General features: G+C 43.5%; 1 long non-coding RNA gene across 1 annotated transcript; it reads left to right on the forward strand.

The window, feature by feature from the left end:
• The first annotated feature begins 9534 nt into the window (after nucleotides 1–9534).
• On the forward strand, nucleotides 9535–71430 carry LOC141102512 (uncharacterized). The gene is made up of 3 exons (XR_012235128.1): nucleotides 9535–9671; nucleotides 21503–21587; nucleotides 70844–71430. It is a non-coding gene; the product is annotated as an uncharacterized lncRNA (long non-coding RNA).
• Nucleotides 71431–144179: the final 72749 nt, after the last annotated feature.

The raw sequence follows: 144179 nt of genomic DNA on the forward strand, positions 1-144179 counted from the left end.
AATCCATACCAGACCTGAAGGGTCTGGTATGGAATTTAGGGGGAACCCCACGTCATTTTTTTTTTAAATTTTGGCCGGGGTTCCCCTTAATATCCATATCAGACCTGAAGGGCCTGGTATAGAATTTAGGGGGACTCCCACGTCATTTTTTTTTTTTAATTTTGGTTCGGGGTTCCCCTTTGGGGAATTCCCATGCCGTTTTTATCAATGAACTTCTAAGTGTATTGTCGGCAATGCAATAGCCGCGGGTAGTTTTAAATGAGTATTTTCCTTCAAAATGTCATTTTGCTGTCAGACTGTTCTAAACACAGGAAATATGCGCCCCTTTACAGGCATACTATAGACACCCCCCAGGTACGAAATTTAAAGGGATATTACACTTTTATTGATTGACTTTAAGCATTATTAAAATCACTGCTCCTGAAAAAACGGCCGTTTTTAAAACTTTTTTTTGCATTGATCCATGTCCCCTGGGGCAGGACCCAGGTCCCCAAACACTTTTTATGACAATAACCTGCATATTAGCCTTTAAAATTAGCACTTTTGATTTCTCCCATAGACTTTTAAAGGGTGTTCCGCGGCATTCGAATTTGCCGCGAACACCCCAAATTGTTCGCTGTTCAGCGAACTTGCGAACAGCCAATGTTCGAGTCGAACATGAGTTCGACTCGAACTCGAAGCTCATCCCTAGTGGCAAGGACTCCAGATGAAAGGACTAGTTCAATAAATAATTATGTTGAGCCGCTCTTTTACGCGCCCCATATATATATGAGCGTCCCCGAATCCATACAGTGCAATGCCAGTCTGAAAAATTAAACAAAAAGATTAGGTTTCACATACAATTTAAAACATTTTGACTTCCACCTCCTCCTGTTGCCTCTGAAGCTGCACCTATTCTAAAGGAATGGGAGGAGAACTTAAAATTGCTTAGACCCATGTGTCTGAGGCAATTACGAAAAATAAATTCAAACTGGTACTTCTTCAGAGGTGCTACATGTAAAAATAAATGCCATACCACCGTAGGCCTGACTCACAGAAACTGTCGAACCACCATTACCAGGCACACTGATTTATTTTCGTGAGCCCGCAAAGTAACCCATGAACCTTTACCACAGGGATCCGTTTTAGAATGCTATAACAGAATGTGAACAACTGATTTCTCCACAGCCACATGATCATATAGGATACCTGAGCAGCCATTTTTCGATCCCGGCACAAGCTCTGAGATAAGAAACGCCCCAAAAAATGCCAGGATAAACGCGGACCTAAAAAGAAAAGATTCATATGCAGAGGAACAAACTGCAAAAATAGCTGCACTAAGACCACAAAGAATTTCCAGAAAAAAAGGTCTCCTGCTGTCTGACACAAAAGTCACCCTTTTGTATCCTTTAATGGCCTGCTTAACTGAAAAAGGAGACATGTAATTAGGGAGCCCCTTTAAACAAAAGAAAAAAGCAGATACACGTCAGTGTCTTCACTACATGACTGCTTGAAAGCTTTGCTGCATGAGGGATGTCACAAAAGCCAAAATACCCCCTTCTGACGGCCTGTAAATACTAAAATAACCCTCATTGCTCGCAAATGCCATCCTGCTTCTCCAAGCGGCCGAATAACTCACTCAAGTCTTAGGAGCAACCAAGCCCTTAATAGCTTCCAACGCCAACTTCATATTATATGCCATAGGTGCTCCAGGCAAAGGGATACCCTCGTCGCCTGCATCTGGAAGCAACCGGCGAAAACGGTTCAAATGGTCAGCTATATTATTCAATATTCCCAGAGTGCATTTCACTTTCTGCCAAATATTGTTTTTTTTTTCTCTTTTTTTCATTTTTTTTCAAAAACATAGAAAACAATCTGTCTAACCACCTTAATTTCAAACAAAGAACTGGATGAAAGGCAATTCACCGTGAAAAGGACTCCTTTATTGTCCATCTGCACCAAAATACATCTATTTGCAAAGTAAACTCCACAGTTACCAAAATTGGAAACAAATCCCACAGGACTATATTCTTTGTGGCTTTTTTGCTTACCCAAGCATCTGGTCGTGTTGCACAACACCAATGCATCTCTCAAATTGCAGCATTGGTAAATAGGCGAAAATCCGCAGTGAAAACAAAATCTGTCTGAAAAAAGGACTGCCCAATATAAGTATCCAGAAACTTCACCCAGACCAACAAATTTTCTTTGAGGGAATTAGTCAGCCTAATACGTGAAAACCGCGACTTAAGGCCAGATATATAAAAGATACAGAGGCTGGGAAAAATTGCGACCCCACTGACATGATCCTGCATGCGAAAGCTAATACTCTTAGAACAATTGCATCTCCTGTAAAAAAACTTTCTTCCTCTGTAAGAAACTGGACAACCAAAATTTTAATTTTGCAAGCTTTTGCTCAAGCAACTCCATTTGACATGTGTAATGACGAGGTAGACAGACATGTCTTTTCCTCCGCCAATGAAACCCCAAAATTCTGGGAAATTCCACAAAATATCTGCAACAATTCCGTATAAAGAGTAGAGCCAGGTGATCCCACAAATAAAAATTCATACCAATAATGTAACACACTGTCCACCCCAAACTGAAAGCAAATCCCCCAATGAAGGAACGTGGAGAAGGCTTTGATGTATGAACATGACAAGGAACATCCCATTGGGAGACACTTGTCAAAGAAATAGCAGCCCTAAACTGAAAACCCAGGGAGTTGAAGGATGATGGGGAGAGTGGCAAGAGGCAAAAAGCTGATTTTATATAAGCCTTAGCCATTAGAGCGCCCTTTCCAAATGACTTAATTTTGACAATTGCATCCTCAGGCGACACGTAAGATACTGGGCAAGGAACCACAGCAATGTCATCATTTAACATACTCCCTTTGCGAAAAAACAGGTAATGAATAAGACGGAAGGCCTGGGGTTCCCACTTCGTCACCTCCCCCCATGGGGAAACATGAAAGTTCATAAAAGGCGGGTACCTAAAAGAACCCTCAATGCCCCCTTCAGCTATCTCTTATCACACCTTGTCCCCAACCACCTGGAGAAAAGACTCAATCGACTTCAAATTACTCACTAACGTACCTCCTTCTTCCAAAAGGGGGTGGGGGTCAATAGGAAAACCTGTGGAAAAAAAACCTTCAATGAGAAAACATGCTTTCTCCCTGTTTGGGTACTTGTCCAAACATGGGCACAGTTTTTCCTAGAGTGCAGGCTTTTAGAAAAAATAAATAAATATCCCTCTGCACTTGATTGGACCCTGCATTTGCATGCTTCTTAAAACACTTGACCACTGGGTGCTCTCCTGCACAAAAGGCACCTTACTGCCTATATTTACAGGATGCATTCCAACGGCATTGACTTTCATAGAAAGAAAAAACAATAGTCTCTTCTATAGGCTGTATTCACAGGGTTAACTGTACTCTGATTCAGTGTAACTTGTTTCAAGGACAAAATCAAATTAAGCCACAAGCCCACATTTTTCATGCCCCACCTGAGCGAGGGGTGAATGGACAATTTATTTCTAAACAACTCGTCATAAAAATGCCACCCGCCTGGAACCCATAGAATAAATTTTTCACTGCATCATCTATGGATGAAAAAGTCCTGTTGCCATGGTAGTGGTTAAAATTGACTGGTCTTATGCCGCGTACACACGAGCGGACTTTCCGGCAGACCAGAGTCCGCCGGACAATCCGACCGTGTGTAGGCTCCGGCGGACTTTTCCGACAGACTTTTTCCCAAAAGTCCGCCGGACCTAGATTTGAAACATGTTTTAAATCTTTCCGTCGGACTCAGTTTCTGATGGAAAGTCCGCTCGTCTGTGTGCTGGTCCGACGGAAAGCCGGCTCGTCTGTATGCTGGTCTAATGGACCAGATACGACGCAAGGGCAGGGTATTGCATTTCGCGCTCGCTGCAATAGGAAAAACAAATTTTCCTATTGTGGCGAGCGTGGGGCATACCAGGCCCTTAGGTCTGGTATGGATTTTAAAGGGAACCCCCTATGCCAAAAAAAAAAGCGTGGGGTCCCCCCTAAAATCCATACCAGACCCCGATCCAAGCACGCAGCCCGGTCAGTCAGTTAAGGGGTGGGGACGAGCGAGTGCCCCCCCTCCTGAGCCGTACCAGGCCGCATGCCCTCAACATGGGGGGTGAGTGCTTTGGGGGAGGGGGGCCCTGTGTTAATGAGGACAAGGGCCTCTTCCCGACAACCCTGGCCCTTGGTTGTTGGGGTCTGCGGGTGGGGGGCTTATTGGAATCTGGGAGCCCTCTAGAAGAGGGCCCCCAGGTCCCGGCCCCCCACCCTATGTGAATGAGTATGGGGTACATGGTACCCCTACCCATTCACCTAAGGAAAAAGTGTCAATAATAAAACACACTACATAGGTTTTTAAATTAATTTATGAAACAGCTCCGGGGGGTCTTTATCCGGCTTCGAGGGTCTTCCTCCGGCTTCGGGGGTCTTCTTCTGGCTTCGGGGGTCCCTCCGGTTCCTCTTCTCCCGGCGTCCGGTTGGTTCTTCTCCACTCCCTCTGGCCTCTTCTCCCGGTGTTCCAGTTCTTCTGCCGGCTCCTCCGCTGTCTTCATGCCGCTCTTTTGCCAGCGCTCTTTTGTCCAGTGCACCTGGCGGACAAAGTCCGTCGGAAGGTGTGCCGGACTAACTATGCCAGAAAGTCCGATTGTGTTTACGCGGCATTAGTCTTTACTCATTTCCATATGGCTCTCGGACCAATCTGGTGAACTCCTTCTCCCCCTCTCCTCTCTCTTCCTCTATATTCCTGTTTATTCCTACTCTCTTCTTTTCTGTCCCCTACTTTTTTTTTTTTCTCTATTGCCTGTGAACATAGTACTATTTAAGTTCATTGTTCTTTTTATAATCTCATTGTATATCTTAAATCTTTAGCTTTAGATTGGCTGATTCATTCAGCAATAACATACAGTCTTTAGACTCTCCACACTAATTCCTTTATATGTACAATGTAATCTTTGCATATGATTTGTTTTTTCTTGTTTATTTATTTATTTATTTTTCTACTTATCTTCAATTTTCCTATGTAATAGCAAAATTAGACTCAGTTTATATGTGATTATTCAACATATACGTTTTGCTGATTGTTGTATATTCAATAAAATCTTTTGACAAGGAAAAATTCCACCCACCAGAATAGATGAAAAAGGCCTGAAGCCAATTATAAAAGGACTTCGGTATTTATCTACTCCTGTCCATATCTTTCTTTCACTGACAAGCTTAAATGATAACCTAAGGGGTACAATTCACAGGACATAACATCTTTCATGCACACTTCAGGAACCCTAGTCCTAGCAAGCACACAGCACTTGCAGGTTCAAGGACTGATAAATTGCTCTGCATCCCGCTATTACCAATGGGTTTAATTTGTGCTGCGAGCATGAGTTAAAAGAGGTAAGCCCTGAGAAATAGCAGGGACTGAAGAAAATGCATGAGCTGAAGGAACAGAGTGGACAGTTTAAACAGAGGAGATACATTTATATACTGAAGAGCCACTCAATTAGACAAGGCAATAAAATGTGCAAACTCACCAGCTGCTGGAAGCTGCCCCGCCTTCTGCTGAGCCATCCCTTCCAGCAGCAGACTTGGTTCAGGGACCTATGGGGTATGCACAGCCAAGGACATGACATGATGGGCATCTCCATACCCTACTTCTTGCTGAAATGCCTCCTGTATTCTGGGGGCCTGTGGAGAGGATGGCTGCTCCCTTTCTTTCCACTCTGCGGGCTGTCCGGCTTTGCCCTGCCTTCCTCCTCTGTTTGCCAATGACGGGGAAAAGGACCGCCTCTTCTTGCTGGCGCGGCGGCCCTGACCTGCCTTGCCACCAACATCTTCTGCCGCTCTGCTGCTCGCATTCCTCTTCTGCTTTCCCTTTGGCTGGGCTGTAATTCTCTGGTGGAATGCAGCGAAGCGACCTCTCATGCAGGGCTGTCTCTGCCTCACGCTGGCTTGAACTCCTCCGCTGCGCCCACTGGCAACCCACGCTTCCTCCATTATTCTGCTCCTGCTGCTTTCCTCCATTCTCCTCAGCTAGCGCTAAACAGCGCCAAAGTCATACTTCTCCCATGTCACTGCTGGCCTTTTCCAACAACTGCCTTACCATGGACTCCATGTGAACGCTGAAGGTGTGCTCTTCTGCTGCTGCTCAGGTCCCAGGGGAAAAGGAATAAGCCCTCCACACACAGCTCTTATATAGACAATCCAAAATTCCAGAAAGTTCCTCACATTTCCATTGGATCTTCCTGGAAATGCCATTAACATATTTAAAGGGACAGTAACCTTTACCTGCTAAACCATGGTAAACAACAATTAAATGTTATTTTAAAGATATGAGATGATGAAGCCACAATCTCAAAATCAAAATTGTGCCCCCCCTTTTCATTCCTTGCATACCTATCAAACTCTTCTGTGCGGGTGAGTCCATACATCCAATGCGCTCCAATTAACTTTCTATGGGCAAATAGCTCTGGCCACTGCATGGGGCTGACCACCCAGATGAATAAGCTCATAAAAAAAAGATTTATGGGATTGTATTTTTTTTTTTGGTTGAACTAGATGAGCTTGTGTCTTTTTCGACCTGACTAACTATGTAACTATGTAACTATGTAATTCCTCTTGTTGGGAAGTAGAGATTTTAACCACTTGCCACCCAGCTGTTATAGAGAAACAGCCAGAGAGCTGCTTCCTGTAGGCGGGAGGCTTTTTTAAAACTGTTTCCCCTTTTGTCTATTGGACATGGCAGGGTACAGAGGCAATGACAACATGATCACTATAACTATTCACAGTAGTCACAAATATAAACAAAAGCCACATTTTTCAGCCACAGCTCCTTTTCCCTCTCACCCACAGATTGACTATGAGAGGACACAGACTGTTTCCTGATTGTATTGGCAGCAGCACATATTAAAGTGTACCAGCGCCACCCATTGTCCCTGATCACTAGCCACACCAATACAGTGTTACCAAACCAATGTAGCCAGCCACACTGTCCCTGATCACTAGCTACACCAGTAGAGTATCACTAGACTAGTGCAGCCAACTACACCAGACTAGTAAATGCTACAGTAGCTACACCAGTCCCAGTGTTGCCGGACCAGTGCAGCCAGCAGCAGTGTTCCTGATCACAGCCGCACCAGTCCCAGTGTCGCCGTACCAGTATAGTCACCGACAGCATTCCTGTTCGCTGCCACACCTGTTGTCAGAGAATACCAACCGGCCATTTGGCTAATAGAAATGTACATGTCAAAAGACATTTGGCTAATAGAGATGCGCATGCGCGCATGAATGTTCACAGAACGGCTAACAGAAATGTGCATGCGCACACGAATGTGCCAGATGGGCTATTTAAGGATGCTTCTGCCTGTGCTCTATGCTGATTGGTCTTCAGCTTTCCCTGTATCCTGTGTACCTCCAGTGTGTTTCCTTGGTTGCTGACCCAGCTTACTCCTGACCTGTCTTGGCTTTAGTTATTGACCCAGCTTGTTCCTGACTTTGGCTCTGCTCCTGATTTGGTACTTCGTTGCCCGCTTGTTGATGACCCTGGCTATCTGATGACCACGTTCCTGTCTCTGATAATGACTTACTGCTGTGTTTCGATTGTCTGCCCGGCTGTCTGCTGCTGCAGTTCTGCACCACGCTGAACATTCGTGCTGCAAGTCTGCTCTGACCAGCCACACACCCTGGTCCCGCAGCACAAGTGGAGTGCTTCCTTAACCTCAGCTAATCTGCTGTACACGGCTACAGTTCCAGATCTGATGATTCTCCTGCTGCCTTGGTTTTATAGACGACTGTATCCTGATATGGAAGGGTGATGAAGTGAGTCTAATAAGTTTTTTTGAAAAACTAAATAACAATCAAAAGAATATCAATTTGACCTACGAGATCAGCAATCGCCGGTGAATTTTCTGGATCTAACAATACAATTGGATAAAGGTACTATAAGCACTCAAACTTTCTTCAAACCGGTGGAGCGAAATAGCTATATCCCAGTAGATAGCTGCCACCATGACCCATGGTTAATAAATATTCCAAAGGGTCAAATGGTACGCCTTACAAGAAATTGCTCTGATGATAGCATTTTTCTGGAACAGGCCAAGGCACTTGGAACAAAATTTATAGTGAAAGGCTACAATGAAGACTTCATCGAGGAGAAGATACAAGAAGTCTATCGAATCCCAAGAGACACTCTAATCCAGGATAAAGAAAAACCAAAAACCAAGCTTCCTGATATCCCACTCATAATGAATTATAATACTCAACATAAGGAGATTGAAAAGATTATTATTAGACATTGGTCACTCCTTAAGGCAGACAAACAATTAAAATCGGTCTTACCTGATAGACCACGCTTTATCTATAGGAGGGCTCCCACACTTGGAGACTTGGTAGCAAAAAAACATTAAGGATCCCCCTAATAAATCAAATAAATTGTGGTTCTTTCAGGGAAAGGGATTCTTTCCATGCAAAAAGTGTTAAGCTTGTAAAAACATGAATTTTAGTGGGCAAAAACGTACCAGTTTTGTGTCCACCAGCACTAATAAGGAACACCCCATTAGAGATTTTATTTCTTGTAGAATCGAAGGGGTGGTATACATCTTAGAGTGCTCATGCTCACTACAATATATAGGGAGAACAAAACGTCCCCTATGGAAGCGTTTAAGAGAACACATACAGAACATAAAGAATGGGTTCCCCAAACACAATGTGTCACGTCACTTTGCCTCTCATCACAATAGGGATCCAACATCACTCAAATTTTGGGCGATAGACAAATATAAGCCTCATTGGAGAGGGAGTAATAAAATAAGAGAACTCAGCAAAAGTGAATCCAGATGGATATTTGAAATTGACACTTTAGCGCCTAGAGGCTTAAATATTGAATTTGATCTAAATTGTTTTATCTCTGACTTTTGAGTTTTTGCAGTCCATAACAGTTTTTTAAGAAAATTTTTAAGAATGTTTTTTAGCCAGTTTCTGAGAACAATTTTAATAATTTTATGATTCTATACAAATTTTTTTTAAAATTAGGTGTTGCTGATAATGTATATGTACAGGTAGATAGAGGCGAATACCGAGTAAGAAGTAATATTGCTGTAAGTGTCAGTATGACTTATGTACTCACTGTTAAGAGAGGAAACCCACATACAGCTAAACTGAATGACCTACATGTGTCTGACCATTAGAGGGAGTAGAAAATCAACATCATGTATTCACTGCCATAAGGATAAACTCACATGCTGCCGGCGTGAAAGGCTGACATATGTATGACCACTAGAGGGAGTAAACAAGTAATAATAAAATAACCTGCCCGTATGTATATATATATTTTTTAATGTATATGAAGATGTTGTCTTGGAGTAATAATTTGCGTTTTTTAAATCAGTAGTTTTAATTGTGTATGATGTATTTATATAATAAAGTTTATTAGCGCTGAATCAAGATGATGTCTCGATGTTCACTGGAGTCACTATGACAACCGGTCACATGGCTACCCTTGATAAAGTCACGTGACATGTGACGCAATGTGTCGGGAGGAGCCAGTGACGTCATCTGTCATCCGATCTGCCTGTGTGCTAGACACACTGATCGGTGGGAGGAAGGAGAACGCGAACAGGTCTGATTGATTAAAAAAAAGCGCTGTTACTTGCCAAACCATGTGAGTCAATACACATATGCTTTTAAGTCTATTATGTGGAGGTGGTTCATTGCGCAATGATATTCCCCCTTTCTTTCCTACGGTTGCATGAATGTAAATGGGAGGAAACTAAAACTATCAGTGGAGGATGTCAGAAGTGCAGGAGGTAAGACTTACATCTCTAAGGAACTATTGACTAAAGCTACCAGCAATAGCATCTGCGGTCTGTTCTCCTGCTGAGCGCATATAGAACATTCATCCACGGCCTCTGAAGGATCCAGTTTACCATCTAATCTTTGTCTTTGTTCTTTTGGTTTATTTTAACGAAGGCATTATGAAAATTTATTTTATTATATCTGCGGCATCTGTTTAATAGGCATGTGCTTCACTTTATTTTGCATTCACGGCATTATATACAATATTTATTTATATGTTTTAGGAAGTTAATTGTAGCGCACCTTTTTCTCATTAGAATACTTATTTTTGTAGTGGTATCAGATCACTTTTATATTGGTGCAGCTTTTATTATTTAGCTATTTCCTAGTTTTTGGTCTGTTTTATATCCCCATTGGGATTTTGCACTATTTTTTCACTCTTATCCCAATTTTTTGGGACTATTTTTTGGAATTGTTTTGGAATTGTTTTGGAATTGGGTAATTTCTGCCTATATCGCATACTTACAATTATCTGCACAGTATTCACTTCATTTACACTTTACATATCAGTGCTTTAGTATTTTACCGAGTGTATATTTCTGATGCTTTTCATCGGCAATATTTTTTACTCAATACAATTCACATTCAACCTTTTGGCAGCCTGTACTTCTTAATATATACCAAAACTCCTGAAAAAGCTCCCAATGAGCGAAACATGTAGAGTGGTATTCCGTTGAGTGGTATCTCTTTGACTGCTTGCCCTTTTTTTGAGATGTGGATATTGATACATTTTTAATTATGTTGTGTAATTTATATCAATTGTAATAAAATCTTTTTTATGGATAAATCATACTTGTCTATTTACCTTGTCTATTACCAATATATCAGCACCTTAAAAGTCCCGGGGGTCTCTTAAACCCCCTTTTTCCCCTGTTTCCCTTTTGTTTATAATTTTTATGGGATGCGGTGCTTTTTTGACCGCTTCTGCCCTCATTTCTGTTTTTTGATTCTGTTAGGTTCTGTAAGGATCTGTAAGGCTCTATCGACTTTTTGATCATGGGTCTTGTGTATCTTCGTTAATTGTTGTAAAATTTGGCCTTTCAGTGGCTTTTCGTATCAATTCTTTGTGTTTGTCCTTCCATGTGTTTCCGCCTGTTATCAACAGTGCATCATCTCATTGCTGTTTGAGTGTATTTGAGGACACCTTCTAGCATTAGACATTCCTGGCTCATTTTTGGAAATGTCTGCATTCCTAGCCTTTGATCCTTCTATCTGTCTCTTTCTTGGGATTTTTAGATAAGCCATCCAAATTGTGTGTTTCATCCAAACTATGAATATCCTATTTTAGGCTTTGACTTCCTATTCTTAATCTCTCTCTTTACCTTCCAATCTCTTCCCCTGCTCCAAGCATTCTATTTTGGGCATTTGACTAATTGTATTGTTGCCTGTGCCACCACTGAGTTTAGACAGGAAATTGTGGTAAATCTGTACATATTTTCTGTTTTCAGTGTTTTTTGTCCCAAAAAAATCCCCATCCGTTTTTTTCTTTTGTCCTACATTTACCGGAGCCTTTTACAGGCACACTGAGCATTTGGAAACAAGCAGCTTCTGGTCTGGGAAAGATTAAATAAATGAACTGGAGATTCTGTATGTGAAGGGGCTTACAAAACAGGGCCACGAGGTAAAGACAAGATGCCAGAAGTACTTAATGTCCAGAGAAGAACAAACCTAGAATGTTGGAAACCGGAGTTTAAAGTTTATGGATTTACAGTATATAGTCCAGAAATAAAGTATACTGAGTTGGGCAAAATGGAAAGTGGTTGATACAGGATCTTAAAGCGGAGTTCCACACAAAAATGGAACTTCCGCTTTTTGGAACCCTCCCCCCCCCTCCGGTGTCACATTTGGCACCTTTCAGGGGGGAGGGGGGTGCAGATACCTGTCTAAGACAGGTATTTGCACCCACTTCCGGCATAGACTCCCATGGGAGTCTACGCCTCTTCCCGTCCCCACCGCGCTGTCTCCTGGGAAACACACAGCTCCCAGGAGAGAGCGGGGACCACTTGAGACGCGCAGCGCGACTCGCGCATGCGCAGCAGGGAACCGGGTAGTGAAGCCGCCACGCTTCACTTCCTGATTCCCTCACCCAGGATGGCGGCGGCAGCTGCCGAGAACCGAGCGGGTTCTCGGCGTCGCCTGTCGACATCGCTGGACCCTGGGACAGGTAAGTGGCCATGTATTAAAAGTCAGCAGCTGCAGTATTTGTAGCTGCTGGCTTTTAATATTTTTTTTTTTTGGCGGTGTGGGTGGACCCCCGCTTTAAGAGAAATGATCACGTTTAAGCAATCCATTAAAAGCATCAGTTTTGCTACATCAATAAAAGGTTATTGTAGGACTCACCAGACATGAAAATCCTTGGTGTTGACAGCGAGCTTATGTGTTGAGTACAATATACAAATGCTGCATGGGTTATATGTGTTTTACTGTTTTAGCCCAGGTTCACACTGACTGCGGGTTAGAAATCGTGTGAGTTCAGCTGAATTCGCATGATTTCAAACCAGCAATGCAGTCCGACTTCAAGGGCGATTTTACAGACATCTGAGCGGGTTCCTGCACAGATGTCTATACAAATTGCCCCCAAAGTCACCAAAAGTAGTACAGGGACAATTTTTAGGAATCAGTGCGGCGCTGCAAAGTCAGTGCCGCATCGAGTCGGATGATGCCATTGCCGACAACAGCTGCTGATTTGGCATGCGATCTGACATGTCAAATCGCATGCCAAATCACCCCAATGTGAACCTGGGCTTAGAGCCAATTTAAAGAATGCATTTAGGTTGCCTACCAGCCCAGCTGAAACCACTTGCTGACCAGGCCTTTTCTGGAACTTTTTGTTTAAGAGTTTAAATCAGTATTTTTTCAGCGCTGTCGCACTTTGAATGACAATTGCGCGGTCATGCTACACTGTATGGAAACAAATTTTTTATCATTTTCTTCACACAAATAGAGCTTACTTTTGGTGGTATTTTTCTGTCAGTAAATCTTGTAACTAAGTACTTTTTCTCCTTCACTGATGTGCGCTGATGAGGCGGCACTGATGGGCACTGATAGGCTGAACTGGTGGGCATTGATGAGGTGGCACTTATGGGCACTGATGAGGAGGCACTAATATGCCGCACTTATGGGCACTGATAGGTGGTGCTGATATGTGGCACTGATGAGCACTGATAAGCACTGATGAGCACTGATAGGCAGCACTGATGGGCACTAATAGGCGGCACTAGTGGGCACTGATAGAATGCACTGGTGGGCACTGATAGGTGGCACTGATGGGCATTGATCAACAGCAGTGAAGGGCATTAATGGGCAGCACTGATAGGCGGCACTGATAGCCAGCACTGACTGGCATTGCTAATGGGCACAGATTGGTGGCACTTGTGGGCAGTGGTGGGCACTAATTTCTGGCACTGATGGGCAGTGGTGGGCACTGATTGGTGACACTATTGGATCTATATTGTAATCAGGGCACTGATGATCAGTACCCTGATTACATGCCTAGTTGTCCCCCTGAGTTGAGATGCCGCTGATTGGCTCTCCTCACCACACACTCTGTCAGTGTGAGACGAGGAGCGCCGATTACCAGCATCTCTGTGTTTACATGTGACCGGCTGTGATTGGACACAGCCGATCACATGGTTAAAGAGCCGCGTACGGAGTAGCAACACTGAGCGGCTGCAATCGCTGCGTGCCCCTGCTCCATGGAAAAATCTCCATCGGTGCAAATTTAAACATTTTCTTGCACTCAAGTAGAGTTCCACCCAAAAATGGTACTTCCGCTTTAAGCACACCTCGCCCCCTGACATGCCACAATTGGCATGTCATTTTTTTTTTGGGGGGGTGTGAACTTTCTTTTTAGTGGGACTTCCTGTCCCACTTTCTCCTTCCTCTTCTTGGCTGCCTAGGCGACTCCTCCTTTCGTCCTAGGCAGCCCCTCCCTGCCAGCGATCTTCTGAGACACGTCACAGGTCCCAGAAGATTGCCTGGCCAATAGGAGAGCGCAGCATGATTCGCGCAGTTGCTATGAGAGAGAGGAGGGGGAGAGGAGCGAGGCTCTGGGCGCCCACATTGCTGGACCGTGGGACAGGTAAGTGTCTGTTTATTAAAAGTTAGCATCTAAGGCGCATGTGCGGCAGCTCCATGGACGGTCGCAAGATCTGAGAGCTCCGCACTGCTCCAGCCTGCACTCTCCGCCACAGCTAACAGCCGAGGAGGATTCCCTTGTCCGGGCCCTTCACCACCCTCCGAGGACCCCCCCCGCATGATCGGGAGTACAGCTAGATGGAATTTATCCCGGCAACTTAATCCCGGTACTCCGGCCGTGGCCTCCGCCAAAATGGCGGCCACTACAACTTCACGAAGCCTGGTCCAGGATCCAGAGGAATCCATCGCCAATCCAACAGACCTGGACACATACACAGAGGGTCCACATCCTCCAACAGTGAGTAACCAGCAGCCCCCATTATTATCCCCCACATCCACTAAATCGCTGCTTGGCAGGACCCTGGATGGCCTCACCCTTACACCAATGGAAGATCTCACTAATACCTCAGACCATCCAAGGGCATCCAATCCCCTCTACCCCACAGATTTTTCATCTTTAATGGAGACTTTTTCAAAAATGCTCTCCAGAGGACTTGCCCAAACTGCCTCACAAATTACATCAACAATACAGGCTGATCTGCATCACCTGGGAGCCAGAATAGAGGCGATTGAAGCTAAAACTGACCAAACTGTTGCCATAGCCAACCAGAATACTGACAGGATCCAAGAATTACATGAACAGTTAGATATTGCATTCTCAAAACTGGATGATCTCAAAAATAGATCTCACAGGTACATTTTCAGACTCAGAGGCCTTCCTGAATCGTTTAAGGAAACCGATAAAATCGTTCACACATTTATCAAAAATCTGATCCCTGACATACCAGAACACTGCCTGGAAATGGACCGTACACACAGAGCCCTCCAACCACCACACCAAGATGGCCTAGCCAGGGAGTACCCAGGGAGTTTGCAGAGTAAAAGAGGAGGTCATGCGTAGAGCCCGGGAAACGGAAAATCTCACTATACAGGGACACCCCATCCAAATATTTGCTGACCTCTCTCCTTATACGATACAAAAAAGAAGATCCTTAAAACCTCTTCTGCAAATCCTGTCACAAAAATTGATCACTTATAGATGGTCTTTTCCTTTTCGCTTAAACTTTGCTTACCTAAACAAATCATACTGTACAGCTTTGCAAACTACGTAGACGGAGAACTCCTGCTACTTCAACTAGGCCTCATCTCCCATTTTCCTGCCCCCTCATTGGACCGCAAGACTCCAATCTCCACGAAAAGGCCTCCCCCCTCAAGCCCCATCAAACCCCCGTGGCACAAACAACAAGCAAACAGATCTAAAGTCGGAAGTCCACCTTAATGAGAATCCTGAAATTAACCTTTTATTTTCCTTCCAGGACTTCACTGACTAAACTCTGGTAAAATGACTCCCCAAGTCATCCCTGCCCATCTTACACGGACTGGATCTGTTCCACATCCTATAGTGCATGAATGGCAATCACCCCAAATCTCTACTACATTGATCTGGAAACCCTGCCATTCTCTTCCTACCTGTGTTCTCAGACCCCTGAGTGACATTACCCACTCCTACTATATTTTGTTGTGAACTAGTTATTTTCTCGTTTACATGGGGAAAATAAACTTCCTAAAGACAGCTTCCTGACAATTTAATCACCCTCTTGGATACTCTAAAGCTGATTTCCTTTCCCTCCCCTCACATATTGACCGGGAGACGGAGACAGAAATCTCAGACCACAGATGTGTGGACACTCCACTCTCACAGGATTATCTTGGTCTTTTTTTTTCTTTATATACACGCATTATATATAATATCTGGGTTGCCACCTATAATCCTTGCTTCCAGAGTTCTTGTTTTTTGTTTGTTTTTTTTTTCCCTTTTTCTCTTTCTGTATTTTTCCTGGCAGAATGGCTGGAGCGACCGCACTTTGCTTCCATCTGTCTCAAAGTGGCGTTTTCCCTCCACTCAGAGACAGTGTGACCCGGAGGAAAAATTAGACGGAGGGTCGGCATAACTATGGGAGGAACAGGTCTGGAAGGGTTAAAGTGTTACTGAGGTAGTTTTAGATGAAGGGGTAGCTTACCTTATTGGAGCAACAGGTCAGGTGGTCTGGGTGGAGCCGGAAAAGGGGCTTGGGTAGTTGCATAGGCTTATGGGTAACCATTCCAGAAGATTTCTTGTTGGAAGAAGTTCTGTCGGTCCCCTGCGGAGAGAAGTACAGACAGGATGAGTGATTTGGAGGCCTTGTGGGACCAGGTCAGGGCTGCAGCCTCTACACGGGGTCCACAGTGGCTCCAACAGCAGTTGCTAGGCATGTTAGAGGGGTCGGGGGTTGATCCATCTCCTCCTGGGTCCCCCCTTCCTCTAAACGTGCTAGGAGGGTTCGCCCTCCTGAGCGCTTGAGCCCTTCACACACCCCCCGGGTCCGGCGGCCGCATGGGAGCTCCATTCAGAACCCTTCAGTGTCCCCTGCTGTGCCATCAACTTCTGGCTCCAGCGGAGGGCCTGGGAGGAATCCCCAGCATCGGTGGGACCTGCGGGAGGCGGGGACGCTGCGCTCTCCTTCCCCCTCCTCCCCCTCTACTTTGGCTCAGGACATGGCGGCCGGCGCTCCTGCTGATGTGCCTAGCAGGAGGCCGGCTCGGCGCGGGACACGGTCGGATGCAGGGAGAGGCGGGAGCCCTGTCCCTTCTGGAGCGGTGGTGAGGGCAGATCGTGCCTGCCTGGAGGGCCGGTACCTGCAATCATCGGCGGCATCGTCTGAAGGATCAGCTCCCTCTCCTGTGGCTGGCAGGATGGCTCGGCGTGGGAAGTCTATTGAAACAGGCAGCAGACGGCAGTTAGCGCCCTCTGCTGCTTCTCCAAGGAAAGTGCAGTCTGCTTCACATAGAGAAAGTGTGACAGCTATACGGGGGAGTGGCCAGGCCCAATTAAAGGGTAGGCGACCCCCTTCCACAGTTGGGGGTGCACGGGAACCCCGCAGCTTTCCGATGGAGGTGGATGAAGATGATGGTACGCCGGGGTGTGCGGAGCCGGAAGAATCGAGGGGGCGGATGCCTGCGGCACAGTCCGTGCATGAGTGGTCAGCAGAATCCGACGAGATATCCAGTGATGACGGCAATGGGCAATCACCGGCCGTGCGCCCTACTGTGCAGAGCCAGCTGGGATTCCGGAAGTGCGGCTGCTCGGGATTCAGCAAGTAGGCAGCCTGGTGAGTCCAATTTTATTTCTGCTTCCTCTGTAGGTCAAGGTGTCGGGTTTGTGGCGGGTGAGCAGGGGGGGGTCACAGGGCAGGGTGCACTTGGGTCAGATAGGAAGGGAACCTGGTGTGTTGGGTTTGGCGGAATTTTTCGCGGGTTTTCGTGAATTGTTGGACCGTTGTGCTCCGCCTGGGCCTTCTGGACCCGTAGCGGGGCCAACGGGGGCGTGGGTCCCTGCCGTGACCACGTCGGATGGTTTGGGCCGAGATGCCTCCATCATGCATAGTTCTATGCTGCCGCCGGCGGTAGGCACGGTGTCACAGCGGGAAGGTCAAACGGATGCGGAGGTCTCATTATCCTCGGAGGTAGTTGAGTCTGCTTCTCAGACGGTGAGGGTCAGTGGCTCGAAGTCGCGTAAGGCCAAGGAGTCTGGGGATGATGGGGTTCGTTTGGGAGATAAAGCACATGGTGAGGTTTATGTATGCTTCGAGGGTCCATTGGGCGTGCATCTCAAGCCTGAAGTTAGGGAGAAGATTTGGTGTGGGGAATATGTGGAGATATTCTCCCTTTTGCCATTAGAAAAGTTTAACATAGATAAAGGCAAACCGGACGAGAGTAAGAAGGAGGAGGAGGAGAGGCGACGTTGGCGGCTTATCCCTAGGACTTTTTCTAACTGGCTGCAAGTCTTTGTGATACTGGTCAGCGTCATCAGTGAAAAAGAACCGGAGAACTGTTCTCCGCTTTTTTGCTATTTAGACGCTATCGGGGAGGCTGATAGAGTATATGGGGGATTGGCGTGGCTTCGCTATGACGAACAGTTTCATCAGCGAAAAGCCGTTAGGCCTCAGCTAAGATGGGACCATAAGGATATTGGGCTTTGGATGAAGCTCATGGTGCAGGCTCGGGCTTCGGGTCAGCCCTTTCCAGGGGGGGGGCGGCGGTTCAGGTGTTGGACAGTCGGCCTCACAACGAAAAAACTATTGTTGGCAATTCAACGAAGGAGCGTGCCGTTTTGGCGCGGCCTGTCGATTCCGTCATGAGTGCTCCGGATGCGGAGGCTCGCACGGCTATGCCAAATGTTTCAAGAAAGGTAAGCTACACTCTGGTGAGTCCGCTTCAAAAAGGGAGGACACCGGTAAACCTGTCCGCGATGCTGCCGTACCTAAATAGGTATCCCAGAAGGGAGGCGGCGGTTTTCCTTGCCGAGGGCTTTGCCACTGGTTTTCGCATTCCTTGTTCGTTACCCTTGTCTGGGGCTTCTGTGCTCAAGAATCTAAAATCTACTTATCAGTTTCCTCAGGTGGTGACGGAAAAATTGGCTAAGGAGGTGGAGCTGGGCAGAATGGCTGGCCCCTTCGATCACCCACCCATACCTACGTTGCATGTGTCCCCTTTAGGGGTGGTTCCTAAGAAGGAACCACATAAATTTCGGCTGATACATCATTTGTCTTATCCAAAAGGATCTTCGGTGAATGATGCAATTGAGCCTGATTTGACTTCGGTGTCCTATACCTCGTTTGATGCGGCCGTTAGTTGGGTTCAGCGATATGGGCAGGGGGCATTGTTGGCAAAGACGGACATTGAGTCCGCTTTTCTTTATTGCCGGTTCACCCGGACAGCCAGCCGTTGCTGGGTTGTTTCTGGGGTGGGCAGTTTTTTGTTGACTGTTGTCTTCCCATGGGTTCTATTTCTTGTTCTTATTTTGAGACGTTTAGTACCTTTGTTGAATGGGTGGTCCGGGAAGAGTCACAAGTGCGCTCAGTTTTGCACTACCTTGATGATTTTCCTTGTATTGGCCCCCCGAAGTCCACGGTTTGTTCGGTCTTGTTACGGACATTGGAAGGCGTGGCGCGGCGTTTCGGGATTCCTATTGCGCCGGAAAAGACAGAGGGGCCTTCGACTGAGATGTAATTCTTGGGTATCATCATTGATACGCAGGGAATGGAGTGTCGCTTGCCGCCTGCTAAATTGGAGGACTTGCGATCGTTGTGAGGGCGGCCTTACAGGCAAGAAAAATTAGGCTGAAGCAATTGCAGTCTTTGCTGGGGAAGCTTAATTTCGCCTGCCACATCATGCCGATGGGGCGCATTTTTTGTCGTCGCCTGAGTGCCGCTACTTCTGGGGTGTGATTGCCGCATCATTTTATTCGGCTTTCGGCCGAACACAAGGCTGATTTGTGGGTGTGGGAGGAGTTTCTGGCCTCTTATAACGGGAGGTCCTTATGGATGGCCCCGGTGGTGTTGACCTGTGATTTTGATTTGTATACGAATGCGGCTGGCAGTTTGGGTTTTGGGGCATACTGTCAAGGGGCATGGTGCGCGGAGGCGTGGCTGGAGGAATGGCGTGTCACGGGCTTCTTGAGTAACCTGGTGTTATTGGAGCTTTTCCCGATTGTGGTGGCAGTGGACATTTGGGGGTCTCGATTTCAAAATCGGCGAGTTTGCTTTCACTGCGATAACATGGGGGTGGTGGCAGTTGTGTCTAGTCTGTCTGCTTCGTCTCCGCCCGTGGTGCGTTTATTACGTTTTTTGGTTCTTCGTTGTTTAAGCTTGAATTGTTTTGTAAAAGCTGTACATGTACCGGGTGTAGAGAATTCCGTTGCTGATGCCTTGTCTTGTTTTCAGTGGGACAGGTTCCGGAAGCTGGCGCCGGCGGCGGAGCAGAGGTCGGTTCCTTGTCCTGCGCATCTGTGGAGACTGGCATTGGAATAGCTGGTGTTTTGGTACAGCGTTCGGTGAGTGAGGGAACATGGGCGGCTTACTCTTCAGTTTGGCGTGAATGGGACAGCCTGGTAAGTTCCATGGGGGGTTGTGTTTCGGATCAGGACAGGCTTTCCCTGTTGTTGTATGTGATTGGGACGCAGTTTTCCAGGGGAGAGTCGGTATCTAAAATGAATCGGAGATTGGCTGCGTTGGCTTTTCTTTATAAGCTACAAGGCCTGCAGGATATTACGAAGGATTTTATGGTGTGTCAGGCCATGAAAGGTTTCGGCGCGGACGCGTGGTAAGAGATACCAGGCGACCGGTGTCTTTTGGGCTGCTACCGGATATGGTAGGAATCTTGCACAGGGTTTGTACCTCGCCTTATGAAGTTCACCTGCAGCTTTTTCTTTGGCTTTTTTTGGAGCCTTGAGGATTGGGGAGTTGGTGAGTAAAAATAAACGCAGTGAAGGGGGTTTGATGTTTTCGGGGGTGCAGATCGCTGCGGATAGCATTCAGCTCCGGATCAGCAGATCAAAAACTGATCAGCTGGGCAATGGGGTTTATGTGACATTATTTAAGGTGCTTCCGGAGGCGGTGTGTCCGGTACTTTCTGTTATTATAGGTTTAAGATAAGTGTAAGACCGCAGTTGACGAATCCTACAGTCAAGTGTGACCCGGAGGAAAAATTAGACAGAGGGTCGGCATGACTATGGGAGGAACAGGTCTGGAAGGGTTAAAGTGTTACTGAGGTAGTTTTAGATGAAGGGGTAGCTTACCTTATTGGAGCAACAGGTCAGGTGGTCTGGGTGGAGCCGGAAAAGGGGCTTGGGTAGTTGCATAGGCTTATGGGTAACCATTCCAGAAGATTTCTTGTTGGAAGAAGTTCCCTCCCGCCCTACATTTGGTTAAGGGGTGGTATAATAAAAAAAATAAAAAATAAAAAAATAAAGAGGGTAAATCAGATAAGGGGTGGGGGAATATCATTGTTTTTTTTAAAAAAAAAGAGTGAAAATGTAAGAATGGTAAAAAAAAAAAAAAATATTTTCTTTTCGAATTTGTCACAACAGCTGGCGGGTCAGGGGGTCTTTGGGGGGTCAAGAATTAAAACAGATTATTAAATTTTGGGGGAAAATTATGGGATCCCACCTTGGTTGGTTGTTGGTGGTTCTCCCAGGACTTAGGTCCCATAGGAAAGAAAAATTGGAAAGTCGCAATGTCCTCAAGCCGGCTGGGGCACAGCTGAGGACACAGTTGTTATTGACAAAAATGAGACCCCAAAGACCCCCTCCTAGTGTTAAAATTGTTCTCTTTATTGTTATATAATTTGTTAATAAAAGGGCTGTTGTGGCCATTTAAACCCATGTCATGCAGCGTTGTGTGGTTATTATAGGTTTAAGATAAGTGTAAGACCGCAGTTGACGAATCCTATAGTCATGCAAAACAACCCCCCTGTTTGGGGTTACTTTTTTGGGGAAAACTTGCAGAGAGAGGGTGGCAGCCCCCTCTCCCTGTAAGGGGACTTTGGTTCTACTTAAGCTGCATTTTTATTGCCTGTTATATTGTTCTGTACAATGTTTTTGACATGCCTTGTCTATCTTCTTCAGGATCAGCCTTCTCTACCCCCTTCTAACCCTTCTCTCTCTTCTCTTGGGTCACCCAGAGGCTCACCACAATGCCTGCAGATGTTTCATCAAAGTCCTCGGACATCAGTAGCTGTGGACTATAACCCACTTCAGGAGGTCAGGGTAAGAACCCAAAGATTGATGTGCACATCCCCCCCTTTGATCCATGTATTCTGACACCAACACATCTTCCCCCTTATGTATTGCCACCCACAACGTTCAAGGGATAAAATCTCCAGTTAAAAGACGAAAACTTTTTAAACACTACCAATCTCAAAAGATTGAAGTCCTCTTATTACAGGAAACTCATTTCCCATCATCGTACAACCCCTCCTTCCTACATGGTAACTACCCCCAGTTTTACCTCTCCAATGCAGGTAACAAAACCAAGAGAGTGGCCATATGAGTTTCTAAAAAACCTGAAATTCTCCCCAACTGACATTTTAAGAGACCAAGCAGGCAGATACATATTAGTAAAAGGCTCTATTGAAGGCACACAGTATTCATTTGTCTCTTATTACGCCCCAAATAAAGGCCAGGCGACTTTCTTTTCCTCCATGATGTCCACACTTGGTCCACAGCTGGAAGGGAAAATAATCATGGGAGGTGACACAAATCTTCCTTTCGATCAATCCCTTGACAAATGGGGGTTAGGCCCCCCTCAAGGAAACCCATGAAACAGAGCACTATGATAGCCTCCACACTGTGCTCCTTGGGCCTTGTGGACATCTGGAGGGAACTAAACCCTAGATCCAAAGATTACACTCACTACTCTGCACCACATCAAATTTACACCAGAATTGATAACATCTTTATTCAGTCCCACAACATTCCATCTGCTACTAAAGCGATCATCAGAGATACCACCATTTCGGTCCACTCTATGGTTCTTTTATACATACAAGGTACCCACAACCCTTGCATTAAATTCATATGGTGCCTCAATGAAGGGCTCTTAAGCGACCCAGTTCAATGTACGATCCTCACACGAGAACAATAGTGACTCCATCTCCCCAGAAACCCTATGGGCTGCCCACAAGGCAGTGATTAGGGGGAAGATTATCCAAACTACCTCACGCCTTAAAAAGGAACGCAAGGCAGACATCAACAATCTCATCAGGGAATTCCAATCCTTAAGTAAAGCCCATAAACATAACCCCACTAGAGAGTCTCTGGAATCCCTTGAATCAACCCGAACGTCCTTAAATCTTGCCCTGACCACCAAAGCTGAGAAACATCTAAGATGGTCAGTAACACGATTCTACTCCAAGAAAGACAAAATAGGAGCCAAATTAGCAGTAAAACTATCCCCCAAGCCCCAATCTCATACCTTTCCCAAGATATGAGCTCAGACTGGGGGAGCTGACTCAAAACCCACGCCGCATCATGGAAACGTTCCATGAATTTTACACAACTTTATATAAAAACGAGCATTTAAGTACTCAACCTCCCCTAGACGAATTCCTGAATAACGTCCCTCTCCTAAAACTTTCTACGGAACACTCTGAACTCCTGGACGAGCCGATATCTGAAGTGGAAGTCCTCGAGATAATAAAACAGCTTAAACAGAACTCAGCCCCGGGTCCGGGCTTTTCCGTTGGCTATTACAAAAAAATTTGCCACCACCCTTGCCCCATATATGGTCAGATTCTTTAATTCTGGTGTTTAATTATTGTCCTATCTCCTTAATTAAATATGATCTCAAAATCTTAACAAAAGTACCGTCCAATAGACTCTCATCCTGTATCGCTCTTTATGTCCATAAGGACCAGGCAGGCTTTTTTCTGGGGAGACAAGGACCTGACCAGATAAGGAGAGCAGTTGACATCATATCCCTCCTCAACTCCTGTTGGGACGGAGGCCCCCACCAGGAAGGATTCTTACTGTCGATCGACCTACAAAAGGCTTTCGACACATTCACCTGGCCTTACCTATTTAATGTCCTAGAGAGATGGGGTTTCGGCCCACACTTTCTGGGGACACTTCGAGGCGAGCCCTGTACTCTAGCCCTAGTGCACAGGTTAGACTCCAGGGCTGCTATTCTGACCCCCTCACCATAGAAAAAGGTACCAGACAAGGCTGCCCACTCTCCCCCCTCCTTTTTGCCATAGCTATCGAGACCCTGGCCATAGCAATCAGGTCTTACCCTGACATTAAGGGAGTCTTCTGTGGAAAACAAGAACATAGGTGCGCATTGTTTGCCGATGATCTGCTATTATTTGTCACCTCCCCACTGATATCAATGCCCAACATTTTCTCCCTGCTTGATAAATTTGGCGAAATCTCCGGCCTCCACGTAAATGTCTCAAAATCTTTAGCACTAAATATCACGGTCCCCCCAATTTACTCTTTAATTTACAGAGCCATTTTCCATTCTCCTGGTGCTCGACTTACATCCCGTACCTAGGGGTCAATCTCCCCCCTAGAATAGACTCCTTATACTCTTCTAATTACCCGGCCGCTTTCCATAAACTGACCTCACCAATTGGGCTAAGCATAACATATCTTGGCTAGGCAGCATAAACGCAATCAAAATGACCCTCCTCCCTCGCCTCCTTTACTTATTCAGATCTCTACCTATCCCAATCCGGAAATCACAACTGCATTCGCTTCAATCTAAAATTCTACAATTTATATGGGGACCAAAAGGCAGAAGATGCTCTAAAAATATTCTATTTAGACTCAAATCTCAAGGTGGGTTCGCCCTACCCAACATCTGGTGGTACTACCAAGCTGCACAGCTGGCCCAGATCACTATTGTCTATTCACGGGCCCAAAACCTGATTGGGTCTCCATGGAGAGACAAGCAGCCCCCCTCCACACTATTGACTTCTTAATATGGTCACCTGCTAAACTCAAACCCACTATTTTAGCACCCACTCTCTCCCACTCATTAGCTCTGTGCGATCAAATACACAAAAACCCATCGCTGATCTCAGCCCTTCGCCCCCTAACACACATGTTCCATAATACTGACTTTCCTCCGGGAATGAACATATTAGCATTTAGTTGGTGGCTCAATAAAGGACTACTTAGAATAGGGAACTTTTTCTCTCTCTCTCTCTGTCTGTGTCTCTCTTTCCCTCTGTCTATGTGTGTGTCTCCTTCTCTATCTGCCTGTCTCTCTGTCTGTCTGTCTGTCTGTCTGCCTCTCTCTGTCTGTCTGCCTCTCTCGCTCTGTTTGTCTCTCTGTCTATCTCTGTGTCTGTCTGCTTCTCTATCTGTCTTTCTCTCTGTCTGTCTGTCTCTCTCTCTGTCTGTTTCTATCTCAGTCTGTCTGCCTGTCTCTCTCTCTCTCTGTCTAGCTCTGTCTGTCTCTCTGTCTCCCCCCCCCCCCTCCCCTTGCAGGCAACAGCAGGTGGTAAAAAAAAAAAATGTTTCCCCATATCTTACGTTCCTCATTTGGGCTACTTTCACACTGTGGCGGTAATTTTAGTGCCACTTTACCACTGGTATGGTGGCGCTTTTCGGCCGCTAGCAAGGCACTTTTAACTCATGCTAGCGGCCAAATAAAGGGTTAAAAGTGTCCACAAAATGCCCATTGATTTCAATGGCAGGGGGCGGTGGAGGAGCATGTGTGTACACCGTTCCTTATACACCGCTCCCGCACTGCCGAAGGATGCTGCTTGCAGGACTTTTTCTAACATCCTGCAAGCGCACCGCTCCAATGTGAAAGCACTCAGGCTTTCATACTGGGGCTGCAGGGGAGGCGTTTTTCAGGCGCTTAACAGGGGCTATTTTTAGCCCTTTGGCGCCTGAAAAACGCCTCAGTGTGAAAGTAGCCTAAGAACACTTATAAATGAAAACGTGCCTAAACTCGGGTTACAGCTTTTACACAAGTTTACAAGCAGTTACAAGCATTTGGCATTTAAAATGCCAGTAAACTTCCATCCTGAAAGCAATTTTTTGCTTTCAAAAAAATTTCACTAAACTCTACTGCCTCTAAACAACTACAAACTACTCAGTGTACATGGACAGATAAGATAACATATAGGAGAGTTTAGGGGCTGCTGAAAAAAATGCCCAACTTCTCCTAAACGTCTGTTTATCAACAGCAGTGTAGATTGCCGACACCCGGCTAGTGAAAGATTTTTTCTAAAAAAACGGCGTGGGCCCCCCAAAATCTATAAAAGACACTTATCCGGGCATGCATCCTGGCAGGTCAGGAAAGGGGGAAGCAAGCAAGCGCCCCCCTCCTGAACCATATCAGGCCACATGCCCTCAAAATGGGGGGTGGGTGTTTTGCCCCCCCACCTCAAAGCACCTTGTTCACGTATTGATGGAGACAAGGGCCTCATCGCCACAACTGTGGCCAGTGGTTGTGGGGGTCTGTGGGCAGTGGGCTTATTGGAATCTGGAAACTCCCTTCAACAAGGGGGCCCCTATATCCCGCCCCCCCACGTGAATGAGTATCGGGTACATAGTACCCCTACCCATTCAGCAAAAAAATGTCAAAAAGTAATAAAAACACAGAGATTGTTTTTGACAATTCCTTTATTAACCAGTTGCCGACCGCCGCACGACGATGTACGTCGGCAGAATGGCACGGGCAGGCAAAAGGACTTACACGTACGTCCTTGCCTGCCCGCGGGTGGGGGGTCCGATTGGACCCCCCCCGGTGCCTGCGGCAGTTGGTAAATCTACCCCGGCGATCGTTGGTGAGGGGGAGGCCATCCATTCGTGGCCCCCCCTTCGCGATTGCTCCTGGCCAATCAAATCATTTCCCTGCCTCTGTATTGTACACAGAGGCAGAGGAAATGATGTCATCTCTCCTCGGCTCGGCATTTTCCATTCCGGCACAGAGGAGAGAGGACTGGAATGTGAGTACACAACACACACACATACAGTAGAACATGCCAGGCATACATTACACCCCTGATCCCCCCCGATTACCCCCCCCCCCCCGTTACACTGACACCAAGCAGTTTTTTCTTTCTGATTACTGCATGGTGTCAGTTTGTGACAGTTACTGTGTTAGGGCAGTTAGGGTTAGCCCCCTTTAGGTCTAGGATACCCCCCTAACCCCCCCTAATAAAGTTTTAACCCCTTGATCACCCCCCGTCACCAGTGTCGCTAAGCGATCATTTTTCTGATCGCTGTATTAGTGTCGCTGGTGACGCTAGTTAGGGAGGTAAATATTTAGGTTCGCTGTCAGCGTTTTATAGCGTCAGGTACCCCCATATACTACCTAATAAATGTTTTAACCCCTTGATTGCCCCCTAGTTAACCCTTTCACCACTGATCACCGTATAACTGTTACGGGTGACGCTGGTTAGTTCGTTTATTTTTTATAGTGTCAGGGCACCCGCCGTTTATTACCGAATAAAGGTTTAGCCCCCTGATCGCCCGGCGGTGATATGTGTCGCCCCAGGCAGCGTCAGATTAGCGCCAGTACCGCTAACACCCACACACGCAGCATGCGCCTCCCTTAGTGGTATAGTATCTGAACAGATCAATATCTGATCCGATCAGATCTGTACTAGCGTCCCCAGCAGTTTAGGATTCCCAAAAACGCAGTGTTAGCGGGATCAGCCCAGATACCTGCTAGCACCTGCGTTTTGCCCCTCCGCCTGGCCCAGCCCACCCAAGTGCAGTATCGATTGATCACTGTCACTTACAAAAACACTAAACGCATAACTGCAGCATTCGCAGAGTCAGGCCTGATCCCTGCGATCGCTAACAGTTTTTTTGGTAGCATTTTGGTGAACTGGCAAGCACCAGCGGCCTAGTACACCCCGGTCGTAGTCAAACCAGCACTGCAGTAACACTTGGTGATGTGGCGAGTCCCATAAGTGCAGTTCAAGCTGGTGAGGTGGCAAGCACAAGTAGTGTCCCGCTGCCACCAAGAAGAAGACAAAAACAGGCCCGTCGTGCCCATAGTGCTCTTCCTGCAGCATTCGCCAATCCTAATTGGGAACCCACCACTTCTGCAGCGCCCGTACTTCCCCCATTCACATCCCCAACCAAATGCAGTCGGCTGCATGAGAGGCATTTTCTTTATGTCCTCCCGAGTACCCCTACCCAACTAACCCCCCCAAAAAAGATGTTGTGTCTGCAGCAAGCGCGGATATAGGCGTGACACCTGCTATTATTGTCCCTCCTGTCCTGACAATCCTGGTCTTTGCATTGGTGAATGTTTTGAATGCTACCATACACTAGTTGAGTATTAGCGTAGGCTACAGCATTGCACAGACTAGGCACACTTCCACAGGGTCTCCCAAGATGCCATCGCATTTTGAGAGACCCCAACCTGGAACCGGTTACAGTTAAAAAAAAAGTGTAAAAAAAAATATATATATATATAAAATTTTTAAAAAATAGTTGTCGTTTTATTGTTCTCTCTCTCTCTATTCTCTTTCTATTGTTCTTTTTTACTGTATTCTATTCTGCAATGTTTTATTGTTATTATGTTTTATCATGTTTGCTTTTCAGGTATGCAATTTTTTATACTTTACCATTTACTGTGTTTTATTGTTAACCATTTTTATGTCTTCAGGTACGCCATTTACGACTTTGAGTGGTTATACCAGAATGATGCCTGCAGGTTTAGGTATCATCTTGGTATCATTCTTTTCAGCCAGCGGTCGGCTTTCATGTAAAAGCAATCCTAGCAGCTAATTAGCCTCTAGACTGCTTTTACAAGCAGTGGGAGGGAATGCCCCCCCCACCGTCTTCCGTGTTTTTCTCTGGCTCTCCTGTCTCAACAGGGAACCTGAGAATGCAGCCGGTGATTCAGCCAGCTGACCATAGAGCTGATCAGAGATCAGAGTGGCTCCAAACATCTCTATGGCCTAAGAAACCGGAAGCTACGAGCATTTCATGACTTAGAATTCGCCGGATGTAAACAGCGCCATTGGGAAATTGGGAAAGCATTTTATCACACCGATCTTGGTGTGGTCAGATGCTTTGAGGGCAGAGGAGAGATCTAAGGTCTAATAGACCCCAATTTTTTCAACAAGCATTGGTTTGGCGTCAAATGTAAACAGCAATTGCACCATGCATGTGAGGTATCACCACGAAGGTCAGATTGAGGGCAGTAATTTTAGCAGTAGACCTCCTCTGTAAATCTAAAGTGGTAACCTGTAAAGGCTTTTAAAGGCTTTTAATAATGTATTTATTTTGTTGCCACTGCATGTTTGTGCGCAATTTTAAAGCATGTCATGTTTGGTATCCATGTACTCGGCCTAAGATCATCTTTTTTATTTCATCAAACATTTGGGCAATATAGTGTTTTTTAGTGCATTAAAATTTAAAAAAGTGTGTTTTTTCCCCAAAAAATGCGTTTGAAAAATCGCTGCGCAAATACTGTGTGAAAAAAAAAATGAAACACCCACCATTTTAATCTGTAGGGCATTTGCTTTAAAAAAATATATAATGTTTGGGAGTTCAAAGTAATTTTCTTGCAAAAAAAATAATTTTTTCATGTAAACAAAAAGTGTCAGAAAGGGCTTTGTCTTCAAGTGGTTAGAAGAGTGGGTGATGTGTGACATAAGCTTCTAAATGTTGTGCATAAAATGCCAGGACAGTTCAAATCCCCCCCAAATGACCCCATTTTGGAAAGTAGACACCCCAAGCTATTTGCTGAGAGGCATGTCGAGTCCATGGAATATTTTATATTGTGACACAAGTTGCGGGAAAGAGACAAATTTTTTTTTTTTTTTTTGCACAAAGTTGTCACTAAATGATATATTGCTCAAACATGCCATGGGAATATGTGAAATTACACCCCAAAATACATTCTGTTGCTTCTCCTGAGTACGGGGATACCACATGTGTGAGACTTTTTGTGAGCCTAGCCGTGTACGGGACCCGAAAAACCAAGCACCACCTTCAGGCTTTCTAAGGGCGTAAATTTTTGATTTCACTCTTCATTGCCTATCACAGTTTCGGAGGCAATGGAATGCCCAGGTGGCACAACCCCCCCCCCCCAAATGACCCTATTTTGGAAAGTAGACACCCCAAGTTATTTGCTGAGAGGTATAGTGAGTATTTTTGCAAACCTCACTTTTTGTCACAAAGTTTTGAAAATTGAAAAAAGAAAAAAAAATGTTTTTTCTTGTCTTTCTTCATTTTCAAAAACAAATGAGAGCTGCAAAATACTCACCATGCCTCTCAGCAAATAGCTTGGGGTGTCTACTTTCCAAAATGGGGTCATGGGGGGGGGGGGTTGTGCCACCTGGGCATTCCATGGCCTCTGAAACTGTGATAGGTAGTGAAGAGTGAAATCAAAAATTTACACCCTTAGAAATCCTGAAGGCAGAGATTGGTTTTCGGGGCCCCGTACACGGCTAGGCTCCCAAAAAGTCCCACACATGTGGTATCCCCATACTCAGGAGAAGCAGCTAAATGTATTTTGGGGTGCAATTCCACATATGCCCATGGCCTGTGTGAGCAATATATCATTTAGTGACAACTTTGTGCAAAAAAAAAAAAATTGTCACTTTCCCGCAACTTGTGTCAAAATAAAAAATATTCCATGGACTCAACATGCCTCTCAGCAAATAGCTTGGGGTAAATAAAATAAATGTGAAAGCTGCGCTTAGAACAGTCGTTTAGGTATGCTGCCCCCCTAAAGAAGCTTCCCTAAGGATTCTCCGCTGATTATTTGAATTAAATTGAAAAGGGGTATGGCGCTCCCTATGGGGTTGAATGGGTTAGTGTGTGGGGGGGATTTAGGTTATGTTATATCCCCAGGTGATTTCCCCCCTATGATCCTAGTAGGGGTACCTAATACCAGCAGGAAAAATTTGTTACCACAATTATAGGTCTATAATTATATATATATAACAGCAAAAGTAAATAAATGATTAGACAAGGAGCTGTCTTCAATGGTAGTTCGAACAAACCCTATAAGTAAGGGATGTGTACTGAGGCCCCTACAGCTGTGATAGGTCTGCACCATATACCACCACAAAGTAAAGTGGCTATAACATATAAATGTAAAACATATATGTGCTCTACTAGTGCAGATAGTATCCAAAGCATATAATAAACTCTGCCTAAACAGTGCAAATAAATGTATAAATATAAATGTATTGCAAAGAAATACACATCATAATCAAAGTCCAGTGATCAAATAATTGCATCTCGAACTAGTTAGTGCAGAAAAGAATCAATTAAAAAATTTTTTTGTGATTATAGTCCTTAGAGTGAAAAAACTGTTCAAACCCAGTGTTCCAAGCAATTTTCTTAGCAAAAGAAAACCGTGACTTGAGTGCTCTCAGATAGTTCCTGTGACTTTTGTGCTCCCCCTTATGGGTCCCCACTCACCGAATCCAACAGCCCCAGAAGGGGCAACCAGCGTAGGGTATCTCAATCACGATCTCCTCTCCACACCAATCGTGTAGGGCATTCGGGATGATTTCCGTGCTGTTGGTTTTCCCAATGGCTTCCCGGATCAACCAGCCCCAGACGGGGCAGACTGCATGGGGTATTACGATCCCAATCTCCTCTCCACCACAGTCCTACTGAGCGTCCGGGTAATTTCCTTACTATTGAGTTAAGGTGTTCACATTGGCTCCCTCATAGAAAGAAAAATTAGGAGGCTCCCATGGTGTAGTAAGTATAAGAACTTTTTATTCAAAAAAACTCCATCAGCATTCAAAGGAGTTAACATTAAAAACAAAAGATAAACTAAATAGATTAAAAAATGCAGCAGTTTGCTACCACAGGGTACAGATATGTGCCTGAGAACAGGCCCATAATGGAATAGATGCGTACCGCTCGTTGGAGCTGTTTGCGCTCCACCTGCGTTCCAAACAGGGTCTGTACCCGGAAGTGACGTAGCGTGCGTGGCGCCATCGTACGCGTTTCGTCATTGACGTCTTCAGCGACGGTGCCAGCACGCCACGCGCTACGTCCATTAGTAGGGAGCCGCCGATCTAGTCACACCCCCTTTACCTAAGGTGTCCAATCATCTCGTGATGAGGCGGAGTGGCACTCCCACCTTATCTGAAGTGTCAGCAGAGGTGATTCCATCAACATTTCTTACAGACACCGTATGGCTTGTATTGTGAGCCCAGCTTATGGTTAAAAGGCTATATTGCCACCACAATAATAAATCCATTATTCTTAAATCAATTAAAAAAAAAATAAAAAAAAAATATATATATGAAAAATATAGAAAAAATAGAAAAAATAGAAAAATATATAAAAAATATATATAAAAATATATAAAAAATAAAAAAATTACATAGACATAAATAGGACCGCATTAAACCTTCCTCTCAAGCCCCTTCTGTACTCCCCCTCTGGCCCCATTTGCTATAAGTTTCTGTACTTTATGATTATCTACAGACGGTTAGGACTCTAGGTCTTAAAACAGTAGTGCAGCATTGGGAGTTATCCTGTTATAAATCCTACTGGGGGGGGATTTTTTCCCCTGATGGGTCCCCAACTATGGTTCATCAGAGAGCTTGGGCGGTTTCTCAATTGGTACCCTTATAGGGGATTGCCATATATAGGTCATAAGCAGTTTATGTACACATGGGCTAATATGGAATCCCAGTTTCTATATCCTAAAAAAGCCCCTATATAGGGTCTGTTTCAGATCTCTAATGGAGGGATGGTGTCACCCATATTGTTACGGGTCACTGCCAGCAACAATAATTCTAGGGTGAATTTATAAAATTAGTAGAGATATACAAAGGTTATGTGTAATGCAAATATTAGGAGGTACAAAGCAACTTAGGGTGTGGGCATTATGTCCGAAAAACTCTGGTAAAAGGGTTGGGGTTACCCCTATAATCTGGATGGAGGTAGGTAAGAGGCTGTGTGTGCATTACCTTGCACCTTATATCCATGGGAGAAGGGAAATAGATGGGGGTGTTGCCATGCTAACACACCCCCGCTTATAAGTATATATACCCATGCACCTCAAGGGTTAGCCAGAAAGCAGTTTAAGTCGATATCCAGGTTGAGGCCCCTTGGAGCAAGGGACCCCAGCCTGTATATCCATGCGGTTTCATTCTGTGATATAAGTGTGGTTTTGTTACCCCCTCGCCAGTGGTCCCTCACGCAGTCAATCCCATAAAAGATCAGTCCCGTGGGGTCCCGGTTGTGTACTGCATCGAAATGGCGAGAAAGATGGTGTTTTGGGAACCCTTTTCTAATGTTTTTAATATGTTCACGTATTCTCACATATAGGGGTCAGGTGGTTCTGCCCACATATTGCATTTGGCACGGGCACTCAATGACATAAGTCACGTGCGTGCTTTGACAGGTGATACTGTAAGTTCCCTGATCTGATATTGTTTGTGGTCTGTTCTTGATTTAAAAGTTTCCCTTTTCCGGGGCTGCCTTTTACTGACCCTACATGGTAGGCATTTTTGGCACTTATAGAACCCTTTCATGTCTGGAAAAATCCGAGTCGTCTTGGGGGGGTTAATAACATTGTGCACTAAGAGGTGTCGCAGAGTGGGCGCTTTTCGATATACTATCCTAGGCTTCTTGGGTAATATACCTGCTAGTGTTCTGTCCTCTTTTAGGATAGGCCAATACTTCTTCAGGATATTCTCGAGCTCTTTATATTGGGAGTTGAACCCTGTGATGAACATCAGTTCTGCATTCTTTTTCTTCTTTTTGGGTTTTGTTAGTAAATTCTTCCGATCTACGTTTGCTATATCCCTCTTCAACTTATTCAGCAAATCTAGATTATATCCTTTTTCATGGAACCGCTCTACTAAGATGTCAGCTTGTTCTAGATAATCTTCCGTGGTTACGCAGTTCCTCCATAGTCTCGTTAACTGGCCTTTGGGGATATTACCCTTCCACTGGGGGTGATGACAACTAGTGATAGGGATATACCCATTTCTATCTGTTGCCTTGAAGAAGGTTTTTGTATACAGGCCATCATTCTTCTTGAATATTTCAAGGTCAAGATATTCAATCCTTTGGGAATCCCATTTTCCTGTAAAGGTTAATCCATATCTGTTGTTATTCAGCTCTTGCAGAAAGCTTTCGAAGGTCTCAGGTGTTCCTTCCCAGAATATAATTAAGTCGTCTATGTACCTACGGTACAGTTTCACTTGTGGTATATCCCTAGCGTAGATGTATTCCTCTTCCCACATGTTCATAAGTAAGTTGGCCACGCTTGGTGCATACCTTGCGCCCATAGTGACTCCCTTAGTTTGAACGTAGTAATTTTGGTCGTACCAAAAATAGTTGCAGGACATCGCTAACTCAAGGCCTTCAAGTATGAATTCGATCTGTTCTTGTCTCATGCTGGTGAGCTCATGAAGGGCTTTTTCCACACCCACCAGACCATCCTGTTGCACAATGCTAGTGTATAGCGAGTTTACGTCAATGGTGGCTAGCAGATAGTTTTGTGCTCCATCTATTTGCTGTAGTTCTTCCAAGAGTTGGGCACTATCACGTAAATAGGATTTACCCATCTTAACTAGTGGTTTGAGGAATATATCGAGATATTCTCCCAACCTAGAGAACACTGAATTAATGCCACTAATTATAGGTCTCCCGGGTGGCTTGTGTAATCTTTTGTGAATTTTAGGTGTATAATAAATCACCGGAGTTTTCGTGGAGCTTGAAACCAGGTATTCTGCTTCTTTGGTGTTTAGAATCCCAATCTGTTTTCCTTTATTCACGTAGGTTCTAAGTTTCTTTTCATATGCACGTTTAGGGTTCTTCCTAAGTTTGTTATAGGTGTTCTCTACCTGAAGCAGGTTCCCCATCTCCTCCTCATAATCTTTCTTATTTAATATTACTAGCCCTCCCCCTTTATCTGCAGGTCTTATAACCACCTCCTTTCTTTTACTCAAAGACTTTATTGTTTTCCAGACATTTCTTGTTTTGTGGTTGCTCCGTTTTTCTAGCTTCCTCAAGTCATCTTCCACCATTTTTTGGAATGCTTCCATACATTGATTCCCAGATGTTTTAGGGTTAAAGGTGGAGTTGTTTTTCAACCTTGTTTGCTCATATATTACTTCTCTCCTCGTTCTTGTGTCTATTTTTGTGAGGAAATGTTTTTTGAGGTTGAGTTTCCTCATAAACTTTTTCAAATCAATATATGTTTCGAATTTATCCAAATGTTTTTCAGGGGCGAATTTGAGTCCTAAGTCAAGAATTTTCATCTCATCTTCAAAGAATTGGACATCACTAAGGTTAAAAATACCCTTCCCTAATATTCTCGTCTTCGCTTTCTTCTTCCCTCCTCTGTTTCCTCTGGTCGTCTTCTTCTTTCTTTGAGTCCCGTCCCGTGTCTTATGTCTCCTCCGTACCTCCTGGGGTGTTCCTGTTCCCTGTATGTTTGGTTCTCTTCCCTCATTCTGTCTTGATCTTCTCGGGGGTCTCCTCGCCCCATATGTGGTCCTCTCCACTCGGAATTCCTGTAGGGAGGCCTTGCCCTCCATCTCCCTGGTGGTTTGTCTCTCCCCCAGCGCCTGGGAAAATCCCTATGCGGTCCTCGGTCCCTTCTATATTGCGGTCCTGGGGTGTCTTCATAGTTGTTTCTATATTGGGCCCTCACATTTTCCCTTAATGGGGAGTATCTGTTTCTCGTGGGTATGCTATATCCAGGTGTTTGAGGGGCTCTGTGTTCATGTCTTTCTTGATAGTTGCCACTGTGAGTTCTGGGTCTTACCGTATGTCCATATGGTGTGGTTTGTTGTGACCTATATGGGAACTTTACATTAGTTCTTACTATCTGTTGTGGTGTGTTGTTGATCGGTCCCTCCATCTCCATCGATGTGTCGGGGCTATCATCCACCTCCAATTCCTCCTCTAATAGACCTGGGTGACCACTCATGGTTTGCCATTTGTAAACATTCATACCCTGATAGTCAATCAGGTCCCTTTTATATTTTTTCTGTTTTTTTACTTGTATTTGGGTGTCGTATTTTTTTATTATTTCCTGGAGCTCCTTCTCTTTGTTTTTATATTCAGTCTGGTTGGTAAAGGGTAATAGTTGTTTTTTGATATCAGTAATGTTAGCTTCAACCCCTTTAAGTTTAAACTGTCTTCTCTTTAGGATTTTATGTAAAAGCTCATTTTCACACCCATTGAGGAAGGTGTACCATTCATCCATCAACGCTGGATCATTGATACCATCATTGGGGTCCAGGTCCCACCTTAGTCTCCTTGGTGTCATTTTTGCTGTAATATAGGTTTCCAGGGTGGCTATGTCCCACCAAACTCTGAGCTGCTTCTCCATGGTATGTCTTAATTTCTTCATCAAACTATTCATATCTTGTGTATTAGTCACTGTCTCCTGACTAAAAATGCCACCCAGATCGATATTCCTATTTCCCATATACCCCAAAATGTCCATAGCTGCAAGCTAAAAGATCCCACCTAAGGTGAGAGCTAAAGTAAATAAAATAAATGTGAAAGCTGCGCTTAGAACAATCGTTTAGGTTTGCTGCCCCCCTAAAGGAGCTTCCCTAAGGATTCTCCGCTGATTATTTGAATTAAATTGAAAAGGGGTATGGCACTCCCTATGGGGTCGAATGGGTTAGTGTGTGGGGGGGGTTTAGGTTATGTTATATCCCCAGGTGATTTCCCCCACTATGATCCTAGTAGAGGTACCTAATACCAGCAGGAAAAATTAGTTACCAAAATTATAGGTTTATAATTATATATATATATATATATATATAACAGCAAAAGTAAATAAATGATTAGACAAGGAGCTGTCTTCAATGGTAGTTCGAACAAACCCTATAAGTAAGGGATGTGTGCTGAGGCCCCTACAGCTGTGATAGGTCTGCACCATATACCAACGCAAAGTAAAGTGGCTATAACATATAAATGTAAAACATATATGTGCTCTATTAGTGCAAATAGTATCCAAAGCATATAATAAACTCTGCCTAAACAGTGCAAATAAATGTATAAATATAAATGTATTGCAAAGAAATACACATCATAATCAAGTCCAGTGATCAAATAATTGCATCTCGAACTAGTTAGTGCAGAAAAGAATCAATTAAAAAAATTTTTTGTGATTATAGTCCTTAGAGTAAAAAAACTGTTCAAACCCAGTGTTCCAAGCAATTTTCTTAGCAAAAGAAAACCGTGACTTGAGTGCTCTCAGATAGTTCCTGTGACTTTTGTGCTCCCCCTTATGGGTCCCCACTCACCAAATCCAACAGCCCCAGAAGGGGCAACCAGCGTAGGGTATCTCAATCATGATCTCCTCTCCACACCAATCGTGTAGGGCATTCGGGATGATTTCCGTGCTGTTGGTTTTCCCAATGGCTTCCCGGATCCACCAGCCCCAGACGGGGCAGACTGCATGGGGTATTACGATCCCAATCTCCTCTCCACCACAGTCCTACTGAGCGTCCGGGTAATTTCCTTACTATTGAGTTATTGACGAGAATATTAGGGAAGGGTATTTTTAACCTTAGTGATGTCCAATTCTCTGAAAATGAGATGAAAATTCTTGACTTAGGACTCAAATTCGCCCCTGAAAAACATTTGGATAAATTCGAAACATATATTGATTTGAAAAAGTTTATGAGGAAACTCAACCTCAAAAAACATTTCCTCACAAAAATAGACACAAGAACGAGGAGAGAAGTAATATATGAGCAAACAAGGTTAAAAAACAACTCCACCTTTAACCCTAAAACATCTGGGAATCAATGTATGGAAGCATTCCAAAAAATGGTGGAAGATGACTTGAGGAAGCTAGAAAAACGGAGCAACCACAAAACAAGAAATGTCTGGAAAACATTAGTCTTTGAGTAAAAGAAAGGAGGTGGTTATAAGACCTGCAGATAAAGGGGGAGGGCTAGTAATATTAAATAAGAAAGATTATGAGGAGGAGATGGGGAACCTGCTTCAGGTAGAGAACACCTATAACAAACTTAGGAAGAACCCTAAACGTGCATATGAAAAGAAACTTAGAACTTACGTGAATAAAGGAAAACAGATTGGGATTCTAAACACCAAAGAAGCAGAATACCTGGTTTCAAGCTCCACGAAAACTCCGGTGATTTATTATACACCTAAAATTCACAAAAGATTACACAAGCCACCCGGGAGACCTATAATTAGTGGCATTAATTCAGTGTTCTCTAGGTTGGGAGAATATCTCGATATATTCCTCAAACCACTAGTTAAGATGGGTAAATCTTATTTACGTGATAGTGCCCAACTCTTGGAAGAACTACAGCAAATAGATGGAGCACAAAACTATCTGCTAGCCACCATTGACGTAAACTCGCTATACACTAGCATTGTGCAACAGGATGGTCTGGTGGGTGTGGAAAAAGCCCTTCATGAGCTCACCAGCATGAGACAAGAACAGATCGAATTCATACTTGAAGGCCTTGAGTTAGCGATGTCCTGCAACTAATTTTGGTACGACCAAAATTACTACGTTCAAACTAAGGGAGTCGCTATGGGCGCAAGGTATGCACCAAGCGTGGCCAACTTACTTATGAACATGTGGGAAGAGGAATACATCTACGCTAGGGATATACCACAAGTGAAACTGTACCGTAGGTACATAGACGACTTAATTATATTCTGGGAAGGAACACCTGAGACCTTCAAAAGCTTTCTGCAAGAGCTGAATAACAATAGATATGGATTAACCTTTACAGGAAAATGGGATTCCCAAAGGATTGAATATCTTGACCTTGAAATATTCAAGAAGAATGATGGCCTGTATACAAAAACCTTCTTCAAGGCAACAGATAGAAATGGGTATATCCCTATCACTAGTTGTCATCACCCCCAGTGGAAGGGTAATATCCCCAAAGGTCAGTTAACGAGACTACGGAGGAACTGCGTAACCACGGAAGATTATCTAGAACAAGCTGACATCTTAGTAGAGCGGTTCCATGAAAAAGGATATAATCTAGATTTGCTGAATAAGTTGAAGAGGGATATAACAAGCGTAGATCGGAAGAATTTACTAACAAAACCCAAAAAGAAGAAAAGAATGCAGAACTGATGTTCATCACAGGGTTCAACTCCCAATATAAAGAGCTCGAGAATATCCTGAAGAAGTATTGGCCTATCCTAAAAGAGGACAGAACACTAGCAGGTATATTACCCAAGAAGCCTAGGATAGTATATCGAAAAGCGCCCACTCTGCGACACCTCTTAGTGTACAATGTTATTAACCCCCCCAAGACGACTCGGATTTTTCCAGACATGAAAGGGTTCTATAAGTGCCAAAAATGCCTACCATGTAGGGTCAGTAAAAGGCAGCCCCGATAAAGGGAAACTTTTAAATCAAGAACAGACCACAAACAATATCAGATCAGGGAACTTACAGTATCACCTGTCCAAGCACGCACGTGACTTATGTCATCGAGTGCCCGTGCCAAATGCAATACGTGGGCAGAACCACCCGACCCCTATATGTGAGAATACGTGAACATATTAAAAACATTAGAAAAGGGTTCCCAAAACACCATCTTTCTCGCCATTTCGATGCAGTACACAACCGGGACCCCACGGGACTGATCTTTTATGGGATTGACTGCGTGAGGGACCATTGGCGAGGGGGTAACAAAACCATACTTATATCACAGAATGAAACCGCATGGATATACAGGCTGGGGTCCCTTGCTCCAAGGGGCCTCAACCTGGATAACGACTTAAACTGCTTTCTGGCTAACCCTTGAGGTGCATGGGTATATATACTTATAAGCGGGGGTGTGTTAGCATGGCAACACCCCCATCTATTTCCCTTCTCCCATGGATATAAGGTGCAAGGTAATGCACACACAGCCTCTTACCTACCTCCATCCAGATTATAGGGGTAACCCCAACCCTTTTACCAGAGTTTTTCGGACATAATGCCCACACCCTAAGTTGCATTGTACCTCCTAATATTTGCATTACACATAACCTTTGTATATCTCTACTAATTTTATAAATTCACCCTAGAATTATTGTTGCTGGCAGTGACCCGTAACAATATGGGTGACACCATCCCTCCATTAGAGATCTGAAACAGACCCTATATAGGGGCTTTTTTAAGATATAGAAACTGGGATTCCATATTAGCCCATGTGTACATAAACTGCTTATGACCTATATATGGCAATCCCCTATAAGGGTACCAATTGAGAAACCGCCCAAGCTCTCTGATGAACCATAGTTGGGGACCCATCAGGGGAAAAAATCCCCCCCCCAGTAGGATTTATAACAGGATAACTCCCAATGCTGCACTACTGTTTTAAGACCTAGAGTCCTAACAGTCTGTAGATTATCATAAAGTACAGAAACTTATAGCAAATGGGGCCAGAGGGGGAGTACAGAAGGGGCTTGAGAGGAAGGTTTAATGCGGTCCTATTTATGTCTATGTAATTTTATTATTTTTATATATATTTTTTATATATTTTTCTATTTTTTCTATTTTTTCTATATTTTTCATATATATATATTTTTTTTTATTATTTTATTTTTAATTGATTTAAGAATAACGGATTTATTATTGTGGTGGCAATATAGCCTTTTAACCATAAGCTGGGCTCACAATACAAGCCATACGGTGTCTGTAAGAAATGTTGATGGAATCACCTCTGCTGACACTTCAGATAAGGTGGGAGTGCCACTCCGCCTCGTCACGAGATGATTGGACACCTTAGGTAAAGGGGGTGTGACTAGATCGGCGGCTCCCTACTAATGGACGTAGCGCGTGGCATGCTGGCACCGTCGCTGAAGACGTCAATGAAGAAACGCGTACGACGGCGCCACGCACGCTACGTCACTTCCGGGTACGGACCCTGTTTGGAACGCAGGTGGAGCGCAAACAGCTCCAACCAGCGGTACACATCTATTCCATTACGGGCCTGTTCTCAGGCACATATCTGTACCCTGTGGTAGCAAACTGCTGCATTTTTTAATCTATTTAGTTTATCTTTTGTTTTTAATGTTAACTCCTTTGAATGCTGATGGAGTTTTTTTGAATAAAAAGTTCTTATACTTACTACACCATGGGAGCCTCCTAATTTTTCTTTCTATGAGGGAGCCATTGTGAACACCTTAACTCAATAGTAAGGAAATTACCCGGACGCTCAGTAGGACTGTGGTGGAGAGGAGATTGGGATCGTAATACCCCATGCAGTCTGCCCCGTCTGGGGCTGGTGGATCCGGGAAGCCATTGGGAAAACCAACAGCACGGAAATCATCCCGAATGCCCTACACAATTGGTGTGGAGAGGAGATCATGATTGAGATACCCTACGCTGGTTGCCCCTTCTGGGGCTGTTGGATTCGGTGAGTGGGGACCCATAAGGGGGAGCACAAAAGTCACAGGAACTATCTGAGAGCACTCAAGTCACGGTTTTCTTTTGCTAAGAAAATTGCTTGGAACACTGGATTTGAACAGTTTTTTCACTCTAAGGACTATAATCACAAAAAAATTTTTTAATTGATTCTTTTCTGCGCTAACTAGTTCGAGATGCAATTATTTGATCACTGGACTTTGATTATGATGTGTATTTCTTTGCAATACATTTATATTTATACATCTATTTGCACTGTTTAGGCAGAGTTTATTATATGCTTTGGATACTATTTGCGCTAGTAGAGCACATATATGTTTTACATTTATATGTTATAGCCACTTTACTTTGTGGTGGTATATGGTGCAGACCTATCACAGCTGTAGGGGCCTCAGCACACATCCCTTACTTATAGGGTTTGTTCGAACTACCATTGAAGACAGCTCCTTGTCTAATCATTTATTTACTTTTGCTGTTATATATATATAATTATAGACCTATAATTTTGGTAACTAATTTTTCCTGCTGGTATTAGGTACCTCTACTAGGATTATAGTGGGGGAAATCACCTGGGGATATAACATAACCTAAACCCCCCCCACACACTAACCCATTCAACCCCATAGGGAGCGCCATGCCCCTTTTCAATTTAATTCAAATAGCTTGGGGTGTCTACTTTCCAAAATGGGGTCATTGGGGGGGTTGTGCCACCTGGGCATTCCATGGCCTCTGAAACTGTGATAGGCAGTGAAGAGTGAAATCAAAAATTTACACCCTTAGAAATCCTGAAGGCGGTGATTGGTTTTCGGGGCCCCGTACGTGGCTAGGCTCCCAAAAAGTCCCACACATGTGGTATCCCCGTACTCAGGAGAAGCAGCTGAATGTATTTTGGGGTGCAATTCCACATATGTCCATGGCCTGTGTGAGCAATATATCATTTAGTGACAACTTTTTTTTTTTTTTTTGTCATTATTTAATCACTTGGGACAAAAAAAATTAATATTCAATGAGCTCAACATGCCTCTCAGCAATTTCCTTGGGGTGTCTACTTTCCAAAATGGGGTCATTTGGGGGGATTTTTGTACTGTCCTGCCATTTTAGCACCTCAAGAAATGACATAGGCAGTCATAAACTAAAAGCTGTGTAAATTCCAGAAAATGTACCCTAGCTTGTAGACGCTATAACTTTTGCGCAAACCAATAAATATACACTTATTGACATTTTTTTTACCAAGACATGTGGCTGAATACATTTTGGCCTAAATGTATGACTAAAATTGAGTTTATTGGATTTTTTTTATAACAAAAATGTCATTTTTTTTTCCAAATTTTCGGTCTTTTTCCGTTTATAGCGCAAAAAATAAAAACGGCAGAGGTGATCAAATACAATCAAAAGAAAGCTCTATTTGTGGGAAGAAAAGGACGCAAATTTCGTTTGGGTACAGCATTGCATGACCGCGCAATTAGCAGTTAAAGCGACGCAGAGCCAAATTGTAAAAAGTGTTCTGGTCAGGAAGGGGGTAAATCCTTCCGGAGCTGAAGTGGTTAAAAAATAAAAAAACAGTGTCCCCCTATGTACACCCATCATCAATCATGCCGCCCGCTACAGTCGAAAAAACAAACAAAAAAAAGAAGGCTCTCACCGTCGATGATGGCAAACTAAGCCATTTGATATTTCTTATAAAGGTAAGGGGCGGGGCCATCTGGCTAGGTCACCTGATGGCACTGCCCCCTTCTGACATCATGGATCAGTACATGCTGGGTCAGTTACGTCAGAATTTTTTGTTCAATTTTGGTGTTTTTTTGTTTTTTTCTTTACCTGCATTTTTTATTTTTTTTTTACTCAGCAGTCAAAGGGGAAGCCCATTGACAGTTGATGACTTATCTGTTGTTAAGGATGCTGTGGCCAGCTTCCCGGCTCCGCTTCTTAACAACCAGCTTTCACTGCACCCTGATTGGGTAAAGCTATGCCCAACGGGCAGCATAGTGGTGTAGTGGATAGCACTTTCACCTAGCAGTAAGAAGAGTTGCTGGTTCAAATCCCAATCATGACATTACCTGCCTGGAGTTTCCATGTTCTCCCTGTGCCTGCATGGGTTTCCTCCGGGTACTCCGGTTTCCTCCCACACTCCAAAGACATGCTGGTAGGTTAATTGGATCCTGTCTAAATTGTCCCTAGTATGTATGAATGTGAGTTAGGGACCTTAGATTGTAAGCTCCTTGAGGGTAGGACTGATGTGAATGTACAATGTATATGTAAAGCACTGCATAAATTGACAGCACTATATAAGCACTATATAAGTACCTGAAATAAACAAAAATAAACCAAGTTTCAAAATGTACTGTGCAGCATGCAGTGCATTGCAGGGCATTCGGCAGGGCAAACACCCACCGAACACCCTGCAAATTTGGGTGCTTTCCAAGCAGGGCAAACAGCCAATGTTTAGCCCAAATTCCCGGCTCCGCTTCTTAACAACCAGCTTTCACTGCAGTCATCAACCGAACCATTTGCCCAATTCTACCCAGGAACCAGAAGTGATGTCAGACGTCACTCCAGTCTACCAAGAGACCATCTTGGGCTCACTCTTCTCCATACCCAGCTAATGGCAGCTTTGGATTACTCCCGGGCTTTAGCGATGGTTCAGATAAGCCTGGGAATGACCGGAAAGCAGCAGGAGGGGACCACTTTATCCGGAAGAGAATCGGCCATAGTAAAAAAAAAATACTGGGCTTGTGGCAGCTAGCTGATGTCATAACATGGGTATTTAACATCAAAATAATGACGTATATCTTACTATAGGCAGGTCGGCAAGTTGTTAATAAACATACAGACATCATTAAGAGACAGTGCTTGAACCTTGTGTAACCATGAATGATTTTTTTAGATTTTGCATTTGCATTACTTTGCTGTTAGTATAAAGGGTTACAAACATGTTGTCTGAGATGTATACCAAATTTATCCCAAAATTATACACTTCTTCCTGTCCCCAAAAGTTAAATCAAAACTATGAGAATAATATTAACAATCATTTACAAAATGAGTCTGCATGATGAAAATCCTATATAACGTGTATAACTCCATATACAGTATAGCACTACCTTGTACATATTAATGATAAATATGAGAACAACCAAATAAAAGTCCCACTTTAATCAAAATCGTCTTGTGCTAGTCCATAGTTCCCAACTGTCCCTGATTTCAAGGGACTGTCCCTCATTCAGAACAAAGTCCCTCTGTCCCTCTTTCCTCCTCATTTGTCCCTCATTTTGGTCTGATCTATATAGTTGTATATAAAATGCACTACTTATCTATCAAAAAGTGTTTTTTTTTTTTTTTTTTTAAATTGCTGCATTTGTAAATTCCAAAAAAAAGCACTCATGGGTTTAACCAATCATTTCTCTTTTAATGAGGCATGGAAGGAGGATGTGTGCTATACCTACATACTTTTGCTAACAATTAGCCGTCATTCCCATCTCAAATGTGATTTCCCATGTGATCCACCACCAGCCACACTAAACTCTCACCTTATTTATTAGGTCAAAATGCACCTTCCCCTTTAACGGGCAGATGAATTCCCGGTTATTCTCTACAATATGCTACTGGAATCATGCACCATAATTTTTTTTCTTGGCCTTTAATATTTTTCCTGAGTTAAAAGACTTTTACTGTATACTGCTTCTTATGTTGTCCACAAGAGGTGCTCAGGAAAAAAATAATAAAATCATAGTGTCTTCCACTAAATATTTAATGAATTTGGTTAAAAGCAGTAAAAATATACACTCACAATGTGCTGTGCGAAGCTCTGGTGCGCTACAGATAAAAGCACGTACACTTTCCTCTTAACAATATGGCTCAGTGGATGTGCTCTGGGCAAAACTCTCTTACTTCTGGGTTTGAATGTAATGACGTCACTAGCTCTGATGCGATGCATCACACCCATGTGTAACTTAAATATAGATGGTGTGTAACTTAAATATAGATGGTGTTGAGCAGTCTATATATGAATGTGAATGAATGTGAAAAGTACACTTCCAAAATCAATAAACTAAAATATACAAATCAAACATACAACTAATACATGTACCATCAATCTCAAGTGCATCAATATATGAAAATAGCTGATTAAATAGCTAAGAAATAGTGTCCTATTGCAGTTGAATATATTATCCACTTCTGTAATCTGTTCTCCTTTAAATGTGAGGGGAAAAAACTGTGTGCCTACGTGCTCACAGAACTTTCACCTCACTCCAATATAACAAGAGCCTTATGGTGGGGTTCCAGTTATATGGTCTGGTTATTCTCTAGTGGGATATCCTCTTCCTTTGTCTCCCTGATGAGTGCTTGGCTAGAGGGTCTTGTTTTCTTTTGAGATGCCGCTGGCCTAATTGCATCCATATGTTGGGGTAGAATAAACATAGTGCCTCCCATAGTGTCAAATTTTTAAAAAGCCTCCATTTATTATAGCAAAAAAATGTGCTTACATGAATAAGGTATTAAAACTGCATTTGAATAATAAGAACATCGCCAATGCTGCCTCTCACGTCACTTCCGGTCTGCCATCCACTCCAGCCACGCCCTACACTACGTCACACCACATGACTTCCTTAGGGGAATTGGATTGGTTATATGGTGACTATATATATTTAGTGGGGACAGGAAGTATAATAAATGCCATTTTGTTGAAGCCACGATGTTGTTTATATCACGGCCATTTTCTATGTGATCAGTTTACCAAGCAGATATACTAGAGAACCAGGATGTTTATTGCGTGGCCATATTATTGTGGATTGAGTATTTATCTCATCAGCCATTTTCTATAGGACCAATGAAGTAAATGTTTAGCTTATAAGGATTGAATATCCAGTTGTATAGCCAAAAATACTTGCTATTGTGATGCACCAAAATTTAATATATCTATGTAAGGCACTTACTCAATGTTGTTAATTTATTAAAAAGTAATCAAATAAAACTTAAAATATCATAAAAATTAAAATAAAATAGGATCATATGGCTGATCAGGGGTACCCTCTGAGGAAGTCATGTTGGCGTGATGTGAGGCAGCAGGGTGATATCATCACGTTCAAACCAGAAAGTAAGGAATTTTTGCTCAGGGCACAGGCACTTCATCAATGATCATACATGCACCCTTCATAGATGCTCCGACATAAAATGTATTCATATTTCTCTTAACTTACAAGGTTTGGTTGGCTGTGACAAACTTCTTTTACCTAATACCCTACGTCTTTCCCAATTTGTACCTTAGAGTTTCACACTTGTGGATTGCTGTTGTGCTGTGCAGCTTGCAGTTCTCTACTACTTCTTCAGATCATTTTATTGTATATGCACTGTATTTCCAATTTCCTTGATTAATTGTCACTCAGGTATTAACGTGTACATTCATTTCCTGTATAGTTTTTCTGTGAAACTTAAAGTGGTTCTAAAACCTAAACAATTTTTACCTTAATGCATTCTTTGCATTAAGGGGAAAAATGTTTAGGCATCAATATCCCTTCTCACCCCCGCCCGCCTTTTACTTACCTGAGCCCTCATTCGATCCAGCACTGTGAACGTCTGCAGCTCTTCTCTCCCCTCACTTCTGGGTCTTGTTGGGGCACTGGAAGTTATTGGCTCCCAGTGCTGTCAATCAAAGCCATGGACGATGGACTGGGGGCAGGGCCAAGTCCCACTGTCTGTGTCGATGGACATAGCAGCAGGGCTCGGGAGCGAGCATGCATGAATTCCCCCATGGGAAGCGGCTTCCCGTGGGGGTACTGGACAGAGAGGAAGGGGCCAGGAGTGCCCATGGGGGACCCAAAATGAGGAGGTTTGTGGACACTCTGTGATATCCCACTGCACAGAGCAGTTAAAGCGGAGCTCCACCCAAAAATGGAACTTTCGCTTTAAGTGTTGATGACCCCCTGATAAGTCACATTTGGCATGTCATTTTTTTTGGGGGTGGGCAGGTACCCTGTTTTTACAGGCTCCCATCTCCCACTTCCTCCCCTGGTGCCGCGGCACCGGAAGAAAGATCACCTCTCTCCCCTTCCTCCCTGCAATCTACTGGGGCATGTCACAGGTCTCAGAAGATTGCCCGGCCATTCACAGCACGCATGCGCAGTGCGCACCTGGCTGTAAAGCCAAAGCCGGGTGCCCACAGTTAGAATGCTGGCGCCGTGGAGAGGAGGAGGAGAGGAGTGAGGCTTCGTGCACCCGCGTCGCTGGACCATGGGACAGGTGAGTGTCTGATTATTAAAAGTCAGCAGCTACACTTTTTTAAACCCATCAATTTAATGATTTCAAAAAACAGTTACATTCCCGGAATGCCAGGAAGACCAACTGTCACATATGCTTGTGCTCTCAACCAAACTGTCAAACCATGGCTGGTGTCACAACTGATCACATGTGCAGCACCATGGCATTTGCATATCAAACAGAAGCTGAGATGTCGGCTTCCTTGGCTGAAAAGGATAGGAGGGTTTAGTTCCGCTTTAACTGGAATACCTGTATAACAAGTATAACAGGATAAGAATGTTGTTTTATCATCTTAGCTCATTGTGATGACTTCAATGGAAAAAATGTATTACATTTTGACTGCCATTCATGTTGTAATTCTGGTAATTCCTAAAGGTTATCGCAACTCTTTGGAAGTTGAGCAGAGCAAGTGATTTGGCTGCAAAGCGTTATGCAGAAATATGCCTGTCACAAGCTTAACAGGTGTAGAATAAGATCTCTTTGATTTAGCAGATCCATAAGGTTCAAAGTGTTTCCTTCCTAAAGTACTAAGGATGCCAGTTTTTTTCTTTAATTAATAATTTAATTCTCTAATACTGACACATATAAATTACACAGGTTCAGGGGCTGATTGACATAGGAACTGACTAAAATCAAATTAACCATGGAACCTGATTAACTTAGATATGTCAATCATATAATAATATATATTAAAATCTCTCTGATTAAAGTAACCTGACATATAGACTTCGGAAGTTTTGTTTAAACTTGTATGTGAATAATTTCCAGAAAATCTGAACAAGTTGTATTCTCTAACTCCAAAAAGCTACATGAGATTTTCAAAAAACAATTACAAACCTATGTATTTGGTAATGCTTCTCCAAAATATATGTTTCTGAAAACATTTTATTCTTCATAGTAATATCTGAACTAGAGTGTCCTTCCTCTGATTTGCTAAATTGTGGGGCAGGAGTACTGCTCCGTTTCAATCCATTAACACAGGGGTCGGCAACCTACCCGGCCGCCACCTCTAAATGTCCGGTCCATCAGTGCCTGTAATGAATTCACGTGCACCCGGCCCGCGGACATCTCCTCTTCATTGGACAGCGACCGGTATCACAGGGCTGGATGGGGGCGGGAACTGCTGGAGTTAACTTTTCACATTAAACAGCAGGTGATTGGTTTCTGGGCGATCCTAGCAACCAATCACCAGCCTATTAATGTGAAAAGTTCCTGCAGTCTCCCCATCCAGCCCTGTAAAACTGATTGATCTCTGCTCTGCTGGACATCTGTGTAAGGTAGAAGAGTTCTACCTACACAGTGTGTGTTTGTGTGTATGTGTGTGTGGTGGGGTGCAGGGGGGCAGAGGACACTATGGGAGTACAGAGGATACTACAGTGGGGGAGGTGCAGGTGACAGAGGACACTGCTTTGGGGGGCCCAGGTAACTGCTGAGGGGGCAGAGGACACTATGGGAGTGATGTGAAGGGGGACAGAGGACACTGCAATAGGGGGGCCCTATTAGGAACCCCATCACCCCTGGGGACAGGGATCCACTCTCCCCTGGTAACAGGGGCCCCTTCTCTCCTGGGGACAGAGACCCTATCACCCCTGGGGACAGGGACCCCTTCTCACTTGTGGACTGGGACCCCATTACCCCTGGGGATAGGGACCCCATCTCACCTGGGGACAGGGACCCCTTCTCACCTGGGGACACGAACCACACCTCCCCTTGGGACGGGGACCCCATCTCCCCTAAGGGCAGAAACCCCATTTTCCCTAGGGACAGGAACCACATCTCCAGACCATGCTGGCTGGCAGGGCTGGCATCAGCCACCCTTGGGTGCCAGGATGGGTGAAGGGGCAGTTAAATCCGAATCCTCAGCCACATGCTCCCTCATGGTGAACTGGCTTTGTATTAGTAAAGCACTTTAAAGTGAGGTAAACCTGTACTGTTATTATTACTATGTTAGGATTATTATTATTATCTTCATTTATTAGCAGGTGAATGCACCCCTCCATGCATTCACATACATTGAATCCAGCCCCCAAAAGGTTGCTGACCCCTGCATTAACATTTTTATACAATTTCTGGCCTTGGAAAGATGCCTTGAAAATGTGAAGAAAAATAATGGTGAAATAATAGTGAAAACATTGGGTGGAAAAAAGTGTAATTTTCTTTTACATTTTCTATTATTAAAGCGGTATTTAAATTTGTAGGTTTGAAGAGTGGACATCAGTTGTGGTTAGCTTATATTTTAGATAATTGGTGTAAGGTGGTGGATGTTAGACAACAAGCTCGAGGAAGGGTCCCAAAACTGTTGCCATTTTGCTGTCTATTTTGGAACGTTGTAACATTGTTACTTTTTATGGATCAATAAACAAAAAGAGTGCTGCAGCTACTTTGTTTAATTTTTTATCTTTATTTTAGCCTAGGTCAGTGATGGTGAACCTTGGCACCCCAGATGTTTTGGAACTACATTTCCCACGATGCTCAACTACATTGCACTGAGTGCATGAGCTTCATGGGAAATGTAGTTCCAAAACATCTGGGGTGCCATGGTTCGCCATCACTGGCCTAGGTTGACATGGCAACTTTTGTCTCTGAAGGTGCAATTGGCCGATGCTTCTTTAAATTTTCCTTGTGTGTACACCAGTACAGGGAATCCACGTGTGTGCCACTGGGCCCTTTGGACCACTGGGAAAGTTGATGTTAAAGAGCCTAAGAGGTTCAGGCATGTTCTGGCTAGTAAATAAATATTGTATGAAGATTCTTTTCTTGTCCACCGAGGAAGGCAGCCCATTGAAAAGAAATGATTGTTCAGCCACTGTCTCTTACATTTCAGTCGGTGGCCTACTAAAATTCTAGACACTGTCCGGGTGTTTGTAATATTTTACGCCCAGGTCTGTGTGAAGAGTCTGAGTCTGGCTCCTACAGGCACCTCCTGGACGAGCCTCCCGTCGAAAAGACTTCTGCTAGTTGCCCTACTGTGTAGGTCTTTGACTTTTGCAACTTGAAGAGAGTCGACTGAGTCCCTTTCCATTACCTATGACATTTAATGAATGATAAAATCCATAAGAAGTTGCAACTCTTAATGAGCCATAAAAATCGCACAGTGTAGAGACATGTGCTGAATCATATCATGGGGTAAAGCTGACACATTTTGAGGGCGTACCCCCTTCCTCAGAGCTAGGCTACTCAAGACCACCATATATAATAATTTTATATAACTCTCTTCATTCCATATAAATCTATTGGAAAAATCACATCTAATCAAAGATTGCTTGTCAGTAATAAAAATGCTGGTATTGATATTAAAAATTAATTATCAATATTAATATTAAAAAACGTACTGGGAAAAACATTAGAAAGTAATTTTGTCATAAGTGCAACTGGCAACAGTGAAGATGGCCCCTAAAGGCATCCCTGTGTCAAGCAGGGGGATGAGACAGAAAGACAATACATCCAACCCGGAAGTGCTAGAAATGAATGATCCTTGCACCAGATGCCAGCAGAGACCCTCCCACTGCGGCGTGCTAGTCACAAGCACCATGACAACGCACGGCAGCAGGCCAAACATCAGCCTGGTACATGGCGTGCAGTACAATGCCAGGGAGGTTCCATCTTCCTGAGCAGCGCCAGAAATGGCAAATTACGTCACACCCACAGCGGAAACAGCACAGCAGTGTCCCCATAGTAATGAAATCAAGAATATGACTAAATCTGAGCACATGTTAAGAAAATGAAAAAGAAGATAAAAAAAAAATCAAAAATAGGTGTATATGGAGGGAAATATATATAAACAAAGAAAAATTACTGAAAAAAAATTGAAACATGAAATAGAAAAATGAAACATTTATATAAAATCATTATATTAAAAAAAAAAGAAAAAAAAGGAATTTTTATTTTAATAACACCGTAAACACGGTCGGATTTTCAGACGGAAAATGTGTGATAGGACCTTGTTGTCGGAAATTCCGACCGTGTGTGGGCTCCATCACACATTTTCCATCGGATTTTCCGACACACAAAGTTTGAGAGCAGGATATAAAATTTTCCGACAACAAAATCCGTTGTCGGAAATTCCAATCGTGTGTACACAAATCCGACGGACAAAGTGCCACGCATGCTCAGAATAAATAAAGAGATGAAAGCTATTGGCCACTGCCCCGTTTATAGTCCCGACGTACGTGTTTTACGTCACCACGTTTAGAACGATCGGATTTTCCGACAACTTTGTGTGACCGTGTGTATGCAAGACAAGTTTGAGCCAACATCCGTCAGAAAAAATCCTAGGATTTTGTTGTCGGAATGTCCGAACAAAGTCCGACCGTGTGTACAGGGCATTAGACTAAAGGTATACTGGATACCTAATGATACAAAAGACAATGATGATATTAATGATAAAAATAATAATGATAAAAATAATAGTTAATGATAATAAAAAGCAACATACTTGGATTGAAAAGGAAAAATGAAAAATATATATTAATAATGCATGTAAGTAAAAATATACAAAGCAAATGAATAATAACAAACCAAAACCCAACTTGTATAAATATAAATGATTAATTAATTCATTAATTAATACAATGAAAAAAGGGGGGAACAGGGGGTAGGCTCCAGGTCTGAGGCCCCCCACACATGGGAAAGGACTTATTAAAGAAAATTTTGTCACATTAGCGTCTGAACATCAAGCCCTACATTTAAACCCCTTGGTAATGAAGGTTTCTCTCCTGCAGAGTCTCCGAAACCGCCGCCCAGTATCCGAATCTTCACCCATAACTTCCAAACCAAGAAACCTCAAACCAGGGGGATTTGGGTGTGCAAACTCTACTTGGGGCATTATAGCCCCTCAAGTTCCTAGGTTTATGAAAGATGACATTAGGGCATTCTGGGATGACATTGATCAACAAGGATCCCGATAGAGAATACACCAGTATTCCTCTATAATGCCTTATTGGTATACCGAGTATTGAAAGTCATATCTGAGTGGTTAAAAGAACTACTTTTCCTGGCCAAGACATCCCCACAGTTTTTGGTGCACATCACTTTGTGTTGTTAACTTTCCTTACCGACAACCTCAGGGTACTTAGGCCTGTATTTTATATAAGCATCATCAATAGCAGCATGGTCATAGCTCTTCTCCAGAATTGTCTAATGCACCGTACACACGACCGGTTTTGCTGTCAGAATAAACTCTGAAGGTTTTTCAAGGGGGAATTCCGATGGAATTCCGCTCAAGCTGTCTTGCATATACACGGTCACACCAAATTCCGACCGTTAAGAACGCGGTGACATACAACACGTACAACGGCACTAGAAAAAGGAAGTTCAATAGCCAGTGCGCCACCCTTTGGGCTCCTTCTGTTAACCTCGTCGGAACAGCATACAGACGAGCGGTTTTTCTGATAGTAATTTGTTCCATCGGAAAAATATAGAACATGTTCTCTAAGTTCATCTGAATTTTCGACGGAAAAAGTCCGATGGGGTATACACACAGTCGGAATATACAATAAAGAGCTCCCATCGGACTTTTTCTGATGGAAATTCCGACCGTGTGTACGTGGCATTACTCGGTACACTGTTCTGTTTGTCATAATCTATTAGATGGGAGCAGGTCTTTTGGAGCTGACAGAACTGACCAAGAGGTACATTCTTGATCCATTTGGGATAGTGATGGCTTTGAGCATGGAGATAAGAATTTCCTGCTGATGGCTTGAAATGGGTTTGAGAAAAGATACGATATTCATCATCCACCATCAGTTCAAGGTCTAGGAATATCAGCTTCTGACTGTCCAACACATGTGGGAACTCGATTCCAAAGGGATTGTGCTGGCAATAGGCCAGAAAGGCTTCCAATTGGCTGTCATCACTATCCCAGATGATAAAAATATCATCGATGTAGCAGTCATAGAAAACCAGGTTTGCCCTAAAGGGATTGTTGGACGAGATGTGGAACTGCTCCCAATATCCCATAAATAAGTTGGCATAACTCGGGGCGAACATGGCACTCATGGCTGTGTCCTTGGTTTGTCTGTAGTATACATCCTGGAACACAAAGTAATTGTGTGTAAGGGTATACTCAATAGAGTGCACAATAAATGAGGCTTGCCTGGGATGCAGATGGTTTTCACGTGCCAGAAAATATTGGACAGCTTGTAGTCCAAACTGGTCACGAATGGACGTGTACAAAGAAGCTACATCCAGTGACAGCCAACGATATCTTGTCTGCTATGGATATTGGGCCAGAATCTCTAGCATGTACCCAGAGTCATGAACATATCAAGGGAGCTGGACCACAAATTCCTTGAGGGAAGTGTTCAATATAGCTTCCCACTGGAATGGCGAGGCTGTCTATTCCAGATATAATTGGCCGACCTGGAGGGTTAGTATCATCCTTGTGCATTTTAGGGATATGTGAATGGTGTAAGTGAGTATGGGTGGAACAGAAATTGCCATTCGGACTTCAAAATAACCCCATCCCTGAAAGCTTTGTCTAATAATGATTTGAGGGCTTCGTTGTATAGGCCAACCAGATCACCTTCCAACTTCTCGTAGGTAATGGTATCCCCAAGAAGTCTGAATGCTTCAGCTAGATAAGCAAGTCTGTTCTGAATGATGAGACTCCCCCCCCCTTGTCTGCTTGTCTAATGATCACTGTGTCATTATTTTTTAGAGTCCAAAATTATTTTCTCTCCCAGGAACATGGAAGATGAATGGTCCTTTTTACCCCCACTGCAAAGTTGTGTAATTTCCAAATAAATTACATCAAAAAAGGAAGGGATGAACTTGCCTTTGGCCCAATGGGGATGAAATACTGACTTGGCCTAAAGTGGGTGTGGACCATGGGAGCCAAACTGGCAAAGCTGGAAGGAAATTCAATCGCAGGCATGTCAGTGCACTGGGCGCCCTCAGACCATAACTCTTTGAGTATTTGTAATGTCTCATAGTCCTGATCTATATTGGAAGGCTCTGGGAGAGCTGAAGAGTTAGTAGTATTTTCAGAGTCCCTTTTAATAGAAAAATAACGTTTAAGGGTAAGGTTACATGTAAATCTATTGAGATCAATAAAAAGTTAAAATAAATCCCGGGAATTGGGTGGGGAAAAGTTGAGACCTATACGTAATAGCGCAAGTTCCACTTCGCTAAACGTTACTGAGGATAAGTTATCAATTTTAATAGTATCAAAATCAGACCTAATTTCTTCCCTTTTTTTGGTTTTCTTTCCTCCACGTTTGCCTCATCTGGTTTTTCTACTGATCTTTTTCTCCTTTTGACCCCGCCTGTAGGTGTGCCCTTCAATAAAAAAGAGGGGGAATGGGTGGTGGTAGGGAGGAGCCGCTAAAGTGTGTAGGGGCAGGGTGATGACTGGACATGGCCACCTCCGAAAGGCCCCCTGGGTCACTAGGGGCCTCGGAAGTGCGATTCCCTTTAGCCTCGACAAAATTAACACAATCAGGGGACTGATAGACTGAAAAATAATAAGGCATGTGTCACGGAACGTCCCACACTCCGCTTGAGTGCTTCCGTCATATACCGCTTCCTAAGTTCTGGAACACAAGTCCAATGGATCTGGCTATAGGAACCCCAAGAACTAGACAAAACCAGTTTTGGAGTACATCAGAACTACTCTTTATTTGAGATCTCCCACACATTTATACACCAGGATGACTCAAAGCTAACCTAATTAACATGAGCTCCAATAGGAGTCGTCCCGTCTCCTACATTGTATAGAGGACAATGTGATCAGCTCATTCAGTTTACACACATTACCATAAACATCAACACAGGGTTAATTAGAACGAACAACAATGAGTTGAATACCCTTAGAACCTAGACTGAACTTATTTACATTAAACACATTATAGCAGAATTGATGACATTAGCATTTAACAGTACGAGTCCCAACGGTATAAATCAGTCACCATTCTAATATGGCATATAAAGGGTTCCCAGAGTCTGTGTGTTTTTTGGGGGACATGGAGCTGAATCCAAAGTAACACCAACCCCAGGGTCCCCAGGCATACAGCTCACAGAGAGCACCATTCCCCTAAATGCTAGCCCATAATCAAAAGGCAACAGGCTTGCATACAGTCCTCTCCAACAGCCTCTGTCCCAGCTAGGTCTGTGACATTTCTCCCCTTTCGGCAGGAGACTAACACAGGAGGAGACCACAGACGGGTTGACTCCGAAGTTAGTCCATAGTTCCAGTCCTCTACTGCCTGTACCCACACAGTACCCCAAACAAATTGTTCCAAACAGAGTATTACTCACCCAGCCAACCTCTGCCTCTCTCAGAGAACATATCTGCCGCTGGGGAGAGGCCTGGACTGGCTCTTCTCCCTGGAATCCTTTCTGCCGCTGGAGAGAAGACAGGGTGTCTGGGCTCACTCTGTCATGCTGTTGGGGATCGGGGCCCATTGCCCAGCATCCCTGGGGTATACAGGTCGAGACTGAAGTCCCATCCACCGTCACAGGAAATCCATCCTCTGTTAGTTGAGGGCAGAGTCCAGCAGTCCTCGGCCCTGTTGCCAGCCCTTCTGCTGGAAACCCCACACCATCTGCTCTGGCTACCTGTTGGGGAGGGAGGCCGACTGCCCCGCCTCCCTGGAACTCTGTAGTTGTTGCAGGTGATGGCCAGAGGTTGGTAGCACTCTGCCTGGTTGCCGGTGCTTCAACTGGGGAAGTTCCCTGTAACTCCACAGATACTGCTGTTGGTGCGGGGCAGAGCACAGTGAAGTTTGGCCCCAATAGCAGCTCTTCTGCTGTAGGCTCATCAGGTTGTTCTTCCTCAGCAGAAAAGTCTATTAAATCCCCTACCTCTATAACTGGTGTCTGTGGATAGAGGTTCACCATCTCCTGTTCGTGGAACTCAGAAGATGCCATCAGTGCTGAGCAGAGCGCAATGAAGTTTGGCCCTAATCCCAACTCTTCTGCTGGGGGCTCACCCGATGGTTCTTCCTCAGCAGAAAAGTCTATCAAATCCCCTGTCTCTGCAACTGGTGTCTGGGGATGGAGGTTCACCATCTCCTGTCCATGGAACCCAGAAGATGTTATCAGTGCTGGGCAGAGATTAGCAGAGCTCTGCCCTGTTGTCAGCACTTCAGCTTTGGGGATGGCAATCTCCAGATTTTCCACTGCAGATTCTCTGGCATGCTGCTGGACAGGCACATTCCTCCATCCAAGATCATCCCATGCAGAAACAGGATCATCAAGGTCAGTCAGCACTTGCTGCATCCGCCATAAGACCTCCGCCTCCATAGCTGTGGGGGCAGGTTGGCAAAGCACACTATTGCTCTGCCACATTGCTGACTCTTCAGCCAGGATTTCAGGGTTGTCAGCTGGTATTTCCTGATAGTCCCAGGCAAAGGGAGCCCAGCCCTGGCACTGAGCAATGTCTAGCAGCCGTCTGTAGGCAATCTCTAGCTCCCATTCCTGAACGGCCAGAAACTCCAAATCTTCCTGTGCCCAGTGCACTTCCGAAATGTTCAGTAGCCCTTCTCTGAAATCCATGATTTCATCCACCCGCCGCTCCAAATCACTCCCAAAGTTAGGGTCCCTTGTCAGCTTCACAAACAACAGTCCCAAGCCGCCGTAGCTTAAGCCTTCCGTTGGGCTGTCATCCGCTATCCAGGGACATGCTTGGGATACATGCCACCGGAGGGCTCTGTAGCTCTCATCCAGCTTTATCTCTGCCCAGACCAGCCTGCTTAATTCAGCTGTCTGCTTCTTGTGTGTTTTTTCTCCCAAAAACCGCACCCGCAGTCCGTACTGCGACCAGTACCTTTCCTCGATGGAGGGGAGAACTTTTCCCTGGTGTCGCTGCTCACGGGCTAGCGCTTCCTTCCAGAGTTTGCAGCGAATAGAATCACACCATCCCAGCAGGACCTGCTCCGATACTGGTCCTCTGTACTGTATCTGCATCTCTCGCAACCTCCTTCTGAATTCCTCATCCATGGCGGCTGGTATCTGTACCTCTCCTCTCCTGCTATCTGGACCTTGGATCCAGATGGAAGTTTGGATGTCCCAGACTGCAGGAAGCTTTCCCGCTGCTTGCCACCAATGTCACGGAACGTCCCACACTCCGCTTGAGTGCTTCCGTCATATACCGCTTCCTAAGTTCTGGAACACGAGTCCAATGGATCTGGCTATAGGAACCCCAAGAACTAGACAACACCAGTTTTGGAGTACATCAGAACTACTCTTTATTTGAGATCTCCCACACATTTATACACCAGGATGACTCAAAGCTAACCTAATTAACATGAGCTCCAATAGGAGTCGTCCCGTCTCCTACATTGTATAGAGGACAATGTGATCAGCTCATTCAATTTACACACATTACCATAAACATCAACACAGGGTTAATTAGAACAAACAACAATGAGTTGAATACCCTTAGAACCTAGACTGAACTTATTTACATTAAACACATTATAGCAGAATTGATGACATTAGCATTTAACAGTACGAGTCCCAACGGTATAAATCAGTCACCATTCTAATATGGCATATAAAGGGTTCCCAGAGTCTGTGTGTTTTTGGGGGGACATGGAGCTGTCCTCTCCAACAGCCTCTGTCCCGGCTAGGTCTGTGACAGCATGGTTGCTGACTCTATAGATGAAGGACCTGGCTCACTATCTTTCCTATTGTGTAGACAAGGATTCTTCTGGGTCACTCTTGTTGCCTGAGGGCCACTAGGTGCATCACTAACATCAAAGGCTGAAGGTTTGGGCTTTCTGTTGTACTTATTGTTCTTAAATTGTTTACTTCTGGACCAATTGGACCCATTAGGTCCCCTGAAGGGAGCTGGGCCCGGACTATAGGTGGAATGATGAATAGGGGGGTGATGGGAAATGCCTAGTGCGGGCTATTCTTGGGGTGTGACCAGTCAACACCCCTAGGATGTTGCAGGGGCGGTCCCTGGTGGTGGCAGGACCCAGGGCACTAGCAGGATGTGGTGCTCTGACCTGAGATGGTCACCCATCAGGGGCCCCTAGACGTCTCATTCTTTTCCACCAGTGTTCCCGCCCCTGCAAATAGTCTTCCCTATCTCTTTCAAATTTCCCTGATTTTCTACTGATGAGATCAGCCTCAAATTCAATGATTTGATCATAATATTATCCTCCCAATGGGAAAAAGCAGCTAAGTGGTGTAGGAATTGAGCTCATCCATAACAGCCTCAATCTCAGAGCGAATGTGGGATACATTCCTCTCACGTCGGGAAATGATGAGGCCCATCCACTTTGTATTACATTCTCTGGAGTGGTCATACCACTGATCCCTAAGATCATTATCCAGAAAACTGCACCTTTTGGTCAATCTGAGACCTCTGGGTGCTCTTTACCCCGTGATATAATTCAGCACGTCTCTACACTGTGTGATTTTTATGGCTCATTAAGAGTTGTTTTTTGTGAGTACCCACTTTTTATGGATTTTATAATCCATTAAATGTCATTGGTAATGCACTAGGTGTGTGCGCCTTCCATTTTGTCTTTTTTGTTGTTTCCATCAGATCACCCCATCTGAGGAAGGCAGCATCCACCCAGTCTTGGGATACTGATGTCCCTGTTGCCCTTCACTTTAGAAGACCCCTGGGAGTGACTGTGTTTTTTCGTGAGTCCCTTTCCAATTACGTCTCAAATCTTTTCCAGGCTTATAGGATCTTGCTTCCCTATATCGCTCTGGCAGAATACGCCATGACAGAGCACCTATCCTGTGACATTTGCTTCCTGTACATAGGAATTAGACCTGACTTGCTGCCTATAACTTTTAAAATGAGCACGTCCAGCTTGCTGCAGAGGAGGTTTACCTCATCATGGGTAATTCCACACCAATTGAACTTTGATGCCGAATCGGCCATCCACAGCTTTAGCCATAAGGCCTGACGCACCATCATAGATGACAACATAGTTCTTGTAGAGCATCTTATCAAATAAACTCATGCTTCTGCCACAAAGTTGCCTGTAAGTTTTAACTCTTGCAAGGCAGCCACTATCTTCTCTCGGTCACTGTCTCCCAAGAGTGTCTGCTCAAAGCTGGTTGTCCAGCCTGATATTGCTTTTCCTACTGTAGCTAAAGTGACTGCAGGTCTACATGCTCCTCCTGTGGTCATGTACACCTTCTTCAGGTCGAAGTCCATGCTGCGGTCCAGGGCCTCTTTAAAGGTGACCACTTCCTCCATGGATATTGTCAGATGCCATGCAAGACGCATCAAAGATGTGTCTACCATGGGAACAGAAAGCAAAGGATTAATCTTTGGTTCTTTTAGAGGATAAAGCTTTGAGAGCCTACTGGTAAGGCATGACTTTTTCTCAGGCTTTTGTCATTCATCTTGGATGAGTCCCTCAAGCTCCTCAGTATACAGAAAGGATTCAGGTTCTTTTCCTCGGGTTTAGTAAATACTTTTTGGCCCCCCCATTCAATCGCCTTCTTTAGCAAACAGTTGCAAAATCAAAGCCAATACCTCTTTGGGGTCCCTCATTGTCTGATGAGGTGTCAGACTCCACTTGGGGTGGCTGACTCCCACTGGGAGTACTAGGCACTAATTTGTCCAAATTAGGAGCTGACTCTAAAATAGACCCTCTGAAGTACTCCTTAATGAACGCTGTGACTTCTTGAAAGTTTGCCTCTTTCTCCCTTCTTTTCTCCTCCATACAGGACTGGCAGGATAGCTTGCCTGGCCAGGCTGCACCGCCACACGGGATGAGGCACAGTGCTGGGATGAAGGAGACCTTTGCTGGCAGGAATGGCGGTGGTATGAAGAGAACCTAGAGCGGCATTGTCTCTGCTCCTGGAAGGTGACCCATGACTGGAACTATCTCTCCTTGACACCGAGGATCTTGCGGTCCTGTGTGAGTTGACAGTTTATGCATTAGGACCCAAGCTCTCTTTTGTCAAATCTTCATTACTTACCAAGAATTCCTTACCTTATGGGCAAAGGCTGGTCTACTGGGGCAGTGCTCTCTATGGAAAATTGGATAGAAAGAGAACCTGCAATCAGAATATGAATATTGAAGAGAAAGCAAGAGTGCATAAGTAAAAAGAGACAAGCCATGCAACAGCAGACAGTTTATACAGTAGGTAGTTCCAGCAACACACAGCCCTCAAGCCCACCTAGTGCATAAAGCAGGGGATCTTATGAACACAGTGTGTAGCAGCAGGAATCAAATTTAGGTAAAAAGCCATTGACCAGAACCAAACAGTGGCTTTAAATAGCTTTAAATCCAGTGCCTTCACCACCAGAAATTATGTCACCCGCTCACACATGTGCAGAATATGATTGTGGTGGCCCACACCACCCTAGAAACTGGAAAGCTTTCCAATCCTGACATCACTTCCTGCCACACATGCGCAGAAGGGAGTTTGACATCCAGGAACCATCTTGAGCAAGGGAAAAGATAGTCTGTGCCCTGCAAACAGCAGAAACAAGCCAAAAGATAACAAGGTGAAACACTGAGCTGGGAACGCTGCACGAAACAAAGATTATTTAAAGCTTGCACTCCACAAAATGCCTCTGAGATCAGTAGAGCAGAGCTCCCACCAGAAGAGCTCATTCAGAGGCTATATAAGTGGAACTTTCACCCAGGGGAGGCTGAACTTGGCTGGGGAGACAAGCGGTAAGAGATACTACAGTCTTTATCAGATGAGGACAAAAAGGAGAATGCCAGTGGCCTGGATCCTGTAAAGCTTTAACAGTCCTATCAGGTTGTTGGGCGGAGCCACAACCCAATGTATGCTGCCATGATGAGCCAGGAAACAACAGATTATGGCTTTACGTCTGAGAAAAAACTGTGTTTCTCTGTTCTTATCGTTTTCATCACCTAGTTGTGAAATTGTGTGACAACTGCACTAAGATACCCAGGCTTGTCTAACAATCTCCCTTTACTTGTTAAAATGAAAATGATGCCGTTTATTCAACCACAGATTCAATTGGGTTATGAACACCTATCAAGCCTAGATATTGAGTTGGATTACTCATCTTTTTTCCTCAAACACAACTAGCATTCATTTCTGCATCTGTAATCTAACATTATCACACATATGAATAACATGTCATCTGATTGGTTTTGTATTTTCAATAATACATGAAGCTCTTTTATAAAATGTAATAACACTATGCTGTACAGTCTGGTGAACTTAAAAAAGAACAACTGATATTAGGGGTATCTGTGTTCATTAATGGGATATGCATTTTTCCTTCTTTTGCTGTTCTGTTTTTGACTTCACAGAATCCTGATGAGTGGGGAGGGAGCTGTATAAATACTGTATAAATAACCCACAGACATTGCATCTGTAGGCTGTTGGAATGAGCTCGTTAGCAGACAATGCTAATCAGAGTGACTTGTTCCTGGGAATAGAGAGTTGGCTTTTCATGATCCAGGGTAATAGATACAGCACAACTTAACCCTTCCACTTCTGTAGGAGTAAAATGTGCTTAAAGCACAAAGTGGAACACATGAATATGTATTAATCAGGATGTACATGTATTACAGTTCTATTTTTCTTTTGTATAACAAAGTACTGTGCAACATATTTACTACATGAATCTTATAAGAGTAGTGAGTATCCTATGAGTAAAGGATTATTGTTGCAGTGGTTTCCTGTTCTTTCTTCCCCTATTCTGACTCATTATTAATCACTGAGAAACATTAAATTCAAAAGTAAACCTTTTTTACTTCATTTCACAGTTTTTGAGTAGAATGTCTGTTCCAGAGGAAATGAGAAGTTACATATAGTTACATAGTAGGTGAGGTTGAAAAAAGACACAAGTCCATCAAGTCCAACCTATCTTCTCATTTTAATGGGTGGCCTCTTGTTAAACTCCCTTCCACAAAAAAGTTTTATCCCTATTGTGGGGTCACCAGTATGGTATTTGTATACTGAAATCATATCTCCTCTCAAGTGTCTCTTCTGTAGAGAGAATAAGTTCAGTGCTCACAACCTTTCTTCATAACTAATGTCCTCCAGACCCTTTATTAGCTTTGTTGCCCTTCTTTGTACTCGCTCCATTTTCAGCACATCCTTTCTAAGGACTGGTGCCCAGAACTGGACAGCATACTCCAGGTGCTGCCGGACCAGAGTCTTGTAGAGTGGGAGAATTATCATTTTATCTCTGAAATGCATCCCCTTTTTAATGCATGCCAAGCTTCTGTTTGCTTTGTTAGCAGCAGCTTGGCATTGCATGCCATTGCTGAGCCTATCATCTACTAGGACCTCCAGGTCCTTTTCCATACTAGATTCCCTCAGAGGTTCCCCCCCAGTGTATAGATTGCATTCATATTTTTGTCACCCAAATGAATTCAAATCTTTTTGCAAGGTTTCTACGTCCTGCAGAAAAGTTATTGCCCTGCTTAGCTTAGTATCGTCCACAAATACAGAGATTGAACTGTTTACCCCATCCTCCAGGTCGTTTATGAACAAATTAAACAGGATTGGTCCCAGCACAGAACCCTGTGGGACCCCAGTACCCACCCCTGATTATTCCCCATTTATCTCCACCCTCTGAACTCGCCCTTGTAGCCAGTTTTCAATCCATGTATTCACCCTATGGTCCATGCCAACGGACCTTATTTTGTACAGTAAACGTTTATGGGGAACTGTGTCAAGTGCTTTTGCAAACTCTAGATACACCACATCTATGGGCCTTCCTTTATCTAGATGGCAACTCACCTCCTCATAGAAGGTTAATAGATTGGTTTGGTAAGAATGATTCTTCATGAATCCATGCTGATTACTGCTAATGATACAATTCCCATTACTAAAATCTTGTATACAGTCCCTTATCATCCCCTCCAAGAGCTTGCATACTATTGATGTTAGGCTAACTGGTCTGTAATTTCCAGGGATGTATTTTGGGCCCTTTTTAAATATTGGTGCTGCATTGGCTTTTCTCCAATCCGCTGGTACCATTCCAGTCAGTAGACTGTCAGTAAAAATTAGGAACAATGGTCTGGCAATTACTTGACTGAGTTTCCCAAGCACCCTCGGGTGAAAGCCATCTGGTCCTGGGGATTTATTAATGTTAATGTTAAGTTTCCCAAGTCTAATTCTAATTCTGTCCTCTGTTAGACATGAGGGTGCTTCCTGTGATGTGTCACGAGGATAAACACTGCAGTTTTGGTTACTGAAGCCCCCCGATTCCCTCGTGAAGACTGAGGAAAACAATAAATTCAATACCTTTGCCATCTCCTCATCCTTTGTAACCAGATGTCCTTCCTCATTCTTTATGGGGCCAATATGGTCTGTCCTCCCACTTTTACTGTTTACGAGGATAATATGTGACCGATCTAAACTACATGGTATGTTAACAAATGCCAGGAGCCTGGCGGACAAGATGGGTGAACTAGAGATACTGTTGTATGGGGAGGATTTGGATTTTGTGGGAATTTCAGAGACCTGGTTCAACAGCTCTCATGATTGGCTGGAAACCATTCAAGGGTATATCCTTTATCACAAGGATAGAGAGGGTAAAAAAGGGGGATGGGTATGCCTATATATCAAGAATAATGTACAAGTGAATGTGAGAGATGACATCACTAAGGGAGCTAGGGAGGAGGTGGAATCCTTATGGGTAGAGCTCCAAAGAGATGGAACTAAGGGGAAATAAAAATTCTGGGAGTATGCTATAGCCCCCCCCTATCCTGAGGGAGGAAGGGAGACAGATCTCCTATCACAATTTGGATTAACAACAAAGATGGGAAGTGTTATCATAATGGGGGATTTTAATTATACAGACATAGACTGGGCGGAGGGAACCACGCATTCATCTAAGGCTCGCCAGTTCCTAAATGTCTTGCAGGACAATTTTATGGGTCAGATGGTAGACACACCAACTAGAAATAAAGCGTTAACGGATCTACTGATTACCAACAATACAGACCTGATCACGGATGTGGAAATATGGGGCAATTTAGGTAACAGCGATCACAGGTCAATTGGCTTCAGTATAAATCACACAAATAGGAAACATAGGGGGAATATAAAGACACTGAATTTCAAAAGAGCCAACTTCCCTAAACGACAAACCTTGCTAGAAGGCATAAACTGGGATAAAATTTTAGAAACAAGGAACACGGAGGAGAGATGGGTTTGCTTTAAGAGCATATTAAATAAGGGCATTAGCCAATGCATCCCATTGGGTAATAAATGTAAAAGAGCGAGCCAAAGTCCTGGATGTAAAAATGCATATATAAGCAAAGGAGAAGGCCTTCAAAAAATACAAGGTTGAGGGATCATCATCAGCATTCAGACTTTATAAAGAATGCAACAAGAAATGTAACGGTGCAATAAGGCTAAGATAGAACATGAAAGACACATAGCGGAGGAGAGCAAAAAAAATCCCAAGACATTCTTTAAGTATGTAAACAGTAAAAAAGGGAGGAGAGACCATATTGGCCCCATAAAGAATGAGGAAGGACATCTGGTTACAAAGGATGGGGAGATGGCAAAGGTATTGAATTTATTCTTCTCCTCAGTCTTCATGAGGGAATCGAGGGGCTTCAGTAACCAAAACCGCAGTGTTTATCCTCATGACACATCACAGGAAGCACCTCCATGGTTAACAAAGGACAGAATTAAAATTAGACTTGGGAATCTTAACATTAATAAAAAAACAGGACCAGATGGCTTTCACCCGAGTGTACTTAGGGAACTCAGTCAAGTAATTGCCAGACCATTGTTCTTCATTTTTACTGACAGTCTACTGACTGGAATGGTACCAGCTGATTGGAGAAAAGCCAATGTAGCACAATATTTAAAAAGGGCCCAAAATACATCCCTGGGAATTACAGACCAGTTAGCCTAACATCAATAGTATGTAAACTCTTGGAGGGGATGATAAGGGACTATATACAAGATTTTAGTAATGAGAAAGGTATCATTAGCAGTAATCAGCATGGATTCATGAAGAATCGTTCTTGCCAAATCAATCTATTAACCTTCTATGAGGGGGTGAGTTGCCATCTAGATAAAGGAGGGCCCGTAGACGTGGTGTATCTGGATTTTGCAAAAGCATTTGACACAGTTCCCCATAAACATTTACTGTACAAAATAAGGTCTGTTGGCATGGACCATAGGGTGAGTACATGGATTGAAAACTGGCTACAAGGGCGAGTTCAGAGGGTGGTGATAAATGGGGAGTACTCAGAATGGTCAGGGGTGGGTAGTGGGGTCCCCCAGGGTTCTGTGCTGGGACCAATCCTGTTAAATTTGTGCATAAATGACCTGGAGGATGGGGTAAACAGTTCAATCTCTGTATTTGTGGACGATACTAAGCTAAGCAGGGCAATAACTTCTCCGCAGGACATGGAAATCTTGCAAAAAGATTTGAACAAATTAATGGGGTGGGCAACTACATGGCAAATGAGGTTCAATGTAGAAAAATGTAAAATAATGCATTTGGGTGGCAAAAATATGAATGCAATCTATACAATTGGGGGAGAACCTCTGAGGGAATCTAGGATGGAAAAGGACCTGGGGGTCCTAGCAGATGATAGGCTCAGCAATGGCATGCAATGCCAAGCTGCTGCTAACAAAGCAAACAGAAGCTTGGCTTGCATTAAAAAGGGGATTCATTCCAGAGATAAAATGATAATTCTCCCACTCTACAAGACTCTGGACCGGCTGCACCTGGAGTATGCTGTCCAGTTCTGGACACCAGTCCTCAGGAAGGATGTACTGGAAATGGAACGAGTACAAAGAAGGGCAACAAAGCTAAGAAAGGGTCTGGAGGATATTAGTTATGAGGAAAGATTGCAAGCACTGAAACTTATTCTCTCTGGAGAAGAGATGCTTGAGAGGGGATATGATTTCAATTTACAAATACCATACTGGTGACCCCACAATAGGGATAAAACATTTCCATGGAAAGGAGTTTAATAAGACACGTGGCCACTCATTAAAATTAGAAGAAAAGAGGTTTAACCTTAAACTACGTAGAGTGTTCTTTACTATAAGAGGGGTAAGGATGTGGAATTCCCTTCCACAGGTGGTGGTCTCAGCGGGGGTCATCGATAGTTTCAAGCAACTATTAGATAAGCACCTGAAGGACCGCAACATACAAGGATATACAATGTAATACTGACATATAATCACACACATAGGCTGGACTTGATAGACTTGTGTCTGTTTTCAACCTCACCTACTATGTAACTATGTAACATACTTAAAGAATTTCTTGGGATTTTTTTTGCTCTCCTCCACTATGTGTCTTTCGTGTTCTATCTTAGCCGCCCTAATTGCACCCTTACATTTCTTGTTGCATTCTTTATAAAGTTTGAATGCTGATGATGATCCCTCAACCTTATATTTTTGGAAGGCCTTCTCTTTTGCTTTTATATGCATTTTTACATTGGCGCTAAGCCATCCAGGACTTTTGTTCGCTCTATAAGGCTGCTTTCACACTAAGGCACTTTGCAGGCGTTTTAGCGCTAAAAATAGGAACAAAGAAGGTAACCCGCTCAAATGGGACTTTAACAGACCACCCACTCAATAATGAATAAAATATAATCTTTTAATGATATAGAATAAAAAACATATAAAATCTACATATGACAAGAATGCACAATGTGTATCACATGGAGAACAAAACAGAAACTATACATATAAACATCATACAGTGTAAATGCCCTAATGCCCGGGGCATTATATAATATCATTAAAAGATTATATTTTATACATTATTGAGTGGGTGGTCTGTTAAAGTCTCATTTGAGGGGTTACCTTCTTTGTTCCAATTATTAGGGATGAGACCTCCATGCTCTGTGTGACATGATGGGAGTCTCTCTTTTTTCTAGCGCTAAAAATAGCACTTGTAAGGGGCATGAAAACTGCCTCCCATTCATCTCAATAGATGCTTTCACACTGAGGCATTGCGATGCCACGGCATTGAGAAAAATCCTGCAAGCAGCATCTTTGGAGCTTGTTTGTAGCGCTAAAAAAAGCACTTCAAAAACACCCACGTCCATTGAAATGAATGTGAAGCGCTTTAAAAGCACCTTAAAAGCACCTGAAAACGTCCTAGACAGTACACTGAGGCTGTGAGAAGGTCACATGACTGCAGTGTAGGATGCTGGGATAAAAAGAAATCCTGTTGCGAGGGGATGAGGAGGGAGACAAGAGAGCATGGATGCTGCAGATAAGTGGATGCAAGCCAGGGCAGAAAATTTGGCCAGACCAGCCAGGTCCAAAGCAACAGCAATAGAATCAGAGGAGTTTATTGAGTCAGTGCGGGACCACCCAAAGCTTTGGGACACTAAAAATCCAATGTATGCTAACTGCAGCAAAAAGACTTTAGCATGGGATACCATTGCTGAACAACATATTGAGGACTGGAATGACCTTCCAAGAAAACAAAAATACGTAAAAAGTGAGTACCAATCACATAATCCTTGTCAGATAAGCAGGAGTGTGATTATAAAGCCCAAAAAGTTCAATCGCAAAGCCAATCCTAATCCCAGTTAGAGTAGTCCCAAGCCCAAAAAGTTCAACCGTAGTACCAATCCTAATCCCAATCAGAGTAGTCCCAAGCCCAAGAAGTTCAACCGCAATACTAATCCTAATCCCAGTCAGAGTAGTCCCAAGCCCAAAAAGTTCAACCGCAATACCAATCCTAATCCCAGTCAGAGTAGTCCCAAGCCCAAAAAGTTCAACCACAATACCAATCCTAATCTCAGTCAGAGTAGTCCCAAGCCCAAAAAGTTCAACCACAATACCAATCCTAATCCCAGTCAGAGTAGTCCCAAGCCCAAAACGTTCAACCGCAATACCAATCCTAATCCCAGTCAGAGTAGTCCCAAGCCCAAAAAGTTAAATCGCAATACCAATCCTAATCCCAGCCGGAGTAGTCCCAAGCCCCAAAAATTCAACCGCAATACCAATCCTAATCCCAGTCAGAGTAGTCCCAAGGCCAAAAAGTTCAACCATAATCACACTTCTACTAGTCCCAAACCCTCAACACTAACCCTAATCCCACTTTTACTAGTCCCAAACTCTCAACTCTAACCCTAATCCCACTTTTACTAGTCTCAAACTTAGAATCCTAACCCTAATCTCACTTTTACTAGTCCCATACTCAGAATCCTAACCCTAATCCCACTTTTACTAGTCCCAAACTCAGAATCCTAACTCTAATCCCACTTTTACTAGTCCCAAACTCAGAATCCTAACCCTAATCCCACTTTTACTAGTCCCAAACTCTCAACCCTAACCCTAATCCCACTTTTACTAGTCCCAAACTCAGAATCCTAACCCTAATCCCAACCCCTAACGGTAACTCCTAACCCCTAACCCTCTAATCCTCTAACCCTAACCCTCTAACCCTAACACCCTAACCCTAAGAATTTCCTAACTTCAAATTTATAGAATTTTAGTATTTTCAATTTTCGTATTTTCCAATTTCCAAAATTCCAAATTTCAGAAATTCGTAAATTCGGAACTTAGAAAATTTCAGAAATGTGGAATTTCAGAAATTTCGGAATTAACTAATTTGTCAAAATTTGTTAAAAAACGAATTCTGAACTTAACAAATTGCACATGTCTAGTTCAGATGGTGTAAAGCGTGTGTGGCCGCAACCAGGTGAGTACAAAGACAAGTGTGTCTTGCCTACAGTCAAGCATGGTGGTGGGAGTGTCATGGTCTTGGGCTGCATGAGTGTTGCCAGCACTGGAGAGCTACAGTTCATTGAGGGAACCATGATTGCTAACATGTACTGTGACATACTGAAGCACAGCATGATCCCCTTCCTTCGGAGACTGGTCCGCAGGGCAGTATTTTAACATGATAATGACATCAAAAACACCTCCAAGACGACCACTGCCTTGCTAATGAAGCTGAGGGTAAAGATGATGGACTGGCCAAGCATGTCTCCAGACCTAAACCCTATTGATCATCTGTGGGGCATCCTCCAACGGAAGGAGGAGCGCAAGGTCTCTAACATCCACCAGCTCCGTAATGTCGTTATGGAGGAGTAGAAGAGGACTCCAGTGGCAAGCTGTAAAGCTCTGGTGAACTACATGCCAAAGGGTGTTAGGTCAGTGCTGGAAATTCATGGTGGCCACACAAAATATTGTCACGTTGGGCCCAATTTGGACATTTTCACTTAGGGGTGTACTCACTTTTTTGAGATACTGTATATTATTGTTATTTTCGAACTCCTAAATTAAGTCTAAACAAGGTCAAAGTAAACATGTTTTTATTGTCTTGAATCAATACAAGAAGAAAAAAATATTCCGAATCAATAACAATATGCTATTTGGTTTGTAAGTATATACTTGCAAACAAGAACAAAAAATATATTAAACATATTAATGATCATTTTAATGTGATACCTCTAATTTTTAAATAATATTTCCTTGCCAACTTACTGCTCCTGCAGGGCTCATAAAATAATTTGCAAATTCATCCCTAATTCTGAAACCCACTGTTGGACCACGGACATGAGGGAAATCAGCAGGTTCAAAATTGTGAGCCAATGTGTCCTCAAAATTCACACCATCTCTATCCCTTACTACATTGTGCAACACACATGCTGCCTTTATTAATTTGCATGCATTTTCGACCTTGAGATTGATAGGCTTATGGAATATTTGCCATTTGTTGGGAAGAATGCTAAAGGAACATTCAACCAGCCTACGTGCCCGACAGAGACGATAATTGAAGATTCTCTTCTGGGTGTCAAGATTCCTCTGTGAGTAGGGCTTCATTAAATGTTCGTTGATAGCGAAAGCCTCATCAGCCACAAAAACAAACGGCATATCTGGACTTTCTGTACCGGGTAATGGTTGGTTTTCAGGCAAATCGAGTCGATTAGATTGAAGACGCTTCCCAAATGTTGAATTCAGGAAAACAGAATTTATAGTCTGCATCAACCACAGCCGTTAGCACACCAGAAAAATATTTTTTATAATTATAATATCGGCTACCACTGTGACAGGGTTTTATTAGGAGAATGTGTTTTCCATCAAATGCTCCCAAGCAGTTTGGAAAGTTGGTTTTGCTCCAGAACTGCCTAGTAACACCATTCCATTTTTCTTTATTTGGAATAGGCATGAATGTAGTTTTCAATTTCCAAATAGCATCACATGTTAGCTTCACAATTTCTCTAATTGTTGATATTCTTGTTCTGAATTCATAGTGTAATGATGTATAGGTATTTCCAGTGCCAAGATATCTGTAATTCCAAAAAAAAATTATTATTTATTTCAGTACGTGTAATAAAGAAAAGGTGGAAGACTAATGCCCTGTACACACGATAGGATTTTCCAATGGAAAATGTGTGATAGGACCTTGCTATCGGAAATTCCGACCGTGTGTGGGCTCCATCACACATTTTCCATAGGAATTTCTGACACACAAAGTTTGAGAGCTTGCTATAAAATTTTCCAACAACAAAATCCGTTGTCAGAAATTTCGATCGTGTGTACACAAATCCGACACACAAAGTGTCATGCATGCTCAGAATAAATTAAGAGATGAAAGCTATTGGCTACTGCCCCGTTTATAGTCCCAACGTATGTGTTTTATGTCACCGCGTTCAGAACGATCGTATTTTCCAACAACTTTGTGTGACCGTGTGTATGCAAGACAAGTTTGAACCAACATCCTTCGGAAAAATCCATGGATTTTGTTGTCGGAATGTCCAATCAATGTCCGACCGTGTGTACGGGGCATATGAGGGATAATTATAGGAGAGAACAGCTTATTCATAATAATATAAGGAGTGGTTCTGCTGGGAAGAGAAAAGGGAGAGTGTGTTGTCACTATGAGGAGTTCATCTTCCTGAAGCCCGTCATGGAGATGAGACCGTAAGTATACAAACATTTATTATGTTAATTTATATTTTTTTTAATTGAATTGTATAACATCTTTTTGCTTTTTGGAGGAGTGCACGGTATAACTACATTTTTAGCATTTTTTAATAAATTGTCTATTTTTCAGTACAGAAAGCAATATGGAGAGTGAAACTGAAGAGGAACCTGAGGATGCAGAGCAGACCAACCAATTAGTAGATGCAGCAAACTTTTCTCAAATTTCAGAAACAGAAGCAGAAACAACAGAAGCAACATTGGCCACCAACAAAAACAAAGAAAAAAAATAAACAACTAATGTCAGAGGACTTCCTAGATGTTCTAAAAAAATTGTTTAGCAAACAAAAAAAAGATGGAGGAGAATTGGAGTCCTTTGCCAGAAGCCTGGTTCAACAAATGTTACATCAATGTAACATGCCTTCTGAAATATTGCATCTCATTAATTTATATCAGCAGCAACCTACTCAAAATAGAGATGCACCGTATGAGGGCAACACTAGTCATCATTTTTATGGCAGATACAATGGTCCAGGTACCTCACGCTCACAATCCTACCCATCTGCTGCAGCTTCAAGATTTCCAGTCATGTCCCAAAACCCATATCCCAGTTTTCAAATGACCCAAAACCAACCACGTTTTCAGGGAGGACCTTACAAAGTGCAGCAAATGTCCAAGCATCCCTCCCACCCCCCCTAGAGGAGACACACCATCCTTCCACCTATCAGAATCTATGAGATTTATTGCTTTATATCTTTTTGTTAAAGTTTTACATTTGTTAATATAATTTTGTCTGTAAAATGCACATGATGGTCTAATTTAAATTATTTTCAGTTTTGCACATGTTGTGCATTTTTGATAATATATATGCAATAAAAAATATATAATTTTCATTTCAAAATTGGAGGGCCATTTTATTACTTGTTTAAACCTGCACTTCTTATTCATATATACTTACCTTAGCATTATAAGTAAACATTCACATGGTGATATTGCCAACCTGCAATTGGTATCCTGTCTTAACAAGTCAGGGGTTAAGATGTCAAGCATAAAGTCAAATCTGGTAAAGAAAAAATAAAAAATGTTTAGAATAATTTTGGAAATCCACTGCTAACCATAATCCAGGGATTAGGGTTAGGATTGAGAGTTTGGGACTAGTAGAAGTGGGATTAGGGTTAGGGTTGAGAGTTTTGGACTAGTAGAAGTGGTATTAGGGTTAGGGTTGAGAGTTTGGGACTAGTAGAAGTGGGATTAGGGTTAGGGTTGAGAGTTTGGGACTAGTAGAAGTGGGATTAGGGTTAGGGTTGGGAGTTTGGGACTAGTAGAAGTGAGATTAGGGTTGAGAGTTTGGGACTAGTAGAAGTGGGATTAGGGTTAGGATTCTGAGTTTGAGACTAGTAGAAGTGGGATTATGGTCAGGATTGAGAGTTTGGGACTAGTAGAAGTGGGATTAGGGTTAGAGTTGAGAATTCGGGACTAGTAGAAGTGGGATTAGGGTTAGGGTTGAGAGTTTGGGACTAGTAGAAGTGGGATTAGGGTTAGGGTTGAGAGTTTGGGACTAGTAGAAGTGGGATTTGGGTTAGGGTTGAGAGTTTGGGACTAGTAGAAGTGGGATTAGGGTTAGGATTCTGAGTTTGGGACTAGTAGAAGTGGGATTAGGGTTAGGGTTGAGATTTTGGACTAGTAGAAGTGGGGTTAGGGTTGTGAGTTTGGGACTGGTAGAAGTGGGATTAGGGTTGAGATTCTGAGTTTGGGACTAGTAGAAGTGGGATTAGGGTTAGGGTTGAGAGTTTGGGACTAGTAGAAGTGGGATCAGGGCTAGGGTTGTGAGTTTGGGACTAGTAGAAGTGGGATTAGGGTTAGGATTCTGAGTTTGAGACTAGTAGAAGTGGGATTAGGGTTAGGGTTGAGAGTTTGGGACTAGTAGAAGTGGGATTAGGGTTAGGGTTGTGAGTTTGTGACTAGTAGAAGTGGGATTAGGGTTAGGATTCTGAGTTTGGGACTAGTAGAAGTGGGATTAGGGTTAGGGTTGAGAGTTTGGGACTAGTAGAAGTGGGATTTGGGTTAGGGTTGAGAGTTTGGGACTAGTAGAAGTGGGATTAGGGTTAGGATTCTGAGTTTGGGACTAGTAGAAGTGGGATAAGGGTTAGGGTTGAGCGTTTGGGACTAGTAAAAGTGGGATTAGGGTTAGGATTCTGAGTTTGGGACTATTAAAAGTGGGATTAGGGTTAAGGTTGAGGGGTTTGGACTTTGTGAATAGTCTCAATGGGATGAGATATTATCACATACGTTGCCATGCTCATAAGTGTGTAATTTTTGAACTTTTCTGGGTGCTCTCTCAAGTTCTTATAGAGCAACACAAATTGTCCTCTTGAGGAGTGTGTTTGTAGGATGGGATGGATCCAATAGCGACGTTCCTGCCTCTGTTTCAGGGTATCTTCCCAAAACATGAGCACAAAAAGTAACAGTAGTTCATAGCGACATTCCTGCCTCTGTTTCAGGGTATCTTCCCAAAGTATAAGCACAAAAAGTAACAGTAGTTCAGAAAACTCAATTTTCTCTTTATTCAGTCTCTTCACCCACAAAATTCAAGGAAGTGTACAGGATGTGATGTAAATGGGGTGAGTTTTTAAGCTAAAGCTAATGTTTCAAAAACGCGGCAAAAACGCTTGCGCGTTAGTGCTAATTTTAGTGCTAACGCGATAAAAGCGCGTCTAAAATGCAGCAGTAGCGCTAGGCGTTAAATAGGCATTTTTTAAACACCTCAGTGTCAAATTAGCCTTAAATTTATTAGCCAATGGGATGCACTGGCTAATGCCCTTATTTAATATGCCCTTAAAGCGAACACATCTCTACTCCATGTTCTTTGTTTCTAAGATTTTATCCAAATTTATATCTTCTAGCTAGATTCGTAGTTTAGGGAAGGGTTCTTTTAAAATTCAGTGTCTTTGTATTTCCCTTATGTTTCCTATTTGTATGGTTTAGTTCTGCCCAAGTAAATATATTTGTGTATTTTTTGGACACTGCCTTAAATAGAATCGATATGATTTAAACAGTAACAATGTACCCACTACAATTGTACATGTATCCTCTATCTTTTCCTGGCTCCTGAGTTTACATGGATCATAACCCAGCCATTAGGGATGAGCTTCGTGTTCGAGTCGAACCCATGTTCGACTCGAACATCGTCTGTTCGCCCGTTCGCTGAATTGCGAATGATATGGGCCGTTCACGCCAAATTCATGTGGCGCGTCACGGCACATAATTCGCAGTGCATTGCTGGCTGATGATTGGCCAAGCATGCACTATGACCTGCGTGCTTGGCCAATCACAGCGCCGTCAGTAGAGAGAGCTGTAATTGGCCAAAGCCAAGGTGGCTTTGGCCAGTTATGGCTCAGGGGGTTTAGTACACGCCCCACACTATATAAGGCTGCCTGCACGGCAGCCCTGTGTAGTGTGTGTTTCGGTGTTGAGAGACAGAGACAGAGAGACAGTGTCATTTGATTTAAGTTAGATAGATTAGGCAGGACAGTCAGTGAGTTAGCTGCACTTACAGTGTCTTGTGTATATATATGCATCCCAGGTGTTGTATATATATATATATATATATATATAAATATATATATACACTGTATTCAGTTTAGCTAGATCCGTTCCTGTTATTATCTTCCTACTGACAGGCAGGCTTGTGTTGTTACAGTATTTACAGCTACCTGAAGAAAATTGCTGGTGTTCTTCTGATCCTATTAGTACACAGTCAGGCAGCTAGACTATTTACAGTTAGTGTAGTGCTTCCTCCTCACAGTGTTCAGCTAAAGCTACAAGTTAGTTTAGTGTGACCTCTGCACAGTGTTCAGCTAAAGCTACAAGTTAGTGTAGTGCATCCTCCTCACAATGTTCAGCTAAAGCTACAAGTTAGTGTAGTGCACAGTGTTCAGCTAAAGCTACAAGTTAGTGTAGTGCGTCCTACTCACAGTGTTCAGCTAAAGCTACAAGTTAGTATAATGCGTCCTCCTCACAGTGTTCAGCTAAAGCTAAAAGTTAGTGTAGTGTGACCTCTGCACAGTGTTCAGCTAAAGCTACAAGTTAGTGTAGTGTAGGGATGAGCCGAACACCCCCCCCGGTTCGGTTCGCACCAGAACCTGCGAACGGATCGAAAATTCACACGAACGTTAGAACCCCATTGACGTCTATGGGACTCGAACGTTCAAAATCAAAAGTGCTCATTTTAAAGACTAATTTGCATGGTATTGTCCTAAAAAGGGTTTGGGGACCCGGGTCCTGCCCCAGGGGACATGTAACAATGCAAAAAAAACTTTTAAAAATGTCAGTTTTTTCGGGAGCAGTGATTTTAATGATGCTTAAAGTAAAAAAAAAAAAAAAAGTGAAATATTCCTTTAAATATCGTACCTGGGGGGTGTCTATAGTATGCCTGTAAAGTGGCGCGTGTTTCCCGTGCTTAGAACAGTCCCTGCACAAAATGTAATTTTTAAAGGAAAAAAAGTCATTTAAAACTGCTTGCAGCTTTAATGAAATGTCGGGTCCTGGCAATATGGATGAAAATCAGTGAGACAAACGGCATGGGTACCCCCAAGTCCATTACCAGGCCCTTTGGGTCTTGTATGGATATTAAGGGGAACCCCCGCACCCAAATTAAAAAAGGAAACAGCAATATACAGGCTCTGTACTCTGTATAGCAGTATACAGGCGGTGCAAACAAGATAGGGACTGTAGGTTTGTTGTTAAGTAGAATCTGTTTGTAATTTTAAACTGGTACATTTTTTAAGTGTTTAGCTCCAGCCAAAAAATCTATTTTAAGCTTTTTGGAAAACATAGGGAAGGGTTATCACCCCTGTGACATTTGTTTTGCTACAGATAAAAGGGTAAGTACAGCGCTGCGCTAGATCAAAAAGAACACTGAGATAGCAGCTAACACACCTATAGACGCAGGGTAAAAATAAAGACAAAAGATAAAAGTGTAGCGCTATCAACTCAACAGATGTGTACATCAAAAACCCATAAGTGCATATGTACAGTAAATAAATTTTGTCAAACCCTGACAAAATAACACTGTACACTGATGTAGTTAATCAGCAAAACTATTAGGTGAAGCAATGAATAGTACACCTTATAAGCAAATATAACAGTGACTAATATGAAGGAAACAGTTCCATAAACTCAACAACTCAAATAATATAGAAAAAATCCTAAAACATAATAGTCCATTTCAAGATTGTGAAAAATTTGTGAAAAACACCACCAAAAGTCTATGGGGGTAGTGCATAAACAATGGTGGAAATATAACTCCCAGGTTCGCAGGTGGGTAGTTTCACCAAATCTGGCAGGTAAGTGGACAGTGGGAGAACAAAAGATTTAAATCGGTGCCGGAACCATCACCAGAGAATGAAGAGGCTTACCGGAACTCAATGACCTGAAATGGCATACGCCATACAAGTCAAAAAGTCTTAATGACCAACAGGTCTGGGCAGTGTGTCTTGTCCGATGTCATCAGCATACAGCAGAAAGGGGTATCAGCACGGCTTCCACATCCATAGACACTCCAACATAAGCCAAACGAGTGGTTCATATGCCATGCGAGGAGCAAGAAAACTCACATAGCGTGAAAACGTTTAAACACTGGTTTATTAAAATTATTAAAAACAGACTCACATATTAGAAGATAGGAAACAGCTCAAACATCATATAGCGGCAGTCGTGAGGGGTCCACCCGACATGATTCAACTAAAAAGCCGTCATCTGGGGTGTGGAACCCCCTCACACCACCGCTCTATAAACAGATAATGACCCCCACTGGGAGTGTCCAAATACCGGAAGTGCAATGAATGAATGTTACTTCCGGTTATAGAGGTCATAGGATAGCTATTTATAATCCCACATATACAAAGATTCAAGGACAAAAGTCATTGAATAGTATACCTCAGAAATTATCAATGGCCAAGAAATGTTGTAAAAAAATAATAATAATACACTGTGCATTAGCTCGGTCCGCCTGTCCGGAAACCAAGCCTCGCTGTCAGTATATCAACACTTCCTGTGTGGGCACAGCGGCGCCGCCGCGCTCCACCCATATGCCCAAGCCTCACTTCCGTGTATGGGTGGAGCGCAGCGGCGCTTTGCCAGACAAAGTACCCTGAGCATGGGTGAGAGAGGATGAGGAGGATGAGGACGGCTTGGTCATCCACTCAACCAAGTCTTCCGCATGTTGAGGCTCAACACGGCCAGCTGCCGAAAAAAGGCCAAGTGTGTCCCACGGCCACGTGCTGATGAGGATGCACTGTCTCCACGACCAGCACTGTTGCCTCTAGACACAGAGCCTGCTTGCCCTCTTTTATTGGCTTGTGACTGTCTGCCTCTTCTTGTTGGCCTTCCAAACATACTAATGGCCTGCAGTGAGATGTAGCTGCACTAAGCTGGTATATATATATATATATATATATATATATATATACTGATACTGCAGCTAGCAAAATCAACTGCCTGCCTGTAGTATGAGAACACCACCAACCTTCTACAGGTAGCTTTAGCTGAACACTGTGCAGAGCTCGCAAAAAACGAACTTGTAGCTTATTTAGCTGCCTGCGGTAGTGATAGGATCAGGAAAACACCACCAACCTTTTACAGGTAGCTTTAGCTGAACACTGTGCAGAGCTCGCAAAAAAATAACTTGTAGCTTATTTAGCTGCCTGCGGTAGTGATAGGATCAGGAAAACACCACCAACCTTCTACAGGTAGCTTTAGCTGAACACTGTGCAGAGGTCGCACTACAATAACTTGGAGTTTTCGCTGAACACTGTGAGGAAGACGCACTACACTAACTTGTAGCTTTAGCTGAACACTGTGAGGAGGACGCACTACCCTAACTTGTAGCTTTAGCTGAACACTGTGCAGAGGTCACACTAAACTAACTTGTAGCTTTAACTGAACACTGTGAGGAGGACGCACTACACTAACTGTAAATAGTCTAGCTGCCTGACTGTGGTACTAATAGGATCAAAAGAACACCAGCAATTTTATTCAGGTAGCTGTAAATACTGTAACAAGACAAGCCTGCCTGTCAGTAGGAAGATAACAGGAATGGATCTAGCTAAACTGAATACAGTGTATATATATATATATATATATATATATATATATATATATATATACACACAACACCTGGGATGCATATATATATACACAGTACACTGTAAGTGCACTGTACACTGTAACTCACTGACTGTCCTGCCTAATCTAGCTAACGCAAATGAAATGACACTGTTTCTCTCTCTCTCTAAGCACGCCGGAACACACTACACAGGGCCGCCGTGCAGGCGGCCTTATATAGTGTGGGGCGTGTTCTAAACCCCCCGAGCCATAATTGGCCAAAGCCACCTTGGCTTTGGCCAATTACAGCTCTCTCTACTGACGGCACTGTGATTGGCCAAGCACGCGGGTCATAGTGCATGCTTGGCCAATCATCAGCCAGCAATGCACTGCGATGCCGCAGTGAATTATGGGCCGTGACGCGCCACACGAATTTGGCGCGAACGTCCCATATTGTTCGCAAATTCCGCGAACGATCGAACAGATGATGTTTGATTCGAACATGGGTTCGACTCGAACGTAAAGCTCATCCCTAGTGTAGTGCGTCCTCTGAACAGTGTTCAGCTAAAGCTACAAGTTAGTGTAGTGCGTCCTCCTCACAGTGTTCAGCTAAAGCTAAAAGTTAGTGTAGTGCGTCCTCCTCACAGTGTTCAGCTAAAGCTACAAGTTAGTGTAGTGCGACCTCTGCACAGTGTTCAGCTAAAGCTACAAGTTAGTGTAGTGCATCCTCCTCACAGTGTTCAGCTAAAGCTACAAGTTAGTGTAGTGCGACCTCTTCACAGTGTTCAGCTAAAGCTACAAGTTAGTGTAGTGCGTCCTCTGAACAGTGTTCAGCTAAAGCTACAAGTTAGTGTAGTGTGACCTCTGTACAGTGTTCAGCTAAAGCTACCTGTAGAAGGTTGGTGGTGTTTTCCTGATCCTATCACTACCGCAGGCAGCTACATTATTTAAACTGTAGTGTAGTGCGTCCTCTGCACAGTGTTCAGCTAAAGCTATCTTTAGAAGGTTGGTGGTGTTTTCCTGATCCTATCACTACCGCAGGCAGCTACATTATTTACATGTTAGTCTTGTGCGACCTCTGCACAATGTTCAGCTAAAGCTACCTGTAGAAGGTTGGTGGTGTTTTCTGATCCTATCACTACCGCAGGCAGCTACATTATTTTAACATTGGTGTAGTGCGTCCTCTGCACAGTGTTCAGCTAAAGCTACAAGTTAGTGTAGTGCGACCTCTGCACAGTGTTCATCTAAAGCTACCTGTAGAAGATTGGTGGTGTTCTCATGCTACAGGCAGGCAGTTGATTTTGCTAGCTGCAGTATCAATATATATATATATATATATATATATATATATATATATATATATATATATATATATATGGTGTTCTTTTGATCCTATTAGTACCACAGGCAGCTAGACTATTTACAGTTAGTGTAGTGCGTCCTCCTCACAGTGTTCAGTTAAAGCTACAAGTTAGTTTAGTGTGACCTCTGCACAGTGTTCAGCTAAAGCTACAAGTTAGTGTAGTGCATCCTCCTCACAGTGTTCAGCTAAAGCTACAAGTTAGGGTAGTGCGTCCTCCTCACAGTGTTCAGCTAAAGCTACAAGTTATTGTAGTGCGACCTCTGCACAGTGTTCAGCTAAAGCTACCTGTAGAAGGTTGGTGGTGTTTTCCTGATCCTATCACTACCGCAGGCAGCTAAATAAGCTACAAGTTATTTTTTTGCGAGCTCTGCACAGTGTTCAGCTAAAGCTACCTGTAAAAGGTTGGTGGTGTTTTCCTGATCCTATCACTACCGCAGGCAGCTAAATAAGCTACAAGTTCGTTTTTTGCGAGCTCTGCACAGTGTTCAGCTAAAGCTACCTGTAGAAGGTTGGTGGTGTTCTCATACTACAGGCAGGCAGTTGATTTTGCTAGCTGCAGTATAGCAGGCTCTGTGTCTAGAGGCAACAGTGCTGGTCGTGGAGATGATGCATCCTGATCAGTACATGGCCGTGGGACACGCTTGGCCTTTTTTTTGGCAGCTGGCCATGTTGAGCTGCAACATGCGGAAGACTTGGTCGAGTGGATGACCAAGCCGTCCTCATCCTCCTCATCCTCTCTCACCCATGCTCAGGGTACTTTGTCTGGCAAAGCAGCTGCCAATGTGGCCTCTTCCCTCGGCTCAATGGCATCAGTGACTCCTTCCCTAGCTCCACCATGTCCTCCTGAGGTGTCCCTCGAACTGTTTGACCACAGTGTTGGGTACATGTTCCAGGAGGTTGCCCAGCATTTAGCAGGCTCTGATGATGATACTGAGCTAGATGAAGGCAGTAATGTGAGCATGGACAGAGGGGGTGCCCAAGAAGGACAGCAATCTGGCAGTCATGCTCCCCCTGCTGCAGCATACTGCCAGGTTTGCTCCAGTGATGAGGAGGGAGGGGATGATGAGGTCACTGACTCAACGTGGGTGCCTGATAGGAGAGAGGAGGAGGAGGCACATCACCAACGAGGCAGGATGCCCTCCAGGGGCCAGCCTAAGGGCAGCACACTGACTGCATCACACCGCAAAGCTCCGCATGTGCAGGGCGCTGCTGTCTCTGCGCGTTATTCCAAAAGTTCTTTGGTGTGGGCCTTTTTTGAGACGAATGCATCAGATCGCACCGCTGCTATTTGCAACATATGTCTCAAGCGTATCTCGCGTGGCCAAAACATCTCCCGCTTGGGAACCACATGCTTGACCAGACATATGTTGACCTGCCATGCAGTTCATTGGATAGCGTATCTAAAAGACCCACACCAAAGAAGAAAGAGGACCTCTCCTTGCTCCTCATCTACTGAGATCTCCAACCCCACTATACCTTCAGTCCTCTCTGAGACCTGCACTGAGAGGAATGAAGGTGTAGAATTAGGTGTGTCACAGCCAAGTACTTGTGGGCAATCTGCTTTCGGTACACCGACATCAGATTGTACCAGGAGAATTTCCCTGCCCCAGCTGCTGCACCGTCGAAAGAAGTTTGCTCATAGCCATCCACATGCCCAGCGATTGAATGCTAGATTGGCAAAATTGCTAGAACTTCAACTGCTACCTTTTCAGTTGGTAGATTCTGCCCCCTTCCGTGAGTTTTTGGAATGTGCGGTTCCTCAGTGGCAGGTACCCAAACACCACTTTTTCTCACGGAAGGCGATTCCGGCTCTCTACCGGCATGTGGAAGACAATGTCCATGCCTCGCTGGACAGGGCGGTCAGCGGTAAGGTGCATATTACCACTGACTCATGGTCCAGCAGGCATGGACAGGGACGTTACCTAAGTTTCACCACGCATTGGGTGACTCTGCTGGCAGCTGGGAAGGATGCAGGACAAGGTGCAGTAGTGTTGGAGGTTGTTCTGCCACCACGCCTCCAAAATGCCACTACTAATGATTCTGACCACCTCTCTCCTCCACCCCCTCCTCTTCTTCTTCCTCCATGGCCTCTTCCTGTGCTTTGTCCTCGGAACCAGCAGTGCTCCATAGGTGTTCAAGGGGCTACGCAAGTATGCAGGCCAAAAGATGCCATGCGGTGCTTCAGCTGGTGTTCTTGGAGGACAGGAGCCACACTGGGGCAGAGGTTCTGTCAGCTGTGCAGGGGCAGGTTCAGAGGTGGTTGACGCCACGCCAACTTAAGGCAGGAATGGTGGTTTGCGACAATGGCACCAACCTCCTCTCCATCCTCCGACAGGGACAACTGACCCATGTGCCCTGTTTGGCTCACGTCCTTAACTTGGTGGTAGAGTGGTTCTTGGGCAGGTACCCGGGCTTACAGGATGTCCTGAAGCAGGCCAGGAAAGTCTGTGTGCATTTCCGCCGGTCATATAATGCCAGTGCTCGGCTGGCAGACCTCCAAAAGGAATTTAACCTGCCCAAGAACTAATCTGTGACATGCCCACCAGGTGGAACTCAACGTTGGCCATGCTGCAGCAGCTGCACATGCAGCAGAGGGCCATCAATGAGTACCTGTGCGACTATGGCACCAGGACAGGGTCAGGGGAGCTTGTTTTTTTTCCCCACACCAGTGGGCCATGATCAGGGATGCATGCACTGTCCTGTCACCATTTGAGGAGGCCACGAGGATGGTGAGCAGTGATAGTGCATGCATCAGTGACACTGTCCCCCTTGTCCACCTGTTGGAGCACATGCTGCGTGGAATAATGGACAGGGCACTTGAGACAGAACAGAGGCAGGAAGAGGAGGACTTCTTTAGCTCTCAAGGCCCCCTTTATCCAGACAGTGTTCCTGCATGCCCACCGATCACACAGGAAGAGGATGAGGAGGAGGAGGAGGAGGATTGTGTCAGTATGAAGGTGGAGCCTGGCACTCAGCATCAGCAGCAGTCTTTGAGGGATCATTTACAGTCCCAAGAAACACATGGACTTTTACATGGCTGGGAGGAGGTGGCTGCGGATCATGTCGTCCTTAGTGACCCAGAGGACTCCGGAACAAATGCCTCAGCAAACCTACTCTGCATGGCCTCCCTGATCCTGCAAAGCCTGTGGAAGGATCCTCGTATTCGTGGTATCAAGGAGAAGGAACAATACTGGCTGGCAACCCTCCTTGATCCACGTTACAAGGGTAAGGTTGTGGACCTTATCTTGCCATCGCAGAGGGAGCAGAGGATGAAACATCTTCGGGAGGCCTTGCAAAAAGGTCTGTGCAAGTCGTTCCCAGAGACTGGGAGGTTACAAACTCCTGTTTCTGGACAACGTGTTGCTGAGGCTTCGGTCAGTCAAAGAAGGAGCGGTGGAGAAGGTGGCCATCTGACCGATGCGTTCAGACAATTTTTTATTCCTCAGCCCCAAGGTACGATTGGTTCCAGCAACCATCGCCAGCATCTGTTTTTACATGGTGCAGGAATACCTAAGGGCAAAATCTGACTTGGACACCTTTCCCACTGAAAATCCTCTGGGTTACTGGGTCTTGAGGATGGATCACTGGCCAGAGCTTGCACAGTATGCAATTGAGCTACTGGCCTGTCCTGCATCCAGCGTTCTTTCGGAACGCACATTCAGTGCTGCTGGAGGCTTTGTAACCGATCACAGGGTGCGTCTGTCCACCGACTCGGTCGATCGACTGACCTTCATAAAAATGAATTAGTGTTGGATCACCACCAGCTACCAAGCACCTGATGCTGATGTAACTGAATACATTTTTTTGAAATGTCAGATCCCTTCAAAGACTGTCTATGCTGATGCTGTGTGACTATCCTGTTATTAATTAGTTAGTAATTATCCTCTTCCTCCTCAGTGATCATGATGATAGCTTGTAAGAACATTTTTGGTTCAGGGAGCCGCCAGTCACGCCACCAGTGCCTAAGGCCCAATTTTTCAGCCCCTGTTTAACAGGGGTGTGTAATTACAATTTTTGATACAATTCTTTGCAGCAGGGCTAGTTCCTGCGCTCCAACTAGAGTATCTGTTAGGTGTTGCAGTGTTGTGGCACCAGCACCAGTGCCTAAGGCCCAATTTTTCAGCCCCTGTTTAACAGGGGGTGTAATTACAATTTTTGATGCAATTCTTTGCAGCAGGGCTAGTTCCTGCGCTCAAACTAGAGTATCTGTGAGGTGTTGCTGTGTTGTGGCACCAGCACCAGTGCCTAAGGCCCAATTTTTCAGCCCCTGTTTAACAGGGGCGTGTAATTACAATTTTTGATGCGATTCTTTGCAGCAGGGCTAGTTCCTGTGCTCCAACTAGAGCATCTGTGAGGGGTTCCAGTGTTGTGGCACCAGCACCACCACCAATTACAATTCTTGATCTAATATTTCACAGCAGGGCCTGTTTCTGCGCCCACCAAGAGTATCTGTGAGGACTTACAGTGCTGTGGCACCAGCACCACCACCTCCACCAAAGGCCCAATTTTTCTGCCCCTGTTCAACAGGGACATGTAATTACAATTCTTGATCTAATATTTCACAGCAGGGCCCTGTGAGGGCTTACAGTGTTGTGGCCACAACAACACCTAAGGCCCAAATTTCTGCTAAGTATATAGGGCAGGCCCCTACTTTCAAACATCCAACTTACAAACGACTCCTACTTGCAAACGGAAGGAGACAACAAGAAGTGAGATGAAATCTACCCCTAGGAAGGGAAATTCTCTCCTGTAAGAGTTAATATGGGAAAAACGTTTCTCTTTTACACTGATGCTTTATCACCAAACCTTGTTTCACAAAAAAACCCAAATTTTCAAAAAAACATTTGTCATTGGGACAAAAAGTGAGGTGAAATCTTCTGCAGAGTAGCACAGACAGCAAAACAAATGTCACAGGGGTGATAACCCTTCCCTAGGTTTTCCAAAAAGCTTAAAATAGATTTTTTGGCTGGAACTAAACACATTAAAAATGTACCAGTTCAAAATTACAAACAGATTATACTTAACAACAAACCTACAGTCCCTGTCTCCTACTTGCAAACGGAAGGAGACAACAAGAAGTGAGATGAAATCTACCCCTAGGAAGGGAAATTCTCTCCTGTAAGAGTTAATATGGGAAAAACGTTTCTCTTTTACACTGATGCTTTATCACCAAACCTTGTTTCACAAAAAAACCCAAATTTTCAAAAAAACATTTGTCATTGGGACAAAAAGTGAGGTGAAATCTTCTGCAGAGTAGCACAGACAGCAAAACAAATGTCACAGGGGTGATAACCCTTCCCTAGGTTTTCCAAAAAGCTTAAAATAGATTTTTTGGCTGGAACTAAACACATTAAAAATGTACCAGTTCAAAATTACAAACAGATTATACTTAACAACAAACCTACAGTCCCTGTCTCCTACTTGCAAACGGAAGGAGACAACAAGAAGTGAGATGAAATCTACCCCTAGGAAGGGAAATTCTCTCCTGTAAGAGTTAATATGGGAAAAACGTTTCTCTTTTACACTGATGCTTTATCACCAAACCTTGTTTCACAAAAAAACCCAAATTTTCAAAAAAACATTTGTCATTGGGACAAAAAGTGAGGTGAAATCTTCTGCAGAGTAGCACAGACAGCAAAACAAATGTCACAGGGGTGATACCCTTCCCTAGGTTTTCCAAAAAGCTTAAAATAGATTTTTTGGCTGGAACTAAACACATTAAAAATGTACCAGTTCAAAATTACAAACAGATTATACTTAACAACAAACCTACAGTCCCTGTCTTGTTTGCACCGCCTGTATACTGCTGTTCAGAGTATATAGGGCCTGGGGGCCCCACACCTTTCCTTTTTTAATTTGGGTGCGGGGTTCCCCTTAATATCCATACAAGACCCAAAGGGCCTGGTAATGGACTTGGGGGTACCCATGCCGTTTGTCTCACTGATTTATATCCATATTGCCAGGACCCGACATTACATTAAAGCTGCAAGCAGTTTTAAATTACTTTTTTTCCTTTAAAAATTACATTTTGTGCAGGGACTGTTCTAAGCACGGGAAACACGCGCCACTTTACAGGCATACTATAGACACCCCCCAAGTACGATATTTAAAGGAATAGTTCACTTTTTTTTACTTTAAGCATCATTAAAATCACTGCTCCCGAAAAAACAGCAGTTTTTAAAAGTTTTTTTTGCATTGATACATGTCCTCTGGGGCAGGACCCGGGTCCCCAAACCCTTTTTAGGACAATACCATGCAAATTAGCCTTTAAAATGAGCACTTTTGATTTCGAACGTTCGAGTCCCATAGATGTCAATGGGGTTCTAATGTTCGTGCGAATTTTCAGCCCATTCGCAGGTTCTGGTGCAAACCAAACCGGGGGGGTGTTTGGCTCATCCCTACCAGCCATACATGCTGAATCAGCTGATATTTGAGCCATGGGTGTCCCTTTTGAAACCACCCAGCTAGACAACAGTAATTAAACAATCGACAGAGCCGAGTGGAAAATAATCTCTCCTAACAGATGCAGTCACTATTCGAGCATTTAGGCAGCCATGGGTGCTGTGGCTATTAGAATACAATCAGGGGGGATTCCTTCATCCCCATTTTTCAGTGTGGCTGCTTGTTTGGCTGGAGCCGAGAATTATATACAGAAGCGATATTAATACCACTTCTAAGGTATATATGACAGTTTCCCAATGCCACTGGTTCCTAAAGAAGCAGCAGGCTGTGCACCCACCACATTCCTTGGAACCACTGCTGTCACCACACATTGCCTTACATGACAGGGATTCTAGTTTACAATTAACAATGAGTTCTGCCAGTGCAGTACAGACAGGGTTCATTAAAGTAAACATTAACTTCATAGACCCCTTTGCATAGCAGAGAAAAAACTTCAGTTTTTGAGTTTTCACAAATTAAAAAAATATAAAGAGCAATATTAAATATTTTTTAAGTTATGTTATGCAACAAGAACATTTAAAAAATATAAAGTATGTGTTATAGTGTACCAACTTGGTTCCAAAAGTGGAAATACACTTTAAAATCACTTCTTTTTAGTTTTCCTTGCAGCCGAACTAACAATGACTCTGTACAGCAGTAACTGCAAGATGTGTGCCCCAACTAAAAAATCCTTTTTTTATATATATATTCAAGTGGCATATGGGGTTGGTCATGCTGTAAAGCTGTGACCAAGTGCATTCTGGTGTATACTGCACTGCAGAAGAGATGATTTGGCTGGACAGAGTACAGGTTTTCTAAAAATTACATTATTAAATAAATTACACTTAAGGAAATTAACCCCTTGCCGACCAGCGCATGACGATATACGTTGGCACAATGGCACGGCTGGGCAAATGGGCGTACAGGTATGTCCCCTTTAAATTGTGGTATTGTGGGCGCGCACCACGCGCGTACTACTTGACAGTGCCCGCGGTTCCCGTGGACTCGATATCTGCCGGGAGACTGCGATCGTGTCACGGAGCGCCAGAATGGGGAGATGCCTATGTAAACAAGGCATTTCCCTGTTCTGCCTAGCAACATGACAGAGATCTACTGCTCCCTATCATCGGGAGCAGTGATTTCTGTCATGTTCTAGTGGGACAATCCCCCCACAGTTAGAATCACTCCCTAGGACACACTTAACCCCTTGATCGCCCCCATAGTGTTTAACCCCTTCCCTGTCAGTGTCATTTACACAGTAATCAGTGCATTTTATAGCACTGATCTCTGGATAAATGACAATGGTCCCACAATAGTGTCAAAAGTGTCCAATGTGTCTGCCATAATGTCGCAGTCAGGATAAAAATCGCAGATCGCCGCCTTTCTAATAAAAAAAATAATAATAAAAATGCCATAAATCTATCCCCTATTCTGTAGATGCTATAACTTTTGTGCAAACCAATCAATATACGCTTGCGATTTTTTTTTTACCAAAAATATGTAGAAGAATACATATCGGCCTAAACTGACAAAGACATTTTAAATATATTTTTTATAGCAAAAAGTAAAAAATATTGCTTTTTTTTAAAAATTGTCGCTTTTTTTTGTTTATAGCACAAAAAATAAAAACTGCAGAGGTGATCAAATACCACCAAAGAAAGCTCTATTTGTGGGAAAAAAAGGACGTCAATTTTGTTTGGGTGCAACGTCGCAGTGCCGTATGGCAAAAAGTGCTCTGGTCAGGAAGGGGGTAAATCCTTCCAGGGCTGAAGTGGTCAAAAAGCAGCTTTTACTGCAATATTCAAATCAAATCCACTTTCCATAGGCTTAGGATGTCATGGGCACACCCCCCAATGGGTACATCATCAAACCTGCCTGAGTTCATAGTATTGTTGCACACTTGTCCTTATACCAGCACTGTTCTGTACAAGAGCGTGTACTGACGGAGCTGAGCTGAAATATCCCCCAACTGATCCAATCTCAGCAGATAGATCATGATGAATGACTGCTGATATCCTTTGCAAACCAGCTACTGACCATGGCAGATGTGCAAACAATATCAAAAACTCTCTTTCAGCAGCTATTTCAGACCTTAAAGTGAGACCATGAGACCATGAGTTTGGACTAGGTGGAGAAACATGGCACCCACAGAGATTTAGCCCTGCAGCAACTGCAGGCAGTATCTACAATCCATGATCAGAGAATCCTGGACTTCAACCAAGACCTGGAGATCTGGACAATCGGAACAGGAGTCACAATCTCGGAGTATGGAGGATACCTGGGTCCATGAAATTGCACCAACTTATGATGGTAGTGCAGCATCTTTTTAATGACCTCCTCCACAGACCTACTGAGTCCCTAATTGACTTTTAGAATGCTCGCTGAGCCCTGCACCCTAGGGGCTGGGAGTCAGACAATCCATGGGATGTAATATGCTGCTTTGTGAACTTCAAGCTCAAGTGGATGATCTTGTATAAAGCCTGCATGAGAGATATATTCACAGTCAAACGCTCCATGGTACAGCTCTGTTTCCACCAGGATCTCTCCCACATAACTCTCCAACAATGCCTTTGCTCCAGATATTCTGGGAATGAAACATCATATATCTGTAAATGTTTCCTTAAGGCAAAGGACTCAACATGAGTTGCTAATCATAGGCCAATCTTACTTTGTAATGTCGACATTAAATTATACACAAAACTATTGGCAAATTGACTCCTTTTTTTTCCTGTTTAATTTCATTAGACCAAGTGAAGTTTATCCCTTGGAGGAAAGCCCAGGAAAACACCCTGAGGACTTTAAATCTCCACTACTGGCTAACCTTGAGATGTGGGCAGGGCTTCTTCATCTCCATGGGCAAGGTGGCCTGAGACTGTATGCAGGAAGTTCTTTTGTTCTCAAGGCTATAATTTGAGGCATAATTCTGGCTCTCTATTCCAGTCCTTGAGCAAAGGTGAAAGTGAACGGTTACCTGTCGGACACCTTTGATATCAGCAACAGTATAAATTTCCCCTCTGGACATAGTGGCTGACTTCTGCAAATGCTCCCTTTCACTTTCATTTTCCCCATAAGGCCCATACTTAGGGATACAGTTGTCAACCAGAGAAAACTCATGTTTTGGAGGGGTGGCTGTGCTAAAGTTTTTTTTTATTTATGCCGGCAATCTCCATAAAGATACCTCTTGCATTCTTTAACATCTTTGCACAGACTTTTTAGTTAATTTATCTGGAACAATATAACCCCCCAGATTGGCTTTTCTCACTTAACCCTCCCCAAACACAAAGGTGGCACCGGACTTCAAACTGGACTGGATGCCAAATGCTTTTACAGGGCATCTTAACTTAGATGGGTGGTAGACTGCAATGTACATGCGTCTGTGAAGAGCTGGGTACCCTTGAAATGCTAATTTATTCAATACTTCCTTGACATGGTCCCTTGGCTCAATACCTAGGCAGTCTGCAAGACTTCCATATTGGCTTTGCAGTGTGAGGGAGGGATCTTGACAGTGCCAGGTCCCCTTATTCCTCTAAGGCGCAACCCAGACATTTCCCTGGGCATGTCAGTATCTTTTCTTAGAGCCTATTGGACTTGATGGTTGTCTTTCCAGGGCTATCTTGACATTTTGTATCCCCTCCTCTCCTTTTCCTTCATGGGTTCCCCCACTAATTCTACACTGATACACTGATAGTCCTGGGGCCTAGCCTTGAAACCTTCTCTAGATACACACAAAAATATGCTCTTTAGTATCACACAACAGGGAAAAAAATGCAGAAGGAAAGGATTTCAGAGAGGAGCTGGGGTAGGGCTTTAAGGTTTTTTGAAGCCTTTTCATTCTTGAGACATAATGTTTTAACCCAAATGGCAAAAAGCCAACTAACACACCTACACTGTTAATAAGTGATGAGCCAAATGTACCTGGGTTTAGTTTGGGGCAGAATTGGTTAATTTTACTAAAGTTCAAATTCAGCGCCCAAACCCCAGTAAAGTCAATGGTAGCAAAATGTTAATAATCAGTACTGGTCATTTTCTAGGCTAACAAGCAAGAGTCTGTCAAACAAATGGCATGTGGGTCTGATCATTGCCCTGGAGAATATGTGCAAAGCCAAAAAAACATTTTGAAACACTTCATAATACTTAAAGGGCAACATTAAAAATTAAAAATTTCACAAATAACATGCCTAAGGGATGCCCTTAACCTATCCTTGAAGTGGCGCATCTGTGCAATGTATACAATCTACTACAACCACAGAGCATCCTCGTGATGCCAATGACCAAATAATGGCATCTTCATATATACAATGCTGTGAAAAAGCATTTGCCCCTTTCTGATTTTTTTTGCATATTTGTCACACTTAAATTATTTAGATCATTAACCACCTCAATACAGGGCACTTACACCTCCTTTCTGCCCAGGCCATTTTTCAGCTTTCAGCGCTGTCACACTTTCAATGACAATTGCGCGGTCATGCTACACTGTAACTATGTTTAATTTGTATATTTTTATTCACAAAAATAGAGCTTTCTTTTGGTGGTATTTAATCACTCCTGGGTTTTTTATTTTTTCCTAAGAAAAAAAAAAAGATAAAAAATTTTGAAAAAAAAAAAAAAAAATTTTTCTCCTTCACTGATGGGCGCTGATGAGGCAGCACTGATGGACACTGATGAGGTGGCACTTATGGCCACTGATGGGCATTGATGGGTGGCATTGATGGGCAGCAGTGATAGCCAGCACTGACGGCATCATTGATGGCCACTGATTGCTGGCACTTGTGGGCACTGATTGCTGGCACTTGTGGGCACAGATTGGTGCCAGTTGTGGGCACTGGTTGACACTGATTGCTGGCAGTGGCATTGCTGGCATTTCTGTCACTTTATTGATGATCAGTGCCCTGATTACATCCCTACGTGTCCTCTGTGAGGAGATGCCGCTGATCGGCTCTCCTCTCCTCACACTCTGTCAGTGTGAGGCGAGGAGCGCTGATTACCGGCATCTCCATGTTTACATGTCACCGCCTGTGATTGGACATAGCTGATCACATGGTTAACCTCCCTGGCGGTATTCCCGAGTGTGGCTCGGGGTTAAAATTCAGTACCATTAGCGGTAACCCCGAGCCACACTCGGGATCGCATTGCAGGATCCTGGGGCGGCTTTACTTACCTTGTCCCCGGGATCCTGCGATGTCCCCCGCAGTGTCGGAGGGCTCCGTCCTCCTCCGAAGCCTCTCCGTGCCAGGCTCCGTTCCCTGCGAGCGGCGCAATGCACGGGGGCGGAGCCTGGCAGCAAATTAAAAAAAATGTCAAAATCATAACACATACAGTACTGTAATCTTACAGATTACAGTACTGTATGAAATGATTTCACATCCCTTTTATCCCCAGTGCTCTGGCCCATGCCCTGCATGCAGTTTTACATGATATACACTGTTCTTTCTGCCTGGAAACTGGAGATTGTCCATAGCAACCAAAAAGTGTCCCTTTACGTCAAAAGTGGCTTTAGACCAGCTAGAAAACAGCGATAGTAAATTAGAACACTTGCAGAATTGAGCGATAGTGAATTGTGGGGAAATTTATTTTATTACTATTTTTTTTTATTTTTTTTAATTATTTATTTTTATTTATTATATTATAATTTATGTTTTTGTGTTTCAAACTTTATCATACCCGGGATATCTACTAGACTCTGGTTTGGACAGATTTAAGTGTGTTATTGTTAAGATTTACAGACCTACAATATAAAACGCCAAATTTCCATGCAAAATAATTGTACCGCTTTCAGCACCTAAAATCCGAAAGAATCATACCGCCAGGGAGGTTAAAGAGCCGCGGCTCTTTACACAGATCGGGGTCGCACGGTGTCCTAGCAACATGGCACGGTCACAATCGCCATGCTGCATGCCCCCGGGGGCGCGCTGAAGTGGTTGTTCTGGAGGGCCGTCATATGACATCCACCCAGAACGAGAGCCGCGCCACCCAGCCGTGATTTGATGGCCAGCAGGCAGGAAGAGGTTAAACAAATTTTATTATTACACAAAGATAACCCGAGTAAATACAAAATGCAGTTTTTAAATGATGGTTTCATGTATTAAGGCAAAAAAGTCCAAACCTGCCTGGCTTTATGTGAAAAAGTAATTGCCCCCTAAAACCTAATAACTGGTTGTGCCACCCTTGGCGGCAACAACTGCAATCAAGAATTTGCGATTACTGGCAATGAGTCTTTCACATTGCTGTGGAGCAATTTTGTCCCACTCTTCTTTGCAGAATTGTTTTAATTCAGCCATGTTGGAGGGTTTTCCAGCATGAACAGCCTGTGTAAGGTCATGATACAGCATCTCAATTGGATTTAAGTCTAGGCTTTGACTAGGCCCCTCCAAAGCCTAAATTTTGCTTTGTTTTAACTATTTGGAGGTGGACTTGCTGTTGTGTTTCAGATCATTGTCCTGCTGTATAACCCAAGTGCACTTGAGCTTTAGGTCATGAACCAATGGCTGGACATTCTCCTTTAGGATTTTTTTGTAGAGCTCAGAATTCATAGCAGCCCCAGACCATCACGCTTCCACCACCATGTCTGACTGTTGGTATGATGGTCTTGTTATGAAATGCTGTATTAGTTTTATGCCAGGCGTAACAGGATGCACACCTTCCAAAAAGTTACATTTTTGTCTCATCAGTCCACAGAATATTTGCCTAAAAGTCTTGGGGATAATCAAGATGTTTTTTGGTAAATGTGAGATGAGCCTTTGTGTTAGTTTTGGTCAGCAGTGGCTTTGGAACTCTCCCATGGATGCCATTTTTGCCCAGTCTTTTTCTTATTGTTGAATCATGAACACTGATCTTACCTGAGGCAAGTGAGGCCCACAGTTCTTTAGATGTTGTTCTGGGTTCTTTTATGACCTCCTGGATGAGTCGTTGTCATGCTCTTGGAGTACATTTTGGAAGGCTCACCACTGTTCCAAGTTATCTCCATTTGTGTATAATGGCTCTCCCCATGGTTCACTGGAGTTCCAAAGCCTTAGAAATAGTTTTGAAACCCTTCCTAGACCAATACATTACTTTGTTTCTAATCTGCTATTGAATTTTTTTAGATTGTGGCATGATGTGTGGCTTTTTGTGATCTATGAACGTGCTTCACTCTGTCAGACAGCTTCTATTGATGTGATTTCTTGATTCAGCAGGTCTGGCAGTAATCAGGCCTGGGAGTGGCAAGTTAAATTTAACTCAGCTTTCCAAAAAGTTGTAGTTAATCATAGTTCATTAATGATTCAGCATGGGAGAGGGCAATTACTTTTTCACATAGGGCCAGGCAGGTTTGAACAGCTTTTTTCCCTTAATAAATGAAATAATAATTTAAACAACTGCATCTTGGATTTACTCAGGTTATCTTTGTGTAATAATAAAATTTGTTTGATGATCTGAATCATTTAAGTGTGAGAAATATGTAAAAAATTAAAAAACAGGAAGGGGCAAATACTTTTTCACAGCACTGTATCTATATAGTCAATGATGTCAACAGGGAGACACTACCACTTTGTTTACATCTTAGTGGAGGGGACCAGAGATGTCCTTCAGTTGAGGGGAACAGATGTATGTTGGCAGTCAGCAAGGTGAGTCAGCCATTGAGCATCGTGGTTGATGTGGACCTGTATCGCTGGTCGACCTGCTTGACAATAGATTTACATAGTGGGACACTTCCTTGCTTAATTTTTTGTGAAAAGACTTATCAAAGCCATGTATGTGTGTTTGTTTACAATTTTTTTTATGAATGAGTACAAGTACTATCTACCCCCTACTCATTCACATGGGGGTTGGTATCTGTGTAACCACTTATTGTTAAAAGGGGGTTTCCAGATTCTGATAAGTCCCCTCCCACAGACCCCCAGGGCCCTTACACTTTTTTTCTTGATTTTTGAAGTTCTCCCTAACTCCAAAAACTGGGTCTGGAATAAAATTTGTGGGAGAGGCCAAGACTTTTTTTTTTCATGGGATCACCTTAAAATTCATGCTAGGGGCCCCCACATAATTTTTTTTTTCCAATCATTTTTTATTCTTTTACTAAGGCATGTAAAACAAATACAAACTCTCATTAAAACAAGGCAGTGGCAATAAAAGTGCAAAGTTATTTTTGCCAATATAAAACAGATATACAATACTGCAGAATACGTATTAGGTACATCCACAACACAATACAGGGAACAGATCAGGCAAATGAATCCCAGAAAATTACATCTTGTACAGATCATCGGCCAAAGGGTGCTATAGATTTCATGGCAGGCAAAGATATTTCCAGGAAGGAAAAAAGAAAAAGTAAAAAGAAAAAGAGAAGTGACTGTGCAACCACACCACGCTCATGTGTCCCAAGTTTTCAAACTCTGTCATTTTATCATTCAAGATAGGGGAAGTTTTAACCAAATCAAACGGGACTTTAGAAGATTTCCAAGACCTGGCTATAGCAAATCTTGCGGCTATGAATACAAAAGCAATTTACCACTTATGTGCGGAGAAGCCTCTCCCACGTTATTTTTTTTTATAACTGTCCCAGGTTCCTTAGTGTAACCACTTCAGCTCCGGAAGGTTTACCCCTCTTCATGACCAGGTCATTTTTTGCAATATGGCACTGTGTTACTTTAACTGGAAATTGCATGGTCATGTGATGCTGTACCCAAATAAAATGTAATTTTTTCACACAAATAGAGTTTTCTTTTGGTGGTATTTGATCACCTATGTGGTTTTTATTTTTTGTGCTATAAACAAAAAAAGACAGACAATTTTGAAAAAAAAAACAATATTTTTTACTTTCTGTTATAAAACATACCCAATAAAAAAATTAAAAAATCTAATTTCTTCATCAATTTAGGCCAATATGTATTCTGCTACATATGTTTGGTAAAAAAATCCTAATAAGCGTATATTGATTGGTTTGTGCAAAAGTTATAGCGTCTACATATTATGGGATATTTTTATGGTATGTTTGTTGCTTTTCTTTTTTTTTACTAGTAATGGCAGTGATCAGTGACTTATAGCGGGACTGCGGCGGACAAATCAGACACTAAGTGACACTTTTGACACTTTTTTGGGGACCCATGACACTAATACAGTGATCAGTGCTAAGAAATATGCACTGTAACTGTACTAATGACACTGGCAGGGAAGCGGTTAACATCAAGGGCAATCAAAGGGTTAAATGTGTTCACTGGGAGTGCTTTCTAACTGTGTGTGTGGGGGGTGCTTTTACTGTAAGAAGACAAAGATTCGTGTTCCTGCTTAGCAGAGACACAAGATCTGTGTCTTCTCCTGTCACAGAACGGCGATCTGCCCTGTTTACAAAGGCAGACCACCGTTCTGTCTGCCTGGAACGATTGGCGGATCCCGGTGGACATCAGATCCAGCGGACGCGATGATTGGCTCTCAGTGTGATTGGACACAGTGGGAGCCAATCAGCGGGTCCGGCGGCGTGTGCGCGCTTCCCAGACCCGGAACAAAAAATCACGCACAGGTTTGTGATTTTACGCTAAAGGGCCACCCTGCTGAAGTATATGTACGTGTGGCGATCCTTAAGTGGTTAAATGGCCATGGACTACTGGCCAATAAATAAATAGGGCATGGTGACACCAATAGTTGCTTAGGACAAAGTGGAAGGAGAATACTGTCATATATAGTAGCAAGAGAAAAACTCACTACTGTGTATAATGTTTGGCTCTTGAAGTATGAGCTTAAAGTCAAGTGTTTGAACAAATCCCTGAGCACAGGTTCGGACTGAACCAGGAGCTCATTCCTACTGTTGATTGATAAGAAATTATGTCTATGGTAGTAAGTAAAAGAGATGGAAAACCTCAGATTGCTTCTTGCCCCATATATACCATATTTTATGTGGAGGAGAACAGATATTTTTTATTTTTAAATTGATTAGCAGATATACCCAAACATTTTGTAGTGCCAGATATTCATGTAAAAATAAAAGAAGAAAACCTGTTGAACAAAGATGCTAAAAGCAGTTGCTTCAGTTACTATAAATGTGTTTAAATCTAAGGTTCAGGGCCAAAATCCACACACAATGGTTATTTTGCTAAAGACAAATATTTTGTTCACTTTGCAAGAGAATTTTCCCCAGAGATTAGTAAATGTGGTGAAAGTTTGCTTTACAAAGAATACCCAATCATATTCAAGGACAATAAAAAAAAAAAAAAAAAAACATCATTTTTAATTGCACATACAGTGCCTTGCAAAAGTATTCACCCCCTTGGCATTTTTCGTGTTTTGTTGCCTCACAACCTGGAATTAACATGAATTGTTTGAGGATTTCCATCATTTAATTTACAGAACATGCCCACAACTTTGAAGATTTTTTTATTGTGAAGCAAACAACAAATAGGACAAAATAACAGAAAAAGTAAATGTGCCTAACTATTCACCCCCCTAAATTCAATACTTTGTAGAGCCACCTTTTGCGGCTATCACAGCTCCAAGTCGGTTCAGGTAAGTCTCTATGAGCTTGCCACTTCTTACCACTAGGATATTTGCCCATTCCTCCTTGCAAAACTGCTCCAGTTCCTTCAAGGTGGATGGTTTGCGCTTGTGAACAGCAATCTTTAAGTCTGACCAAAGATTTTCTATTGGATTGAGGTCTGGGCTTTGACTAGGCCATTCCAACACATTTACATGTTTCCCCTTAAACCACTCAAGTGTTGCTTTAGCAGTGTGTTTGGGGTCATTGTCCTGCTGGAAGGTGAACTTCCATCCTAGCCTCAAATCACAACACATATCCCTGTATTTAGCACCATTGATCTTTACCTCAACTCTGACCAGTTTCCCAGTCCCCACTGCTGGAAAACACCACCATGTTTCACTGTGGAGAAGGTGTTCTTTGAGTGATGTGTTGGGTTTGGGCCAGACATAGCGTTTTCTATGATGGACAAAAAGTTTAATTTTAGTCTCATCAGACCAGAGCACCTTCCTCCATACATTTTGGGAGTCTCCCACATGCCTTTTTGCAAACTCAAAACGTGCCATTTTGTTTTTTGCTGAAAGTAATGGCTTTCTTCTGGCCACTCTGCCATAAAGCCCAACTCTATGGAGCGTACAGCTTATTGTTGTCCTATGTACGGATACTCCAGTCTCTGCTGTGGAACTCTGCAGCTCCTCCAGGGTTACCTTAGGTCTCTGTGCTGCCTCTCTGATTAATGCCCTCCTTGCCCGGTCCGTGAGTTTTGGTGTGCGGCCGTCTCTTGGCAGGTTTGCTGTTGTGCCATGTTCTTTCCATTTGGTTATGATAGAATTGATGGTGCTCCTAGGGATCATCAAAGATTTGAATATTTTTTTTATAACCTAACCCTGACTTGTACTTCTCAACCAGATTGTCCCTTACTTGTCTGGGGAGTTCCTTGATCTTCATGGCAGTGTTTGGTTAGTGGTGCCTCTTGCTTAGGTGTTACAGCCTCTGGGGCCTTTCAAAAAGGTGTGTATATGTAATGACAGATCATATGCCACTAAGATTGCACACAGGTGGACATCATTTCACTAATTATGTGACTTCTGAAGGTAATTGGTTGCACCAGAGCGTTTTATGGGCTTCTTAACACAAGGAGTGAATACATACGCACATGCCAATTATCATTTTTTTATTTCTGAGAAATAGTTTTATGTATATGTGTTTCTAATTTTACTTCACCAACTTAGACTATTGTGTTCTGATTCATCACATATAATTCAGATTAAAAGAACATTGAACCAAAGGCTGTAATGTAACAAAATAGGTAAAAAGCCAAGGGGGGTGAATACTTTTGCAAGGCACTGTAAGTGGGTGATGGAAATCAGTTGAGCTTCATATCATTCACTTTGTTCTAGGAATAATTCACTTGCAAAGTGCATCTTTCCTTGCAAAGTGAACAGTCTCTTTGACTTTAGTAAATCAACACCACAGAAGCTAAATACAGTCCTTAGTAGTTCCAGTTTCAAAAGGAATAAAGCAACAAAGCGCTTAGAGGGCTCATAAATCTCAAATTCTAATTGTGGATATTAATTTTACAGAACAATTTGTCACACAATTATACATTCACAACATAAATATTTCATAGCAGCTTGTAACATGTACTGTATCACATTCAGTATGGTGATCAAGCTTTTTGTTGACCTCAGGGTTTTCTTTCTGAGTGGCCCACACTTGTTCTACCACTGATGCTCCCTTGTTTGCAAAGGCATCTGGGAGTAGATATTTAGTAGATATTTATTTGGTCTTTGAAATTTCTAAAAGCTACAATTTAAAACAGTGATACCGAGAAGATACCAGGAAAAGGTTATACAATGTGGAGTAGCCGTTGTATTTAGTTCGGATATTTTCAGTCAAGTGAATAGAATATACAGCTAAGATAATGACAAGGCGATGAGTTCTAGTTTGCGTTGTTGGAAAAACTTGTCTTTTTCATTTTTTGGATTAGAGGTCTTTACATATTTTACAGAAATTACTGCTTCCTATACAATGATACCTGAGATGCATCAAAGGAAACTAAAATTTGGAAATTTATTTAGTAAAGTAGGACTCAAAAAGTGTCCGCTAAATTTATTATAAATGGACTCTTCGGGGCGGAGCCGGCGCGCAGCATGTGAGGACGTCTTGAGAGGAGCTCTCCCTGCAGATTCCACATCCTGACCTAATCCTGTGAGCTAAAGCCGGCGTTTTGCCCTGGACTGCTGGGGTATGAGTAGCGGACCCTCCGGAGAGCCTCAGGGGATGGTGAAATACGGGCCTCCGTGGCCAAAAACACCGGGGGAGAGACTGGCCCGTTATGCCTGGGGCTCTCAAGATGGCGCCGCGGCGCCGGGCAGAGAGGAGGATGAGGAATGGCCGCCGCTCCAGCAGCAGCATGAGGACACAGAAAGACCACAGCCTGCTTCCTCTGGTCGGGTGAGTCCCAGAATACAGAGGGACCGTACTATGCGCAGGGGGAGATCACTGGACAGGGACGAGGGGCCCATACATGATACAGACAGAGCCCTGGAGGAGGAGGGAGAACCGTCCCTTAAGCAAATAATGGCTGCCATACAGGGGTGTCAGGCTAAGCTGCTAGACCACTTTGGGGAACTGCAAATGGAACTCTCCTTTATGAAACATGATATGCAGAAGCTTAGAGAAAAAGCCCAGGCTACTGATCTTCGCATTGCTGCTCTGGAGGACACTGTTAGACCTATGTCCACTGATAACCAAGTCATTAAAAAGACCCTCTCTGAGCACACTCTTAAAATGGCCGACATGGAGGACCGCATGAGAAGAAATAACATAAGGCTGGTGGGGTTCCCTGAAGGAGTGGAAGGTTGTCATCCTGAGGAATTCCTGGAGGAATGGCTGAAGGAGAATATGGCCCCTGGAACTTTCACTGCTATGTTTGCTATAGAGAGGGCACACCGTGTACCAGGTAAACCACCACCAAAGGGAGCAATCCCCAGACCCATGATAGCAAAGATTCTGCACTTCAGGGACAGAGAAAATATCCTAAAAGGAGCCAGGACAGGCCCTGAGCTGAAGTGTCATAATTATCGGATATCTATCTATCCTGATTTCTCTGCCACCATGCAAAAACAGAGGGCTTCCTTCTATCCGATAAAGAAACGGCTTAGAGAAATGAACCTGATGTACAGTATGCTATACCCAGCAAAACTACGCATTGTGGATAATGGTAAAACACATTTTTTTACCACCCCCACGGAGGCTGCTGATTGGCTGGATGCGAGGGGACGATCGAGAAGAGGGGGCTCTCCAAGATCACCTTAAACTACTACATACAGATGAAGATGTTGGGGGATAAGGGATGTCAGGAGAAGGAAATATGGCGGACGCTGAGCTGCTCTTTTACCGCCCCCCCCCTTTTTTTTTTTTTTTCCCCACAACCCTCTTTATAAGGTGTAGGGAGGCACTGAATGGAGCCCTCAAATTTGGCCTTATGCACCCGGCAGTTCGGAGGACTACAGAAGATATATGTTTGCTGCTTTCAAATGCTCAAGAATACTTTTAACACCGAAGGAATCTGTAGGTTTCTTTCTCCTTTCGGAAACAGAGGTTTTTTGTTGTTTACCTATTTTCACTTGAGACCTGAGGAGTGGAACAAGAAGTCTGCCTCTTCTCCCTAAACACTTATATATTTTTTTATTTCTGTGTTGCAGGTTTTTTGTTTTCTGTGGGGGTTTTTTTCCTCTCACAATTGAACTCACACCTCACAGTGCTGGAGCCTGTGTGTTTCTTTTGAAAACACACATCCGTTATAACCTCTTTTAGGTTAAAGGTTTTGGGAATGAAGTGCCTTGCAAGTTGGGGGCGGGTACAGGGTGGGGGGAGGGGGACAAGGGGGGGGGAGGGGGGAAGTATCAGAGAAAACTATCATTATGCTTTGTGTATGCTCATGATTTCAAGCTCTTTTTTGATATCTGCTGTCTGCCTTATATGTTGCTGCTCACCAGGATGGGGAGGGGAGGTGCTGGAGCCCTGGAGGATGCCCTACCTGAACGCTGGGAGTGAGGAGGAGGGGGAGGGGGGGAGATTCTTGCTTTACCCACTATGGCTGTGAACCTTAGAGTGATCTCCTGGAACATTAGAGGCCTTAACTCCAAATTTAAAAGATCGCTGGTCTTTGATTATCTAAAAAAATATAAACCGCACTTAATAATGTTGCAGGAGACACATCTGCAGGGCTCCAGGACTCTCTCTTTAAAAAGGGCGCATATTGCTGGGGCTTACCATGCAAGTTACTCTTCATTTGCTAGGGGAGTGTCCACACTAGTGGCTAAATCCCTACCCATATGTATTCATGCAATAAAAACGGATATAAAGGGTAGATATGTTATTACAGTGATAAAGGTGCATAACAGGTTCATGACCTTTGTGAACTTGTATGTCCCGCCTCCCTTCTCCTTGTCTCATCTGGATGATATGCTTCAAGCGACTTTTGAGATAGCAGAGGGGAGGATTTTCATTTTGGGGGACTTGAATGCAGTGGTGGATCCGACAATGGAAAAGATCGATGCACCGCCGAGAACGCCAACACCGCTTGCGAAGTGGATGTCAGCCCACGGCTTCTGTGATGCATGGCGGGTGAGACACCCAGAGATCAGGGAATATTCTTGCTACTCTGAGACACATAAAACACTGTCTAGGATAGACACGGTATTGGTTGAACCTGAGGGACTGCAACTGGTGGCTGGGGCGAGGTACTTACCTAGAGTGCACTCGGACCATTCACCCATACTGGTGGATATTGTAGTGGGACAGAGACAGGGTATCAGACACTGGAGGATGGAGGCTAGTTGGTTGCAGGAGGAATATGTTAAAATTAAATGTAATGAGACTATTCAGCAGTTCTGGAAGGAAAATAAGGAAGTTGGCTCAGATCTAATAAAGTGGGAGGCATTCAAAGCTACTCTACGAGGGGTGTTCATGGCGGAGGTGGGTGGCTTCAAGAAGCAACTAGCCTCCTCAATAATGGATAGGGAACGTGAGGTATCCCTAGCTGAGGCAGAATACGTTAGGCGACCAACTAGAGAGGGTTTGTATACTCTCCAGGATAAGACACGGGCATACAAGGAAATACTGACTGACCAGACTACCAAACTCGGACTTGCGCAACGTAGACGTATCTTTGAATTTGGGGACAAGAATAGTAGACTGTTGGCATATTTGGCACGACCAGAATACACACCCATCTGTATAATGAGTATTTATGGTCAGGGTGGAGTAGAGGTGAGTGATTCCGAGGGTATACTGCAAGTCTTTGTTCAATTCTACAAAGAACTTTACAAGTCATGCATCCCACCGGGAGGTAACACTCTAGAAAATTATCTGAATGATATTGATCTTCCTAAGTTAACAAATCTAGACCGTGCAGAGCTGGAGGCTGACATATCTGTGGAGGAGGTTGCGGGGGCGATAGCTTCCTTTGCCCCTAGGAAATCTCCGGGCCTAGATGGTATACCCTCGGAATGCTATACTACCTTTAGGGGTGGATTGGCGCCCCGACTATTGCAAGTGTTCCTGACTGCGCGGCGGGAAGGGAAACTTCCCCCCTCTATGAGAGAGGCCCTGGTGGTCCTGATACATAAAGGGGGAAAAGATCCTAAAGAATGTGAATCCTATAGACCCATCTCATTGATGAATGTCGACACCAAGATACTAGCGAAAGTATTGGCGGGGAGACTGCAGTCGGTAATCTTAAAACTAGTTAACCCAGATCAGACAGGCTTTATACAAGGGCGCTGTGCACAAATGAACGTTAGAAGGTTATTTATTAACCTACAGACAGACCATGACAATTCCGGGGAGAGAGTGGTGGCCTCTTTGGACACCAAGAAGGCCTTTGATTCGGTCGAGTGGGCCTATCTGTTTGGTCTCCTGGAGATATTGGGATTCGGGCCTATATTTATATCCTGGGTGAAGCTGTTATACACTGACCCATTGATCAGGGTGAGGGTAAATGGCATTATATCTGAGCCCTTCTCTGTCCTCCGGGGGACCAGGCAGGGATGCCCGCTATCCCCCCTTCTTTTTGCTTTGGCCATAGAGCCACTTGCGGCAAAGATAAGGGATACTCCCCATCTGAATGGACTTCGGGTGGGGGGGATTGAGGAGCGAGTCTCCCTTTATGCGGACGAAATGCTTTTGTATCTCCAAGATCCGGGTGCTTCGTTATCTACGGCCTTCCGGTTGATACAGGAATTCTGAGACTACTCTGGGTTCCGTATCAATTGGAGCAAATCATCCCTGTTTGCTATAGATGACACAGTGACGGTCCCGGCGGAATCCCCCATTCAACTGTCCCAATCCTTTAAGTATCTGGGAGTTGTGATTCAACTTCCCATTTCGGGGTATATAGACCTTAATTTGAGACCGGTAGTGGAGGCTCTTCGTGAGAAGGTGCAGCGGTGGAGGAATATGCCATTGACAGTGATGGGTCGTATAAACCTATTTAAAATGATTATCCTGCCAAAGCTGTTGTACGTTCTGTCGAACTCACCTGTATATGTCTCGGTGAAAACGTTTAAACGCATAGACTCCATTGTGGTGGATTTCTTGTGGGGAACCAAGGCTCCCAGGTTATCCCTAGCAATCCTGAAACTACCAATAACTCGGGGGGGGTTGGCTATGCCGGACATGAGATCCTATTTCTTTGCATCCCAAATGACATTCTTGCATTGGCGATGTTTCCCCCAGATACCTAATGCCACTACTCTACTGGAGGCGGCTGTTGCCACATCACAGGAAACATTACTGAACATTCTGTTTAGAAAAGAGATACCAGGGAGAGGGATGGGATCTGTTATGGCACTACCAGGTAGGGTATTCCATCTTTGTGCGCAGAAAATAATGGATGACCCGCTATGGTTGTCACCTAATTGTCCCCTCTGGTATAATAAATCTCTAAAAGAGTTCTGCAAAATAGAGGATGGGCATGGATGGGCCAAATTTGGGATAAAATATCTACATCACATATACCAGGATGGCAGGCTAACATCCTTCGCACAACTGAGGGAGCAGTTTGGTGTACCTAGGACGTGGCAGTTCAGATATACCCAACTGCAGCACGCAGTGACAGCCCAGTTCGGGAGGGGGGAGGTGAAGGTACAAAACACAGCCTTGGAAAAGGTCCTGATTGACCCGGAACCGACTAAGCGTATATCCAGATACTACAAGGAGATTAGATTGGGAGGACCTGACCTGACTGCTAGGACCAGAAGTAGGTGGACGACTTTCATTCCGGAACTGACTGAGGAATTGTGGCAGGAGGTACTTGATACATATTTCGTATCGGTGATTTCCTCCACGGATAGAATGATACAGCTTCGATATTTACACCAGATGTACTACACTCCAGCTAGACTATTTAAAATGCACAGAAGGGACAACCCAGAATGCCATAAATGTAGGGGAGATGAGGGAACTTTCCTTCATATGGTGTGGGATTGCCCTAAGGTAAGACCTCTATGGTCTCAGGTGACTGAGTTCATATCTGACCACTTTGGTCTTCCAAACATATGCTCTCCTATGAGGTGCCTGCTGGGGATCTTTGATCAGGAAGAGATGAATATAAATACTAAACTGTTCCTTAGACTTCTCTATTTTGGGGTGAGAAAACTGATCGCTCGACGATGGATACATGGTGAACAACTCACCCTGGGAATGTGGATAAAAATAATAAATGATGATGTACTTATGTATAGAATGACATACGAGGCGAGAGGAGCCCCCCAAAAATTTAGGAAAGTGTGGTGTAGGTGGACTGAGTCCAAAAATACCTTATCGGTAGAAGAGGAGGAGGAGAGCAATAGAGAAGAAAGAATCTAGGCAATGATGAGGGTGGACAGTAGAGTGTTGAAAGAATGGATGCATACAATATTAGGGGCAGATAAATAATGAGGGGGGGTGGGAAGGGAGGGGAGGGAGTCCATACAGGGAGGGGGTCTTGTAAGAGTTTGTTTTTTCTCTGTCTGAAACTAAAGTTCCAATGTTTATGTTGACTGTCCAGGCGCTCTTCTTTCTGAGCGGTTTTCTAGTAAAATATGATATACATATAAATAAAGACTTACTTTAAAAAAAAAAAAAAAAAAGAGCAAAACAATCAGGTTGAATGAGGTAGAAGGTTGTTTTAATATTGAAAGAGATAACTGCAGAACATGTGAAACTGGATGTGTTATATGTGTAGAGGTAACATGTTATCTTCAATGAGATGTAAAGCGACCTACTGTTTACAGAATGTGATGTAACATGTCAATATGCTCAATAAAAATCTTGTTTAAAAAGAAAAAAAAAATAAATAAATGGACTCTTCAGTAGGTTGACTTTATCTTCTCAGTAGTTTAAATTTTACAGTATTCTGGTACAGTGTATCTTCTTAAGATATATTTTTGCTGTCATGAAGGATATAACATGCTTTTCTAATATACAATGACATCAATAGTTCTGTACTGGCTTTGTATTGTGACACTGTTAAAGCATGATTTATGCTTAGAGGAAATTAGGTTTTAGGTTTAATTTCTCTGGATTCTTTCCTTTATTGCAGAACCCTAGGTTTAATCTTTGAGTAATAAACGATATAAATGCTGTTTTTTAAAATAGTTTTTCTAATGTTTATACCTTTGAGGATCAATCAGGTAATTTTGACTGGCTACATTAAACCCCAATTGTTGATCCCAGAAAGTTTACATTTTTTTTCAACCATGTACAGCATGTACAAATGTAGAAACAGAACACAAAAATTACTTTAAGTTCTCTACTGCAGTAACTGGTCCACAGTCAGATGTGCAAAAGTTTTTATTTTCATTAGTGGTCAGCAAAGGGTGAAGCCAGAAATTGGACCATATATAGGAAATTGTTAATAAACAAAATTGTGATATTAAAGTGGTTGTAAACTCAGGGGGAAAAAAATAAAAAAACCTAGTATACTAGCTCATTCTGAAATACTTACCTTAGATCGAAGCTGTTGCAGCGGGTCCCGCACACCACTGTGACCGATGACATGTCTCCCAGAGTTATTTCCGGGTTTGCGGGCTCCGGCGGTCATGGTGCGGCTACTGAAAAAATTGCACAAGTGGGTCGTTTCTTCAGTGTGCATGTGCGGATGACATCGGCACATGCGGATACAGTAAATATCTCCTAAACTGTGCAAGTTTAGGAGATATTCACATACCTACAGGTAAGTCTTATTATAGGCTTACCTGTAGGTAAAAGTGGTGTAACGGGGGAAATATTTTTATATTAATGAACAAAGCATGTATTTCCATGGATCAGTTATCATGACATGTGCCTAATAATAATAATAATGTGTGTTCTAAGCGCAGAGCCATTGTTTATACTGTATATATATCTATACGTGTTTGCTATATGCCGGAAGATAACACATTGGTGAAAGCCTGGAAGTTGGATCTCTGATTTATTCCTAGTTTTGAAGACCCTTGATTTTTTGCCTTACATCAATAAAACTGGTATGTGCCTCTCTGTAAAAAGTATATTAAAGAATTAAATGAAGCCTGCCCCCCTTCAAGTCTCCAATGTACAGACTCGAATACGTGAATAAAGAATTTATTTTCAGGTATATTTCACTTTAAAGACTAGGGACTTATAAAATTTTCTAACCACTTCATTACCGTGCTATAGCCAAACGTCAGCTACAGGTGAGAGGGTGTCCATGAACGTCCTCCTGGAACCACGCCCCCCCGTGCACCCCCTGGAGTGCGCATCCAGCGTGCTCTGTGATTGCTGTGTCCTTCGGACACAACTGATCACAGATTGAGGTAAAGGGCCCATCACAGCAGCCCTTTATACTGTGATCAGTTATCGGCAGTACTTTCCTCACGCACTATCACAGGAAAGGAAAGCAGAGCCGGTAAACGGCAAGCGTGACAGGGGACATGTACACTGATTATCAGTGCTGCCTATCAGTGCTCATCAGTTCTGTCTATCACCTATCAGTGCCACCTATTAGTGCCTCTGCATCAGTGCTCATTAGTGCCACTTATCAATGCCCTTCTGTGCCGCCTATCAGTGTCGCATATCAGTGATGCCTCATCAGTGCCTCCTCAGTGCCCATCAGTGCCGCCTGATTAGTGCCCATCAGTGCCACCTCATCAGTACCCATCAGTGCGTCCTATCATGCCCATCATTGCAGCCTCATCAGCCCACATCGATGGTAAATTTTATGACGTAAACTAAAAGAATTGTTTTTATTTCCCCAAATTTTCAGTCTGTTTCTGTTTATTTGGAAAAAAATTAAAAACCCAGTGTTGAATTAATACCACCAGCTCTACTTGTATGAAAAAAAATGACAAAAAAACCCATACAGTATTGCATGGCTGAGCAATTGTCATTCAAAGTGTGACAACACTGAAAGCTGAAAATTGGCCTGGGCAAGAAGGGGTTGAAAGTGCTCAGTACTGAAGTAATTACAAATGACTGCCTTTTTTTAAACAAATGTCCCTGCATTTGTATCCTGTAGCTGCTCTCTTACCTGTAGATGGATACTGGTGGACATTTAAACTGTTTCTTTTGACTTTTATTTTTGCTTTGAAACAAGTTTTGGAAATTGATATGCACGTGAAAATTTGAAACATCTGTAAAATATACTCTATTGAGCCAGGCAATAACATCACTTGCATTAGATAACTATAAACACCACATTCGTGTAAAAAACGTTGCTCCAAATACCTTACAAACGCTCTTTTTTTGAGTGGTCATATGAATACAATTACTCCCATCTAATCGCTCTTGGGAAAGGCAGGGTGCATGTCCTTAACCACAGCTCAGATGGAACATCTCATCTGAGGAGGGCTCAGTGGGGTTGTGTATCAGCACAACATCCTGAAGGACCAAGAGAAGAAGAAGGTACAAAATGACCACGCTAGCAAGGATCTACTTTTGTGGGGTGCGCAAGGGGATTGGCATGATCACCAGCTATTTACTGCATCTTGTTCTACTTTCATGAGTAAACATGACCTCAATGTTTGCGCAGGAATATGTCCCATGCTTTTAAAATGTAGGTTTACCTACATTTTAATAAGGAAAAACAAATCAGGACAGCTGGTATATGTCAAACAAAACTCTTTTAATAGACATTTTTACTACTAATGGTCTCCTGGCACTTGCTGTCTTTACCTTTCTCTAAGCATTTACATATAATAAGGATGCAGATGTAATCAAAGTAACCACCAAAACCCAAATTTGTGGAGACTCCTGGCCCATACCTGCCAACTTTTTATGATGCAAACAAGGGATATTTATTAGCAAAAATATGTAGACTTGGGACACACCCTGCCACGTCCCCTCAAAGGTGAATTATACAAAAAAAATATATATATTAGTTAAATGAATTTACCAATGCAGCAATTTAGAAATTGGATGCAAGGTTTAGCACTTGGAAACACTTTTTGAAAGAAAAAAGTGTATTTTATATACAACTACATAGATCAGACCAAAATGAGGGACAAATGAGGAGGAAAAAGGGACCTTGTTCCAGATCAGGGACAGTCCCTCCAAATCAGGGACAGTTGGAAGCTATGCTGGCCTGCTCTGCTGCTTTGGGCTTACTTGATATTTGCAGTAACCAAGACTAAAGTCTTGTTGGCCCCATACAGAGTAGGCTGCAGAAGAAACCCACAATGGTGGAACAAAGATGTGGGAAAGATGTACACAGGGGAAAGGGACAGACAGAGAGATATGCCATGAACAGAACATTCCTTTTACACCATTATAATGTGTTAGATACATTGCTGGTACATTTATTATAAGAGGAAGTACTGGTACAAGATAAAGCTGCAGATATTTAAATTGTCTGTATTTAGAACATGCTGGTAATGACAAGCAAAGATTTCCAACCCTGCAGGTTAACACAACTCCACTGATTTCTCATGCTTTCTGTACAATGAAATGCCATGAGTTATGTTTCTTTGCCTTTCATCTTTATCATTTTAGTATAAATTCTTCTTTTTATTCTTGTTTATTAGAGAAAACTTAGTTTCCATGGAGACTATCATTATTAAGTATGTTATCACTTCTTACTGTTTTCCTTTTATCTAATGTGGAAATACTGGAGGATATTTAACCCATGATGGGAGCGGATTTTCTGTAAACGTCTGCTGGGGGATATATAGGAACACAAGAAGATCACAGTAAGATGTGGAGGCTTAATTCCAATATGACATTATCACTGCACTGATGAGGATGAACAAAGAAAGAAGGAAAAGCCTGATTCTGAAAAAGAAAATCACTCCCACCACAGTTAAAAGATCAGAGCTCTTACACATGTGTGCTGTGTTTAAAAGCAGCTCATTTATAAAACAGAAGAAAAGGAATAATGGATATGTACTGTGCTACAACCAGTTAGAAATTTGGTTTCAAGTTCACAGTTTTTTGTATGAAGAATAATAGGCCTTATGACCATAAGTGTTAGCCATCACAACCAATCAGATTTCACCTTTCGTGTTTCTACTGCGGTAAAATGAAAAAATTAAACTGAGGATTAGATTGCATTCTTTCTGCTTTTTTTAAGCAATTCTGTTTCATTTTGAACCCCTTTAGCTTCACAGAAGAAGAACAGTCTGTGTCAGACCGAGCTAGAATCAGAGGAAGATCATATTTGTTAATGGGGAAAGGAAGGGTTATTTTAATAGTACATTTCTATTATTTTATTTTAAATGCTCTTCACATTTTCATCTGTAAACAGATAACATGAACACTTAGGCTGGCCATACATGGTTCGAATGTCTGCCATTTCAGCAGGAAGATTCAAACCAATAATGGGCAGGCTGAATGTACCAAGTTGATCGATTGATCAAGCTTACCCTCTGCATTTGTTTTGCTGTGTTCCTAGCAAGACAAAAGATTGAGCCACTAATAATGGATCTCTTGAAAACAGTCCACTTCCTACATAGTAAGTATTGGAAATTGGGCATATTTTAACCACTTTCCGACCGTGCCATAGCCGAATGATGGCTACAGTGGTGTCCTTCCAGAGTCGCGCTTCCCGCGTGCCCCCTGGGGCGCACACTCAGGAATGTCCGCCACCTTCGGTTCCTCTGCACCCGGCACGTCACTGAATGGAGTAAAGGGCTAATGACAGCAGCCCTTTGCCACGTGATCGCTCCGTCCAGCAATCAATTGTCAACAAAGCGGAGCATGTCCAGTTCAGCTCCTCCCCTCTCCTCAGACCAATCAGTACAGTGTATGAGGAGAGAAGGGAGCAATTGCAGCAGCTCTTGTGGGCTGGATCTCAAGTGCCCACAGTGCTGATCTGTGCCAATCCATGGCCCATCCATGCCTCATATATGCTCATCCATGCCCATCCATGTCCATCCATGCCCATCCATGGCTCATCCATGCTCATACATGCCCATCCATGGCTCATTAATGCCCATCTATGGCTCATTCATGCCCATCCATGGCTCATTCATGCCTCATTCATGCTCATACATGGCTCATCCATGCTCAACCAGGGCTTATCCATGCCCATTCATGCCTCATTCATGCCTCACTTGTGCCCACCCATGCCTCATTCATGCTCATCCCGGCCACATCAGTGCACATTCATGCCTATCTATGCTACATCAGTGCCTATCCATGCCACATCAGTGCTCATACTTGCCACATCCATGCCATATCAGTGCTCATCTGTGCCACATCCATGCCACATAAGTGCCACATCCATGCCACATCAGTGCTCATAAGTGCCACATCTGTGCCACATCAGTGCTCATACATGCCACATCAGTGATCATACATGCCACATCCATGCCATGTCAGTGCTCATCCATGCCACATCCGTACCACATTAGTGCTCATCTGTGCCACATCCATGCCACATCAGTGCTCATCCATGCCACATCCATGCCACATCAGTGCTCATCCATGCCACATCAGTACTCTTTCGTGCCACATCCATGCCACATCAGTGCTCATCCGTGCCACATCAGTGATTTGAAATGTATGCCCTTAGAACACCTAATAGTGCTCCCTGTATGTTGTGCCTCTGTATGTGGCCAGGCTGTGGAGAAGTCTCACATATGTGGTATTGCCATACTCAGGAGGAGTAGCAGAATATATTTTAGGGTGTACTTTTTGCTATGTACATGCTATGTGCTAAAAAAATCTTATACATGGACAACTTTGTGTAAAAAAAAAATGTTTTCATTTTCTTTTCACATTTTCCAAAAACTTGTGGAAAAAAATGACATGTTCAAAAGACTCAATATGCCTCATAGATTATACGTTTGGGTGTTTACTTTCCAAAATGGGGTCATTTTTTTGAGCGTTTTCATTGTCCTCGTACTCCAGGGCCTTCAAAAATGTAAGAGGTAGTCAAGAAAATAAATTTATGTCTCTAGAACGCCTCATGGTGCTCCCTGCAAGTTGGGCCTCTGTATGTGGCCAGACTGTGTAAAAGTCTCACACATGTGTTGTATCGCCATACTCGGGAGGAATAGTAGAATGTGTTTTGAGGTGTAATTTCAAGTATGCATATGCTGTGTGTAAGAAATAACCTGTTAATATGACAATTTTGTAAAAAGCAAAAAATAAATCTTCATTTTGCAAAGAATTGTGGGAAAAAAATACAACTTCAAAAAACTCACCATGCCTCTTACTAAATACCTTGGAATGTGTACTTTCCAAAAAGGGAAAGTACTTTCCTGGCTTGTTAGTGTCTCAAGAAATGAGACACTAACATCAGAACATCAGGTGTGATCAGGTGTGATCAATTTTCAGAGATTGGCACCATAGCTTGTAGACTCTATAATTTTCACACAGACCAATCAATATACACAGATTTTTGTTATTTTTACCAAAGATATGTAGCAGTATAAATTTTGAACAAAATGTATGAAGAAAAATTACTAATTTGCAAAATTTTATAAAAGAAACAAAGAAAAATGCATTTTTTTTACAAAATTTTCAGTCTCTTTTCATTTATAGCGCAAAAAAAAAAAAAAAAAACAGTGGCGTTTAAATACCACCAAAATAAAACTCTATTTGTGTGACAAAAAAGTTCATATGGGTACAGTGTTGCATGACTGAGTAATTGAAATTCAAAATGTGATAGCACTAAAAGCTGAAAATATGGTTAGGAAGGGGGTTTAAGTGCCCACCAGTGGGCAAGTGGTTAAAATGCAAATACGATTAAGGCTATTGTTCACACTAACTCTGTGTTGCTGACAATAATACCTAACCACCAAACCACCTGAATACCCAAACAACCACCTACACACTCAAAACAGACACAATGCCCTGGTAGTACCAAACAGATAATTCCACCAACATTAACTCTGCTCATTAAATGAATATACTGTAGAAAAACAAAAAATGTATAATATTGCAGTTTACTAATTATTAGATGTGATGGCTGCATTTGTTTTCTTTTTTTCCTTTATTTAGACCCAGTAGCATAGTGTGGGTTGCCAGCATCCAGGGAAAGGCAAGTAATTTGATCCCCTTACCCGTGAACCTTTAGCACTCCCTGAGTCCCTTTCACTAGTACAGTATTAAACCCCTTATGGTACATTTTAGGATTATTAATACATATATATGTGATCTTTGTAGTTTATTTAATACATTTTTTTTGGGAAGCACTTTAGCGTGACACTTTATATATTATTTTTATCTATGATTACTGGCTACCCTTGCAATGCTTTAAGTCACTGCGGTGCCTAGTAGATCTTTATTTTTATCTTTTATTTTTGATTAATGGTGTAGGATACACTTACCAAGGAGTACAGAACTGCAAAATCATTCACTCAGGGGAAGCAAAGTGAACAGAGAGATAACCAAATTATTGTGCAATGCCCTCATACTGCACATTGGGTGTTCCCTATCACAGTGTCCTCATACATAAGGTTCCCCATAGAACAGTTGATCCCATACATCGGGTTTTCCCTATCACAGTGGCCTAAAACATCATGTGTGCCCCATCACAGTTGTCCCCATACATTGGGTGTTCCCTATCACAGTGTCCCCATACATCGGGTGTGCCCCTAAAGCATCAGGAGAGGGATTTAATTCTTTGAGGTTTGCAGCTGTTGTGCCTTGGACTTGCGGGCAGGCAGACTGTATCCCTCTAAATGTTGTCGGTTTAGCAGGGACCAGACAAATTTTGATCCATGTATGGGCAGGCTGGTTGAACAGAAATTGGTCTACCGATCGACTTCTGTACAGCCAGCTTGTTGGATAAATGCCACTCGATTATCGCTGCCGGCTATAAATGGCAGTGCTGATCAATGTATTCTGATGGTGGGTGTGATTTCCCCATCCACCTTGAATGTGTGAATCAAGTCATTTTTTTGTCATTCAACCCACTGTTTGAATGAAAAATGATTAATGCTTTGGAGAGTTGAGACAAACTATTTAACACTGACAAGAGTCCTTACAATGGTCATCTTTTAATCAGCTCAGCTTTATGTAAAACTTTTATCCCAAAAGGTCCATCCAACTTTGCTAGTGCATTTAATACTAACCTCTCCAATGCTGCTGTCCAAAGGTGTCTTAGGTGGTCCTCCAGTGGATTGTAGACACTCTAAAACAAGAACTGTCTGCATTAAGATAAAGAGAGAATTTTTGATCAGAACTATGCAGATTCTGATCTTAGGAAAATTATAAATGTTTTAAAGGTCACTATCAACGTTTTCCTAAATTAGATGAAACAAACGCTTCTTATATAGATGACAAAAAATGATAAATTGTTAGCCTAGTAAGTCCAAGAGTTCAGTGCTGGCAACTGGAATCCCAAATTTAGCCATCTCCTTTGGAAAGGAGATACCAAACTGCAGAGAATAATTGCCTGAATATTAGAAAATATTCTGAACCATTTGTAATAATTGCTTTGAAATATTATGCTTATCAAAACCCTTTTGGATGTTGGTTATGTGCTCCCCTAGTCTAATGTGCAACATTCGAATAGTGCACCCCACATATTCAAGGCCACAGGGACACCTAAGCAGGTAGACGACACATTTCGTCGTGCATGTAATGAACAATTTTATAGGGAAAGTGACTCCTGTACCTGCTGAGGTGAATTCAGTAATCCTCCTACCTTGATGAATATTAATTTTACAGGCCTGGAACTTCCCACATAAATAATACCCCTTTAGATCACCAAAAAAGGTAGGTCTAGTGGGCGGGTCAGGAACATTTGGTGCTATTGTGTTCCGTAGCCTCCCTGGCAGTATGATTATGTCAGATTTTTGCATCTCAAAGCAGTACAATTATTTTGCATAGAAATTTGGCGTTTTATTTTGTAGGCCTGTAATTCTTAGCAATAACACACTTAAATCTGTCCAAACAAAAGTCTAGTAGATATCCCGGGTATGATTAAGTTTGAAACACAAAATCATAAATTATAAATAAATAAATATAAATGATTATAAAAAAATAATAATATAATAATAATAAAATTAATTTCCCCACGATTCACTATCCCTCAATTCTGCAAGTGTTCTAATTTACTAACACTGTTTTCTAGCTGGTCTAAAACCACTTTTGACGTAAAGGGACACTTTTTGGTTGCTATGGACAATCTCCAGTTTCCAGGCAGAAAGAACAGTATATATCATATAAAACTGCATGTAGGGCACTGGACAAACCACTAGGGACAAAAGTGATGTGAAATAATTTCATACAGTAATGTAATCTGTAAGATTACACTGTACTGTATTTATTATGATTTTTCACTTTTTTGAATTTGCCACCGGGCTCTGCCCTCGTGCATCGCAACGCTCGCAGGGGACGGAGTCCGGCACACAGAGGCATCGGGCGGAGGACAGAGCCCGCAAACAAAGCGGGGGGACATCGCAGGATCCTGGGGACAAGGTAAGTATACTGCACCAGGATCCTGCAATACAATCCCGAGTGTGGCTGGGGGTTACCGCTAATGGTGCTGAAATTTAACCCCGAGCCACACTCAGGAAAACCGCCAGGGAGGTTAAATTAGATGTGTCCCTAAATATGACACGAGGTTGATCAGACAATACAGGACCTAGAACAAGGTCATTTTTGATGATCGGCCAATGCCTTTTAATAAACCTCTTCATTGCCCAGTGTTGACTAGAATATGTGGTAAAAAAAAAGCCAAACCAAAATCATCTGTGTTATCCTCTCGGGTAGCTTTATCGCCCAACAGTTCTTGGCGATCTCTACTACTGACTTCCACTATAAGGGAATCTATGGCCTTACTTCCATATCCATTGGCTATGAACCTTGTTCTTAAAACTGATGCCTCCTTAAAAAAATCTAAATCACTACAATTTTGTTTCAAAGGTGGATTTACATTACGGGACACTTTTTATTTTTTAATAAGGGATTTGACAAAAACTGTCTATTGTGGTTTTCACTTTTTTGACACTTTTTTGGTGAATGGGTAGGGGTACGATGTACCCGATTCCCCTTTTACATAGGGGGGCCTGTTAAAGGGGACTTCCAGATTCCGATAACCACTGGCCAGGGTTGTCGGGAAGAGATCACCCCAAAGCACTCTCCCCATGTTGAGGACAAATGGCCTGGTATGGTTCGGGGGGGGCACTCATTCGCCCCCCCTTTCCTGGCCTGCCAGGCTACTAGCTCAGATAAGGGTCTGGTATGCATTTTGGGGGGCCCCATGCATTTTTTTCTTAATTCTGTCATAGGGTTCCCTTTAATCACTTCAATACACTGTATTATATACTCTGCACTGCTCTTCATTATATACTCTGCACTGCACTTTATTCTCTACACTGCATTATATACACTACACTGACTGCACTATATACTCTGCACTGCGTTATATATACTACACTGACTGTACTATATACTCTGCACTACGTTATATATATATTACACTGACTGCACTATATACTTTGCACTGCGTTATATACACTACACTGTATTATATTTTTTGCACTGGCTGCACTTTTATATATATTCTAGACTAACTGCATGCTCAGTCCACTAACTAACCTGCCTAATCTATCTCCATCCATAAACACTATACATGGCTGCTGTGTAAGCAGCCTTATATAGTGTGGGGCGTGGACTTAGCCCCTGAGCCATGATTGGCCAAAGGCACCCTGTACATTGTGCTGTGATTGGCCAAAGCATACAGGTCAGGTGTATGCTTTGGCCAATCAGCAGCCTTTAATGCACTGCGATCTCGCAGTGCATTATAGGGCATTTGTCGGCAGGTGAGCGCCCCGCGAGCACCCCATATGTTCATTTGTTCTACGAACAAGCGAACATCCGATGTTCGAGTCAAACTTACATTCGACTCGAACATCGGGCCCATCTCTAGTGTTTAACCATATATTTGACCTAGGCACATATATCTGTAGTGTTTTCTTATCTCTCTCCAAAGCACTAAGTCACGTGTGTTTAGGCTGCTTCGTTTCTCTGTTATCAGCATGATAAGTTCTCTGAAATGTGTGTCGGGGAGGTTGCTATTAATAGATTAGCAGAGAGCTTGCCTTGTCATAGCACAGCTCTGGAAGTATCTTCGTTCTTCTACCTATGTGGAGGAAAGTGTGTGTGCCTGTCCTCCAATCAGCTGTCTCCCAGGGTAAGCCAAGATTACACTCACAGTGCAGAATGAGGAAGTAAAAATTCTAACACGATGTAAGAATTCTAAAGAATATAGCAAGGGAAAGACAGCAGATATGCATGAAAAACTTATGTAGGGAGATTTGTTTAATCTCTGTGTATCACCTGAGGCTGTTCACTTCATTGGGTATATGAGAGTGTTTACATACACTTTAAGGGTAATAAATTATTTTAAATATCTTACGGTGTGTCAGTAAGTGCTGGGTGAGCAAAAAAAATCAGCGGCTCCTCTGGGAGTAGCGCTACCCTTTAGGTTCAGTGTTTTGGGTTTTAGGGTTGTAGTTTAGTGCTTTCGAAGGTTTTTTTCAGAGGTATTGTTGATTAAATATAATATATATATAAAAATAATATGATATAATGATATATATATATATCATTTCTCAGGGTCGACAACATTATCTTTAACTCAGCATTGCTGACACAGGCAAAACTCTTTGTTTGCAGCACATTACTGCATACTACTGTGGTATAGTTTAGTGAATCACATGATCACATTGTTAAGTGATCAAAAACATCACATCCTCAATCCATAGCTGCTAATAAGGTTAGGTAATCTCCTGTATTCATCATATCTAAGAGGCCTAAAGGGAGAGACAGGTTCTTCACATGCAGCTAGCATAGTTGCCAACAGTCCCGATTTTCCTGGGACAATCCCGATTTTGGGACCCTCGTCCCGACTTAATCTTGTCCCGAGTGTTTTCCCGAATTTTTGGGTTTGTCCCGAGAAAATCGTGAGTGTTTTTGTCAAAAAACGGCAACGGCTCCACAAAAATGGTTGCAGTCGCCTCCACGAGTCAGTCACAGAGTTGTTTCCGCTTGTGTTCAGTGCAGGGGAGAGGGGCAGCCAATCGGCTTCTCTCTTTAGTGTACAAATAGAAAATTCTATTGTACACTGAAGCCTATTGGCTGCAGGGATTGGCAACCCCTCCCGGCTCTCCACTGAACACAAGGAAGACGTGATCAGCCTCCCCACCACCGCCGTCATCCTCCGCCCCCGTGTGTCTGACGAGCGGGGACACCGTGGGAGCGTCGGGGCTCGGGGAACGGTGGGAGTGACGGGAGGGAAGAAGGGAGGCTTCACCTGGCTGTTCAGGAGTTCTCTGACTGACCCGTGACGTAGTTGTGGCCTGTCAGTGTAATGGGGGAGAGGAGTAATAAGGGGAGGGGGTGTACTCAGTGTATGGGCAGGGGCACTGATATTGTTCTCCTTACATGGGAGGCTTGGAGCTTTCCCTGCAATGCTCTTCTCATAGGCTGAGGCCCAGCATGGAAGGACCGAGGCTCCGCTGGCTGGGGACATTGATGGTCCTGGCTCCCCTCTTGCACCCCATGTCACCACCATACCTGCACCCCCTCCCCCCTTGTCACCATCATACCTGCACCCCCCTCCCCCATGTTACCACCATACCTGATTCCCCCCTCCCCCTATGTCACCACCATACCTGCACCCCCCTCTCTCCCGTGTCACACCATACCTGCACCCCCCTCCCCCATGTCACCACCATACCTGCACCCCCTCCCCCCATGTCACCACTATACCTGCTTCCCCCTCCCCCGTGTCATCACCATACCTGCACCCCCTCTCCCCCCGTGTCACCACCATACCTGTTTCCCCCCCTCCCCCTGTGTCACCACCATACCTGCTTCCCCCCTCCCCCCTCCTCCCATGTCACCATCATACCTGCTTCCCCCCTCCCCCCATGTCACCACCATATCTGCTTACCCCCTCCCCCGTGTCACCACCATGCCTGCTTCCCCCCTCCCCCCGTGTCACCACCATACCTGCTTCCCCCCTCCCCCCGTGTCACCACCATACCTGCTTCCCCCTCCCCTCTGTGTCACCACCATAACCTGCAACACCCTCCCCCCATATCACCACCATACCTGCAGCCCCCTCCCCCCATATCACCACCATACCTGCAGCCCCCTCCCCCCATATCACCACCATACCTGCCCCCCTCCCCCATTTTTCATGACCATACCTGTTCCCCCCATGTCGCCAATATACCTGCACCCCCTCCCCCCATATCACCACCATGCCTGCAGCCCCCTCCCCCCATGTCACCACTATACCTGCCTCCCTCCCCCATGTCATCACCATACCTGTTCCCCCTCATGTCACCACCATGCCTGCACCCGCCTCCCCCCCATGACAACACCATGCCTGCATCTCCCTCCCCCCATGCCTGCACCCCCTCCCCCAAGTCATCACCATGCCTACACCCCCTCCGGCCTAGTCACCACCATTCCTGCACCCCCTTAGGCCTAGTCACCACCATGCCTGCACCCCCTCAGGCCTAGTCACCACCATGCCTCCACCCCCTCCGGCCTAGTTACCACCATGCCTGCACCTCCCAGGTCACCATCATGCCTGCACCCCCAAATCACCACCCTGTTCCAACCTTCCCCAAGTCAGTCTGTAACACCCCAAGTCACCATGCCTCCACCCACACACCTCTCTCCCCTTGTCACCACTCTTGAGGAGATGTAGCTAGACTGAAGACAACACTCCATCTGCAGCCAACACTCCGCTGGGGGCACTGATTTGAGGCACTCTGCTGGGGACACCTGATGTAAGAGGCACTCTGCTGGGGACACCTGATGTAAGAGGTACTGTACTGGGGACACCTGATGTAAGAGGCACTGTACTGGGGACACCTGATGTAAGAGGCACTCCACTGGGGACACATGATGTAAGGAGGCACTCCGCTGGGAATGCCTGATGGAAGGAGGCACTCTGCTGGGGCACCTGATGCAAGGACAGACTCTGCTGGGGGCACCTGATGTAAGGATGAACTCTGCTGGGGGCACCTGATGTAAGGACAGACTCTGCTGGGGGCACCTGATGTAAGGACAGACTCTGCTGGGGGAACCTGATGGCATCTGGTGGCAGGCGACGTAGCAGGTGACACACTCAGTGGTCCCACTGATTCTGCATTATGGTGAGTTGAATTATTTCATTTTATATTACAATGTAATAATAGAAATAATGCGCTTCAATCATCCTGACACCATAACAACCATGGTGGCGGGATGATTGAAGCGCCAACACCAGGTGTTTGGAGTATCTTTATCTGCTGATGGTTAAACTCTGGAATACACATTGCTATTGTGGTGTAGGATGTGGGTCTGCTGTCCCTCCATCCCTCTCCCTCTACCCCCCTTTCCCCCTGCATCCCTCATTCATCTCAGACTCTAACCACACCCCATTTTAGCCACGCCCATGTAAGCCACACCCACTATTTCACATAAACCATGCCCTTTTTTGCGCGGCGCGCTTCACATTTTTCCTTTTCCCTATGCCACGCCTACTAACGCATGACCCGTCCCTAATTATAGGCTGACTCCTCCTACAGCCAAAAAAGTGTCCCGAAATTTTTTTTTCCAATGTTGGCAACTATGAACTAGTAGAGGGTGAGCAGTTTCTGCATTTGTAGGACAAAATAAAGGTCTGCCTTCACCTTTGAGAGGCAGGATATGTCTGTATTTTGCTTCTGGAGGTTAGTGTGCTATACAGCCAGATCATGAGGAGGAGGTCACAGAGTAGCTAACCAAGCCATTCTTATTCTCGCACTTCTCTCTTGGTGAGATAAGTGTGAGAGCCCCAGCAATTGCAAATGCATCCTCTCTTTTCTTTAACTATATAGTTAATCCTACCATTGCCCCAAAAACCTGGCATTGAGGAATCTGCCTAATTATTTCAGTACAGCATAAGTTACTTGAAGCAGAAGGATACTTTTTTTTTTGTTATTGGATGTGGAGGAAGCGAGCTTCAAGATCAAAGAAGGAAGTGACAACAGCCAGCAAGAAGCAATTGCTATTGATGTTCCTGCAGCTTACTGCCAACTGCCAAGTAGGCTTACAGTTGAAAAATTTCTCAGGGCCGTTAAAAAAATAGTTACAGTTAAAAAAATTTAAAAACTGTTGACACATAGGGTGGTCTTCCTATATCCTAGTGGCCTCTTCTGTCACAAATGCTTCTCCCTGCCTGTCAGTGGCAATTTACATTGAGCGGTGTATGTGCAGCTCAGCGTACAATTATGGTACCGCAAATGTAAAAATAACGTCAGCGTTAAACACCCAAATAATATACATAGCTGCTAGCAAAAAGGCAATATACTCAATCCCACTGTGATAGATAAAATATAAATTGCAGCACTATATAATCAAATATAAGATCAAAGTGCAACAAGTATAATAAAGTCCATATAGTGAAGTTCAAAAAAACACAAAACAATGTTGTGCACTCTTGCTGGTTGCCAGCAACAAAAAAGAAAAGAAAAAAAACAGTCAAACAATATATTCAATTTTGCAGTGGTCGAAGAATTATTAACGTGAAAATAAACAATCCATGATCCATGATGAAAAAAAAATATATATATACAGTGCCTTGAAAAAGTATTTACACCCCTTGAAATTTTACACATTTTGTCATGTTACAACCAAAAATATACCGTATATACTCGAGTATATGCCGACCCGAATATAAGCCGAGGCACCTAATTTTACCACAAAAAACTGGGAAAACTTATTGACTCGAGTATAAGCCTAGGGTGAGAAATGCGCAGCTACTGTAAGTGGAAAAGAGGGTCAGCAATGCCCATTTGCAGCCTCACTGTGCCCATTTGCATGCCTCACTGTGCCCATTTGCAGCCATAGGTCCCCCAAACTTAAAACTCAGTAGTTAAGGGTTCCTAGATGCTTCCTAGCTGCAGCCAAAATTTGGGGTCTCTGGACCCAAAGGGTCCCGAAATGACATTGCTGCAGATGGACACAGTTGACCGACTTTGGGGCTCTGTATCTCAGGGCCACTTGGTGCTAGGAACCCCAAATTTGGTGTACAAACCGACAACATATCCAAAGCTGGGGTCTCTAGCACCAAGTGGCCCCGAAATACAGGGCTCCAAATTCGGTTCTGAAAATGTCAAGCACTTTTCTGCAGCAGAGAATGACATTTTCTGAACCGAATGTCATTCTTTGCACCAGAAAAGTGCTTGACTCGAGTATAAGCCGAGGGGGCACTTTTAGCACAAAAAATGTGCTGAAAAACTCGGCTTACACTCGAGTATATACCTAAAAATGTATTTTATTGGGATTTTATGTTATAGACCAACAAAAGTGGCACATACCGTATCTCACAAAAGTGAGTACACCCCTCACATTTTTGTAACTATTTTAATTTATATCTTTTCACGTGACAACACTGAAGAAATACACTTTGCTACAATGTAAAATAGTGAGTGTACAGCTTGTATAACAGTGTAAATTTGCTGTCCCCTCAAAATAAATCAACACACAGCCATTAATGTCTAAACCGCTGGCAACAAAAGTGAGTACATCCCTAAGTGAAAATGTCCAAATTGGACCCAAAATGTCAATATTTTGTGTGGCCACCATTATTTTCCGGCACTGCCTTAACCCTCTTGGGCATGGAGTTCACCAGAGCTTCACATGTTGCCACTGGAGTCCTCTTCCACTCCTCCATGATGACATCAAAAATAAAAATGCACTGGCGCTCGGAGATACTCAAGCAAGAATTACTATAAATAAATCAGAAAGTCATATATTGAAATAATCCATATATAGCATGGAGAATATTAAGAAGTTTAAAACGCTAAAAAGCAGTCCATAGTTCAAGGGAAGTCCATAAAAGCAATATATGGAAGGACACCGGATGAAGGAATTGTCTTGTAAGGCGCAATATCCGGCTATTCACAAAGGGCAGCTCTTCTCTGGAGTGAAGTCAGCTCAGATTCATCAAGAGAAAAAACAAAAGGAGAAGAGCGCCTCTAAGTAAACAGGTTTTATTCCAATTGACAAATTAAAAATATCCACTTACATGTAAAAACGATATTCTAGGCAGGATGATACATGTCAGAGGAGAGTGGAGGGACGATCACCGGTTCCCAGGAATGCCCCAAACCTATGCCGCAATCCAGCGGGGAGCCGGGACAGAACACGGCCTGTCTTAGCAGAGGAGCGGAGCCGCAAACCGAGGAAGCGGCCTGTGACGTCAGTGGCTGGAAACAACACAACGCGTTTCTGAGCGTGCACAAGGTCCGTTCGGCACATGCGCGCTCCTTTTTCAAGTGTAAAGATAGGGGAAGAGTAAAGAACTATTTATAAGGGCCCTCTGCTGGCTGAAAACACTCACTGCTGATTAATTAATCAGCGGTGGGTATATCTCAAACATTCATATATAAACAAGAAGTGACAATCTCTAAATGTGTAAGAAAAAATATATATTTAGGATCTTAAGGTATATATATACTATAATAAGTGCATACTGTGCTTGAAATTTAATGTAATGGTAATAATAATCACTATATTTAGTAGAGACAAATAATGGTTTTAAAAGATTGTAGCAATAGGCACTAGAGAGGCTACTAGATAAAAACAATGAAAGTTATTTTAAAAAATTGTCACTATAAAAATGTAATTGTTTAAAATGTGGAATTGGTGAGTTCCTAAAAATAATAAAAGGAAGGCAAAGTGAATAATTGAAAGGCAATAAATTAAATGCCTGTATACATAGTCCGACACAACCCAACAGCTGTGCATAGTGTGCACAACATGCTAGGTAACATGTATATTGGGTCGTATCATGAAGGATTAATAGAGAACGTGTAAAATACATGCTAGATGCGCAAAAAATGCAAAGTGTGCATGCACATATTGTTGCATGCACGCAAACGTCTAGCAAAAATGCATAAAATGGGATAAAGATAATTATTGTTAAATCACCAAATATGATGGGCAACATGAAAAAAAGAAAACGGAAAAGGAAAAATTAGCATTAAAAATGTTATAAAAATATTATTCAAAAATTAAATTATTTTTAAAGAATGGTATTGATTTCAAGTACCTCATTGAGTCCATTGGGGGCAAGCGTGTCGAGGGTGTAGATCCAGAATGTTTCGCATTCGCATAATCGCGAAAAACGCTCAACTTCTGATAGACCCTTAGGTATAGATTCAATGACCCACACTCGAAGGCCTGTTGTAGAGCGAGCATGATACTTTAAAAAATGGTGTGGCACACTATGTTTATCACAACCTAATTCCACCAAACGGCGATGCTTGCCAAACCGTTGTCTTAATGGACAGATGGTCCGGCCTACATATAAAAGCTTACAGGGGCATATGAGGCAATACACCACATAATCACTGGAGCAATTGTGGAATTTGTCAAAGAGGAAGAGTCTACCTTTATGGGTAAAACTCTTTTGTCCATGATTGACAAATCCACAAGTCATGCACAGTGGTTTATTGCATCTGTACATTCATATTAGAGGGATGAGACAGAGAGGGTCATCTTTTGTCATACATTTTAACTTACTGGGTGCCAGTGGCGGAACTACCGACATAGCGACACACGCGGCCGCTATGGGGCCCGCAGCTGTAGGGGCCCGGTGAGGACAGGCGGCTCTGCGGGTGACAGCGGGTGAGAGCGGGCAGCTTTGCGGGCCCACGGGCGGCTCCAAGGGCTGTCAGGCGGTGATTCAGCTGGGTGGCTCGGCTCGTGTGTGAGCGGGCTGGCCAATCAGGGAGCTGGCAGCCAGGGGTGCATAGAGATGACATCATCTCTCACCGCCCGGCGCCCTCCCTGCATCCCTGCAGTGCAGTTCCCCCCTCACTGTGCAGGCAGCCTAGGGAAGCAGAGAGATGACCTTATCTCTCTGCTGCCTGACTCTGGGACACAGCATGAAAGTGACACAGCAAGTGACAATCCGTAATGTGTGACAGGTGAAGTGGCAAGTGACAATCCGGGACGTGGCAGCAAGTGATGATCCGTAATGTGTGGCAAGTGACAATCCGGGACGTGACAAGTGACAATCCGTAATGTGTGGCAGGTGATGTGGCAAGTGACTATCCGTAATGTGTGGCAGGTGACGTGGCAAGTGACAATCTGTAATGTATGGCATGTGACGTGGCAAGTGACAATCTGTAATGTGTGGCAAGTGACAATCCGGGACGTGGCAAGTGACAATCCATAATGTGTGGCAGGTGACGTGGCAAGTGACAATCCATAACATGTGGCAGGCAACGTGGCAAGTGACAATCCGTAATGTGTGGCAAGTGACAATCCGTAATGTGTGGCAAGTGACAATCCGTAATGTGTGGCAGGTGACGTGGCAAGTGACAATCTAATGTGTGGCAAGTTACAATCTGGGACGTGGCAAGTGACAATCAGTAATGTGTGGCAGGTGACGTGGCAAGTGACAATCCGGGACGTGGCAAGTGGACAATCAGCAACATGTGGCAGGTGACATTCTGCAACGTGTGACAAGCGACAATCTGCATCTGGTGGCAGGCGACATGGCAAGTGAACATCTGCAACGTGTTGCGGGTGATGTGGCAAGTGACATTCCGTGACAAGTTGCATCTGGTGGCAGGCGACGGTGGCAAGTGACACGCTCAGGGCTCCCACTGATTCTGCATTATGGTGAGTTGAACTATTTCATTTTATATAACAGAACAGAAATTGGTTAGAAGGCTGGAGGTCAGCAATGTGTGTCCTTTAGGGGCTGCATACAGTATACTGCATACTTTGTTGTTCAAAATTAATATAAGCTGTTGCCTGGGTACTGTACCACATGGGTGCGGTAATCTGTTGTTCAATGGCATTAGTTCATTTTTTTGTGGAGGGGGTGCTGTGTAGTTACGCCCCTGCTGGGTACTATTTTGTTTTTTAATGTGGGAGCCCTTCTGTAAGTGACCTTAGGTCTTTGGCACAAGATGGTGTTCAAATGGGGGTCTTGCTTCAAGATACCCCAATGTTTGCGGAGTATATGTTCCATCTTTTTGTATTGACTGTGGAACCCTGTAACAAAGCATACCTCTGACTCTTCCGGGGGTTTAATGGTCTTAGGTTTCTTGCCCGGAAGATACTGATTATAGGCCTGTTCTATCAGCTGTGGGGGATAGCCTTTCTCGGTGAATTTATTTTTGAGATGTGTACTCTGGGTAACATAATCACAAACTCTTGTGCAGTTTTGCCTGAGTCTGCAGAACTGTCCTTTCGGAATATTGTTCTTCTACAACGGGTGGTGGCAGCTGTCATAGTGTAGGTAAGAATTACCTGCAGTAGCCTTGGTATAATTGCGAGAAAAAATTCTATCGCCTTCATGGTTGAGCTCTAAATCAAGAAAGGCTAAACTATACTTATTCCAGACTGCTGAAAAGGAGAGTCCCAAGTCATTGGTGTTACAATGAATGACAAAGTCATCAATCCGGGAGGGGGTACCATCCCAGATGATGATGATGTCATCAATATAACGACCAAAAAAGACTATGTGTTGGGCAAAGGGGTTATTATTCCAAATAAACAAGTTCTCCCAATGACCCATGGTCAAGTTGGCATAAGATGGGGCAAAATTGGCTCCCATAGCAGTACCACGGGTCTGTAGGTAGAACTGACCTTCAAAGTGAAAGTAGTTGTGAGTAAGACAAAAGGACATGGCGTCTAGGATGAAGGCGGCCTGTCTTGTATTGAGCATGGAGTCTGTTAGTAAAAAGTTTTGTACAGCCAATAGCCCCACAACATGTGGGATGGACATATATAAAGAATTTACGTCAAGGGATAACCAGGAGTAACTATCAGTCCAAGTATAGGGAGATAAAAGTTCCATCAAATGTGTAGAGTCACGTATATATGACTGTAAAGCCTGAGCCAGGGGTTGCAGAAAGGAATCTACATATAGGGAAAAACCACTACTGATGCTATTCATGGAAGCCACAATGGGTCTACCAGGCGGATTTTGTGCGTCTTTATGCAATTTAGGTAAATGGTAAAAATAGGGCGTATTATAGAATTCTTAACGTATAAAAGCAGTCTCTTTTTTATCGAGAACACGATCTGTAATAGCATGTGTAATGAGAATCTCGGCTTCTATACGAAAAGAGGGCAACGGGTCACAAGGCAATTTTTTGTAGGTTTTGCTATCAGAGAGTAACCTCATAGCTTCAGCTACATAGGTGGATTTATCTAAAATGACAATTCCTCTGCCCTTGTCAGCTTGCTTGATTACAACATCTGGGTTATCTAGAAACTGTCTTAGAGAGATTTTTTCTCCAGAGGTTAGGTTATGCTGACTATATTTTTTGTTAACTGGTTTTTGGCAAAGTTTTTGAAAATCCACGAACACTACTCTATAAAAGGCTTCCAAATAGGGCCCCTTTGACTTGGTAGGATAAAAGGAAGACTTAGGTTTTAGTGATGTATGTGCTACTGGAGGGGATGTTTGAAGATGCTGTGTAAATAACTCATTAATGGAGTCAATACTGACAGGATCTTCCACATCAGTTTCATCATTATACACACTATAAGGACTGTCAACAGACTCTAAATTAGTGTCTGTTGAGGCGGGGGAAGGTGAAATGGGAGGCTCATTAATTTTATTGGATTGTATATGAAAGAACCTTTTTAAGGTAAGATTTCTGATAAACTTATTCAGATCCTTAAAAAGCTGGAACAAATTGGATTGTGTGGTAGGAGAAAAGGTAAGGCCCCTACTAAGCAGGGAAATATCTTCCTTGGTTAATTCATGGGATGATAAATTAAATAATTTTATCGTTTCTGTAGTTTGGCACTGGTGTTTTGGTTTGTGGCGTCCTCCCCTACATCCTCCACGACATCATGGAGCTGGTGGATGTTAGAGACCTTGTGCTCCTCCTTCCATTTGAGGATGCCCTACAGATGCTCGAAAGGGTTTAGCAAGACAGTGGGTGACTTGGAGGTGTGTTTGGGGTCATTATTGTGTTGGAATACTGCCCTGTGGCCCAGTATCCAAAGGGAGGGGATCATGCGCTGCTTCAGTATGTCACAGTACATGTTGGCATGCATTTGTATTCAGCCCCTTTTACTCTGAGACCCCTAACTAAAATCTAGTGGAACCAATTGCCTTCAGATGTCACCTAATTAGTAAATATAGTCCACCTTTGTGTAAATTAACCTCAGTATAAATACAGCTTTTCTGTGAAACCCTCAGAGGTTTGTTAGAGAACCTTAGTGAACAAATAGCATTATGAAGGCCAAGGAACACACCAGACAGGACAGGGATAAAGTTGTGGAGAAGTTTAAAGCAGGGTTAAGTTATAAAAAAATATCCCAAGCTTTAAACATCTCACAGAGCACTGTTCAATCCATCGTCCAAAAATGGAAAGAGTATGGCACAACTGCAAACCTACTAAGACATGGCCGTCCACCTAAACTGACAGGCCGGGCAAGGAGAGCATTAATCAGAGAAGCAGCCAAGATGCCCATGGTAACTGTGGAGGAGCTGCAGAGATCCACAGCTCAGGTGGGTGAATCTGCCCACAGGACAACTATTATGCCCCGTACCCACGGTCGGACTTTGTTCGGACATTCCGACAACAAAATCCTCGGATTTTTTCCGACGGATGTTGGCTCAAACTTGTTTTGCCTACACACGGTCGCACAAAGTTGTCGGAATTTCCGATCGCCAAGAACGCGGTGACATCAAGCATGTACGACGAGACTAGAAAAGGCCAGTTCAGAACCAAGCGAGGCACCCTTTGGGCTCCTTTTGCTAATCTCGTGTTAGTAAAAGTTTGGTGAGAGACGATTCGCGCATTTTCAGACTCGTGGCTTTCAGATCGTTTTCAGTTTGTGCTTGTGGGTTTGTATCTGCTCTTCAGTGCGTGCAGTCAGTCCGTATTGGAGTTTTCTGTGCGATCTTGTCCGCTCGTTGCTGTTTTTCAGGTCGCTCTTCACAGGCCTTGCTGTTCTTCAGTGCGTTCTGTTACTTCGTTCTGAGCAGCCGACCGTTTTCTAGCCATGTTGCGTATGCGTACTCCTCGTAGAGTTCGTGCTGTGCGGGGGCTTGGTGTTGGGGTCCTGACCTTGACACAAGTCCAGTCCATGAACAGGGTGGGGAGGAGTTCATGGACCAAGAATTGGTTGCTTCAGCGTGACCAGTTCTGTCATATGCCTTTGCTCCGTGAGATCCGTGAGAATAATCCTGATGATTTCAGGAACTTTCTCAGGATGACGTACCCCGTATTTCACCGTTTGTTGGCTTCGCTGACCCCCTATATCAGCAGGCAGGATACCTGCATGAGGCAAGCCATCACTCCAGAGCAGAGGTTGGTCGCTACCTTGCGGTATTTGGCCACAGGGAGAAGCCTGCAGGACCTCAAGTTCTCGACAGGCATCTCCCCCCAGGCTCTGGGGATCATTATCCCAGAGACCTGTTCTGCCATCATCCAGGTCCTACAGAAGGAGTATATGAAGGTAAGATTTTTATCCTTTTATATCACATTTTATTGTATTGAATGTTTGATAATATATTGTATTTCTTTCCTCATTCCCTAATTACCATGATTGTATTATGCTGTGAATGTCCCCTTTGTCCTCATGCATTCTGGATTTTTATGTAATTATTATTTTAGGTCCTTCATACATATTTGCCCTTCAATAACCTCCCCAGCATGGTGTCTCCTGCCCTATATTCACCTCATGTAGTTACTTAACAATGTATTTTATCAGCTCCATAGTAGTGCTTTACCCCAAACACCCCCTAAAATGTTTTGAAATGTTATTTTTGATTTAAATTCAGGCAGAGGGCCAGAGGCTTTTTTTTGTGGTGTCCCCAAATTTTTTGTAACCCTCCCTCCCCCAACTGCTAAGTCAGCTGATCCCAATTCTCTATCCTCAATCATCTATCTGCTGACTTTGCCAAACCCATACACACTATACCCACCTCTTTACTGGTCAGATTTATGGATGAATTCCCCAAAGCATGTAGTGCAAGGGCCTGCCTGTATACTTTCCAATGGTACTGTTTAAAGTTCTTGTATCCTATTATGATCTTGATAGGTAATAGCAGAATGTCCAAATGTGCTCAAATGTGTACAGTGTGTATTTATATCTTTGTATTATGACACTTCTTACCTGTCCAGTGGGCTGACAATAGTGTAACTAAGGAGGGGCTGTTCCAAGTAATACCCTGTATTTAGGCATTCATCTCTCAATGAAGTGAAGAGGGTTACCTGTCCAAGAGTTCCCCCCCCTATAATGTTAGAAATGGCCCATGAGAGGGGGGGGGGATATGATAGGTGTACCTTATACTTTGTTGTTGTTAAATTCCCCTTAATAAATGCTATCTGGAGGTTGCCCCATAATGTTTGTGTCTAATCTGCTTGCCAGGTTTCTGTGAAAAAATAGTAATGTTTATTGTTTTTTCCTCAACAGTTTCCTTCCACGCCACAGGAATGGCAGACTGTGGCCTCCCACTTTGCCCAGCGGTGGGACTTTCCTAACTGTGGAGGGGCAATTGATGGGAAACACGTCCACATCGTCCCACCACCCAACTCGGGGTCGTACTATTATAATTACAAGGGGTTTAATAGTATAGTGATGTTGGCGGTGGTGTCGGCTAATTACGACTTCTTGTATGTGGACGTGGGGAAGAATGGCCGGATGTCCGATGGTGGAGTGATCGCCCAGACGGAGTTCTACAGGCGTCTCCAGAATGGCAGCTTGGACTTGCCACCTCCAGAGGACAATGTTGAAGGTCTCCCATTTGTGTTCGTTGCTGATGAAGCATTTGCGCTGGGGGACCACCTGATGTGGCCATTCCCGATGAGGTTCCTCACCCTGGAACAGAGGGTTTTTAATTACCGGCTGGCCAGAGCCCGAAGAGTGGTGGAGAACACATTTGGAATCCTGGCCAGCCGGTTCCGATTATTTATGACACCCATCCATATGGCGGAGTATAAACTGAACCATATAATACTTGCCTGCTGTGTTCTCCATAATTTTCTACGAAAACATTCAGCCAACTATGCTGGCTCAGTTGGGCCTGAGGCCGGAATCCCAAATACATCAACAATGACGGCACTTGAAAGCGGCCGTCCTGGCTTGCCCTCCCTGAATGCCCGTGATGTCCGGTTACGATACCTGGAGTTCTTTGCGGGTAGGGGGGCTATCAATATGCCAGACAATATGTGACACCTTTTTCAAATAAAAAACAACCAAAAGAAATTCTTGGTGGACATTTACTGCTTGTGTTTGTTTTAGCTGACCCTGACAGAAATGTGTTGAGTGCAGAAAATGTCGTGATTGGGTAACCTTATAAAAAACAGTGTTGGCTGGTACTTCCTAAATGCAAAAACACATTTCACTACAAGTGCACTTGCAACTGCACTGAACCTGCACTTGTAGTGCAAAGAGGATTTGCCCTTAGGAAATAACCCCCATTTGTGCATAAAACAACAATTACATCACCCCAAAAGTGTTGTAGTGTTGAGACAATAATCCACACATTCTTGAGTAAGGCACTTTTTTATACCTGCACAATCACATGCGCATTTACCAAAGGTTTTTAAAACAAACCAACATGTTTGTTGTATAACAATGTTTGCAGTAGCATTATGAAAAATCAAAATATCCATTTCAGATAAAACAGGCCTGTGTAAAACCAACAAGAAAGCCAAAAAACTTGAACTTACAAAGTTCACATTAGGTAAAACCTGAAGGCTATATCAGACATCAGTATTTAGGAACTGGGTTTGATATAGCGTTCAGATGGGGGGAAATCACCCCTGGAAAAGCCAAATTTGGAAGAAGCACACCAATTTACAAATGTCCACATGTGCTATCTGCCATCATGGGGGATCAAGGGACGTGTTTGGGGGGAGCAAGCCCTTCCTCAACGCTACTTTATAATTGAGGAAGGGGTTGCCCCCCCAAAATGCGTCCATTGATCTCCCGTGATGGCAGATAGCACATGTTGGCACACTGTGTGCATCCTCCAAATTTGGCTTTTCTAAACATTGAAAAAAGTTTGGTACGATAAAACAGGTGATTTTGTGGGGTTTAAATTCGCCCCAAAACATCAATGATGTTATTATTTTTTTTAATAACATCACTGATTTGTTGATGTATGTTTTGCAATTGCAATTGGAGATTACACCCCATGATCTCCCCGATGAGTATCTGGGCACTTTCAGATGTAAAGCGTTCTGGATCCCTCACATCACGATCACCTAAAAAGAGATAAAGAACAAAAAAAAAGGTCTCAAAAATCTGCCACCAGCCATCTCTTTTACCTGAGTCTGTGGTCGCAGACACTCACCTGTTGTGGTGCCAATCTCCACCACGTCTTCTTCTTCCTCCTGCTCAGCTTCTTGGGTTGGTATTTCCCCTTCTTCCAGAGAGGGGGGGTCTCTGGTCTCCTGGGATGAGGGGTGTCTGAGTCTTTTCTCCCCTATGTAAAACAAAAATGGTATACTTAGCACACAGATATTTGATGGCAGAACTATAGAAATAGGAAACATTGCTTGGAAGTGGGGTACAATTGTCTATTTTAGCCGAGTTCCAAGATGTATATTTTTTATTGCCCTTTGTCAAGCTGCAATACTTTACCTGTTTGGTACAAGCTTCACAGATGGAGACCCCCCTATAGTATACACTGGAGCACCTGTGTGGCCCCCTAATAAAAATGGTGTTCTTGTGTCCCACACTAGTGCTCCAGTGTCCAGATGTGAAAACAGCTGCTCAGTGTCCTCTCCTTACACACAATCTAGTTTGCATTTCATTCTAGTAACAAACCCATCTACACAAACAAATATTTGGCATCCAAGTAGGCCCCCAAAAATGTGTGAAAATGCATATGGCCTAAACAATGGTGTTCTAGAGGCCGAAAGAAAAATGTTTGATACGAACGAATAATGTGCCCATGAACATTAAAGTTGACCTTTGGAAACGTTACAACTAATCAAAGCATATGGAGCAGAACGAACGTAATAAAGACAGAAAGAATAGGAACACAGCACAACTACTTACTTTTTTGCAGCACTCTCCGGATCTTTCGGTACTGCTCTGGCTCTCTCAACTTCAGGTCCGACCACCGCTTCCTGAGCTGATCTTTAGACCTTCGTACCCCGAAATTCCGCTCTAGACTCCTGACCACTTTCGCCATGATTTTGGCCTTTCGGATATTGGGGTTGGGGTAAGGCCCATATTTTCCGTCATAGTCGGACTTCCTCATGATGTCGACCATCTCCAACATCTCCCCAAACGACATATTTGTGGCCTTAAAACGTCTCCTTCTGGATCGGGACGTGCCTGGATCCGCCCTTTCCTCCTCCTCCTCCTCCTCGTTGCTACAATTAGCCCGCACCTGCTGTATGTCCGCCATCATGCTCTTCCCCCACTGAGCCGAACGAAAAGGGGCGGGGAATACACTAGAAAGAACGTCAGGGGCGGGCGGAGTTACACGCATGCGCAGTGTATATAAAGCGTAACACGCGTGCGTATTACGTTTGATCTGTGAGCGGAGGAAGGAGCATTGAACGCGGCGATCGTAAGAATGAAGGTAAGAGACAAACTTGGGCCTATACTGCTTCTATAGATTGAGGCCTATATTGTAACAAGATTAGGAGAGTTTGGTGTGACATTAGGCTTTGTCTTGTGTTGTGTCTTGCAGTGAACATGGATATGGTACTGAAAGATCAGGACTTCATTTCAGTCTTCATAGAGATGCTAAGGGAGCTGCCCTGTCTGTGGGAGATTAAACACCCCCATTACAAGAACCAAGCAAAGAGGAAGGCAGCACTGGAGCAATTGTGTGAAATTGTGAAGCAGGTGATCCCCACGGCAGACATCACTTTTTTAAAGATTTTCATTGGTGGCCTGAGGAGCACATATCTGAGGGAGCGCAAGAAAGTCCTGGATTCACAGAGATCCGGAGCAGCAGATGACATCTATGTCCCCAGGATGTTGTACTACGACAGGCTGCACTTTCTGGCAGGCCAGACTGAACCCAGGTCATCACTCTCCAGTCTTCCTTCCACGCTTCCTTCCCCCCCGGCTGAGGCTTCTGACGCCCAACCTGGGCCTTCCAGGCAGCAACATGTGGAGGAGCCCAGATTGAGCCAGGTATAGCATTCCTCTAAATATTTCTGCTTGTCCAATCAATGATGTGAACTATATGTTAGTTGGGAGTACTAATTTATGATTGTGATTGATGATGCAAAAACTAAAACCATGTCCCTTTTTCATACACAGGGAAGTCTCAGCCAGGAGGTGGCCGGGCCGAGCCGGCTGGCTGATCTGCAGGTCCCTCCACCCCCCCTGGAAACAGAAAGTGGCAGTAGGAGGAGTACCCTAGAGGAGGCTGCTATCAGATTTTTTTGTAGGGCTACAGAGGTCCTGGGAGCACCCCACACCAGGCAGGAGAACATTGCTGCATTCATAGCCTATAAAATGCAGAGGATGGAGGAGGGCCAAAAAGCCATGTGTGAGGCCCTCATATCAGAGGCTCTTGCGAAAGGTATGAGGGGCCAAATTACACCTCAAACACACCTTCGCGATGGTCCTCCTCCTCCTCCTGCAGGTCCTACTCCTCCTCCAGGTCCTACTCCTCCTCCTGCCACATCTCCAACTGCACAGCCACAGCCCGGAAGGAAGTGTGAAAGGAAGACCAGACAGTGAGGACCCTGGATCCAGTCTGGTCGGCCAAAAGATGCAGCCTCTTGTGGTACCACAGCCTGGGGACACTGATGTCATCTGCTGCTATCCGGATCTCTGTGAATCCCGGACCAGACTGCCCTCCCTTACATATGGACTCCTCAGGCCACCAATTTTGAGGTTTAAGAATTGATGTCTGCCGTGGGAGTCCCAGGCTTCACTAATTTCTCCTGTTGATCCAGTGTTGCCTTCCTCTTTGTTTGGTTCTGAGCCCTTAATAAAGGATTTTTGTTTTGAATTATACTCTCCTATGTGTTTTACTTCAAAAATGATGGTTTGTTTGTGAGGATTCAGGTACATTTCTAATATACAATGTGAAATGAACAAGGGACACCAACAACAAAAAATCTCATGGAGATTAAATAATAAAAGATATCAATGGTGTTGGGGTAACTTGCCACACAAAACACACACAAAAATATTCTGGAGTAAAAATAAAAATAACATTGAACAAAGATCAGCCTTGGAAAAAATCCAAACATTAAAGAAAAAAAAAGGCTTAAAAACAAAAAAAAAACATAAAAAATATAAAACTGTCAGATGTGACAACTAATAACAATATATTGAGGGAATCCCACTAAAAAAACACAAATAAAACTTTGTGAGAAGTGTGTGTGAATATGAGCAGCAAAACTACTTAATTCTTGTCACATTATAAAGAAGAAGAGAGTGCGCTGTATTAAACCATTTTTTACATTGCAGCGTGACGAAAGTGCTGTATCCATTGCGAACGCTAAGTTTACCAGAACGAGCTGTCCCGTGTCGGAATTTCTTCTGAGCATGAGTGGCACTTTGTGCGTCGGAACAGGCCACACACGGTCGGAATTGACGCGATCGGATTTTGTTGTCGGAAAATTTTATCTCCTGCTGTCCAACTTTGTGTGTCTGAAAATCCGATGGAAAATGTCCGTTGGCGCCCACACACGGTCGGAATTTCCGACAACACGCTCCGATCGGACAATGTCCATCGGAAAATCCGACCGTGTGTACGGGGCATTAGTCTTGCACTCCACAAATCTGGCATTTATGGAAGAATGGCAAGAAGAAAGCCATTGTTGAAAGAAAACCATAAGAAGTCCCGTTTGCAGTTTGTGAGAAGCCATGTGGGGGACACAGCAAACATGTGGAAGAAGGTGCTCTGGTCAGATGAGACCAAAATTTAAATTTTTAGCCTAAAATCAAAACGCTATGTGTGGCAGAAAACTAACACTGCACATCACCCTGAACACACCATCCCCACCGTGAAACATGGTGGTGGCAGCATTATGTTATGGGGATGCTTTTCTTCACCAGGGACAGTGAAGCTGGTCAGAGTTGATGGGAAGATGGACGGTGCCAAATATAGGGCAATCTTATAAGAAACCTGAGTCTGCAAAAGACTGGGACAGAGGTTTACTTTCCAGCAGGACAATGACCCTAAACATACAGCCAGAGCTTCAATGAATGTTTTAGATCAAAGCATATTTATGTGTTAGAATGGCCTAGTCAAAGTCCAGACCTAAATCCAATTGACAATCTGTGGCAAGACTTGCTGTTCACAGATGCTCTCCATCTAATCTGGCAGAGCTTGTGCTATTTTGCAAAGGATGAGCAAAAATGTCACTCTCTAGATTTGCTTGCAGAGACATCCCCAAAAAGACTTGCAGCTGGTTCTACATGGTTCTACAAAGTATTGACTCCAGGGGGCTGTATACATATGAACCCCACACTTTTCAGATATTTATTTGGAAAAAATGTTGATAACCATTTATCATTTTTCTTCCACTTCACAATTATGTGCCACTTTGTGTTGGTCTATCACATAAAATCCCATTAAAATGTATTTAAGTTTTTGGTTGTAACATGACAAATTGTGGAAAATTTCAAGGGGTGTGAATACCTTTTCAAGGCATTGTATATCAGGTAGTCTTCCAACGTTCCAGTCAGCTGAATTTTAGGAAATCCAGGCTGCTCAATTAAGTGCAGCAAATGCACATGTAAATCACTAGTCCTGGGAAAGACTTGTATCTTCCTTGGTATGTCCTAAACTCTAATGCCCCGTACACACGGTCGGGCATTGATCGGACATTCCGACAACAAAATCCTAGGATGTTTTCTGACGGATGTTGGCTCAAACTTGTCTTGCATACACACGGTCACACAAAGTTGTCGGAAAATCCGATCATTCTGAACGCGGTGACGTAAAACACATACGTCGGGACTATAAACGGGGCAGTAGCCAATAGCTTTCATCTCTTTATTTATTCTGAGCATGCGTGCTACTTTGTGCGTCGGATTTGTGTACACACGATTGGAAATTCCGACAACGGATTTTGTTGTCGGAAAATTTTATAGCCTGCTCTCAAACTTTGTGTGTCGGAAAATCCGATGGAAAATGTGTGATGGAGCCTACACACGGTCGGAATTTCCGACAACAAGGTCCTATCACACATTTTTCCGACCGTGTGTACGGGGCATAAGCGTCCGAGAAATTGGAACTCAGGATTAGGGATGAACTTCGAGTTCTAGTCGAACTCATGTTCGACTCGAACATCGGCTGTTCGCAAGTTTGCCGAACAGCGAACAATTTGGGGTGTTCGCGGCAAATTCAAATGCCGCGGAACACCCTTTAAAAGTCTATGGGAGAAATCAAAAGTGCTAATTTTAAAGGCTTATATGCATGGTATTGTCATAAAAAGTGTTTGGGGACCTGGGTCCTGCCCCAGGGGACATGTATCAATGTAAAAAAAGTTTTAAAAACGGCCGTTTTTTCAGGAGCAGTGATTTTAATAATGCTTAAAGTGACACAATAAAAGTGTAATATCCCTTTAAATTTCGTAGCTGGGGGTGTCTATAGTATGGCTGTAAAGGGGCGCATGTTTCCCGTGTTTAGAACAGTCTGACAGCAAAATGACATTTCAAAGGAAAAAAAAGTCATTTAAAACTACTCGCGGCTATTAATGCATTGCCGGTCCGACAATACACGTAGAAGTTCATTGATAAAAACAGCATGGAAATTCCCCAGAGGGGAACCCCGAACCAAAATAAGAAAAAATGACGTGGGGGGTCCCCCTAAATTCCATACCAGGCCCTTCAGGTCTGGTATGGATATTAAGGGGAACCTCAGTCAAAATTTTAAAAAAAAAATGACGTTGGGGTCCCCCTAAATTCCATACCAGGCCCTTTAGGTCTGGTATGGATATTAAGGGGAACCCCGGCCACAAATGTTTAAAAAAATGACGTGGGGGTCCCCCTAAATTCCATACCAGACCCTTATCCGAGCACGCAACCTGGCAGGCCGCAGGAAAAGAGGGGGGGACGAGAGAGCGGCCCCCCTCCTGAACCGTACCAGGCCACATGCCCTCAACATTGGGAGGGTGCTTTGGGGTAGCCCCCCAAAACACCTTGTCCCCATGTTGATGAGGACAAGGGCCTCATCCCCACAACTCTGGCCCGTGGTTGTGGGGGTCTGCGGGCGGGGGGCTTATCAGATTCTGGAAGCCCCCTTTAACAAGGGGACCCCCAGATCCCGGCCCTCCCCCCTGTGTGAAATGGTAAGGGTACCATTTCACTAAGAAACTGTCAAAAATGTTAAAAATGACAAGAGACAGTTTTTGACAATTCCTTTATTTAAATGCTTCTTCTTTCTTCTTTCTTCTATCTTCCTTCATCTTCTTCTTCTTCTGGTTCTTCTGGCTCTTCTGGTTCTTCCTCCGGTGTTCTCGTCCAGCATCTCCTCCGCGGCGTCTTCTTTCCTTCTTCTCCTCGGGCCGCTCCGCATCCATGGCATGGAAGGAGGCTCCCCCTCTTCTCTTCATCTTCTTCTCTTCTTCATCTTCTTCTCTTCTTCAGCTTCTTCTCTTCTTCATCTTCTTCTCTTCTTCATCTTCTTCTCCGGGCTGCTCCGCATCCATGCTGGCATGGAGGGAGGCTCCCGCTGTGTGATGCTTCTCCTCTTCTGACGGTTCTTAAATAACGGGGGCAGGGTCACCTCTGACGCACGGGGACATGACAGGACTTCCCTGTGGCATTCCCCGTGACGCCACAGGGAAGTCCCGTCAAGTCACCGTGCATCAGAGGGGGGGCAGGGTCACCGGGTGGCCCAGCCCCCCCGTTATTTAAGAACTGTCAGAAGAGGAGAAGCGTCACACAGCGGGAGCCTCCCTCCATGCCAGCATGGATGCGGAGCGGCCCGGAGAAGAAGATGAAGATGAGAAGAAGATGAAGAAGAGAAGAAGATGAAGAAGAGAAGAAGATGAAGAGAAGAGCGGGAGCCTCCCTCCATGCCATGGATGCGGAGCAGCCCGAGGAGAAGAAGGGAAGAAGACGCCGCAGAGGAGATGCTGGACGAGAACACCGGAGGAAGAACCAGAAGAGCCAGAAGAACCAGAAGAAGAAGAAGATGGAGGAAGAAACTGAAGGAAGATAGAAGATAGAAGAAAGAAGAAAGAAGAAAGAAGAAGCATTTAAATAAAGGAATTGTCAAAAACTGTCTCTTGTCATTTTTAACATTTCCGACAGTTTTTTAGTGAAATGGTAGGGGTATTTTTGTACCCCCTTACCATTTCACACAGGGGGGAGGGCCGGGATCTGGGGGTCACCTTGTTAAAGGGGGCTTCCAGATTCCGATAAGCCCCCCACCCGCAGACCCCCACAACCACCGGCCAGGGTTGTGGGGATGAGGCCCTTGTCCTCATCAACATGGGGACAAGGTGTTTTGGGGGGCTACCCCAAAGCCCCCTCTCAATGTTGAGGGCATGTGGCCTGGTACAGTTCAGGAGGGGGGCGCTCTCTCGTCCCCCCTCTTTTCCTGCGGCCTGCCAGGTTGCGTGCTCGGATAAGGGTCTGGGGGTCTGGTATGGATTTTTAGGGGGACCCCATGCTGTTTTTTTTTATTTTGGCACGGGGTTCCCCTTAAAACCCATACCAGACCCTTCGTCTGGTATAGATTCTGAGGGGGACCCCACTCCACTTTTTTTTTTAATTTTGGCCGGGGTTCCCCTTAATATCCATACCAGACCTGAAGGGCCTGGTATGGAATTTAGGGGGACCCCCACGTCATTTTTTTTTTTTAATTTTGGTTCGGGGTTCCCCTGTGGGGAATTCCCATGCCGTTTTTATCAATGAACTTCTATGTGTATTGTCGGACCAGCAATGCATTAATAGCCGCGAGTAGTTTTAAATGACTTTTTTTCCTTTGAAATGTCATTTTGCTGTCAGACTGTTCTAAACATGGGAAACATGCGCCCCTTTACAGGCATACTATAGACAGCCCCCAGGTATGAAATTTAAAGGGATATTACACTTTTATTGTTTCACTTTAAGCATTATTAAAATCACTGCTCCCAAAAAAAGGCCAGTTTTTAAAACTTTTTTTTGCATTGATCCATGTCCCCTGGGGCAGGACCCAGGTCCCCAAACACTTTTTATGACAATAACTTGCATATAAGCCTTTAAAATTAGCACTTTTGATTATTCATGTTCGTGTCCCATAGACTTTAACGGTGTTCGCGTGTTTGAACAAACTTTTTTTCTGTTCGCATGTTCTGGTGCGAACCGAACAGGGGGGTGTTCGGCTCATCCCTACTCAGGATACACCCAAAAAGGAAGAAAGCCATATAATGTAATATTGCTAAAACTTTGAATATGAAAATATATGACACCCCATGCAGCTAGTGCTACTCTGTGAAAAACGTGTCCACCAGTCACCAGCCACCACCCACATGCAATGCGCACTCACCGTTGTATATGCTGCCAAACAATGTGCAGCAATAAAGGTAGTATAGATGGTAACTGCAATCATCAATCTGGGGTCACTTTAGACTCTTCCTCCAAGGGGCAATGCTCAGCTTGTAGTTCACCAAACACTATAGGCATTAAAATGGAAAAATGCCACGTAGTGTAGTATTTATTTTAAACCATAGTAAGAGCATACAAGTAAAATCATTAGCAAACAGGGTAAAAACCAAGCCGCCCAACTCTTACATCAATTGGCGCCACACAGACCTCCAATGTGGTGGTCTGCCATCACGTTTCAAGCTCCACCCTATGCCTTTCATGCGATAGTAGATCCTCAGGGGCATCTAGTGTCTGTAATGGTGGCGATGTTTATGTAGCCCACAACCAGAAACTACGCCGTGTAACTTCCAGTCCAGTGCCATTTTGTTGGTGAGGAAGAAGCACATAATGGTCATACTATGACCATCATGCCATAAGTATATAATGATAAAGGACACCTCTTTGCATTAAAATATAAGCCATATCATATTCGGCCACTGGGATCGCTACCACTTACTTAATAATTAGGCGCCATGCCAGAAACACTAAAAAATATATTAAAAAGACAGACGGTCGCCATTTTATCATGGATACTTACAATATACCCATAAAGTACAAAAAAATACTATAATCTAGTGGCTGCCATTTTGTTGTGGATCGTGGGGGCATGTATCGGCCTATTACTACAAACCCCATATGCCACAAAAAGCTCTCTGGGATGAAGTGATCCCTGTGCACATGAGCAGGAGTGATGTCATCATGGCCCAGCCACACAGCTGTGCATGGTAGCCAATCAGCTTCTAACTTCAGCTTATTCAATTAAGCTTTGACAATAAAACCTGAAAGCTGATTTTGCAGTTTCTGTGAAGATCTGCACTAAATTCTGTGTGCACCAATTTAAGTAAATCTCCCTCACTGTGTTTGTAAATATTTAAAGCATATCATTGTGTGTCATATAATAGATGATGATTTGTTTTACAACAGGCAGCACAGTGACTAAGTGGTTAACATTTCCGCCTAGCAGGACTGGGTCATCGGTTCAAATCCCAAACATGGCACTACCTGCACAGAATGTGCATGTTCTCCCTGTGCCTGTGTGGGTTTTCTCCCACACTCCTAAGACAGACTGTCAAAAACTGTCTCTTGTCATTTTTAACATTTTTGACAGTTTTTAGTGAAATGGTACCCTTACCATTTCACACAGGGGGGGAGGGCCAGGATCTGGGGGACCCCTTGTTAAAGGGGGCTTCCAGATTCCGAAAAGCCCCCTGCCCGCAGACCCCCACAACCACCGGCCAGGGTTGTGGGGATGAGGCCCTTGTCCTCATCAAAATGGGGACAAGGTGTTTTGGGGGGCTACCCCAAAGCACCCTCCCAATGTTGAGGGCATGTGGCCTGGTATGGTTCAGGAGAGGGGGCCGCTCTCTCGTCCCCCCCTCTTTTCCTGCGGCCTGCCAGGTTGTGTGCTCAGATAAGGGTCTGGTATGGATTTTTGGGGAGACCCCACGCCGTTTTTTTTTTTTAATTTTGGCCGGGGTTCCCCTTAAAATCCATACCAGACCTGAAGGGCCTGGTATGGAATTTAGGGGGACCCCCCACGTCATTTTTTTTTTAAATTTTGGTTCGGGGTTCCCCTGTGGGGAATTCCCATGCCATTTTTATCAATTAACTTTTATGTGTATTGTCAGGACCGGCAATTCATTAATAGCCGCGAGTAGTTTAAATGACTTTTTTTCCTTTGAAATGTCATTTTGCTGTCAGACTGTTCTAAACATGGGAAACATGCGCCCCTTTACAGGCATACTATAGACACCCCCCAGGTACGAAATTTTAAGGGATATTACACTTTTATTGTTTCACTTTAAGCATTATTAAAATCACTGCTCCCGAAAAAACGTCCGCTTTTAAAACTTTTTTTTGCATTGATCCATGTCCCCTGGGGCAGGACCCAGGTCCCCAAACACTTTTTATGACAATACCATGAATATAAGCCTTTAAAATTAGCACTTTTGATTTCTCCCATAGACTTTTAAAGGGTGTTCCGCGGCATTCAAATTTGCTGCGAACACCCCAAATTGTTCGCTGTTCAGCGAACTTGCGAACAGCCGATGTTCGAGTCGAACATGAGTTTGACTCGAACTCAAAGCTCATTCCTATTAGGGACCTTAGATTGCAAGCTCTTGGAGGACTGATGTGAATGTATAATAAATATGCGTAAAGTGTTGCATACATTTTTGGCGCTGTAATAAATAAAAAATAATAAATAAATTGGACAGCTTGTGGGTTATGAATGAGCACCACATGCATCCACAACTTGAGTAGTACCCTCCCTCCAATGACCATGGTTTATTACAGTGCTCACAGCCTATATGTAAACTGCAGTCTCATGGGGGAATAAAGTATGCAGATTTTTTTTTTATATATATAATCTTTATTTTATAAATTTTTCCATTTTACACATACATATACAAAAGTAACAAACATTTCTTGAATATATTGAAAATACAATTTACATTTCATTCATATATCTGTATCTTATATACAATTCCGTGCTTATATCTACTGTTTTCTTAGTCACATTAGTATGCTGATTTTTTAAACTTATTGTGCACTCTTGATGATTTCTAATCTGAAATGAAAAAAAAAATGGAAGGAACATTTGTTTTTTATAGGCACAGTTACTCCAGCTTTGTGTTTGTCATCAGCATACAGAAAGGATCTATTGGTTTGATGATCACATTGTTTTCATCTGCCTACCTGTTCAACCACAGTTGTTGTGGACAATGTGGGTGCAGAAGGAAAGCTACTCACAGAAAGCAATTTTTATTTTTCTCTGCTTCACCATTTACAAATAACAGCCTGTGGTATGAAAGTACTTATCATAGAAATTATGTCAAAAGGCTGAATGTAAACACCTTGCCTTTGTCCTTGCCATCTTTTGTATATCTTTGATGTGCAAAACCTCATACTATTGTAGGAGCTAGAAAACACTTTTTAAAGACATTTTTCTATTACTATTCCTGTTCCTTAAAGCATCTGTAAACTCAATCACTAAAATCTGAAAAAAATGAGTATGTTAATTTAATTTTAAAAGTAATTTTCTATCTACAGTTTTCAATACAATAATCCTGACTGGTCTTGCCATGATTGTTCTCGTTCAGATATTTCCTGTTAGGCTAAGTTCACACTGGCATTAAAAGCAGGCGATTAAAAAGCGTTAAAAATGCCCCTCAGATGCCAATGTACAAGATACAATAGACAGCACACATTGCTATTCACACTATCAAAACATGAAGTGTTAGCATCACGTCACTTCAAAATTGAAGCCTCATGTTGAGTCAGGAGGCGTTTGAAGCCTTTCAACAGCTCCCATTCAAGTCAGTGGTAATACCTCGCAACTGCAGGCAATTGTGGTGCGGATACGGGGCGTTAAGATTAGTTAATTTACTGCAATGGAATAAGCATTTGTGGAGCATTTTAACTCATCAAACACTTCAAAACTGCCCATAGGGCATTTGAGGAGCATTTTAACTCATCATTAACGCTTGTAAAATGCCAGTATAATGCATATACTAAAGCTCATTAATGCAAGTCTAACACCCATACTGACACCATAGGAGCATTTGTTAAGAGTTAGAAATTTAATCAAGTGTGAACAAGCCCTTATGGGGTGACAAGGCTCTGTCCCTGTCTCCCAATTTCTCTCCTGCTTTTTCTATCAGAAAAAAAATTCAATTGTTTCTGATTTATAGTGATTTAGAAAATTAAAGGCTATCCAGTAAGGATGGGCTCAGGCGTGTTCACAACTCCATGTGACCGAGCCCGCCAGGAAGCTGACACTGCGCAGGACAGGCAGTAAGACATGTCTCACTACCTGTGATTAGCACTGCGCAGTGTCAGCTACCTTGGAGCCAATGACCTGACTGGAATGCATTTTATTTTTCGACTTACAATGTAATAAAAATGTCAAATCACCTGGAAGACTCAAACAACATACCTAATTTTCATTCTTTCCTCTTGTCACCCTATTCTTGGAACACTTGGATTACTATTAAACTAGGTTACCACAGTAGCAGCTAACGGAGCAGATGCTGGGGAATTATGAAATATAAAAATGTATTTACTGGAATATAAAATGTTTTTTCAAAAGAAAATATATACTGCACAACATATATATATATATATATATATATATATATATATATATATATATATATATATACACACACACACACACACACTATATTGTCAAAAGTATTGGGATGCCTGCTTTGCCATGAACTTTAACGGCACCCCAGTCTTAGTCCATAGGGTTCAATATTGAGTTGGCCCACCCTTTGCAGCTATAACAGCTTCAACTCTTCTGGGAAGGCTTATGAACCTTTTCATAAGGTTTAGGAGTGTGTCTATGAGAATGTTTGACCATTCTTCCAAAAACGCATTTGTGAGGTCAGGCACTGATGTTGGACGCGAAGGCCTGACTTGCAGTCTCCACTCTAATTCATCCCAAAAGTTTTCAGTTGGGTTGAGGTCAGGACTCAATTTACTTAACCCCAAACTTGCTCATCCATGTCTTTATGGACCTTGCTTTGTGCACTGGTGCGCAGTCACGTTGGAACAGGAAGGGGCCATCCCCAAAGTTGGGAGCGTGAAAATGTCTTGGTATGCTGACGCCTTAAGAGTTCTCTTCACTGGAACTAAGGGGCCAAGCCCAACCCCTGAAAAACAACCCCACACCATAATCCCCCCTCCACCACATGATTTTGACTAGAGCACAAAGCAAGGTCCATAAAGACATGGGTGAGCGAGTGGGCCAGTATTGAACCCTATGGACTGAGGCCAGGATGCCATTAAAGATCATGTGTGTGTAAAAGCAGGCATCCCAATACATTTGGTAATATAGTGTATGTGTGTATATCACAGCTTTACTTTAACCAGGCTATCATATTTGGATCCTGCTGCATTTTTTTCATTGTAAGAACTTGTTTATGTTTTTATTTACACTTTACATTTTTTGGGATTGAGTAGGGGTACTACTACTGTTCTACTTACTCATTCACATGGAGGGGGCTAGTATTTAGCAGGCTGTGTATTGTTAAAGGGGGCTTCCAAATTCCAATAAGCTTCCTGCTCTCAGACCTCCACAGCCACTGGGCCAGGATTGGCCCCATCAATCAAGGTGCTTTGCCAGGGAAGTCCGCCCCCCCGGCAAGGTACCCCCATGTTAAGGGCATG

The sequence above is a fragment of the Aquarana catesbeiana genome, linkage group LG07 (assembly GCF_042186555.1).
Source record: "Aquarana catesbeiana isolate 2022-GZ linkage group LG07, ASM4218655v1, whole genome shotgun sequence".
Classification (NCBI taxonomy): Eukaryota; Metazoa; Chordata; class Amphibia; order Anura; family Ranidae; genus Aquarana; species Aquarana catesbeiana.